Genomic DNA, 121,081 nt, shown 5'->3' on the forward strand with positions numbered 1-121,081 from the left:
TGACTCGATCTTAGACTTCCCAGCTTCTAGAACTGTGAGCAACGTATTAATATTGTGTATAAATCTTATTCTTGCTTCTGGGCCTTTACATATGGTGTACCCTCAGCCTGGATCCTTCCTTGGCCACCTTGCATTCACTTCACTAAGTGAAGTCCATCCTTTAGGTTCAGCTGAGGTCAATTTCCCTGGAGGAGCTTCATGGAGAAACACCCTTGCCACCCTCCTACTCCCACCCTGGGTGAGGTGACTGTGTCGTGTGCTTATGCTAGCACCATGGGGGTTACACTGTATCTGATCTAGGGGTGAGGGACTAGGAGGGGCAGGACATAGCTATGAAAGTTCCAGCAAAGACACGACTGTTTCGCTTGCTGGTGTACCTCAACATGTAGACCCTTAGCCTGGCCAACAGTTGGGCTGAATAAATGTTGGTAGAATAGATGGACAAAACCATCCCTCTCTTTACAACCAAACTCCCTGCAGGACCTCAGGAATGGGGGGCACTTCCTGGGACTCTGTCCACCATCTTGGAGCCTGTGGAGGCTTGCTGGGAACAAGGAGGCTGTGGTCCAAGGCCAGTTTTGGGCTGTAAGTGGGGTTTCCAGAACCAAAGGGGGCACACAGCTCTTCTTAAAATTGAGTGTTTATGCCTGGGATGAAACTGAATTCTATTTGGGCAAGAGATGTCATGTATTCAAAGCAAAGAGCCACACAGCAACTCCTGGTGGCACACAAAACAAAACCAGAGTAACTGGGGAAAAGTAACTTGGGTTCATGGAAACAGTGGCATGGTTTATGTCAAATTCCCAATCTTCCTGCTGAGACCACAGACACAGAATCTGTATGATACTGTACCCCTCAAGAATTTGAACTAATGAAAGGTGGACTTGTGCTTTTTTTTTTAAAAAGAGCTTTTTTTCAAGAGTTCTCAGAAAAAAAAAAAAAAAAGAAAAAAAAAGCTCCTCGTCTGGTGTAAGGCTGGTGGGGTACTTCAAAAGCTCCTGCTGTACAATGAAGAGACAGAAGACTGGAGGGAAGGAGTTAATTACATGCATTGATTGATGGATAAGGTACACAGACAACCAATAAACCTGAGCCAGGCTGCCCCGGAACGCTCCCCTGCCAGGGCTCTGTCTGCTGAGGGTCAGAGGCAGTGTTTTCTGGTCAGTGCCAGGCTGGAGCCAGTCCTGGGCCAGGGTGCCCAGGCCTCCAGCAGGATTTCCCTGGTGGATGACACCAGCATGGGCTACAGATCCGTCCTAGGATCCTGCTCATCACTCGCTGTTGGCCTGGGCCTCAGTGCCTGTGCCTGCCCAGCCATGTAGATGCAATGGCCTGCCTGAGAGGAGAGTGGGGAAAGGGAGAAGGCCCGGCACAGTGCTGGGGAAGACTGGAACAGAAAAAGAAGAAAGAAGGTTGTGAACACGGCTGGCATGCAAGCCAGTGAGGCCAGTGCAGAGCGCACATGCTCAGATGATGATGTCCTCCTGGATCTTCTCTCCCAAGTAAAAGCGGCTGAAGAGGAAGGAGTCCAGGTTGATGGTCTGGAAGCGGCCCTCCACTATCATCTCTGCCACAGCTCGTCCCACACCAGGGGCCTGCTGGAGCCCATGACCACTGAAGCCAGTAGCAAAGAACATGTTGACAACTAGTGGATGGGGGCCCACCACACCATTCTGGTCAAAGGTGTTGTAGTCGTAATAGCCGGCCCAGGCGTTCTGAACCTGTACGTGCACAAAATGCTGGGTTCTCAGGAAGGCTGCAGCCACGCTCCATCCATTCATCAGGGGTCAGCACGAAGTACCCTCCACCCGCTGCTGAGGGGTCCATGGGATGGGATGGGTCCCACAGATTCTTTAGCAACTGTGACGTGGAGGGATTAAGGCAGTGGACAGGTCCAAGGGGACCAATATGCTCCACTGTCACCTGTCCCATCCAATGTCCAAAAATAAAAAGGAAAACCAGTCCCTGCCGGTTACCTTCAGAGTCTCAAAAGCTGGGACCCTCTGAGCCAAATGGGGCCACACCTTGTCCTGGAAGAAATCATGGTCCACTTCCAGGTTCCCTGGGTCCGGTTCTTCCTCCTGGGGTGAGAGGTGGAGACAAGGCTTACGCTGCCTAAGACACGACAGACCCAGACTTGTTTAACAATCCCTGTGTAGGTAGGGGATGGGGAGAAATGGTCCCAGTTCAAATCTGGAGGGGGCTGCAACATCAATTAACGTAGCACACAGACCCCAAAAAAGCCTGATTTGTTTTTGAGACGGTGTTTCACTCATCGCCCAGGCGAGTACAATGGCGTGATCTTGGCTCACTGCAACCTCTGCTTCCTGGGTTCAGGTGATTCTCCTGCCTCAGACTCCTGAGTAGCTGGGATTACAGGCACGCACTGGCACTGCCACCAGGCCCAGCTAATTTTTGTATTTTTAGGAGTCAGGGTTTTGCCATGTTGGCCAGGCTGATCTCAAACTCCTGACCTCAGGTGATCCACCTGCCTTGGCCTCCTAAAGTGCTGAGATTACAGGCATGAGCCACCGCATCTGGCCAAAAGCCTGAGTCTTTCGTGACAATTATTTGATGTCTCCTTGCCGGCATGTCCCACTCAGCTTACCTCAGTGGGGCTACGGCCACCTAGGTAGTTGCTACCTAATCCTTCCCGGCGGAAATAGGTTCCACTAGTGTCTGCAACGAGCGGACTCTCCAGGCCTGGTCCCTGGGGGCAATGCCACACATACACATACCTGCGACAACCACTGTGGTTATGAACTGCAAAAACAGTGTGGCCGGCAACCCTCCCCAACCATGTACACACACACACACACACACACACACACACACACACACACGACCGGCAACCCTCCCCAACCCCCCCCCCACATGGCCGGCAACCCTCCCCAAGCCCCCCCACACACGGCCGGCAACCCTCCCCAACCCCGTACGTACACACACACACGCACACACACATACACACACACGGCCAGCAACCCTCCCCAACCCCGTACAAACACACACACACACACACACGGACGGCAAACCTCCCCAACCCTGTACAAACACACACACACACACACACACACACACGGCCGGCAAACCTCCCCAACCCCATACAAACACACACACACACACACACAGACACACACACACGGCTGGCAACCCTCCCCAACCCCGTACAAACACACACACATGCACACACACACACACGGCCGGCAACCCTCCCCAACCCCGTACACACATACACACACACACACACACACGCACTTATCTAACTTTGATGTCATTTTTCTTTATCTCACCAAACTCCTCAGCTGCCCAGAGGGCAGTTACCTTTTCCTCGGCTCCACAGGTAGCTTGGTGCCCTGCAGGGTGTCAGGCGGCCCCTTCCCAATACCAGCCAGTGCTGCAACTTGCGCAGACCAGGCTCCAGCTGCATTGATCACTATGGAGCATTCCACAGGCTGGTATTCCAGGCTGTTGTCCATCTTCACCTGCAGGCACCAGAGGGTGAGGGGTGGGAAGGCCTGGACCACATACCAGGCACCCGGAGAGAGGCACTGCTTCCTGAGCCTTAGTTTCCTCAGACTGGAAAGTGGGTCAAAGAAGACCAAAACAAGGAGAGTCACTACCTTCCCCATCCCTCCATTTTGGTAAGGAGATCGCCAGACTAGAGACTTACGTGGACTTCATAGATCCTTTTCAATTTCACCTCTTTCTTATTTTGGGTCATCATGCGGCTAGATGAAGAGACAAAACCTGCAGAGAAGAAAATGAAAAATAGGCCTTGGAGGCCCCGAAGAGGAAGGAAATGGGGATTTCACTGGTTTCTTAAGGAAAGAAAGCTGGAAGGATGGGAACTTTCCCACAGATACTGAAGCGAACAGAGATGAAGGAACTGGCATGAGCTTGGCCACACTCTGACAGGACAGTGCTGAGGTGAAATCATCAAGCAGATCACAAGTCACAATACCGCTCAGTGAGGAGCTTGGGTCAGGATGCCTAGGACCTGCCCTCAGGGGAGACCCCTTTCCCTCTCCAGCTCTTGCTTAGCCTGTGAGTGAGAAGAGAAGACCTAGTTGAGGCCTATGCCCTGGTCGCTAAAGGAAACAAGCTCAGACTCACGTGTCACCTCTCCCTGGCAGAAAACGACTCCCATGGACTGGACCTTTCGCCGAAGCCCCTGGAGCAGACACCAGGGGTCAAACCAACCTTCGTCCTCCATCCCTGTGATAAGAAAAAGAGAACTCACAAAGAGGGATGAAGACTCCTGCTCTCTGATTGTATTTCCTGTGCCCCCAACCCCTCTCTAGGGCTTGTAAGCCGGGGAAGGTCATCTTGACCAACTGAACCACAGAGACACAGTCTGCTGAAGGACAGGGAACTAGCACGGCCCAGGGCAGTCCCCGTGATACAGGAGGGAAGTGTTCTTCCTTCAGCTTGGCTGTGGGGTACCGAGACTCCCAACCTGTAGCACCCCTTAGTCTCTATCTTCAGGAAAAAAGTTGTCCCCTCTGCAAGCAAGTCTCACCATAAGACGCTAAAGCCACTCCCTCTGTGTTTATCCAGGGAAACTTGTTCCGAAGCTGATCAGGAGACATCAGACAAACTTTGGCTCCCTCCTGCCTGAGATAAATGTGTGGGTCGGTGTATGTGTGTAGAGAGGGGAATGTGCAGAAGGGTGAAGCATGAACCCCAGCTCCGCAAGTGGGGAGTCCAGCTCACTCATGCCACTTCTCTAACCCAAACGCCCCTATTTTTCCTCATTGCCTAGTGGCTGAAGACCAAGCCTCCTAGTCAGGCTCTTTAGCTTATGATTATCTTTTCTTCCCTACACCCGCTTCATCTCCCTGTCTCCCTTCAGCACACAGAGCTTCCTATCCTGGTCTGTTCCATGACTTTTTTTTTTTAATTGAGTCTGGCTCTGTTGCCCAGCCTGGCGTGCAGTGGTGCCATCTTGGCTCACTGCAACCTCCTCCTCCCAGGTTCAAATGATTCTCCTACCTCAGCCTCCTGAGTAGCTGGGATTACAGGCACGTGTCACCACACTCAGCTAATTTTAGCATTTTTTGTAGAGAGAGTGTTTCACCATGTTGGCCAGGCTGGTCTCGAACTCCTGACCTCAGGTGATCCACCTGCCTTGACCTCCCAAAGTGCTGGGATTACAGGCATGAGACACTGCACCCAGCCTATTCCATGAACTTTCACGATAAGGTGGTAACTTGTTCCCTCCACTCCTGCGTAGTTCCACTTCCTCTTCACTCCTTGCACAATCCTGTTCATGAGCACAGATATCTCCTCTGGGACACTGTCCCCCCAAAGGCAGCATAGCGGAGGCACCAACAGAACACTCACAAGCCAGACTACTGGCTTCAAATAAAATCCCACTGCCACCACTAATTAGCACCTCATGTTTCCTCATATGTATAGTGGGGATGTTCTGATGATTAAACGAGTTAATATCTGTACAGCATTTAGGATATTAATTGATGTCACTGTGAGACTTGAGTGTTTGTTAAATAAACATAAAAATAAAGCCTTCGGCCACATTGCATCGCAAAGATGCCCACCCTCACCTGATTATGAGAATCATTTAGAGCAGGGGTTGCCAAATCTGACCTGCTGCCTGTTTTCGTAAATGGGCCACACTCTTTCATTTCTACTTTTGTCTATGGCTGCTTTCATGCTGTGATGGCAGACTGGTTGCAATGAAGACTGTACGGCCAGCAAAGCCTAAAATATTTACAATCTGGCCCTTTACAGAAAAAGTTTGCTAACTCCTGACTTAAGGTTCTTGTTAAAAACCCAGACTTGTGGGGTCCTTCCCTAGAGATTCTGGCTTATTAGGTCTGGGATGTATTCCAGGTGGTTTTCATGATCTGATAAACTAGGAAGCACCTGGCAGTGTTTTGTCCATATCCGTGGTATGGCACTCCCATGGGGTATTGCAGGTCTCTGTGTGTATTTTCTTCCTGACACACTGAGCTCCTAGACTGCAGGGATCTGTCTTGTCAACTCCACCTTCTCAGTTCCTAACCTGGTACAGGAGTCACCAAACACCTTTGGCCGCAAAGCAGCTGAGAGTCTGTTCCAGGCACCCACCTCTGCATTTTCACGTTGTTCTCCATGGCTGCAGCATCCTTTTCTGAAGCCAGCCAGAGGTAGCCTAAGGGGTTGAACTGGAGGTCCAGGGGAGGGGCATCGACTACAGCCAGGTGCTCCTGTGTGCAGAGAGAAGCTCCTGAAAGAGGCTGACTTAAGGACACCAGGGAGAGTTTTCCTGCCTTCTTCCCCCACAGCTCCTGGGGCTCAGGGCCCCAGACCTTGAGGCACCACCACTAGGAAGAAAGGCCAGGGCCCCCACTCCTAATTGCCTGACCCATTCCTGCTCTCTGGCTACCTTGCTAGCTGGGCTGCTCCTCCCTCTGGGCTAAAGGAGGGGTTACCAGCCCAAGATCCCAAATATCATTGCACCTACATTGATGTTCCGTAGAAAGCTGGCTGAAAAGAGGGAGAGTTGGATGTTCTCAGGCAATGAGAACTGCTGATGAATCCCACCCAGTGAGAGCGCACTGGAGGCCTGTGAATACTGTGGAAAAACAAGAAAAGTTGAGGTAGACCAGTACCCTATCACGTGAATAGAGCACTGCAATGAAAGATTCGAGCTACACACCTAAAGTTTAAGGGGAGTCCTATTTGCAAGTCTGTAATCTAAGAGGAGTTGAGGTGCATAGACCCACGTGTAAGTCAACTTGAAGACAACAGTGTTTAAAATCGGATGTGCACAGCAGAGAGGGTCAGTCATCTGGCAAGAGCTGACACCGTGGTACAAAACGGTAATGGTCTGGAAGGATGTCCAAGGGCAGGGGACTAACATTTCATCTACCATTTGGAAAATGAAAGCTTATGATTGACGTAGAGTAGCAAGGCTTGTGGCTAGCTGGCAATGCAAACAGGAACATCTAAAGTGCAAAAACCAGCCAAGTGGTGACTAATGCCTGTAATCCCAGCACTTTGGGAGGCCAAGGTGGGTGGATTGCTTGAGCTCAGGAATCTGAGACCAGCCTGGGCAACATGGCAAAAACCCATCACTACAAAAAATACTGAAATTATCCAGGTATGGTGGTACACGCCTGTGGTCCCAGCTACTCGAGAGGAGGACCACTTGAGCCTGAGAGGTGGAGGCTGCACTGCACTCCAGCCTGGGCAACAGAGCGAGACCCTGTCTCAAAATAAATAAATAAAATAAAACGCAAAAACCTCAAAAGTAATGGGGCCTAACAGAAGCAACTTGAAGGCCAGGCATGGTGGCTCATGCCTGTTATCCCAGCACTTTGGGAAGCTGAGGCGGGCAGATCACTTGAGGTCAGGAGTTCAAGACCAGCCTAGGCAACACAGTGAAACCCTGTCTCTACTAAAAATACAAAAAATAGCTGGGCATCATGGTGTGTGCCTGTAATCTCAGCTACTTGGGAGGCTGAGGCAAGAGAATCACTTGAATCTTGGAGGTGGAAGTTGAAGTGAGCTGAGATCATGCCACTGCACTCTAGCCTGGGTGACAGAGCAAGACTCTGTCTCAAAAAAAAAAAAAATTGAGACAACTATAGCTTGAATGTAAGCTCTTGTGACCACAGCTGTGAGATCTCGAAAAATCCAGTATTGTGATATCTGCTTTCAAAGCACAAACCTTGTTGCCATGCTTCCTGGTTTGACTGAGGAAAATCCTGCAACAATTTCATAACAAGGTCCAAAGCATAATCTCTGCCCTTTGTATTCCCCAAGATTGAGGTCTTTCCCCTCCTCTCCTTCCCCTGTCCCTAGAGTCCTTAATAGAATGCGAGTCATCTTTTTTGCCCCACTCCTGACTCTGCCCTATCCCGGACCTCACCGTGAGGTCCCGTTCCACCACCAGCACCCGAAGAGCACCTCGCTGCTTCTCCAGCTTCTTCAGCCAATAGGCCGCAGACAGGCCAAGTACCCCACCTCCTATGATCACCACATCCGCGTGGTCGGGGGGCAGGTGGCTGCTGTCATACAGTGGAAGCAAGGACGTTCCAGGCAGCGCTGACTGGATCTTCTTCTTAATCTCAGACAACTTCTCCTCCCAGTCTGTGGGATGTAGTCAGGGTCAGAGGGCCATATGTTTCCTTCCCACATGGTGGGGGCAGGGGGAGGGGGCTGGAGGATGGGCATAGGAAAAAGTGGGCTAAACAGATACAAGTCGGCAGTCCCCACTGTCATCGTGTCTCATAAGGTCACCTTGCACCCAATAGTGTTGCCAGTTTTCTGAATGGTCCACATGCCATCAGTCTCCTGTTCGATGTACTGTGCCAAGCACTGCAAGATTCAACTTCCTAAAATTAATTTTCTACATTTACCTCCTGCATAGACATCTCCTGATTCCGGCTCACATACTCAACTGCACTGTCATCCCCACTTAGATCTTCCAGGTTTCTGGACCAAGAGGCCCTGGCACACTCCAAGTCACAGTATCCTCTGCATGGCACCTCTAAGTGGCACCTTATCCTGACTATCCATCACCACCACCAAACCTACATTTTTTTTTTTTTTTTTAAAGATGGGGTTTCACCATGATGTCCAGGCTGGTCTTGAACTCCTGACCTCAAGTGATCCACCCACCTCGGCCTCCCAAAGTGCTAGGGTTACAGGCGTGAGCCACCGCGCCCGGCCCTGAAACCTACATTTACATCCTATCTATAATCAAGTCCTGAGGACTGGCTTCCAAATAACTCCTCAATCTGTCCCCTTTCTTTCGCTGCCACCGTCACCCTAGGCCAAGCCACTATCACCTCTCAACTGGACAAATGCAAAAGCATCCTAACTGTTCCCACTGACCCCACCCCCTGCAGCAAACATTTTTACAATATAGCTAGAAATATCTTTTCTTTTCTTTTTGAGATAGAGTCTTGCTCTGTCGCCAGGCTGGAGTGCACTGGTGCAATCTTGGCACACTGCAACCTCCACCTCCCAGTTTCAAGCGAGTCTCCTGCCTCAGCCACTCCAGGAGCTGGGATTACAGGTGCACACCACCACACCCAGCTAATTTTTATATTTTTAGTAGAGACAGGGTTTCACCATGTTGGCCAGGATGGTCTTGATCTCTTGACCTTGTGATCCGCCCGCCTTGGCCTCCCAAAGTGCTGGGATTACAGGCGTGAGCCACTGCACCTGGCCAGAAATTTATTTTCAAAACACAAATTTAATCACAAATGGTCTCACTTAAAATCCTCCAACAGGTTTCCATTACTCTAAAGACCAAAGTCCAAAGCCTTAAACAGGGCCTGTAAGGTACTGCACAATCTGACTCCTGTTCCTCTTGTCCTCCCCTACACTCTAGCCCCTTGAGTTCCTTGATGGCACCTTATTTCCTCCCACCACAGGAAACCTACACGTGCCCTCTCTGCTTTGAAACTGTGTCCACTTCCTTGCCTAGTTAATTCCTTGCTCAAGAAAGCCTTTCTTGATGCCCTAGACCAGGTCAAACTCTACATGATCTCTTGGACACAACTGCAACTTTGAGTTTGTGATTGCTACATACTCTAAAATCCATAAGTGGGGAGGCTGTGTTTACCTTCACTGAATCTCCAGCCTCTCTCAACACCTGGCATATTCTAAGCACTCAATAAGTACCTTAAAAAAATGAATCCCTTTGCCATTTCATATCTCACTCAAACTCTCCTCAGCAGCATTGGAATCCTTCTTTGGTCTGGCCTTAGCTTACCTGTCCACACTACATTTCATGTTACTACTCACACTATCTATTTAGGTAGCTTTTGCTAGTTCCTTGCATAAAAACAGTATTTTTCTCCTAATCTGCACTCAGTTCTTCACAGACTGGAACACACACCTTTCTTAAGCCAGTAAACATTCTTCAAGGCTGATCTCAGTTCCCACCTGCTCCATGTACTTCTACAGTTATGCTAGCTAGCAGTGCGGGAATTTCACTGTCACCCAGGCTGGAGTGCAATGGTGCGATCTTGGCTCACGGCAATCTTCACCTTCTGGGTTCAAGCAATTCTCCTGCCTCAGCCTCCCGAGTAGTTGGGATTACAGGAGCCCACCACCACACCCAGCTAATTTTTGTATTTTTAGTAGAGACGGTGTTCTATCCTGCTGGCCAGGCTGGTCGCAAACTCCTGACCTCAGGTGATCCACCCGCCTCGATCTCCCAAAGGGCTGGGATTACAGGCGTGAGCCACCATGCCCAGCCTCTATCCAGTCTTGAACTGGTCTATTGTCTATTGAAATTTTCCCTCTCTAGATAAACTCTAGCCGTCTTCCAGGATATTCACTGAATCCCGTCTTCTCTTCTCTTCACTCCTTCACCGCCACGGCACTAAGTACACTATCGCGGGCAAGACTTAATGCACATCTGTGCCACCTATGAATCAGTCTGACTGTAAGCCGAGGTGGAGAATAATGTGGGACATGTCACCTGAGAAGGATGGCCTTGGGAGCCATACACCTGCCCAGCCCCTAAAACCTCTGGTAGGCAAGCTTACCCCCTTCCCCAAGCCGACCCACTGTCCAGCCAGTGCGGGGCACGGTTCCGTGTCCCGAAGGGCACACAGCGGGAGGTTGGGGGCACCCCAGATCCACAATACCCTCTGTCGTCCTCAACTTTACCCAGAGAAAAGCCTCCTCTGCCTGGCCTCCGGGTGAAGCGGCCCCGGCGCACGCCGAGCGACAGAACCCTCGGAAGCATGGCCCTTCTGAGTGCGGACACCCTGAGAGAGGCACCGCTGCCTCTCAATCAACCCAGCCGTCACTGCGGCGCGCCAAACGCCATTCAGACGAGCGCGCCAATTGGCCAGCGGCCCCTCCGGGTTCCGCCCCCCCCGACGCTATAGGTGGCTATCTCCCTGTGACCTTTCCGGGAGCCCCACCCAGGCCCGCTCCCACCCACCATTGGCGGGCCTTGTGATACGTCAGTGCTGCGCGCCTTCGGGCGGAGATGGGGAGGGCACCCGGCGTTCTGAGCGGAAGTGCAGTTGAGCCGGTTTCCGGGGCCGCTGGTGTGACGTGTCCCGCGCTTGGCGCAGCAGGAAGCGGCGGCGATCGCGGCCTGAGTTCCCGGCGCCGGCCCCAGCTCCTCTGCCGCTGCCGCCATGCTCGACTTCTTCACCATTTTCTCCAAGGGCGGGCTTGTGCTCTGGTGCTTTCAGGGCGTGAGCGACTCATGCACCGGGCCCGTTAACGCGTTGATTCGTTCTGTGCTGCTGCAGGTACCGCCCCCGCGGGATCAGAACTCCAGGCTCTTCTTCCCTGACCCGGTCCATGGTCCCCTTGGACTCTGTTCCGCGCCTCCTCCCATTCTCCCCGCCCACCTCAAACTGGCCACTCACGCGTAACCCGGACTCCACTTCGTTTTCCTGCCCCCTTCAGACTACCCCGCAACTTAGTGACAGCCCCCACCTCTGGTGTCTGGACTCTAGCCGAATTCTGGCGCCTTTGGGATTTCCCTCCTCTCCCTCTGTTTACCCTCAGCAGCTTGTTTTTGTTGTTTCGAGGCTAGATGAAATAACAGATGGGAAAACACCATTACAAAACTAAATGGTGTATAGTCGCTAGTAATCTGATTGTTTATATGACTGTTGCCCTTTTGGCTCCCATGTGTCTTCCTCTCTCTCACGTCTTTCCCCCAACTTGTTATCTTCTTTTCTTTCTGGTGGAATGTCAGAGAGAAGTGCCCCAGCATCCTCTTGTCCTGGGGACAGACTTGAATTTGGGGGAAATGTATGCTTCTTTCCCAAAGGTAATCCAAACCCAGGGCCCAAACCTGGGTTTTCTGGGGATAGTCTGAACACTGAGACATACTCTTTTTCCAGGAGCGGGGAGGTAACAACTCCTTCACCCATGAGGCACTCACACTCAAGTATAAATTGGACAACCAGTTTGAGCTGGTGTTTGTGGTAAGTGGGGTGTTGTAGAGGGACAATGATTACATTCTTAGCATCGTCCTGATTATTAAGAGAACTCGGATTAATTGCAGCCGGTGTATATGATGATGTAACCCAGCAAACTAGAAAGGTAGATGGGGGGAAACAGCAGCTACTGGGCCCAGGCAGGGAGCTTGGCTGCCTCTCACGACAGGGAAACCAGCCAGGTGGCTGAACCTCTCTCTGAAAGCCAGGGTTGAGTTGGCTTCTCTCCATTCTAGGCTGGCATGTAAGCAGATCTGTTGGCTTTGTGTCTTCTCCTAAACAGGTTGGTTTTCAAAAGATCCTGACACTGACGTACGTAGACAAATTGATAGATGACGTGCACCGGCTGTTTCGGGACAAGTACCGCACAGAGATCCAACAGCAAAGTGCTTTAAGTTTATTGAATGGCACTTTTGATTTCCGAAATGACTTCCTGCGTCTCCTTCGGTGAGAGGCCTGCCTTCTCTAAATCAGTTTATTTCCATGATTTGATGAACTCTCTCTGAAGGTGGCTCAAGGGTGGTAAATGGGTGTGTTAAAAGACATTTCTAATTTGCTACCCAGTTCTTCTTGGGTGTGAAAGTCCTTTCTCTGGACTGTTATTTTTCCTCCTGCACGAGGTAGAAAAGCAAACCATTCTGTTTTGTTGTTTAGTGAAGCAGAGGAGAGCAGTAAGATCCGTGCTCCCACTACCATGAAGAAATTTGAAGATTCTGAAAAGGCCAAGAAACCTGCAAGGTCCATGATTGAGACACGGGGGGAAAAGCCCAAGGAAAAAGCAAAGAATAGCAAAAAAAAGGGGGCCAAGAAGGAAGGTGAGTTTGAGTTCTTTGGACGTACTGGGACATGAAGGGCATTAACACGGTGCTAAGGACTCAGGTGGTCTTTCTTCTGTCATTGCTTGTCTCCTTCTCACTCAAATGCTCACCATCCTATAATCCCCAGGCCTTGTGAACCCTAAGATGTTTGGTCCAAATTTCCTTTGAACAATTTGGAAGACTTTTAGCCATTGTCTAGTGGTTGGGATTGGTCTTTTTTTTTTTTTTTTCCTTCAGTGAGTTTTTCTCTAACAGGTTCTGATGGTCCTTTGGCTACCAGCAAAGCAGTCCCTGCAGAAAAGTCAGGTCTCCAAGTGGGTCCTGAGAACGGAGTAGAACTTTCCAAAGAGGAGCTGATCCGCAGGAAGCGAGAGGAGTTCATTCAGAAGCATGGGAGGGGTATGGAGAAGTCCAAGTGAGCACTCTTTCTCCAGTAGTCTCAAAATACTCTTATCTAGACACGATGGGTACGAGGGAATTCTAATCTCTGGCTCATGTTTCCTTTCCTACTTCTCCACCATAACCTTTTGTTCTATAACCTGTTGCAGCAAGTCCACCAAGTCAGATGCCCCAAAGGAGAAGGGCAAAAAAGCACCCCGGGTGTGGGAACTAGGTGGCTCTGCTAACAAAGAAGTCTTGGATTACAGTACTCCCACCACCAATGGAACCCCTGAGGCTGCCTTGTCTGAGGACATCAACTTGGTAAGAGGCAACAGGGGTCAAAGTGAAGGTTATCTTTAATAAGAAATTGGAAGTAGAGAGCGGGAAGGTGATACCTGAGTTTGAGTGAGGCGTAACTTATACTTGGAGCTTCCTCAAATGAAAGAGATAGAGCAATGTGGACTTCTTCCTCAGGGACCTTGGTGTTCCTGACCCCATCTCCTTTCCCCCTATCTTCCAGATTCGAGGGACTGGGCCTGGGAGGCAGCTTCAGGATCTGGACTGCAGCAGCTCTGATGATGAAGGGGCTGCTCAAAACTCCACCAAACCTAGGTAGGGAAATTTCAGGTGGGGGGTGGTATATGCATCTGCAGAACTGGTAAGATACAGCTCCTGCCTACTGGCTTGATGTGTATTTGTGATCTCCTGTCTCTGCAGTGCTACCAAGGGAACACTGGGTGGCATGTTTGGAATGCTGAAGGGCCTTGTGGGTTCAAAGAGCTTGAGTCGTGAAGACATGGAATCTGTGCTGGACAAGATGCGCGATCATCTCATTGGTAAGTTCTGAGGACAGGGCTGACTCATGTTCACAGATGGAGTAGTTAAGAGCAGAAACACCTAGTGTTTCTCACCTGTACCATAAAGGTTGGTTATTGCTGACATAGAACTGACATACCTGTCCCCCTCTCCTCAGCCAAGAACGTGGCTGCAGACATTGCTGTCCAGCTCTGTGAATCTGTTGCCAACAAGTTGGAAGGGAAGGTGATGGGGACATTCAGCAGTAAGTACCTCCGTAAGCAAGAAAGTGCTTATGGGTACCAAGAGGTTAAGTGCATAGAGTTTCATTCTTACTAGGTATGTGACTTTTGGCAAATTCCTTAATCTCTGTAACCTAGATTTTAAGGGTTATTGAGAGGATTAAATGAGTTAGTCCTTGTAATGTGCATCTGTTCTGGATTTCTGGGACAAGATTCTAATATTATCCTAGTCCCCTTAGCTCAGAAAGGTGTTAGGCATTTTTGAGAGCCTTCCTTGGGTTTCACAGCTGCAACCTTCTCCACCTCCCCTTTCAGCGGTGACTTCCACAGTAAAGCAAGCCCTTCAGGAGTCGTTGGTGCAGATTCTGCAGCCACAGCGTCGTGTAGACATGCTCCGGGACATCATGGATGCCCAGCGTCGCCAGCGCCCTTATGTCGTCACCTTCTGCGGTGTTAATGGGGTGGGGAAATCTACTAATCTTGCCAAGGTCAGTGCAGCTCCCCAGCCTGTCACCGATATTTCTGTATTTCTCATGTCTCAAAATCCTGGCTTTAGGTGACTTTTCTCACTTCTTTTTCACAGATTTCCTTCTGGTTGTTAGAGAATGGCTTCAGTGTCCTCATTGCTGCCTGTGACACATTTCGTGCCGGGGCTGTGGAGCAGCTGCGTACACACACCCGGCGTTTGAGTGCCCTACACCCTCCTGAGAAGCATGCTGGCCGCACCATGGTGCAGTTGTTTGAAAAGGGCTACGGCAAGGATGCTGCTGGCATTGCCATGGAAGCCATTGCCTTTGGTATAGTGCACGGGAAGTTCGGGGGCTTATTTGGGGTCACTTTTCCTCCTTGGGTTCTCTTGGAACTTGGAGAGGATCAGGCTTGTGTTCCTACAGACTCGCTGCTCAATTACAGGAAAAAGATCAGTTACTTGCCATGCTCTGCTTTTGGGTAGTATGTGTAGTTGCAGGCAAAGCTAATATGCTCTAACCAAAGAAACCTGAATTTGGTCACTTTTATCCTGTTGCCTTCTTTTTCCTGAATATGTTTGGTGTTGGCCAAGCATACATACAGTCAAGTTTTTCTCACATTACCTTGGAACCAAATCCAGAGCCCAAGACTGTGAACAGGTAGACTTAATAGAGCCAAACTAGGACTTTTTGAGAGGGGCAGTCCAGGTGTTCAGAGTTGACCACTTTCTTTCTCTAGCACGTAACCAAGGCTTTGATGTGGTGCTGGTGGACACGGCGGGCCGCATGCAAGACAATGCCCCTCTGATGACTGCCCTGGCCAAACTCATTACTGTCAATACACCTGACTTGGTGCTGTTTGTAGGAGAAGCCTTAGTAGGCAATGAAGCCGTGGACCAGCTGGTGAGAGTGTGGGCCCAGTTCCCTTTACAACCTAATAAGCTTTGGTCAATTTAGATGGTTCGTATACTTCTATCACCTTTCTTCTTTCCAGGTCAAGTTCAACAGAGCCTTGGCTGACCACTCTATGGCCCAAACACCTCGGCTCATTGATGGCATTGTTCTTACCAAATTTGATACCATTGATGACAAGGTAAACGTGAGACTGGAGGGTGGAATGAGCATCCTCCACAAAGGAGCTGAGGCTGCAAGGAAACCTTGGCTCCAGCGCTTCCTTTTCCTAAGAGGGTGAGTGAAAAGTGGGCTCGTGTTGACTGGCTGTCCTCCTTCTCCACTTAGGTGGGAGCTGCTATTTCTATGACGTACATCACAAGCAAACCCATCGTCTTTGTGGGCACCGGCCAGACCTACTGTGACCTACGCAGTCTCAATGCCAAGGCTGTGGTGGCTGCCCTCATGAAGGCTTAACGTGGCTCTTGCCCAATACCAAATCGCCGCTTTCCCCACAAGCCCTTCTTCCTGTATCAAGAATGTGCTTTAGAGTATGTGAGCAACTTGTCTTCAGTGTAGTGCAAAGGCAGAGTGAAGGGGCTTGTGGCTCCTTCTCATTTTACTCCCCATTCAGCACAGCTGCCATCTGCAAGGAGGGCCTAATCATGTTACAATCATTGCCCACTGACCCTCACCCAGTGGGTCTCCCCCTTCCTACTCAGGCACCCCCTTCACTCTGCCTACAGACTTAGTCTCATTACAGCTTTGACCAATGGTTGGAACCCAACACCAGAGCTTTGCTAATAATTACTGTGGTCAAGAGCCATCTGAGCCTAATGAGTCCCAGTTGCATTAGGTTAAGAGACTCTTTTAGAGCCAGCGCCAGGTCTTGAATGGCACCTCTCCCTAGGATACACAGCCTGCAGGTCCCTGGGACCTGGATGACACCCGCCTCACTGTGGCAGTGTATTGCCTGTTAATTGCTGCTAATTCTAATTCTGATGATGACTGCTACTCCATTGTTTACCCCAAAGCATCTGCTAGGCAGGAGTGATTTGTTACAAATGAGCAAAAGATGAGCCCCTGCTTCCCTCAGAAATAAAGGAGCTGAGCTGCAGGGTTGCATTGGGTTTCTCAGCCTTCAAACTCTTCCCACTCCCAAAATCCAGAAGTAAGCTTTGCATGTTCCCCTTCCTGGGAGGAAACCAATTGTCAGAAGGGTATATGTTGCCCCCTCCCCCCTCATCCTTCACTTCCTAAGCAGTCCTGGCTCTTCCTCATCACCCTCCTCTACAGTGCCTGGTAGACAAGTGCTACATTGAAGAATACAAACCTCTTGTTAAGACTTGTCCTGTAGCTTGGTATTACAGATGTGCTATTAGTGCAATAAGGTGACGGCTGTCTGCTCAGAGAAATACATAATTTATATAAGAAAATAAATTTCATAAATAAATTTCCTTTTAGGTCTTGGAGTTCTTTTATACGGGATTCAAACTAAAATTCCATAACACACCAACTATAGTTCTAAGGCTTATTTATGGTCAGAAGGACAATAGAGCAGAAGTTGGTAATAGGGAATCAGGTAAGTAAACAGTTGTCCTGAGAATGAGATCAGTCCACCCCAAGGTGAAAGATCGGAACTTTTAAAATTTGAGTTATTAAAATTAAGCTTGTTAGTACCTTGATGCAAGAGAGTTTTCTACAATGACTCTAAAAGTAGAGCCAGGGTCCTGGCAAGTAAATGAACAAGCTTTTAATACAGCTCAGTTACGTAAAATACTGTACACTGTAAAAGATCTAGAAAACTAGAGCTTCAAGTCATGTTATTTTAAAAAAGCCATTAAGCTTAATTGAAAAACCCATTATAGAGTACAAAACTGCAACAACAGCCACGGTGATTCCATGGCGTGTAGACCCCAAGTCCTTCATGCAGAGCTGCAGCCAGTCAGTGGAGGTACCACATTAGTGTGCTGTGGACACAAGCATGTCCAGCCCGGGGAGTGGGTCGGGAGCTGCATTTGGGTCCTGCTGTCACTTGTATTCTTGAACAGGCAACAGAATATCAAGAACCAGGTGGCATGAAGGATTACACTGGAACATTCCCCTCCTGTTCTACCCCACCCTTCAACCTCTGGCTATTGGTACTTTCTGGGAGCTGTGTTGGCTTCTTGTAAGTTTACTTGTTAAACACCGTCCATGGTAGGGCCTAACAGCTTGGTCTAACGGTGGTGATTTCTCTAGCTTGCTCATGTACTACAGCCTGTGGGGAGAAAGAAAAGAGAACAAAATGAAGTTTCACAAAACAGGTTTATGCATCGGAAGCTTCAGCTATTTAAGTCAATCCTAACCCTTCAGAAGGCAAGACAGGAGATTCTAGGAATCTTGTAATATATTTAAAATTTTATTTTTTGTCACCCAGGCTCAAGTGCAGTGACACAATCATAGCTCACTGTAGCCTTGAACTCCTGGGCTCAAGCAATTCTCTCGCCTCAGCCTCCTGAGTAGCCGGGACTACAGACACACACCATCACACCTGGCAGTTAAAAAATTTTTTTTTGTAGAAATGGTGTCTCGCTATGATGCTCAGGCTAGTTTCAAACTCCTGGGCTCAAGCAGTCCTCCTACCTTGGCCTCCCAAAGTGCAGGGGTTACAGGCCTGAGCCACCATACCCAGCAGCACTTTTTTTTTTTTTTTTTTTTTTTTGGAGACGGAGTTTCGCTCTTGTTACCCAGGCTGGAGTGCAATGGCGCGATCTCGGCTCACCGCAACCTCCGCCTCCTGGGTTCAGGCAATTCTCCTGCCTCAGCCTCCTGAGTAGCTGGGATTACAGGCATGCGCCACCATGCCCAGCTAATGTTTTGTATTTTTCAGTAGAGACGGGGTTTCACCATGTTGACCAGGATGGTCTCGATCTCTTGACCTCGTGATCCACCCACCTCGGCCTCCCAAAGTGCTGGGATTACAAGCGTGAGCCACCGCGCCCGGCCCCCAGCAGCACTTTTTAAAAAAATTAACTGATTATTTCACTAGATTGTAATAGACTAGATAGGAAAAGATAGAATCCTTAATGGGTAGGAGAGGAAAATTATTCTCTATAGTGTTTTTTTAAATTTGGCAATGTGAGGTCCAAAGTAACATTCTCTATAGTCTTAGCCAAGTCCTAGAAAGACTGCTACAGAGTGATTAATAGAATAGGAAACAGTATACCTCTGATTTCACTGTGTGCTGCAGATGAGCCATTTAGCTGACCTTCTCTCACCATCCCTGCTAAATAGAGGACATCAACATCAGACATTAGACTGAAAAGCTAAAACTTAATAGCAAAAAGAAAACTAAAGGGAGATGAGGATATATGGTATGACCGAAAAGCATGGCATTTAGAAATGAAACAGTCATTGGGAAGATGAGGAGGCAGAGAGGATAAACTGGAGTAGTCTTTAGACTTGCATTACCTAACAGGGAAGCAGCCGAGTTTCCTTAGTGCACTACAACTGCTTATAGACAAAACATTTTCCATATAGGCAACATGTGTCTGCTGTCCCTAAGCAGTCTAGAGAGCCAAGTTTAGGTAAAAATTCAGTCTCAACAGAGATGGGCAAATGGCATGTGAATGAGCAAATTCAAATAGAAGAGTGAAAAGGACCAGAATACTCCCACAGTATAAAACATGGTAGCACTAGCCATATGCAGCTACTTAGTTTCAAATTAAATTAAAAATTCCATTCCTCAGTCACACTAGCCACATTTCAAGTGTGCAGCAGCCTCATGTGGCTCCTGGCTATGACACTGGACAGTGAAGATTATACAATATTCTTATGACTGCAGAAAATTCTGTTGGATAACACTGGCATAGATAATAGTTCAGAAAAAGTAAAAAAACAACACATGGAAGAAAATAATCATTAGACATATGGTCAATTAGAGTATGAACATGCATGGTACTCAAATATACAAATTGGTATTGCCCTCGTAGAAACCAATTTAGCAATATTTATCAATCACTGAAATGTTCATGGTGTTTGACCTGATTACACTGAGAACGCATCCCAAGGAAATTACTGGAAAAACTGAAGGGATACAGATGTTATTCTCACAACATTACTTACAATACAAAAGAAAAAAAATCAGAAATGGCCTAACGGGAATAATTAGGTAAACTCTTAACACCCATACTGGAATATAAAAGTAAATTAAAATAGTGGTTATAAAGATAGAAATGTAGGAAAATGTACCATCCACTACTGAGTTAAAAGGACCAAAACTGTATACTTTGTTTACAACTATGAGAAAATACATGGGGAAAACATCAGAAATGTACGAAGGCCAGGGACCGTGGCTCACACTTGTTTTTTTTTTTTTTTTTTGAGACAGAGTTTCACTCTTGCTACCCAGGCTGGAGTGCAATGGCGCGATCTCGGCTCACCGCAACCTCCACCTCCTGGGTTCAGGCAATTCTCCTGCCTCAGCCTCCTGAGTAGCTGGGATTACAGGCACGCGCCACCATGCCCAGCTAATGTTTTTTTGTATTTTTAGTAGAGACAGGGTTTCACCATGTTGACCAGGATAGTCTCGATCTCTTGACCTCGTGATCCACCCACCTCGGCCTCCAAAAGTGCTGGGATTACAGGCGTGAGCCACCGCGCCCGGCTTCGTGGCTCACACTTGTAATCCCAGAACTTTGGGAGGCTGAGGTGGGAGGGTTGTTTGAGCTTAGGAGACTGAGACCAGCCTGGGCAACATGGTAAAACCCCATCTCTACAAAAAATACAAAAATTAGCTGGGCATCGTGGTTTGTGCCTTTAGTCTCAGCTAGTCGGGAGGCTGAGGTGGGAGGATCACTTGACCCTGGGGAGGTCAAAGCTGTGATAAGCCATGACTGTGCCATTGCACTGCAGCCTGGGTGAAAGAGCAAGACCTTGTCTCAAAAAAAAAAAAAAAAAAAACCCAAAGGCTGGGAGGGGGGGCTTATGCCTGTAATCCCAGCACTTTGGGAGGCTGAGGCAGGCAGATCACCTGAGGTCAGAAGTTCAAGACCAGCCTGGCCAACGTGGCAAAATCCCATCTCTACTAAAAATACAAAAAATTAGCCAGGTGTGGTGGCCGGTGCCTATAATCACAGCTATTTGGGAGGCTGAGGTGGGAGAATCACTTGAACCCAGGAGGCGGAGGTTGCAGTAAGCCGAGATCGTGCCACTGTACTCCAGCCTAGGTGACAGAGCCAGACTGCCTGAAAAAAAAAAAAAAAGTAGCAAAACGACTGCTTGTAAGGTAATGGATTGTAAGAATTATTTTTCTTTGTCCCATGGCTTGATTTTTCCAAAATATGTGTAACTACATACTATAGAATCCTTTGAAGACAAATTCCACTATGCAAAAGTGAGTACACAGGATGATGCCAGGCACATAGCAAACACTCAGTGTAAAAAACAAAACAGCCAAAGAGACCTGTAACCTCTTATTAGTCTATATCTACAGAGACTGATAACATTATGTAAGGGTGAAAGGTAAGCCTGACTTGTTTCAAAATGAAAGTAGGTTTTAACTTGAAACTGTTCTACTACATTTCACATGACAAACTCAGCTGACCATTCTCATAAAGCACTCTGGCCATCTTGAAAATCCTTGGTTTTTTTAAAGACAGAGAACACCTTAATGACAGATACTTTGCGGAAAGCTTCCTACTTTGGTAGGAAGCCTTCATAACTAATAACAGAATCTGTGTTATTCCCCAATAGCAGTTAAGGTTCCTCAGAGGAATCTTAGTGCACGAAGGAACCTTACTGCTTCTTTGTTAGGTGATGCAACAGTCTAAAGACATATTTTGCTAAGATTTAGTGCAACAGAAACAGTTATCCAGAGAGATTTTGCTGTTTTAAATTTTAGCATCTTTCCTCAGAATATAGAATCAAAGGAAATATGTAGAACTTGGATATGTATCTCTTGTTAACGAAAACAGAACATGTGCAACAGAAAAGCCTACTCAAAGTCTCAAGTGTGGGCAAACAGCAGCAGAAGAGTCTAGAACACTGCAGGACGCCAGAAAAACTCATTTCCAACAAAGAACAGTGAATAGTTTTCACAAAAGAGGCTTCTTCACATAGTGATGGCTTTAAAAAATCTTGTTCCATCAAAGCATAGCCATGGAAGAAGCTGTGTGATTTTTCATTACAGGATAATTCTACTTGAAGTAACCTGATTAAGAATCTGGGGATGATTTGATTTGCACTTCTCCTGGGGATGATAGGAAAACTTTATGTTTATTAAATTACCTGTATGCTATTTATTTTAGAAACAGCGTCTTGCTTTATTGCCCAGGCTGTAGTACAGTGATGGAATCATAGCTCACTGCAGACTCCAACTCCTGGGCTCAAGTGATCCTCCTACCTCAGCCTCCCAAGCAACTAGACTACAGGTGTGTGCTACTACACCTGGCTAATTTTTTGCAGAGACAGGGTCTCATTATGTTGTTGACACTGGTCTTGAACTCCTGACCTCAAGTAATCCTCCCACCTGGGGCTCCCAAAGTGTTGGGATTATAGGCACCACACCAGGCCAAACTATCTGTACTTCTTCCCTCCTAAGATGCATTCAGGTTGACAATGAAAATACTTACATAAGTTTTCAGGAAATATTCTGTGTACAACAGCAGTTTTTTCAGAATTGGATGGATGATTCAGATTAACCATACACTGAAGCCTGGCTTTATTCAATGTGAGGTTTTGAAAAATAATTCTTCAGTTTAGCTGATACCAAAAATGTCTGTGTTTTGTGGAGTTACTGGGGATTTGCCTGCAGCTACTAATCATCTTGTTTTTTTTGGGGGTGGGGTGGGGGGGACACAGAGTCTCCCTCCATCGCTGAGGCTGGAGAACAATGGCATGATCTTGGCTCACTGTAATCTCCACCTCGCAAGCTCAAGCAATTATCCTGCCTCAGCCTCCAAAGTAGTAGGGACTAGAGGCATGTGCCACCATGCCTTGCAATATTTTTTATTTTTAGTAGAGACAGGGTTTCACCATGTTGGCCAGGCTGGTCTTATCCTGACCTCAGGTGATCCGCCCACTTTGGCCTCCCAAAGTGCTGGGATTATAGGCGTCAGCCACCTCACCTGGCCAATTTTTTGTATTTTAGTAGAGACGGTGTTTCACCGTGTTGCCCAGGCTGGTCTTGAATTCCTGAGCTCAGGCAATCTGCCCACCTAAGCCTCCCAAAGTGCTGGGATTACAGGCATGGGTCACTGCACACAGCCCAGCTAAATCTTTAATCACCATTTTGTTCTTTATTATCAGAATGTGGAGGTAAAATACCAAGTGAATGATACCCCTTGTCCTCTGACATGAATACCACCATTACCCATTTCCAAATAACATTGCTAAAAGTTAGTTTTCTGTTTATAAAGATAATACATAATCATTATAGAAGATGCCAACACAGAAACAAACAAATCAACACTTAACTCCTACTACATAAAGATAGCCAGTTAATTTAGCATTCCAGATATATTTCTACACGCACCAAACAAAATAAACCTACACTTCTATATAAATGTAGCTGGCCACCGTGTTTACAACCTGCTTTTTCTTCCTTTACTCATAAGACTCTGACATTTTTTAATGGCAATGAAAACATTTTCCCCTTTATGGCTTCATTGTATTTCACCAAGTAAATACATATTGGCACATCTGTAAAATCTCTCTACTAACTTTAGGTTCCTTCCAATTTTTTGCCACTACATTCAATGGAGATTACATTCCCACACATGCATCCTTGTACAACTGTGTGATTGTGCAATCATCCACTTATCTTGTTCTAAGAAATTTCTTCTAGGATTAATTGTATTGAATTGATTTCTAGGTCAAAGATTTGAAAATTTTTGCTACATACTCCAAATTTATAGTCATAAAAGTTGTACTAAGTTTACCTTTCCGCAAATACTCCATGAATAAATTAATTTTCTCACAGCCTTAGCCAAAACTGGGTGATTTTTCTTCTCTATCTTGTAATCTGAATTCGAACTGCATTTCACTGGTAACTAGTGAGGCTGAACATCTTTATATTTTCTTCATTCTTCCTGTCTATATTGAACTGCTTGAGCATTCTTTTTTGGTCTATTTTCCCATAATCCAAATGGCATTTTAGTCTAACCTGAAGACTGTGACCTCCTTTACAAGTTGATCAGTCATTATATTCTCAACTTGGCAAGAACTTTTTTGCTCATTACAAATCACAAAAGGCTGAAGAGCTGTTGCTCTCTGATTCCCCTCAGCTTCAAAATGCATCTTACCTGATCTACCCCTTGTGGAGATCTCACATGTCAGTCGCTTGAAATATTCTGGCAGATCAGCGTAGTCATTTCCATAGGAGATGACTTTAATCCCCTTGTCCAGCATGTTTTCTCGAAGCTTTTTGAACTCATCTACGTCTCCTCTCCGAACCAGCATGAAATGTTCTAGGTCAGATTTATGCTTGACGGCCTCCAGGAAAAGGGCCTGGAAAGTGGTGTCATCCACAGTCCAGCCACAGCCCAGGAAAAGAAATGACTTGTTTTCGTAGAGTTTCTGAATCTCTCTCTTGAAGGAAAAGATACAACATGTTGACATTGTGAAGATACACACAAGGCAGGTCTGAAACAAGGAAGTCAGTGCTACACTGAGCAGACTGTGATGACCAATTCACCAAGACTTAAGTGGGTTGATAGGTCCCATCAAGGAGTGTGATCTCTTGCTTATTGCTATAACGTGATGATTGGTCTAAAATTTTATCTTTACCTGCCATTCTTCTGTAGGCTCTCTAATCAGGGTTTCATAGAGCTGGTATTGGTGTACTGGTCCAGTAGTTTATTTTTTACTTTTTTTTTTTTTTTTTGAGACGGTGTTTCACTCTTGTTACCCAGGCTAGAGTGCAATGGCGCGATCTCGGCTCACTGCAACCTCCGCCTCCTGGGTTCAGGCAATTCTCCTGCCTCAACCTCCTGAGTAGCTGGGATTACAGGCACGCACCACCATGCCCAGCTAATGTTTTGTATTTTTAGTAGAGACGGGTTTCACCATGTTGACCAGGATGGTCTCGATCTCTTGACCTCGTGATCCACCCGCCTCGGCCTCCCAAAGTGCTGGGATTACAGGCTTGAGCCACCGCGCCCGGCCTTATTTTTTACTTTTTATATATTTTTTCTAGATGGAAGCTCACTCTGTCATCTAGGCTGGAGTGTAGTGGTGTGATCTTGGCTTACTGCAACCTCCACCTTCACCTCCCCACTTCAAGCAATTCTCATGCCACAGCCTCCTGAGTGGCTGGGATTACAGGCATACACCACCATACCCAGCTAATTTTTGCATGTTTACTAGAGTTGGGCTTTCGCCATGTTGGCCAGGCTGGTCTGGAACTCCTGACCTCAAGTGATCCATCTGCCTCAGCCTCCCAAAGTGCTGGGATTACAGGTGTGAGCTACTGCACCTGGCCAGTAGTTTACTTATTTTATTTTTGAGACAGAGTTTTGCTCTGTCACCCAGGCTGGAGTGCAGTGCCATGGTCTTGGCTCACTGCAACCTCCACCTCCTGGGTGCAAGCGATTCTCCTGCCTCAGCCTCCCAAGTAGCTTGGGATTACAGGTACCTGCCACAACACCTGGCTAATTTTTGTATTTTTAGTTGAGATGGAGTTTCACCATGTTGGTCAGGCTGGTCTTGAACTCCTGACCTCAAGTGACCCACCCTCCTTAGCCTCCCAAAGTGCTGGGATTACAGGCATAAGCCACCACACCTGGACTACTTTTTTTTTAGATTTATGTGTTCAGAGGTCGTTAGGCAAAGAGCAGGTCTTCATATATGTTACTCCTTCCATTTCTGGGCCATATTTGCCTTTTTTGTCTTAAAAACTGAACCATGAATCACCAGAGAAGATAATTCCATCATTGGATTTGCTCAAGCAAAGGTGTCTGATACTTAGATACACACACAAAGTGTGTGTACATATATGTATACACACACACACACACACAAACCACAGAAATGACTTTTTCTAAGGTATCAATGTCTGAGATGGATGCTGTTACAGCAGATGCTGGGAAAGAATGGGTTAAAAAAAAAAGTCCCTTCTGCTTTAGACAATACATTTTCTTGGTCTATGTTTTGCCTCATCATGTAAAGATGCTATTATTCTATGTGACCCAGTCCTGAAAATAGCATACAAGATTCTCAGAACTGGGGGCTAGTGAATACTTCTGGTTTGAACATGTTTATCTGAACAAGTCAAAAATATGCATCCCAAAAGATCAATAAGCTTTTCACAAAATATAAATGTGAATAAGTGTGGTTAATTCAATATAAACCCATTGTCATTTATACAAAATCTCTTTAGAATGTATACTCTAGGCTGGGTGCGGCGGTTCACATCTGTAATCCCAGCACTTTGGGAGGCCAGGGTGGGAAGATCACGAGGTCAGAAGATCGAGACCAACCTGCTTAACATGGTGAAACCCTGTCTCTACTAAAAATACAAAAAATTAGCTGGGCATGGTGGCATGCGCCTGTAGTCCCAGCTACTCGGGAGGCTGAGGCAGGAGAATTGCTTGAACCCAGGAGGCGGAGGTTGCAGTGAGCCGAGACAGAGCGAGACTCCATCTCTAAAAATAAAAATAAACAGAATGTACGCTCTAGTAGTGGTTGGTTTGTAAGAAACTGCCTCAATTATTTCTGGCATAGAGAGAGCTATTAATAAACCAAATGGGCAGGCGTGGTGGCTCACGCCTGTAATCCCAGCACTTTGGGAGGCTGAGGTGGGCGGATTACAAGGTCAAGAGATAGAGACCATCCTGGCCAACATGGTGAAACCCTGTCTCTACTAAAAATACAAAAATTAGCCAGGCATGGTGGTGCCCGCCTGTAATCCCAACTACTTGGGAGGCTGAGGCAGGAGAATTGCTTGAACCCAGGAGGCGGAGTTTGCAGTAAGCCGAGATCGTGCCATTGCACTCCATCCTGGGCACAGAGCAAGACTCCATTTCGAAAAATAAAACAAATAAACCAAATGATCCAAATGATGATGAAGGGTACTAATGTATCCTTTGTATGTGAAGATGATGCCAATGATGGCAGGCCATCTGCTGATTATCAATTAAGTACAAACAAGGATCATAGGTTTGACACCTTGAGAGAACTTCTACATTTCCTAGGATAGCATGCGCACCCACAAGTTAAGCACAGGAAGAATGTCTGACTTTCCAATTTCTTTCCTTTTTTAGAGACAGGGTCTTGCTGTCACCCAAGCTGGAGTGCAGTGGCTCCAGTCACAGCTCACTACAGCCTTAAATTCCTAGTCTCAAGTGATCCTCCTGCCTCAGCCTCCCAAGTAGCTGGGACAGTGTACACCATGATGCCTAGCTAATTTTATTTTTTGTAAAGACAGAGCCTTGCTATGTCGCCCAGGCTGATCTCGAACTCCTGGCCTCAAGCAATCCTCTCCCCTTGGCCTCCCAAAAAGTACTAGAATTATAGGCATGAGCCATTGCTCCTAGTCCCTTATCTTCTGTTTTCACTTAATGAAAAGAAGATGTTCCCCCTTTAAGACCTATGGCATATTTAGAGAGACTTCCCAGGAAGGAGTTCCTGAGACCAGCAAGATCAGCCCCACTCACCATGACTTCAGTGTTCCTCAGTACGTTCTGATATCCTGCTGGATGAAGGACAATGCCACTAGGGTTGGTGTAGACTCCATGAATATGCAACACGCTCAGCTTCCGCTTCTCCTGTGCCCACTCTAGGACCTGCACAACACACATATAGCCCAACCAGCTTGGCAGGGCTGAGCACTTGTTTAAAGGTCACAATGGGCAAGAGGCTGTTTTGAAGACTAGAATTCTGATGTAACTCTCTAGCTTCATGATACAGGATAAGAATGCAAAACCTGATGTGGTCTAAGTTTCCACTTCAGGAATGACTGTCAAGAATGACGGCAGCAAATTTGGTGATTTCTCTTTGAAAGTAACAATCAAAAATTAGAATTTGTCATCATTTGCAGAAACAACAGGGACCCTTTGCACTGGTGACATGCATGAGAGCTATGGACAACTGCTTCAGTGCTCGCCCCAGAAAATCAAGCCTCTGCATCCAGGCCCTTGTGTGGCCCCTCACTGCAGTGACTCCAGGCTAACCACATGGCTTGCTTTTAGCCAATGGGTACCAGCAAACACACACAGGCAGAAGCTTGGTAAGTGTTGGCACAAGAAGTCTTACTTCTCTTGTGTTACTTTTAGAATCCAGCTGCCATGTGAATAAACTGAAGAAGCCTGGCCTGGCCAACTGCTTGCACTGACAGACATGGAAGTATGGTCCTCTTATATCACTCAGCCCTAGTGCGGCCATCAGATGTCTGCAGGTATGTGAACAGGCTGCAAAAATCATCAGAAGAAATGCCGGCTGAGTCACTGAGCCCAGTTCAAATTGCTAATGTACTTTATCATGGTGAGATAAGATATTTATTATTATAAGCCACAAAATCTCAGGGCCATTACTTGTACAGCAAGAGGTAAGTGACAAAAAATCATTTCAGTCACCTCGGAGGAACCTAAAAGGCTGCCAGTGAAGAACAATCATTTAGGCGACAGTGAATGCAATAGCCACCTGACTCCATGGCTCCGTTTTCCCAAGGACTGGAGACAGCACACATTTATTCTTACCACATTTTAAAGAAATAGGCTATGAATTAGGAAAGTAGCCAAGAGGCATAGAGATTTAGAATTTGAATGTTACTAGGCCCCATTCTAACTACCAGTCAATGTCTTTAACCAACAGACTGCAATACTGCCCTTAATGTGGGCTAAAAATACAACGTAAATCTGGAGGCCCAAGGATGAAATGAGAAGGAAAACATCAAATCTGACAGATATCCTCAGCTTTTAAAAGGCCCTTATGCTTCTGATATCCATGAACATACTAGGTCATAATCTCTGGAAATTTTATTACAAATAGCATAGAAGCTACTTGAGCTGCTAGTTTTAAAATTTCAATCATTTATCTGTTTGTTTGTTTATTTATTTTTAGACAGAGTCTTGCTCTGTCGCCCAGGCTGGAGTGCAGTGGCACAATCTTGGCTCACTGCAACCTCTTCCTCCCGGGTTCAAGTGATTCTCCTGCCTCAGCCTCCCAAGTAACGAGTAACTGGGACTACAGGCATGCACCACCACACACAGCGAGATTTTGTGTTTTTAGTAGAGACTGGGTTTCACCATGTTGGCCAGGCTGGTTTCAACCTCAAGTGATCCACCTGCCTCAGCCACCCAAAATGCTGGGATTACAGGCATGAGCCACCGTCCCCAGCCTATTTATTTATTTTTGAGACAGGATCTTACTCTGTCACCCAGGCTGGAGTACAACAGCATGATCACAGCTCACTGTAGCCTTGACCTCCTCAGCTCAATTGATCCTCCTGCTTCAGCCTCCCAAGTAGCTGGGAATAGCTGGGACCACAGGCACACACCACCATGCCCAGCTAATTTTTAAATTTTTTGTAGAGACAGGGTCTTGCTCTGTTGCCCAGGCTGGTCTCGAACTACGCTCAAGTGATCCTGCCATCTCAGTTTCCCAAAGTGCTGGGATTAGATGCCTGAGCTGCCGTGCTCAGCCCCGTCATTTATTAATCAAAAAAATATTTACCAAGCACCTAAATCCATCATATTTGAGACATGAGGGTTGTATTTGAGCTATGAGGGTAAGGAAGACCAACATGATACCTGTCCAAGTGAAGTTACTATTCCTATGGGGTAAGCAGTCAGAAAACAGACAGCTAAGATAAAAACTGCGCCGGTGTAATCCCAGCACTTTGGGAGGCTGAGGCGGACCGATCACCTGAGGTCAGAAGTTTGAGACCAACCTGGCCAACATGTTGAAACCCTGTCTCTACTAAAAATACAAAAATGAACCAGGCATGGTGGCGGGCACCTGTAATCCCATCTACTCAGGAGGCTGAGGTAGTAGAATTGCTTGAACCCGGGACGAGGAGGTTACAGTGAGCTGAGATCGCATCATTGAACTCCAGCCTGGGAGACGAGAGTGAGACTCTGTCTCAAAAAAAAAGAAGGAAAAAAAGCCAAAAGCACTCCCCAAAACTGCAAGTTATACCAAGTGCTACAAAGGAAATGGACAAGAGACTGGATCAAAAAATAAGCATCCAATTTAAATAGGATGTTCAGAGAAATCCTCTCAGGAGGTGACCCCTAATTCGAGAGTTATAAATGAAGAAGGAGCTGACCACACAGAACATGAGGGAGTAGGTGGAAGACATTTGGGCCAGAGAAAACTAGTCTTCCTGGGGCAACTTTTCTCTAAATTCAGTTTCCTTTAAATCCTGCCTTCAAGGTCAGCAAAACCACAAGAGTGGTATTACGACCACCACTCTGGCAGAGGCAATACTGTGGTATTGAATGCCAGTGGTCGAATCACTTATCTACTCAACTCTACTTAGCTGGGCTCTAAATTGGACATAAAGGCAGGTTCCTGAGGAAAACAAATTATAGAATGAAAATTACAAAAATCACAGAATAGAACAAATAAGACTTTAAGAACTCATCTCATTAGCTGACACACATCAACATCTATAATTCGATTATTATGGTAGGTACAGTATGGGCTATGCTGAAACAAGTCTTCGGAGGTTTCCGCTAAACATTAACCTCAAGTCAGCCATTGCTTGGCTTGGAAGTTGTGCTTCCAATCAGTATAAAGTAGTTTTCAGACATTTCCAATAGATGCCATGTAAAAAAAAATGTATCCGAAGAACTCTAAATCAGTATTATCAATATTACACCACTCAATATTGTCAAGTGCTAAAGAGATCTTACAGTTCAAATGACTTCCCCAATCTTGCTTTAAAACTGTGTGAAATTATCAGAAGTCACAGATCTGAACACTTAAGTTCTATGCATTTTACTGTGTATTGATTTGATCTTTAAAAAGAAAGAAAAAAGAAAAACCAAAAATCCAACCAGGGAAAAAAATTTTCCTTTCTAGCTCTATATAAATACCAATATACCAACTAGAAAACAGCTTTTCTGATGACAATCCACTAGCCTGAAGAAGGGACCAATGCTTTACTTTTTACCTTTTTCTCATCAGTAAGGTCAAGGGATTCAAGCTGTTTCCCCTGATCTGCTGCATACAGTTCCAGGAGATTATCAAAATTTGTAGTTAATACAAGGGCTCCATTTTCCATCAGGTGGAGAACTGACTGAAGTAGCTGTTTTCCAGAATCTTCCATTTTTGACTCCAAGTCATCAAATACTTCATATAAACAGTCCTTGAAAAATGTGGATCGAACATTACTGGTACGCTGAGGAGGGATTCGAAAAAGAAAATTAGTCTAAAGTGCTTTGGTAAGTCACTTGTTTTAGTTACAGCAGTAAATTTTTAAAGAATATTTTGTATTCAAAACAGAAATAAAATATTATCTATCTCATAAGAATGTAATAAGGAAGATGAGATGATACATGCCAAGTGCTTAGCACAATGCTTAGCATGGAGCAAGTGATCAACAAACACTACTAACGCAAACAAGCGTCAGCTTCCTAAAGTACGCATTTTTATAGAATGAAGAAAACACACATGGCCAAGGGATGTGAATTTACTGTTGGTATTAAAGGGAAGCTGGGGTATAAAGCAGAGCAACATCCACCCTCTCATTAGGCACCAGGTAAGAAGGCAACACTTTCTGTTCATCTGGCCTTATTTAGGAAAGCCCCACTGAAACATAGCCCTAATTGTGGTTTAGCATCTCCTTTTCTAATCCTAGGTGTTTGTACAGCTGTTTATGAATTTAGGAAAAACCGCTTAACTTCTATATGCCATAATTCAGCAGTTTGTTCATAGGTTTATTATAAAGACTTTCCAGTATACAAAAAAGGTTAACATAAGCAATTTAATCCATTTTTTAAATTAAAAATTTTGTATTTTGCAACTGTTAGAACACATCAAACACCAATCAGTTCTAAGAATCTACATGTCTTGTTTGTTTTGCAGATGTGAGGTCTGGCTATGTGGCCCAGGTGAGTCTTGAATTCCTGGGGTCTCAAGTGATCCTCCCACCTCAGCCTCCCAAAGTGTTGCATTTATAGGTATGAGTCACTTTTCCAGACCTCCTATTTCCTAACATATGGTTTACGTAAATAACTGCTTTTCAGATTCATTTTGAATACATGTAAATATCCCTGAGTACTAATGAGGAACTATAATACCAACTTCAGGTGGGAAGCTGGCTTTATGACTGAAAAGACCAAGTGGCCCTTGAGACGAAGAGAATTCAAAATGTCTGATCCCTAGCCTGCCCAGGAAATACCATTTGCAAGGGTTTGAACTGGTCCCCTTAAGTTCATGCACTGGAAACTTAACCCCAATGGAACTGTGTTGGGAGGTGGGGCCTAATAAGAGGTGATCAGGTCACGAGGGCCATGCCTTCATGAACTGATTAATGTCATTATTGAGGGAGTAGATTTGTTATCCTAAGTGCATCGGTTATAAATGCAAGTCTGGGCCAGGTGCAGTGGCTCACACCTGTAATCCCAACACTTTGGGAGGCTGAGGCAGGTGGATCATGAGGTCAAGAGATTGAGACCATCCTGGCCAACATGGCGAAACCGTCTCTACTAAAATGACAAAAATTGGCTGGGCATGGTGGCGTGTGCCTGTAGTCCCAGCTACTCGGGATGCTGTGCTGAGGCAGGTGAATCACTCAAACCTGGGAGGCAGAGGTTGCAGTGAGCCGAGATTGTACCACTACACTCCAGCCTGGCAACAGAGCGAGACTCCATCTCAAAAAATAAAAATAAAAAAAGTGAGTCTGGCCCTCTCTTGCTGTCCTCAGTCTCTCCATGTACCACCTTCTTATATCCTAGCAGGAAGGGCTTTGCTAGATGTGGCTCCTCTCTCTTGAACTTCTCACCTTCCACAACTGAGCCAAATAAACTTTCATCGTGTATGTTTCTGACAGTGAAACGCTCAGATAAGGATCTGTTTCCATGGAACCACCTAAGCAGATTCAGAAAACATTTCAATTTGCCAAATTCTTTTCCTAATTTGTCCAAGTATCTTATAAAATTATCAAGTCTTTAATCATACCTATCAAGTAAATAATAAATAAATGGAAAGTATTTTCACCATGAGCACAGAAGTAAAACAGTCCTTCTGCCTGGTGAGGACGTGCTCATCGTTTCTCTGAGCTCTGTCAATCACCCTTCCTCCTGCATCTACCACTAGACAGACTTTTCCATGTTCCCCTATTGTGAGCGGGTTCAGAGATTCTCCTGAAGTGCTAATAGATGCAACAGCCTATAGTTTACATGGCTAAGGATATGGGTCATGGCTTTCAGCTTTCGTCCATTTTCATTACATCATGACTATAATTATATGACATATTAATTAGGTACAGGCAACTAACTAGGGACAATGCAATTTAACTGGATGAACAATCTGATCAGAAGCAAACAGTGAAGAATCTGTAACTCTAGTTACTGACTTTTACTACATTCAAGAGTCAACTTCTGGGCAAGGTGGCCCACACCTGTAATCTCAACTTTGGGAGGCCAAGGCTAGAGGATCTTTCGAGCCCAGGAGTTTGAGACCAGCCTGGGTAACATAGCAAGACCCCATCTCCGCAAAAAAATTAAAACACCAAAAACTTTAAAAATCTGCCAAGTGTCATGACACACGCCTGCGGGCCTAGTTATTCCGATGGTTGAGGCAGGAGGATTGCTTGAGCCCAGGAGGTCAAGGCTGCAGTGAGCCGTGATCGTGCCACTGTACTCCAGCCTGGGCAACAGAGCAAGACCCTGCCTCAAAAAAAAAAAAAAAAAAAAAAGACAACTACTATTGAAAGCCAGAGACTTCTTTAGATTTGTTATAAAAAATATGGTGCTCCTTTCATGTCTACCCAAATCACAAACCCATTTGCCCTATGATCTAGCAGTCCCATGTATCCTACAATTTCAAACAAATGAAATGGCACATACAAGGTTACCACTGCATTATTATTTGTAATAGCAGAAGACTGGAAACAAGCCAAGTATCCATATATAAGAGACCAATATGGCTGAGTACCCATATACTGGAGAATGAGATGGAAAAATTTTCAAGCTATACTGTGAAGTAAAACAAATTGCAGAATAGTATGTCTAGAATGCCATCTTTTGAGCTAGGGGATAGAGGTTGAATAAATATAGTCCTCCCTGCATGTATCTGCAAAAAGAAACACTGGAAGGCTATATAAAAAAAACTCGTAAGAGTAGTAACCTATGAAAGGTGGGTTTTGGGAGAAGAGAAAAATAAAAGACCTATGTGGGAGTTGGAGGTCTCGATATAAGACACCTTTTTAATAGTGTGTGGACTTCTGCAATGTGTATAAACAATACCTAATCAAAAAAGGAAAATTAAGTTGAAAATTAAATAAAGAATACAGTAACTTCTTGGTTTTATTACGAAGCTTTTTGTGTTTTATAACTTCTTTTGTACTTTGACTCACACACACAATCAATACATACTATATTTTAACACCAGTTTAATTATTACACACACAGTTAAAAAGGTCTGGGTATACAATCCCATAATCATGGGTGTGGAACACATTTTCTTGCTTCTAAGAAAAAGAAATACAAAAGGTTAAAACCTGGGGGTAAAAATCCAAGTCATTATTTTAGCTAAATATCTTTTAGTCCTATTTATGTTACTAAATCCTACATATCAACATAAGAAGGAAATATGCTTATGTGACTGCATTGACTTCCTCAGATTCAAAATAAAAGTTTCTCTGTTTTCTTGAGACAAGGTCTGGCTCTGTCACCAAGCTGGAGTACAGTGGCATGAACATGGCTCATTGCAGCCTCGACCTGCTGGGCTCAAGCAATCTCCTGCCTCAGTCTCCTGAGTGGCTAGGACTACAGATGCATACCACCACGCATGCTACTTTTTAAATTTTTTGTAGAGACAGGGTCTCACTATGTTGCCCAGGATGTTCTCAAACTTCTGGCCTCAAGCGATCCTTCTGCCTCAGACTCCTGTGTAGGTGGGACCACAGGCTTGCACCACTACATTTGGCTAATTTTAAAATTTTTGTAGAGGTACGGGGGTCTCACTTTGTTGCACAGGCTGGAAAAGTCTTTTTCTCTTAAAGCAGATGACCCTAGAACTAAATTTCCCACCAGTAGCCTTTATAAGCAAAGACAAAGGAATGAAAACATAAACAGGGAGGTTCAGCAGTCAAAAGGAAATGCCAAACTCCCACACAGCTACCAAGGAACTTTCCCCATTCATCCAAAACAGTGACTTTCATTTCCTTCTGCCCTGAAACTTAGTAAAAACAAGAGACAAAAAACTAGTGTGGTGGCTCAAGCCTATAATCTCAGTTTTTGGGAAGCTGAGGCAGGAAGATCACTTGCGCCCAGGAGTTCAACACCAGCCTGGACAACACATGGAGACCCCATCACTATTTAAAAAAAGAAAAAAGAAAAAAAACTCTGTTTCCCCCTCAGGGTTATTAACATTTCTAGTGCATCTATTATGTGCCAGACATTTTATATACATTATCTCACCCATGCTTCACAAAGCGACACGAGGAAGTAATATTCCAGTTTCACAGGTGCAAAAACAAATGTTGAGAAGTTAAAAAATGTGTGCAGGGTTCCAGTGCATTTAAGTGACCGATTCTGATTCTGAACCCAAGCTCATTGCAGTGAATCTGTAATCTCACTTCCCTGGTACAGATTAAACTGGCTCAGTAGAGGGGCCTGTTAACCCTGCCATAGTACTGCTGAGTTTATACTATTAGATTTGATTGTTTTCTTTTTTAATATGGACATTTCCAAATATACACAAAAAGTTAGTACATATAAAACAAAATATAACTCCAACGCTTCTCGCTTAAAAAATATTAATTTCTTAATATTAGTGTTCAAGATTCCCCTAAATATATCACTTTTATTATTAAGTTGCAATAGTTTTTTATATATTCTGGACACTAGATTTTTGTCAGATATGATCTGCAACTATTTCCTTCCATTCTGTGGGTTGTCATTTCATTCTTTTTCTTTTCTAGAGATGTGGGTCTCACCATGTTGCCTGGGCTGAGGTACAATGACATGATCATAGTTGGCTGCAGCGTCAAACTCCTGGGATCAAGTGATCCTCCTACCTTAGCCTCCCGAGTAGTTGGGATTACAGGTGCACGCCACTGTGCCTGGCTCTCTGTTCACTTTCTTGACGACAACCATTACAGCACTTAAGTTTCAAACTCTGATCATGTCCAATTTATCTACTTTTCTTCTGTTGGTTGTGCTTTCAGTATCAGATTTAAGAATTTTGCCATGCTGTCTTAATTACTATGGCTCTGTAGTAAGTTTTGAAATTAAAAAAAAAAATGTGCCTCTCCCTACTTTGTTCTTTTTCAAGACTGTTTTGGCTTCTCTAGGTCCCTTGTAATTCCATATGAAGTTTTAATATTTTTTTTAGAGACAGGGTCTCATTATGTTGCCCAGGCTGGACTGCAGTGGCTATTCACAGACGCAATTCCACTACTGATCAGCATGGAAGTTTTGACCTGCTCCATTTCCAACCTGGGTTGGTTCACCCCTCTCCTTAAGCAACCTGGTGGTCCCCTGCTCCTGGGAGCCCAGAACTCCTTGCCTCAAACACTCCAGCAATCCTCCTGCCTCAGCCTCCCAAGTAGCTGGGACTACAGGTGCATGCCATGGTGCGCCTGACTCCATATGAATTTTAAATCATTTTGTCAATTTCTACAAAATCAGCAGCTGGGATCCTACCAGGGACTGTGCTTAATCTGTAGACTAATTTGCAGAGTATTCCATCTTAATAATATTAAGAGTTCTGATCCATGAACATGGCATGTCTTTCCATTTATTTAGATTTTCTTTCATTTCTTTAAATGTTCCATAGTTTTCAAACTGTTAAGTTCTGCACTTTTTTTTTTTGAGACAGAGTTTTGCTCTTGTTGCCCAGGCTGGAGTGCAATGGTGCAATCTCGACTCGCTATAACCTCCGTCTCCCAGGTTCTAGTGATTCTCCTGCCTCAGCCTCCAGAGTAGCTGGGATTACAGGTGCCCACCACCACGCCCAGCTAATTTTTGTATTTTTAGTAGAAACTGGGTTTCACCACGTTGGCCAGGCTGGTCTTAAACTCCTGACTGCAGGTGATTCACCTGCCTCAGGCTCTCTAAGTGCTGGGATTATAGGCGTTAGCCACCACGCCTGGCCTCTGCACTTCTTTTGTTAAATTTATTTCTATTTTATTGTTTTTGATGCTAAGTGGAAAAAATTTTAATATTTCATTTTAGTATTGTTCATTGCAAGTATATAAAAATACTATTTTTATGTATTGATCCTGGATCCTCCAACCTTGCTGAACTTGTTAGTTCTAACAGAGGATAACCTAGGATTTTCCATAGACAAGATCATCTCGTCTGCAAACAGAGGCAGTTTACTTCTTCCTTTCCAATATGTATTCCTTTGATTTCTTTTTCTTCTTGCCTAATTGCCCAGTCTGGAACATCCAGCACAATGTTGAACAGGAGTGGAGTGGGCAAACAGCCTTGTCTTGTTGCTGATCTTAGTGGAAAAATGCAGTCTTTCAGCATTAAGTATGCTATCTGTGAGTTTCATATATATATTGCGTTGAGGTAGTTTCCTTCTACTGTTTGCTATTATTCCTTCACCTGTAGAGTGTGTTTTGTTTTTAATTATAAAAGAGTGTTGAATTTTACTAACATGCTTTTTCTGCACCTATTGAGAAAATCATGTGGTTTTGTCTTTTTATTCTATTAATATGATGTATTAAAATGATATGCAGTTTTTGAGATGGAGTCTCACTTTATTGTCCAGGCTGGAGTGCAGTGGTGCAATCTTGGCTAACTGCAGTCTCTGCCTCCTGGGTTCCAGCAATTCTCCTGCCTCAGCTTCTCAGGTAGCTGGGATTACAGGCACGTGCCACATGCTCGGCTAATTTTTGTATTTTTGGTAGAGATGAGGTTTTGCCATGTTAGCCAGGCTGGTTTCGAACTCCTGACCTCGGGTGATCCTCCCGCCTCAGCCTCCAGAAGTGCTAGGATTACAGGCGTGAGCCACTGCACTTGGCCTGATGTCAAATCAACCTGTCATTCCCCAGAAGCCTCTGATTTCCTAGGGGGTACTGCATTCAGTCTGGTTGTATTTTGTTGAGGACTTTTGTGTCCATGCTCCTAAGAGATCTGGGTTGCTAGGTAGTTTTCTTTTTTTTTTGGAGATGGAGTCTCATACTGTTGCCTGGGCTGTAGTGCAGTGGTGCAATCTCGGCTTACTGCAACCTCCACCTCCCATTCAAGTGATTCTCCTTGCCTCAGCCTCTCAAGTAGCTAGGATTACAGGTGCCCCCCATCACGCCTGGCTGATTTTTATTTTTATTTTTAGTAGAGATAGGGTTTCACTATGTTGGCCAGGCTGATCTTGAATGTCTGACCTCGTGATCTACCCGCTTCAGCCTCCCAAAGTGTTGGGATTACAGGCGTGAGCCACCACGCCCGGCCTTCTTTTTTTTTTTTTTCTTAAGAGAGTGACAGGGTCTTGCTCTGTCACCGAGATTGGAATGCAGTAGCACGATTATAGCTCAGTAGCTCAGTTCAGTATCAAACTCCAGGGATCCAGCAATCCTTGTGCCTCATCCTTCCAAAGTGTTGGGCTTACAGGCGTGAACCACTGCGTTTAGTCATTTTCATTTTTTCTGATGTCTTTTGTTTGGTTTTGTTATCAGGATAATAACTGGCCTCATACAATGAGGTGGAAGTACTCCCTCCTACTCTACTTTTTAGAGTATTTTGGGAAGAATTTCTTCTAGCCCTGTCAAGCAATAATCTACTTTCTGCTCTATGGATTTGCCTATTCTGGACATTTTATATAAATGGAATCATGCCATATATGTCCTTTTGTGTCTGGCTTCTTTCACTTAATGTTTTCAAGGTTCATCCATGTTGTAGTATGGATCAGTACTTCATTCCTTTTTATGGCCAATTAACATTGTATGGATAGACATGTTGCTTATCCGTTCATGGGCTGGACATTTGAGTTGTTTTCACTCTTTTGGCTATTATGAATAATGGTGCTATGAACATGAGTGTATAATTCTTGCATGAATATGCTTTCCATTCTTTTGGGTATATACTTGAGTGCAATTGCTGGGTCATATAATCACTGTTTAACTTTCTGAGGAACTGCCAATCTGCCAATCTGTTTTCCAAAGCAACTGCATCACTCTACATTCCCACAAGGGTTCCAATTTCTCCAAATCCTTAGAACACTTATTATTGTCTTTTGATTCTAGTCATCCCAATGGGTGTGAAATGGTTTTAAAGAGTTCATGGAATCTCCACTTCATACACTTTACCGATAGTAAAAATGGACCTAAATATGATACCTAAAACTGTAAAACTCTTAAAAGAAAATACAGGTGTGCTTATTGGCCATTTGTGTATCTTCTTTGGAGAAATGTCTATTCAACTACATTGTTATCGAATTAATTTACCTTTTTATTAAGTTACAATAGTTCTTTATATATTCTGGATATTATACCCCATCAGATATGTGATTTGCTAACATTTTCTCATTCTGGGAACTATCTTTCACATTTCTTTTTGGTAGAGACAGGGTCTCACTATGTTGTCTAGGCTGGTCTCGAACTCACGGCCTCAAGTAATTGTCCTGTCTTGGCCTCCCAAAGTGCTGAGATTACAGGCATGAGTCACCATGCCCAGCTCACTTTCTTGACAGTGTCCTTTGAGCCTAACAGTTTGTAACTTTAGATAAGTCCAGTTTATGTATATACATATATTTTTTTAGTTTTTTGCATTTTTGGTGTCATGTCTAAAAAACCACTGCCAGATCCAGTCATAAAATTTTAAACCTGTATTTTCTCCTAAGAGTTTTACAGTTTTAGATATCATAGTTAGGTCTTTGATCCATTTTTAATATTTGTAAAGGGTATGAAGTAGAGATTCCATGAACTCTTTAAAACCTCATTAATTCATTTTATTTTTTAGGATGGAGTCTTGCTGTATGCCCAGGCTGCAATGCAGTGGCACGATCTCGGCTCACTGCAACCTCTACCTCCTGGGTTCAAGCTACTCTCCTGCCTCAGCCTCCCTAGCAGCTGGGATTACAGGTACCCACCACCACACCATGCCCAGCCCAGAATCCTGATTTTTAAGAAATTTTTAAGACAGGCTGGGCACAGCGGCTCATGCCTGTAATCCCAGCACTTTGTGAGGCTGAAGTGGGTGGATCACTTGAGGTCAGGAGTTCAAGACCAACCTGGTCAACATGGTGAAAGCCTGTGTCTACAAAAATACAAAAATCACCTGGGCATGGTGGCACACATCTGTAATCCCAGCTACTCAGGAGGCTGAGACAGGGGAATTGCTTTAACCCAGGAGACGGAGGTTGCAGTGAGACAAGATTGAGCTATTGAACTCTAGCCTGGGCAAGAGGGAGACTCTGTCTCAAAAAAAAAAAAAAATTAAGACAAAGCAAGACAAGGAGTCCTTTTATCCAACTCAGTTTGGTAAAATAAGGTACAATTCCTTATAAATATTTTGAGTTACTGCCTCTAAAAAGAACATTAAGAACTGGTTTTGTTTCATCCATAAAATGATAACATTATCCCCAATCTTTGTGGGGTTCCATATATGGCATGGATGCCACAGAACACAGCTTTTATAGTAGTGAGTGTAGAAAATGTAAATTCAACACAGTGGTAATTTGTACCCTCTCACAGATACACAGTGAAATGGTTAAGACAATTACCCCGAATGGAGTCCATAAATAGACATGGTGCAGAAGAGCCAAATCTTATGCAAACTTACAAGCTGTAAATGAATATCCATGTTATATTTGGCATGCTAGTTGTGACAGCCAAATCATGCTAGGTATGATAGTCAAATTTTAGGAAATTTCAAATACCATGGCACATGAGGGTACTCACAGGAGACAGTTTCTGAATAAGGTCATGGGCAACATGGACAAGGTTCTTGTCTTCATGGAGACATTTCTGAAACTTTTTACTCTCTTCATCTTCTAAAAGATCAAAATCAATGGCGGCATCCAGTAAGGCCTGAATTAACCCCTTCCAGGATTTGAGGGCTGGAACTTGAGGTGCAACTGCAGCACTGATGCCTGTTCCAATCACTAGCACAAGTTCTCGAGGCTTCTTAGTTTTTAGGCTTGGAAGCAGCTTCCTAAAAAAACCAAAACAAATATGAGGCACACAGCAAGATTGTCTGACTAAAGTTATAGTTTTTAGCTAACTTTTATAATTGCAGAGATGACCAATACCAGTTTTTGACACTTTTCCAAAACAGTTTAAAGAAAACGGCCAGAATATTATATCAGTGCTTGCTGAAAAATGAGTAATAAACCTATTTTAGGAATTCTAAAACCAATCGTAAAATCAGTTTCCTGCTTCATAGTCCCTCTCTCAACCCAAGAAATTCCACTAATATTAGGAAAAGATCCAAATAGATTACAGCTCAGCTGAGTTCTGCCAACTAAATTATACTTAAAACCAATGTTAAATTTCAAAAGAACACATTTGATTTGTACTCTAGAAAAACAGAAAAGAACCTCAGGACAAATTAAATTCCTATTACTGAGAAATGTCAAACAGATGAAAGAAAGACAATAAAAAATTTAACTCCAAATTTGTAAACACTATCCTCAGGCAAAAAAAAAAAAAAAAGAGAGAAAAGAAAAAGGGGCCAATAGAATTCTGAAAACACAGGAGCCCCACATACCTAAATAAATAAAGACATAACTATTCAACAGACCCGACAAACAGTGAAAAACATTCCTTTCTCACCATGATAAGCATTGAGAGATTTCTCTGTTCTGAGGCCCATATGTGAGATAGCATGGGTGCAAGTTTTTGCTTTCGTTCCCTTCTTTTTCATTCTGGAGACTATTCCTGCTCAAATGTTCCTTTACTTAAATTTTTGCTGATGGCATGTTCCCCTCTCCTGAAAATTGCTTTCCCCCAATCTTTTTGTCCAAATAATAAAATGGAGAGGATCAGCATTTTGGCATAACCCAAGAAAGGAATAGTACTTTCAAGCCTTGGGAAACCTAGTTTTGGGGACAGGGCCTCTAAAATTACTTTCTCTATTCCAAGCTTCTGCATTCAGTCATTCAACAAATATGAAAAACCGAGGCCAGGTGCCTGTAATCCTAGCACTTTGGGAGGCCAAGGCGGGTGGAACACTTGAGGTCAGGGGTTCGAGACTAGGCTGGCCAATGTGGTGAAACCCCATGTCTACTAAAAATACAAAAATTAGCTAGGCATGGTGGCACGTGCCTGTAGTCCCAGCTACTTGGGAGGCTGAGGCAAGAAAGAAAAACCAGTATGTAACAGACACTATGGCAGTCACTAGTGATGTATCTATGAACAAAATGGAGTCCCTGATCTTGAAAGGTTAGCCTACTAGAAAAGACATAGACATTAGAAGCAAATGATGAAAAATGAGTTTCAGTTCAGAGCAATCAAGATAGTCAAGCATACATAAATACATATACACAAATATACACGCACACAGAAAATTTCTAGGAGTCACAAGATCTATAAATAGTGGTTAAATGGGATAGGGGAGAATAAGGACTTTTTTAGTTTTCATTTTATACTGTTGTACTATCTGACTTTTTTACATAACCATATAGATTTGAGTTACAATTCTTCCTAATTAAGACCTCCAGTTTGGCAGGGTACAGTGGTTCACACCTGTAATCTCAGCACTTTAGGAGGCTGAGCTTGAGCCCAGGAGTTCGAGACCAGCCTAGGCAACTTAGTGAGACCCCATCTCTACCAAAACAAAAAAAGAAAAAAGGAAAAGAAAAGAAAAAGAACATTAGGCACGCTTGTAGTCCCAGCTACTTGGGAGGCTAAGTTCATGGGAGAATCGCTTGAGCCCAGGAGGTTGAGGTTGCAGTGAGCTGTGTTTGTGCCACTGCATTCCAGCTTGGGTGACAGAACAAGACCCTGTCTCCAAAAAAAAAAAAAAAAAAAAAAAAAGACTTCCAGTTAAAAACAAAAAAATTTAACCGTTTTATTATTGTTTCTTCGTAAACCACTAAATAACAGTCGCTTTTTTTTAGTAGGTATACATACCTAAAAAGTAGGCTAGGTAAAGATAACAGCAGACAACAGAGGTCAAATGGCAACAAAACTTTACAAGTTGTAATGCAAAAGCCGATTCCCTTGGTAGAATTTTGGGAATGTTCAGGTACATCTGAAGGTAGAGGGGCTGGTGGGGCTCAAACAGGAGAATCAGTTATAAGCCTTTAAGAGTTGCAACTTGAAGCAGACCGGAGGTTTCCCTGCTGCAGAGGTTGACCAGAGGACTATATTTGAGAACACTGCACACAGCTAAGGGTGAAGATTAAGTAAAAGTCTGTACATAAAATAGATTTCCCCCAACTCTCCCCATAGGAAGCTTTTCAGACACTAGGAATCAACCCTGTACCTACACCCCACACCCCATCCAGTCAGGAAATGAGAAGGATTTTTCTTTTAGGAAAATGGCAAGTATGAGATGAAAAACCTGTAGATTCTGTTCAGTGGGAATTCCTTAACTCTACGTAGAGTCTGACCAAGCCCCTTATTTATGTACATACAGATTCTCCAATTAGCGTTTTTTCTGAGACAGAATCTTGCTTTGTCGCCCAGGCTGGAGTGCAGTGGCGCAATCGTGGCTCACTGCAACCTCCAACTCCAGGGTTCAAGTGATTCTCTTGCTTCAGCAACTCAAGTAGCTGGGACTACAGGCATGTGCCACCACGCCCGGCTAATTTTTGTATTTTTAGTAGGGATGGGGTTTCACCATGATGGCCAGGCTGGTCTCAAACTTCTGACCTCAACTGATCAACCTGCCTCGGCCTCCCCAAGTGGTGGGATTACAGGTGTAAGCCACAATGCCTGGCCTCTTCAATTGGCTTTTTAGTGTTTTCTCTTAAAAATGGGCAGACAGACAAAGGTCACCTCACATTTAAGGAAAGGTCCCGACATAACAGTTACATCAAACAAACTAGCAGGTAGAGAGGAATTTAAAGGAAATAAAAGACAGCATGGGAAAGAGAAAAAAAAAATTAAAAGGAAACAATGATATCCTCACATAGATTTTAAAAAATTGGCCAGGTTGGGTGGCTCATTCCTGTAATCCCGGCACTTTGGGAGGCCGAGGCAGAGAGATCACTAGAGGTCAGCAGTTTGAGACCAGCCTGGCCAACATGGTGAAACTCTGTCTCTACTTAAAAAAAAATACAAAAATTAGCCAGACGTGGAGGCACACCCTTGTAATCCCAGCTACTCAGGAGGCTGAGGCAGAAGAATCACCTGAAGCCAGGAGGCAGAGGTTGCAGTCAGCTGAGATCGCACCATTGCACTCCACCCTGGTGACAGAGCAAGACTCCATCTCAAAAAAGAAAAAAAAAATTGCATTTGTGAAACCTAAAAAGAGTGCTATGAAAAACAAACAGGCAAACAAAAGTTCATAAATTAAAAATATAACAACAGAAATTTCTTAATCCACAAGATAAAACAGAGAAAACCTTAGAAAAAGCAAAATTTTAAAAAATGGGAAGGGAGAGAAAAATCAAGAAACGTGTAAGACTTAATCCAAGAAGTCTAACACCTGAGTAACAAGAGTATTTTTTTAAAATATGGAATAGAGAAAATATAGTAATAGAAAATAGCAAATAAGTAATACAAGTCAACTTCTCCAAAGTGAAGGTACCAGTGGCCAGCTTTAAAGAGCTGTCCAGTGTCTGGATTCATATGAGAAGATATATCACTGTGAAATTTCACGTTACTGTGAATAAAATAATGATCCTTCAAAGTTTCTAATGGACCAAAAAAAAAAAAAAGGGAAAAAAAAGTCATATAATACAAAGAATTGGGAATCAGAACAGAGTGGCTATTTTGGCAGGAATATTTAGATGTTAGCAGAGAATGAATGAGATACCAAAAATGTTATACTCGATCAAACCATCAAATAAATTTAAGTGTGTGACACAGACATTTTCAAATATGTCCAAAAAGTTTTCTCCTATGGATCTTTACTTAGGCTATGCAAGGATATGCTTCAGAAAAATGAAAGAGTGCACCAAAAAAGAAGACATGAGATCCAGCAAACAGAAGATGGATACAGGAGAGATGTAAAGGAAATTATCAGGATGATGGGAAAGGGAAATACCAAACATCAGCAATGCAACGGGCCTGGAGAACAAGAATCCAGAGTGGACTAGCGTCCAGAGGGAAGAATCCATGGCACAAACTAGCAGGTTACTGGTATGTTTCAGTATAGCTAGGAGATTTATTCTTCTGTCAGAGCATTTGAGAATACACTGAAAGCAAGCAATCAAACAAACAAAAAGACAGTCTTTTTTTTTTTTTTTTTTTTTTTTTTGAGACGGAGTTTCGCTCTTGTTATCCAGGCTGGAGTGCAATGGCGCGATCTCGGCTCACCGCAACCTCCGCCTCCTGAGTTCAGGCAATTCTCCTGCCTCAGCCTCCTGAGTAGCTGGGATTACAGGCACGCACCACCATGCCCAGCTAATGTTTTGTATTTTTAGTAGAGACGGGGTTTCACCATGTTGACCAGGATGGCCTCGATCTCTTGACCTCGTGATCCACCCGCCTCGGCCTCCCAAAGTGCTGGGATTACAGGCTTGAGCCACCGCGCCCGGCCAAAAAGAAGTCTTTAACATCACAAGTGAAAAAAATGGGCAACAAAGGAAATATAACCATTATGCATTAGGCTCAGCTATGAATACTATTTATGCAGTAATAATAATGTAAATATTAAAAGTGGATTGACCCAAACACTGTTATATAAACATACAAGGACATGGGTAGAGTGTGTGGAGTAGCAATATAGGGGGAGGAGTCATGAGAGCAAAGCGGTCCTTATATTCCATACTCGAAAATCAATAAAACCAAAAAACTAAAAAGCAGCAAGATATAGATACATATATATTATTTTAAAACATGGATGTCAACATTAGAAGAAACAGATAAAGTTGAAAGTGATTATCTCTGAGGAGGGGTGGACTTTGAAATTCTGAGTTTTAAAAACTATGTACCTGTATCACCTTGATAAAAAATAAAAAGAAATCCAAAATAAAAATAATTTAATTTTTTATATGAAGATCAATACTGATTAATGAAAACAACTGATATAGAGGGTAAATCGGCTATTTTTCTTTCTCTCCTACTAATGGTAATTTACTCTGTTCTCTTATTCCTTTCTCTTATTTACCTGGGCTTTTTGGTGGGGGGTGCGCCATCACTGAAGAATCCAAAAATCTCGTCTATATCAGAGGCCTGGCTCCCTGTAGAAGCCATCCAGTTTCTAAAATAGATTAAACACCATGGACCACAATTAGATCTGTAAAGTATACCATTCAAAATAGCACATACATTAAACAATTTTAAAATGCTATATACCCTTAAAGGTGTTTTGGAGGTGCCCCTACTTAGCAGAAATTTGTTAATTAATGAACAGTCCAAACAAGGAATTAAATTAGTCTAAAAGAAGTAACCTAGAAGTTACAGGACTTTGGTGCCCCATACGACTATCTTGCTTCTGTTTTTGAAGGCCTGCCCCCAAGTTCTCACCAAACAGTGTCAACTCAATTACTGGCCATCACTTTGCAGAACTTAAGAAATATCAGTTATTCTCCCATAAAATGAGTTTGCAGAAGGCTCAGGGGATAAAAACTACCCACAGATAACTGTGTTAATAGTCCCCAATTATCCACTTACTCTCAGCTGAAGAAATTATTGAGTTAAGAACAGAACAATCAATACTAATTTGGTGAATAACAGACATTCCCTGTTGCTGGACAATGGTGACCTAACAGCCAGTGGGGCATGTGTCTCCTAATATGAAGTGGACTTTAAATGAAGCCACTGTGATAACTGGTAAAGCTATGATCTAGCAAAGATGTATGAAAAATGGTCAATTATGTTCGGGTGCTGGAATAACTGGCAAAAGTAAATAATCACCATGGATTAGAAGGAATACCGTAAAGTTTTAATTGCTCAAAGCTTTAGCAAACTTGCTAAATCTAAAAACTGAATTTAAAAATAGCAATAATATTTTAAGCACACACACAATACAGAAGATAAGACATACTACCACCATCTGGGGTGTTTTAGTACATTCCATTGCCAACATACAGAACTGAATTATTAATGATTATTGGAAGTTTACTGTCTTATTAGAAACCCCTTTTCTTTTTTTTTTTTTTTTTTTTTTTGATACCAGGTCTTGCTCTGTTGTCCACGCTCAAGTACAATGGCACCTTCTTGGCTCACTGCAGCCTCGGCCTCCCAGGCTCAAGCGAATAAGCTACCTCAGCCTTTCCAGTGCCTGGGACTACAGGCATGCACTACCACATCTGGTGAAATTTTGTATTTTTTGTAGAGAGGGGCTTTTGTCATGTTGCCCAGCTGGTCTCGAACTCCTGAGCTCAAGTAATCCTCCAGCCTTGGCCTCCCAAAATGTTGGGATTACAGGCCTAAGCCACTGTACCCGGCCCCAAAAAACCCTTTTCCTTTATTAAAACATTAAGTTATTTTTTGTGGTAAACAGAAGGCTCACTTCCTCATGCGTCCATCACACACAGTGGAATTCTTCTTTAATATAATCATAAGGAAAATAGAAATAATAAAATCACAGTAGTGAGTTAGGAAGTAATCGTCTTTCTAGTCAAATCTTTGATTCTGTTGGTGAGAAAGTTGGGGCTCAGAAGATTGATGAGTCACTTATCTCAGTAAATCTTGCCTTAATTCAATCATGTGGGATTTTTTTTTGAGACAGAGTTTCACTCTTGCTGCCCAGGCTCAAGTGCAACAGTGCGATCTCAGCTCACCACAACCTCCGCCTCCTGGGTTTAAGTGATTCTCCTGCCTCGGCCTCCCGAGTAGCTGGGATTACAGGAACGTGCCATCATGCCCGGCTAATTTGTATCTTTAGTAGAGATGGGGTTTCTCCATATTGGTCAGGCTGGTCTCAAACTCTTGACCTCAGGTGATCTGCCCATCTTGGCCTCCCAAAGTGCTGGAATTACAGGCGTGAGCCACCGTGCCCGGCTGGGATGTTTGTTAAAAGTACATATATTCTTGAAAATAAAGTCAATTAATTAAAAAAAAGTTTGTTTCCAGGCTCTACTCCAAAACTACAGAATCAGAATCTCCAGAATCTTCCTTCAAATAGGAAACACCTAAATAAGATGCAAACTTAATTTTTCTACAATGCAACAATTTTGTTAAATGTAGGATGAACATGAGGTATACCATTAAGCCATCTTCCCTTAAGTGAATAACTTATTACAATCTAGCAACTTCCCAGTTTGCTTATACCAATAGCCAGGTTTTAACTGTCCTTAAAATATTTTTATAACATTTTCATTTATGTGAAGTCATTTCCTATTCTAAAGTCAATGCTCTAGATTGGTGAACTACTGATAGAATGTGCTTACTTCTGCCACACGCAGGACAACCCATCAGTTTGGGGGCATATATATTTTTAAGTACACAGGAAAAAACTGAGGTGCATAAATTCTTTTCTTAAACACGGTTCTATAAATCCATCATCTAAACAGATTACACCCAATGAAAAACACTGTATTGAAAGAGATGAAAATAAAATGTAGAGGGAAATTAACGCTTATTAAGTTTTGAAGATGGACATCTTCAGAATTCAATGTTCAATTCATCTACTAAACCAGTTTACAAACTCTTACTATATGCAATGGACTATTTATAAATATTAACTCATTAATCTGCATAACCTTATGAGGCACTATTATTACCTTATTTTACAGATGAGAAAACCGAGGCACAGAAAGATCGGGTACTTGGTAGTACTAGTATTCAAACCATGGCAACTCTGCCTCCCAAGTCCAAGTTCTCTCTTTTTTTTTTTTTTTTTTTTTTGAGACGGAGTTTCGCTCTTGTTACCTAGGCTGGAGTGCAATGGCGCGATCTTGGCTCACCGCAACCTCTGCCTCCTGGGTTCAGGCAATTCTCCTGCCTCAGCCTCCTGAGTAGCTGGGATTACAGGCTCACGCCACTATGCCCAGCTAATTTTTTGTATTTTTAGTAGAGACGGGGTTTCACCATGTTGACCAGGATGGTCTCGATCTCTTGACCTCGTGATCCACCTGCCTCGGCCTCCCAAAGTGCTGGGATTACAGGCGTGAGCCACCGCACCCGGCCCCAAGTCCAAGTTCTTAACTACACTATTGCTAAACAGGAAGTGCTTATTGGAACATTTCAGATTTTAGATTTTTAGATTATAGATGCTCAACTGGTTAAGTATACTGCAAATATTCCAAAAAAACCATAAATCCAAAATACTTCTGGTCACAAACATTTGAGATAAGGAATAACAAACTTGTATTAACTTTTCAGCCTTTAAAAAAAAAAAAAAAAAGTCCAAAACTATCAACAAAGGAAGTGCCTGCATTCTAGAAAGCAGATTTACCTGAAATAGTCTGAAGTAATCCTTAATAGTTGCTTCTTAACTAGGCACTCCACTGATGTAATCTTGGCAGTCAACTATATTCAGAGGCTGGGAAAACTCTCTCCAGTGACAAGCACTATTTGTTATGCACTTCACCATCACCTAGCCACCAGAGCCTAGATTTGTCGTACCATTTTCTCCTGGAAATTATGTAAGATCATTTTTGCTGATTTCTATTTCTGCCAGATGGTCAATTCATGATGTCTAGACCTGAATATTAAGCTTTCTGACTTACTTCTTTAACAATCAACTTTTCTGAAGGCCCATTCCATCTCCTATTACTTTAAAAAATTAAATATAGCCAATTGCTTTTGACTGAGAATGTTTAGGGTCTTCTTATTCAGATACTGAATGAGAAGTACCTGAATATGCCTACATTATATCCAATCATATACTCATCCTGTTTTCTAACAGAGAAACATCTTTACTTTAGCCTAAAGGCTGCCTCATGTGATACAATCTCACATGTATACCCCAGGGGCACATAAGCATAAACTATATTTTGTTCCTTCTAGAGTACTGTTTTCAGAAAAAAAAAAATCAATTTAACCCTAAGCAATATGCAATTATTGCTAAAGAGCTTCACAGTTAACTTTTTTTTTTTTCCCCATTTATTTATTTTATTGCATTTTAGGTTTTGGGGTACATGTGAAGAACATGCAAAATTGTTGCATAGGTACACACGTGACAGTGTGATTTGCTGCCTTCCTCCCCATCACCTACATCTGGCATTTCTCCCCTTGCTATCTCTCCCCAGCTCCCCACCCCCCACCGTCCCTCCCCTATTTCCCCCCAACAGACCCCAGTGTGTAGTGCTCCCCTCCCTGTGTCCATGTGTTCTCATTGTTCAACACCTGCCTATGAGTGAGAACATGCGGTGTTTGATCTTCTGCTCTGTCAGTTTGCTGAGAATGATGGTTTCCAGGTTCATCCATGTCCCTACAAAGGACCCAAACTCATCGTTTTTGATGGCTGCATAATATTCCATGGTGTATATGTGCCACATTTTCCCTATCCAGTCTATCATCGATGGGCATTTGGGTTGGTTCCAGGTCTTTGCTATTGTAAACAGTGCTGCAATGAACATTCGTGTGCACGTGTCCTTATAGTAGAACGATTTGTAATCCTTTGGATATATACCCAGTAATGGGATTGCTGGGTCAAATGGAATTTCTATTTCTAGGTCCTTGAGGAATCGCCACACTGTCTTCCATAATGGTTGAACTAATTTACACTCCCACCAACAGTGCAAAAGTGTTCCTATTTCTCCACATCCTCTCCAGCATCTGTTGTCTCCAGATTTTTTAATGATCGCCATTCTAACTGGCGTGAGATGGTATCTCAATGTTGTTTTGATTTGCATTTCTCTGATGACCAGTGATGATGAGCATTTTTTCATATGTTTGTTGGCCTCATGTATGTCTTCTTTTGTAAAGTGTCTGTTCATATCCTTTGCCCACTTTTGAATGGGTCACAGTTAACTTCTTAACATGCATCAACTAGTTCACATTTTAATTTTTTTAAAGTAATCATGGTTTTCTTTTTTTCTTTTTTTTAAAGACTAAGCCTCACTCTTGTCCACCAGGCTGGAGTGCAACGACACAATCTTGGCTCACTGCAACCTATGCCTCCCGGGTTCAAGCGATTATCCTGCCTCAGCCTCCTGAGTAGCTGGAATTACAGACACCTGCCACCATGCCTGGCTAATTTTTGTATTTTTAATAGAGATGGGGTTTCACCATGTTGGCCAGGCTGGTCTAGAACTGCTGACCTCAGGTGATCCGACCACCTCCGCCTCCTTGGCCTCCCAAAGTGTTGGGATTATAGGCGTGAGCCACCACTCCCAGCCCAGTTTTCATTTTTGTGGAACTTGCTATGTATAGCAGAAGTGGAAAATGTTTTTCTGCTACAAGAAAACAAAGTCAATTACCTGTGGCAGTGTCTTCATTACTTGAATTACTGCTAAGCCACTGATAAATCCTTCAAGGCCAATAGAGTACAGCAAAATAAAAGTCAGATACTTGGTAAAAGCTGAGAAAAGTAACAGTGATCTCATGAACAGAAATGCTGAGGCTGAAGTCTTCATATGAGATAGAACACTTGTACTTCGAAATCTGTCAGCTTGGCAGGAAATAAAATGCTTATATCTCTGGTGGATGGAAAAGGGAAAAAGGTGAATGTTCTAGAAAAAAAAAGTCCTGAAAAAACATGATAAAAGGACAAGAAAAAAGAACTGGTCATCCAAATTAAGTTTGTACACAACAGAAGACCTGTGGGCTTGGAAACATCAGAGAATCCCAGCAGCTCTTGTTTTCATAGCATCTTGGTGCTAAAAAGATAGCAAGCCTGGGCTTTCCTTCACTGGAGAATCAGAGTGAGGCCTCCCAGCCCACCTTCCTCATTCCGAGCTAAGTTTCTCCTGTGTCTCCGGTGCATAGTCCTCAACTCAAACAAGTGACATGCCAGAAGGAGCTCAGAGTAATACACCTGGGTATATTTCAGATGGAATTAATCAAATGGAAGGAAACATTCTAATTTAAAAGAATTTTGCCTGGAAATAAAAGATCTACAGTTACCAGTCTGAGAAAGTGGTACGTTTCTTGCTGTAAAATGATCAGCTGTATCTACAGCAAGTTTCCTCCACCCCCTTTTAAATAAAACAGTGACTGGAATAAAGAATGGATTATTTATCTAGCATAAACACAGAAAAGGGTTAGCTTCATTTCTTAAGGGAAAAGAATCATCCTCTGACTTGAGAAGAAACCAAACCTTTCTATTTGTGGCTCTTGGACTAATTCCAACATATCTGAGTTTTTAGCAACTATTAGGTTTGGAAGGAAAGAAAAGATACCCAGTGTAAAGTACCACAAAAGAGTACTACTCAACAGGCTTTTCGATAATTAACAAATTAAATAAAATAGTAAATACTTTGGTTAGGTGGTTGATGAATTCAGCTCCATATGTACACTGCAGACTTTTCCATCAGTGGATAAAGCAAACAAGCTCACTGTTTCCTCCATCTCAGCACACAGAGGCAGGAATCATGTCTAGCTGTGCCAATATCTGATTCCTCTGTGGATCCCAGTCTTGAAACATTTCCTCTATCTATGGTGAACTTGAACAGCTCCTACTTTTATCCCTTAGCATGCCTGACGCCCTCTCCCTTCTGTCAGATAAGATCTATATCACACTCATTTCCTGAAAATGTGCTTTAACAGAGTCACTGATGAAATGCCAGACTGATGCCACTTATTCTTGACATTTTACAAGCAAACAATGACCCCTATCTGAATAATGTAAGAAGGACCTCACCAGAGGAAAGGTTTCTGAATGACCTTAAGGACTGAGAAGAAAAACTCCAAATTCTAGAATGCCCTTTAACTTAAGCTCCCAAATAAGCCGGGCGCGGTGGCTCAAGCCTGTAATCCCAGCACTTTGGGAGGCCGAGGCGGGTGGATCACGAGGTCAAGAGATCGAGACCATCCTGGTCAACATGGTGAAACCCCGTCTCTACTAAAAATACAAAACGTTAGCTGGGCATGGTGGCGCGTGCCTGTAATCCCAGCTACTCAGGAGGTTGAGGCAGGAGAATTGCCTGAACCCAGGAGGCGGAGGTTGCGGTGAGCCGAGATCGCGCCATTGCACTCCAGCCTGGTTAACAAGAGTGAAACACCGTAAAAAAAAAAAAAAAAAAAAAAAAAGCTCCCAAATAAACCATACTGGTATTCCAGGTTCAAGAGCTCAGATGTTGGTTGCTATTTTCTATTATAAAGCTAAAGTAATGCATATGTATAGATAGGGAACAAAAGTGTTTCAAGAAGAAATAATGAATGAATTAAAACCTAATTTGAATTAGAAGTTGGTGACTTGAGGTGATGATTTTACCGTGCAAAGAATGATAACTTCTTTCTTTGTCACTGCTTTTCCTCCTGTGCAGCTTCTGAGAAGGTATACCCTGAAAATAATGACACATGTTGCTAAGGAAGGGACTTTAAAAATACCAAATATTTCCCAGAGATCAAGTAGTATGATCATACAAACAATTCCATCACAAATGGCAGAAGTTATTCATTAAAAATGAAATCAAGTAACTCCTTAAGGGCAAGATAACTCTTTAAGGACTCTAGGGAGTATTTAACAATTGAATTTCTACTATGAAAATAGTGTGGGTTACCTATGGGAAATACTCTCAGCTTGCTTTTATGCCAACAGAATAAACACAATATACTGTGTACAAATGCAGATTTTTCCAAGTCTGGAGCATTCCAGAAGATGCCACCATTATAAAGGATATTCCCTATGAGTTCAAATTTGACAAGTCTTAATGAAGGGAAGACTTTTCTGTCATAAAAATCAAAACAGGCTGGGGCATGGTGGCACGCGCCTATAATCCCAGCTACTCAGGGGGCCAAGGCAGGAGAATCGTTTGAACCTGGGAGGTGGAAGTTGCAGTGAGCCGAGACTGTACCACTGCACTCCAGCCTGGGTAACAGAGCGAGACTCTGTCTCAAAAAAAAAAAAAAATCAAAATGGGCTGGGTGCAGTGGCTCACACCTGTAATCCCAGCACCTTGGAAGGCCGAGGCAGGAGGATCACCGGAGCTCAGGAGTTTGAGATCAGCCTGGCCAACATGGCAAAACACTGTCTCTATGAAAAATACAAAAATTAGCCAGGCATTGCACACGCCTGCAATCCCAGCTACTTGGGAGGCTGAGGCAGGAGAACTGCTTGCACTGGGGAGGCAGAGGTTGCAGTGATCTGAGGCTGCACCACTGTACTCCATCCTGGGCGACAAAGCGAGACCCTGTCTAAAAAAAAAAAAAAAAAAAAAAAAAAACCAAAATGCTTAGTAAGTATATCCCACTTAATTTTCACCCCTTTTCACTTCTTTGAGGATTTCTAACTTAAATAACTTAAATAACACTGAAAATTAACAAGTTTTTTTGGCTGGGCGCAGTGGTTCAGACCTATGATCCCAGCACTTTGGGCAGCCTAGGTGGGTAGACTGCTTGAGCTGAGGAGTTCAAGACCAGCTTGAGCAACAAGGTAAAACCCTGTCTGTACCAAAAATACAAAAATTAGCCAGGTGTGGTAGTGCATGCCTGTGGTTCCAGCTACCTAGGAGGCTGAGTTGGGAGGATCACTGGAGCCTGGGAAGTCAAGGATACAGTGATCCATGATCATGCCATTGCACTCCAGCCTGGTGACAAGGTGAGAAGCCATCTCATAAATAAATAAATATCAAATTTTGAAAATTAAAAATTTTACGATTAAAAACCCTCAAGTGTAACTGAATGTCCATAGTGATTAAGTGAATTCACTTGGCTACAGCAGGTGAAATGTCTTGGAGGTCCCCAGGCTGTGAGAATGGAATCCAAAACCCATCAATAACAAAACCAGGAACAGAAGGATACAAAAGATAGGAAGTAGACCTGTATCACAGTTGTTTGGTTTTTTTTTTTTTTTTTTTTTTTTGCGACAGAGTGTTGCTCTGTCGCCAGGCACCAGGCTGTAGTGCAGTGGTGCAATCTCCTCTCACTGCAATCTTCGCCTCCTGGGTTCAAGCAATTCTCCTGCCTCGGCCTCCCGAGGAGCTGGGACTACAGGTGTGTGCCACCACACCTGGCCAATTTTTGTATTCTTTTTTTTTAGTAGAGACAGGGTTTCACCATGTTTACCAGAATGGTCTCGATCTCTTGACCTTGTGATCTGCCCACCTCGGCCTCCCAAAGTGCTGGGATTACAGGCGTGAGCCACCGCGCCCGGCCTACAGTTATTTTTAGAATTAAAAGGAAAATAAATGCTGTACAACATTAAGAGTTACAAAAAAAGTCACTCAAGTTCACTTTATTAATCATTACACAATTACTTTTGAGTTTACATTCAAGTGTACAATATTTTACACAGATACAATGGATTAAAAATAATTGAATAAACACCCATCATAGGTTCTTAATTATATATAAAACCCAGCTATCAGAGTACGAAGTAAAGAGGGATTTAAGAATAAGCTTGGTTTGAGAGCATTCAATTTCTCTCTTTTAATTTGTCATTCAACAGTTAATAAATGTAAGTCTACTAAATGCTAGGTTTTTTTGTTTTCTTTTGTTTTTTCTTGGACAGGGTCTCACAAGATCACCCAGGCATGAAAATGGCTCACTGCAGCCTCGACTACCAGGCTTGGTGATTCTCCCACCTCAGCCTCTCAGGTAGCTGGGACTACAGGTGCAAACCACCATGCTCAGCTAATTGTATTTTTTTTTTTTTTGTAGACACAGGGTTTCACCACGTTGTCCAGGTTGGTCTTCAACTCTCGGGCTCAAGTGATCCACCCACATCAAACTCCCGAAGTGCTGCGGTTACTGCAGCTGGTTACTGCACCTGGCCAACGCTAGGCTCCTGACCTTCCTATTTAGAATGGCAACAGAACTGGAAGCTGGAAGAGGTAGTTGCATTTCCTTTTAAAGAAAAAGAGAGCAGACTAGTAGATCTGGGGGTGATATATGCAGTCCTGCCTGAAGGAAGGAGAGAAAAGGCCTGTTAAATTTCTCAAGGGCCTCTCTAACTCACAGTGATACCAACTCATACCATTTTCCTCTTTGGCTGTCAGAAGAACGTGGACTATTTTTTGCCTCAGAAAGTCAAATATCCATGTTTCTGAACATTTTCTTTAGCAATTTTTTTTTTTTTTTTTTTGAGACAGTCTCACTCTGTTGCCCAGGCTGGCGTGCAGTGGTGCAATCTTGGCTCACTGCAATCTTCATCTCCTGGGTTCAACCAATTCTCCTGCCTCAGCCTCCAGAGTAGCTGGGATTACAGGCATGTACCGCCCAGCTAATTTTTGTATTTTTAGTAGAGATGGGGTTTCACCATGTTGGCCAGGCTGGTCTCGAACGCCTTACCTCAAATGATCTGCCCACCTTGGCCTCAAAAAAGCGCTGGGATTACAGGTCTTTAGTAATCATACTTCATGCCAACCTCATGGAAAACTAAGCTGGAAACAATGAACAGCGACTCACAGAACAGGATTCAAACTGATCAACCATGACAAATTGGGGAAGGAATCAATCCGAAGCTTAAGAAACTACAAAAGGATACTTTTAAAAAGGATACCTATAAAAAATAAAATTCAGAAACAACATGGGAAAGAATTAGCTGTGGGTAAGTAAGTATGACTGGAACCAGCTCTAGTGATCTCACTGAAGAAACTGGGTGTGCCTCTTTACAAAAAGTATTGTGCATCTGAAACAAAGACAATGCTGATGATCTACACCCATAGAATACATATGATGCACACACAGCTTTGGCAATATTCTACTATAGTGGGCATCGATTAGGACCTTATGAATGTAGTGTGCCAAATTTAAGATTGGAAACTTAGGGAACAAATGGAAAATTTCACTGCATCAAAGAACAGAAAATGTGGATCGCCAAATAAAACACTGGAAAGTATTTGGTGCTACTGAGCTCCAAAGAAACAGGGACCTAAGAAAAGCTGCCCTTAAAGGGCAGTTCTCCCTAAACCCAATCTTCACCCAGTCCCTGCATCTCTTAGAGACAAGTGCACTTGGCATCTTTATCATCCTCTGCTGCAAAGTAGAGCCTTTTGGCTTCTAATATGGAGATCTAGAAACTGGAATAGCAAAAGTCTTCAGTTTCTTATTTACATAAAAGATACTTTGTTTGTTCAGCTGCCCTATAAACTGCATTTAAGGAACATCTGCATTATTTCCAAATTACCTAATTTGAGTTAAGACGTGAGTCTGGGTGTTTATAGGTCACCATCTGCAGAACATTCATGGGATGGAAGTTCTCTGCCTAATTATTCATTTGTTTTGACTTAAGAACTTTTTGAAATTGACTGAGGAGAAACACATTCCTAGAAAGCCAAGATATTCTCACCTTCCCTCCCTCCAGCCACAATGGCCTCTACACTGTTCCTCAAACAGGTCTGGTACGTCCCGACCTTGGGGCTGATGGTTCCTTCTGCCTGGAATGTTCTTTCTCTATATATCTGCACGGGTTCCATGCCTTTACTCAGATCGTACCTTCTCAGTGATGCTACTCTAATCGTCCTATTTAAAATTATACCCCCACCCTGTTAGCTGTTCTACTTTTTATTTCACAGCACACAGCAAAACATATGAATTATGTTTATTAGTAGTATGACTCTAATTGTTTTGAAACAGGTTCGTGCTGTGTCACCTAGGCTGGAGCATGGTGGCATGATCATGGCTCACTGCAGCCTTCACCTCCACGGGGCTTAAGCAATCCTACCATCTTAGCCTCCCAGTGCTACAGGTGCATGCCACCATACCGGGCTACTTTTTTTGTATTTTGTAGAGATGGGGTTTCGTCATGTTGTTCAGGCTGGCCTTGAACACCTGGGCTCAAGAAATTCACCTGCCTCAGTCTCCCAAAGTGCTGGGATTAGAGGTGTGAATCACTGCACCCGGCCCTAATTACATTTATTGTTATCTGCCTCCTCCATTGGAATGTAAGCCACGCAAAGACAGGGATTCTTTGTTTAGTTTATGGATGTAGTCCAAGAGTACAGAACAGTGCCTGGTACATAGTAGGCATTCAAATATTTATTTAACAAACTAGCTCAAATGAAAGAACACCCTGTAACTGCTTTTAATAAGGACCATAAAAAGCCATTTTAGTTTTTAAATGGAACAAATGGGAAAACTGTACACAAATAAATCAATATTGAGACTATCATTTTTCAGATATGCCAGTAGTCCCAACAGTGAATGTAATCTGATTCTAGAACGCAGAAGAAAATTTCAACTTAAGGTTCCCAGACTATTGTCTGGCACCATAACGTTTTATATATAGATCACTTTATAACTCAAGCCTCTGATGTCTACGCCGTAAACTGATTTTTAAGGGTTGATTCTTAGGGGAAGAACTATTTCTGGCAAATGATTCAAGGGCACCAGTATTTCAAGCTAAGAAATGAGTTTCTCTTATTTTACATATTAAATCTATCTAAAATACTTTATAATTAGAGAAAAAAGACAAACTTATGTAGCAGCAACAGAGATTTCAAAACACAAATTGGGTTGTCATGTTTTAAAACCATTCCATGGCTTCTCACTGTGTTTGATAATATTATAGTCCTCATTATGGCTACGAGACCTGGCGTGACCATCCACAGGACATCCATCCAGCCCCTCCCTTACTCGCTGGGCTCTTGAGGCTCACAGGGCTCTTTCAGCAGCTTGAACACCGCCCCCACCCCCCAACCCCCAAGTTCCCAGCATGCAGCCTTTCCTCAGAGCAGTATTCTGTAAGGGCCTCCCCACACGCTCCTCCTTGGCATCTCAATTTAAATGTGACCATCTGTAGCCTGACTTTCCACTTACTTTACTACAAGTTCTTCATTTATACTTCGGTTCCTAGTTTGTATATCTCAGTACTTGCAATTATTGGCCTCTACCACACGAATAAAAGCCCTTCTAGAACGAGTACAGTGTCTAATTTATTTATCATCATATCCCTATCCTGTAACATAGTTCCTGTTATACAGTAAGTATTTATATGGTGTAGAAAATGTTCAAATACTTGCTGATTGAATGAGTGTGTATCTACCATTAATTAAAGTCTAAGGGATCAACTGATATTGATTGACTGATTGATTGAGATGGAGTTTCGCTCTTGTCGCCCAGGCTGGAGTGCAGTGGTGTGATCTCTGGGATTACAGGCATCCACAACTTTGCTGGCTAATTTTTGGTGTTTTTAATAGAGACAGGGTTTCACCATGTTGGCCAAGCTGGTCTCGAATTCCTGACCTCAGGTGATCCGCCTGCCTTGGCCTCCCAAAGTGCTGGGATTGCGCACCCAGCCAGGGATCAATTGATATTTCTAATTTCCTGAGCTGCAACAATGAGGATCAGTGGGTAAAATTGTAGTATTTTCTTATCCAAACAAATACCTTCTGTGGCTGACAGCCACCACTCACCCGTTGAAAGCTGTTTATCCCTAAATGGAAAGATTTTCACCTGCTTTGGAGGAGTGTCTTTATCTTTTACTTAGTTTTATCCTTTCCAACAACAAGAAATCAGGATCACATAAGACTTTTGTTGAAAGTCTATAGCTTTGTTTTATAAAACAAAGCTACATGCACTTCACTCTCAGTCCACTTGCATTTGTAGCTTTCCTATGGCCTGGCCATGATTATACTCTCTACATGCTTGTAGAATTTTAAAATTCTACAATTTTCATGTTCAAATATCCGTTAAACATCAGGCACTGTGGTAAGAATATTAGTATTACTGCATCCAGTTCTCCTACACCAAACACTGCACAGCAGTGACAGTAAGCCAGGTGCTGTTTTCTACGCTTCACAAGCATTCACCCTTCTGTGAGGTAGACACTATTACCATCGCATATCATAAACAGCATAAATAATGGAACAGAAGCACACAGATGTTAAGCAGCTTGTTAAAGGTCACAAGACTATTACGTACTAGACATGGAGTCAGTGTCCATGTTTTTAAGACACAAAACAATACTGTCTCACAAAAATGAACAAGCCGTGTGCCACACCCTTAACAAGTCTACGCCTTTGGAGAAACAGGACTATGAACAAATCTTTATAACATGTTTGTGCCAAGTTTCATATGCCTGGATGAGGTAGCAAGGGGATGAGCATTTCTGCTTGAGGAAGATCAAGGAAAGCTTTATGGGAGATAAATACCCTTATGGCAAAATTCAATGAAATTGTTGGTGTTTATCCTCCTCTGCCTCCTGGAAACACCGGACACTGAAATCCATCTCGTCTTTTCCTGGTTTCCCTCCCTGCCAGTGGGAGGTCTTCCCTGTTTCCTGAATGTTAAGGATCCACAGGGCTCTATCCTCTATTCACTTCCCTTCCCACCCCATTCATTCCTAGACCTTAAAACACCAACTAAATGCTAAGGACTCCCAAAATGCTACCTGCAGTTCAGATCTCAGTTGTGCTTCAGGCCCAGGAGATACCCATTTAAGTTTCAGTCAGGCAACCCTTCAGTACTGAAGGGTACTTTCAGACTGTGTTTCAAACTTAAAAGCCAAAAAACAGTTCAACAACCTGCTCCTTATCCTAGGTTATACAGGTCTCTGAATAGTAGAAATAAGCTACGTGGTAATATTTATAGGCCATTATTTCTTTCTGTTTTAAGCACCAACATATGTATTTACTGATTTTGAAAAAACTATCATATACTTTAGAATAATGTATTTAGATCATTCCCAAACAAGAGAATATGAACTAAAGGGAATAAAGTAAATCTGTAACCTTAAAATAAAATAGCATGATATTTAGCCAGGCACGGTGGCTCACGCCTGTAATCCCAACACTTTGGGAGGCCGAGGAAGGTGGATCACGAGGTCAGGAGTCCAAAATAGTGAAACCCTGGCCAAAATAGTGAAACCCTGTCTCTACTAAAAATACAAAAAATTAGCCGGGTGTGGTGGTGGGCACCTGAAATCCCAGCTGTTTGGGAGGCTAAGGCAGGAGAAGTGCTTGAACCCGGGAGGTGGAGGTTGCAGTGAGCCGAGATTGTGCCACTGCACTCCAGCCAGCAACAGTGTAAGGCTCCCGTCTCAAAAATAAAAAAAAAATTAAAAAAAAAGCTTGATATTCTTTTCAGCATATTCTTTTTTTCCTAATGAAAATTAACCGAAAATTAATATTCTCTTCTTTTTTCTCTTTTTGAGTCTCATTCTGCCATACAGGCTGGAGTGCAGTGGCTTGATCTCAGCTCACTGCAGCCTCTACCTCCCAGGTTCAAATGATTCTCCTTTCTCAGCCTCCTGAGTAGCTGGGAATACAGGACCACGCCACCATGTCTGGATAATTTTTGTATTTTTAGCAGAGATGGGGTTTCACCATGTTAGCCAGACTGGTCTCGAACTTCTGCCTCAAGTGATCTGTCTGCCTCAGCCTCTCAAAGTGGTAGGATTACAGGTGTGAGCCACTGCGCCCGGCCTACTATTCTCTTTGATCTGAAGGTGAAGAGAGAGCTGCAAGCACTGTTTAGATCTGAAATAAGAATCTGAAAGCTCTTAAAACAACAAGAACAACAACGACAACAACAACAAGGCATTATCTGTCACCAAAGCCATCAGCACAACTAGAAAGCCCAGGCTACTTAGGAGAAATAGCTCTAAAAACATTGTTTTGCCGAGCAGGTAGCATCAGTCTTTTTTGTTTGAGATAGTCTTCTTCTGTTGCCCAGGATGGAGTGTGGTGACACAATTATGGTTCACTGCGGAATCAAACTCTGGGGCTCAAGGGATCCTCCTATCTCAGCCTCCTGAGTAGCTGGGACTACAGGCAAGCACCACCATACCTGGCTAATTTTTAAATTTTTCTGTAGAGATGGGGTCTTGCTATGTTGTCCCAGCTGGTCTTGAACTCCAGGCCTCAAGCAATCCTCTTGCCCTGGCTTCCCAAAGTGTTGGGATTACAGGCATGGGCCACCAAGCCCAGCCAAGCATCAGTCTTTAAAAAAAAAAAAAAAAAAAGTGGCCAGAGAAAACAATTGAGGGTATTTAAAAAAAAAGAGAGAGAAAACGGGTTAGGGAGACTAAAAACATACTTTCCTAAGGAAGTGAAAGAGGTCAGTGGAAGACCGAAGAGGACTTTCAGGGAGCAGCCAGAAAGCTGTCAGCCTGGGCCCAAGGGAGGCAGGTGGACACTTCATTCAGGAAAAAGAGAGCACCTTTCCCCCAGATTTGAAAGTAGCAAATCACTGCAGGAAGCATGTAAAGAACAATTATGAAAGAAAGAACAAAATGAAGCCCCCCTTCATCCAATGTGGAGCTAACCACTGCTGACATTAGGGTTTATGTGGAGAAAAGCAGTTTTTAAGAGGAACTGTGGGAATAAGTCTGAGCATCCTGGGTTTCATGGTCATATCAATTCTAAAAACCTCATTCATTAGAGTTTGCCCTTGCTTTTCTTATTTTTTTTTTTTGAGACAGATTCTCACTCCGTCACCAGGCACCAGGCTGTAGTGCAGTGGCACGACCTTGGCTCACTGCAACCACTGCCTCCCGGGTTCAAGCAATTTTCCTGCCTCAGCCTCCCAAGTAGCTGGGACTACAGGTGTGTGCCACCACACCCAGCTAATTTTTTTGTATTTTTAGTAGAGATGGGGTTTCACCATGTTGGCCAGGATGGTCTTCATCTCTTGACCTCGTGATTGACCTGCCCCTGCTTTTAAACCATAAATCTTCCTATATATAAGCACCGCCCCCCCTTTTTTGGGGGGACAGAGTCTCGCTCTATTACCAGGCTGGAGTGCAGTGGCGCGATCTCAGGTCATTACAACCTCGGCTTCCTGGGTTCAAGCAATCCTCCTGCCTCAACCTCCCAAGTAGCTGGGACTACAGGCATGCACCACCACGCCCAGCCCAGCTAATTTTTGTACTTTTAGTAGAGAAGGGGTTGCACCATATTGGCCAGGATGGTCTCTATCTCTTGACCTCGTGATCTGCCTGCCTCGGCCTTTCAAAGTGCTAGGATTACAGGCATGAGCCACCACACCTGGCTAGCTCCTCCTTTTTTTAAAAAAGTGCTTCTTTCATTCAATGTCTTATTAAAATTAACTTAAAAAAAAAAACAAAAACTCAAGCATATTGAGCACTGCTTGAGTTTTTTGTTTGTTTTTTTTGTTTTTTTGACAGAGTTTTGTTCTTGTTGCCCAGGCTGGAGTGCAGCACAATCTTGGCTCATTGCAACCTCTGTCTCCCAGGTTCAAGCGATTCTCCTGTCTCAGCCTCCCGAGTAACTGGGACCACAGGCATGCACCTCCACACTGGGCTAATTTTGTATTTTTTGTAGTGACAGGATTTCTCTATGTTGGTCAGGCTGGTCTCAAACTCCTGACCTCAGATGATCCACCCTCCTCAGCCTCCCAAAGTGCTGGGATTACAGGCGTGAGCCACTGTACCTGGCCGAGGTTTTTTTTTTTTTAAGTTAATTTTAATAAGTACAGTAGTGCCTGTTTTCTGCAGTAGAACAAAGAAAGAAGCAGTCTATTTCTAGTGTCTGGGGGTAGGGAGGCACTGGGGATGAGCAGGAATCTAGGAAGAGTCAACGGAGGGTAGACACACCCCAGCCCCATGGACGAGACTTTTGTGGAGTCTGTAAAACTGCAGTAAAGTACTCAGTTCTGGCAACAGATGTCAAACCTGTTCCTTAGCAAGACAGCTAAAAAGAGAGTGTTTCTTACACGCTCTGTTAATGTGACTTTTAAGGCATATAAACAATAGGGAGGCCCTGCCTCTACAAAAATTAAAAAATTAGCCATGCGTGGTGGCACATGCCTGTGATTCCAGCTACTTGGGAGGCTGAGGTGAGAGGATCGCTTGAACCCAGGGCGTCGGGGCTGCAATGAGTCATGATCATGCCCACTCCAGTCTGAACAAAAGAGAAAGATCCTCTCTCTTTCTCTCTCAAAATAAATAAATAAATAAATAAATAAGATAAATAAACAAGAGCTGAAGGATAAGCTTCTAAAAAAATGAAGAAAACAAGAAATTTGTGCTTCTCCTTATGTGATATTACTGTGCTGCACTCTGTGACACTAAAAATATAAAACATGATAACTTCTGTTCTTAAGTGTTTACCTTTTAATCTTTTTCCAAGTACCCTATTAAAATGGCAACAGAGGAGTTTTTCTTTTTTCAAGGTATAAAACCAAGAACGTGAGGTGCAGGAGAGAAGCACTCAATTTTTCAATGAATTTTTGTAGATGGAAAGCGAGCTTTAAATGCAGACCTTAAAATGTGGATTGGCATAGTCTATTAACTAATGCACAAATTCTCTTCCTGACCCCCAGCTAAGCCAGAGCACTATCTACTTTCATCTATTTTCTCCACCTCCAAATCCAGAGGTTTAGAGAAAAATGAACTGAAATCTGAAATGGGTCTAGAATAAAATACATCAACAGGAGCAACGACGAACTGAAAATACAGATTACGTCAAAAGATGCATACCAAAAGGTTCTCCAAGCCCCTATCGCTGTCCCAGCAACCAATGCATTGTCAGCTAAAGAAATACTGGCAAACATATACATTTGTACAAACATATACACAAAACTCATATATACCAATCACCCTATAGTAATGCCTACCACCCAACGAGACCCATCCTGGGAATTTAAAGTCACAAAAAAAATGAAGCAAAAATGAACAGTCACAATTATTAGACATTTGAAGAAATGCTATGATAAAAGAAGTAATTTATTCTTTAAAGAAATTATTAAGCACCTATTCATTGCCAGGCACTGTTTTAGAAGCTGGTGTTAGGTTAACAAAACAAACAAAACCCCTGCCCTCACCGCATTTTTATTTTAGTGGTGAGGGAGACAAGTAAATAAATACGTGGGATGCTAGATGGTGGGAAACGCTCCTGGAGAGAAACAACGCACGGAAGTGAGATGGGGATCTGCACTTCTCAAACCAGCGCTCTCCTCACTGAGGTGACATTTAAACAAAGATTTGTGGATTCATCCAAAGTGAGGTGAGGGAGCAAGTCACTGGATATCTGAGGGAAGACATATCCAGACAGAGGCACAGGTGCAAAGGCCCATATCACCAGGAGGAAATGGAGCCCATGCAGAGGAAGGAAACCAAAACACTACAATGGGCCCTCAGAGCCCACCATATCCACATAACAAGAATGGATATTGCAAAAAGGTATCAAGAAAAAATTAAAGATTGAGCAAAAAAATCACAGAAACAGTATAAGAAAACATCCCATAACGAGAGGACATGCATTTCCAGAATCAAACTGTCCATGAGAACTCAGCAAAACAGCTGAGTACAAACCCACACCCATGCTGTTAATACACATCATACAACTGCAGAACACCAGGGATAGAGAATATCTTCAAAGCTTCCAGAAGAGGAGAAAACAAACCAAATACAGTCACATAAGAAGGATTTGAATCACCATGTCTCTAGAGCAATTACAGATACCAGAACACAGTACAGCAATGCCTTCAGCATTCTGTGAGAACACGATTTCCAATTTAGAATTACGTAACTGCCAAACTATCAAACAAGTGTGTGGGCAAAACAAAGTCATTCAAATACTTCTTAGAAATAACTGGAGTAAGTGCTTTGAAAAAAAAAATGACATAAGCCCGGAAATAGGAAGATACGGTTCCTGCACAGGAAAGGGCAGCTCCGGGAGGATACCAGGGTAGCTGCTCTTGAGAGCAACAGTAAAGGCAGGAGGAGGAGCAGGCGGGGCTCTAATAAACAGACTTGGGCTCACAGAAAATGTTACTGGTAAGAATGTGACAAATATATTGGAGCATTTGGGGAAAAATTAACAGCAGGTACTTGAAAGACACAGGTGAAGGCCAACCTACACACCAGGAGGAACACACTGTAATAGATCATCTAGCTCACAGTGAACAGCATTTGACAAAGGTGCAAGTACATAAGAGCTCCCTGTTTTAGCAAAAAATTTACAATAGAACTATACTGAGGGTAGAGGGCATGGAAAAATAGGAAAGTGGTGGGATGCAAGAGCTAAATACTAATCTATCGCAACAAGAAATCAACAGACCAAACATGAGGGGAAAACCAAGAAAGAATAACAAACCAACTATTTAGCAACAAGAAGATACAGCAGACCCTCAGAAAACATTCTTCTTTGACCTCGTTTTTTCATAACATTAATGAGAAAATAAGTGCTGGCTGAGGTCACCGTCTGTGTGGGTTTTCTCCAGATATGCTGCTTTCCTCTCACGTCCCAAAGAGATGTACCTATTAGGTTACCTAGTGTGTCTATATGGTCCCTGTGTTTGTGTGTGCATGCACGCACACCTTATGGGATATATGGCGTCCTGTCCAGGGCTGGCTCCGGCCTTGTGCTCTAAGCTGCCGGCATAGGCTCTAGCCACCTGTGAGCCTGAGCTGGAAAATGCATGAATGACTACAAATTACCATCAATAAAAATCTGCAAAGTCTCTGGTAAACATCCAAATGCACAACAATAACTGATGTGGCACAAAAGCTCTCAGTGAGCCTGCCCTATGGGTGGTTGTTTTGGAACTGAGCATGGTGGTAGGAGATGCTTCTGACAATTTTCACTTTGCGCACATTTATTCCTTGATTTAACCCACCACCACTATGACTGCAGCAACTTACTGACTCACCAAAAAGTGGGTGAATATCTTACTTGTTTCAGTATTTCATAGTAGAAATGTTTTGGTCTTTATTTAGAAGTTGGGTATGATTTTGTGACCAGAAAAATGGCATAGAAACTATATGGTAAAACTGGTTTTGTCATATGGTGTTTTAAGAATACTGATGATGTTGACAACTTACGTAAAGACAGGAAAAGAGGAAAATAATTGAGTGGTTGCCTCTAAAAAATGGGACTGCGAGATAGGAAGGGCAGAGAAATGGTTTTTGTTTTGTTTTGGTTTTTTGAGACGGAGTCTCACTCTGCTACCCAGGCTGGAGTGCAATGGCGCGATCTCGGCTCACTGTAACCTCCAGCTCCCTTGTTCAAGAGATTCTCCTCCCTCAGCCTCCCAAACAGCTGGGATTACAGGTACGTGCCACCATACCCAGCTAATTTTTGTATCTTTAGTAGAGATAGGGTTTCACCATGTCAGCCAGGCTGGTCTCAAACTCCTGACCTCAGGCAATCCACCTGCCTCAGCCTCCCAAAGTGCTGGGATTACTGGTGTGAGCTATCACACCTGGCCTGAGAAACTTTTCACTGTAGCTGCAGCCTCGGCTTCCTGGGCTTAAGTGATCCTCCCACCTCAGCCTCAAGGGCAGCTAGGATCACAGGTGCGCCACCAAGCCCAGCTAATTTTGTGATTTTCTGTAGAGAAGAGGTCTTGCTGTGTTGCCCAGGTGATCTCAAACTCCTGGGCTCAAAAGATCCTCCCACCTAGGCCTTCCAAAGTGCTAGGATTAAGGTGTGAGCCATGTGCCCCACCCCATTTAGGAAATCTTAAGGTATATTCCAACACCACTCAAGGAAGTAACTTCCAAATATAAACATTAGCTCTGTGGCATAAAGTTAAATTCTGGGGACAAGAGAAGAATCCAGTTTCTTAGTGTCAATACTAAATGTATTCAAGATAAATCTGAAATAAATCCACAAATCAGGGCTGAAAGAGAAGTACTTAAGTATCAGTGGAAAATCTTCGTAGACTAGAAACTTAGAGTTGCAAAGATCTTTTAAATGACAAAAAACTGAAGCCCATATTATTTGTTCAAGTTCACAGGGCTGAACTGGGACTAGTCTACACCTCCTGGCTCCCGATGACTGCACTTTCCAGGACACCTCCTGAGAGTTCCTGCTAATTACCTCCTTTAATCTCTCTAAAACTATAAAACAATGAAGTACTTCCTGCTCTTCGAGGAAACGGGATCACTGGTTAATCTGCAACTAGCAAATCACAGTTTGAGAAGGTGTAACTTAACTTTATGCCACTAATTAATCTTACATTTGTGATAAACACAAGTTCCTTTATTAGTCAGTCCTTGTTTATACCTGTGAAACACAAAGGCAGCCTTTTTCTTCCTGCACAGACTGGGAAATAGCTTTAAAAAGAAACTATCAAGTTCTTCTTTATATGGTTATTTTGGGGGCACATATTATGATATATTAAAATCAATGTAAATAAGCCATGTTTGAACAGAGCTGTACTCTGCAACAATGACGGAATCACTAATAGAATTTTCTTTCTTGTTCTCAGAAAACAGTTTAGAGGAGTTCCCAACAAATGGACTGTGACATTGGCACAGAAATGAACTGACTAAAAAAGGACCAGCTGAATGCGGAAGTGGGAGGAGGCAACATAGAGATAAAAAAAAAAAGAGTTTTTTGCAGTGGCAGTATGGAAGCCAACGAGGTTAATCTGAGGGGTGATTATTGCTCTTTGAAAATTGAAGGAAAAAAAAAAAAGACATGAAATTGCATAAATTCTTTATACTGAGAACAACTCTATTTTAAATCACCAAGTGCCTAAACTCACAGGAGAAACATTAAGGAAGTGGTAACTTATGTACCCACACTGGCTAAAGCTGTACTGTCAAACCAAACAAAAACTTTGAATTCTTTAAATTTCTCTACAAAATTTCAACAAGACAAACCTAAAAGTTCCTTCTCCAGGGGAAAGGGACCAGCGTTTTTATTCTTAGTCACTAAGTGTGTGCTTTGAGTTCACTTGAAACCCAGGCGCACAAGCTCTGTGTCACTAGCAATGACATATGAGTTGGTTCATTTTGTTTCCTGCCACAGAAGGCCAATTCTGCAAGAACAGGTGTAGTTTCTTGAATGCCATAAGGTTAGTGTAGAAACAGGTTCTCCTATCCCCCACACAAAACCACAAACGTGCTGTACACAAAACCACAAATGTGCTGTACACAAAACAAGTTTTTAATTAATGTAATGATATGAATTTAAGTCTTGATGTCAAAATTTCAGGGTCCTTGGAAAAGGGAGCTTCAAGTATCTAAGCAACACGTGATGTTCAACTATTTAGTGAAATTAGAACCTAGGTCTGGAGCATGGAAGGTAATAATTATTTTAGGGTGGAATTTCTCAGCTTTTATAGATCTCTGTCCTACTGGTAAATTTGTGTGTGTCGGGGGAGGGGGGATGACAGGAGAAACATATGTTGTTTACCACTTCCCCTGCAATTCTTTGCATTTATATCTGATCTGCATTTACACCTGCCTTATAACAGAAACATACACAAGCCTTGCTTCTTTCCCACTTTACAAATATATCTGCCTCTACCTTCATTCTTCAGGCTAAACATTGACAGAAATAAGACAATTAAAAATGTTCAGACACACCTAGCGCACATTTATGATGCACTTCAGCCATCTAACAGATATGAGTTTACTACGTGCCAGGTGAGTGGATTTAAAAAAGAGTCTTGGCCCGGCGCGGTGGCTCACGCCTATAATCCCAGCACTTTGGGAGGCCGAGGTGGGCGGATCACAAGGTCAAGAAATCAAGGCCATCCTGGCCAACATGGTGAAACCCCCCCATCTCTACTAAAAATACAAAAATTAGCCGGGCGTGGTGGCACGCGCCTGTGGTCCCAGCTACTCGGGAGGGCGAGGCGGAAGAATCACTTGAACCCAGGAGGCGGAGGTGCAGTGAGTCGGGATTGCGCCACTGCACTCCAGCCTGGCTACAGAGCAAGACTCTGTCTCAAAAAAAAAAAAAAAAAAAAGAGAGTCTTCCAGGGACCCACAGATCAACAGTAGCTGCCAAGAGTATGTCTTGACCTGCATAACTCATAATCCATTCAAACTTAAAGTACAGTTACAGGTTAGGGGAAAAAGACCACGGAATGAAGTATGACCTCATCACTGACCACCTGGATTGTAGCTAGTTTTCATGCTATCAAAGAACCCTTTCCTTTTCCATCTGTCCGGCATTCAACTGCGAGATTCAGAATTCCACTTTCAAGGAGTCTCTGTCTACGAAAGAAGCTTCAAAGCCTCCCCACTACTTAACACCTCTAGTTAAAACTCTTCTTCAACTTGAATCTTCTATGGGTAGCTCCACCTGATCAACTTTGTAGCTTGTTGGTATGGCTCCCTTCTGCCAATCCCCTTCGGACGTGCAGAACCCAAATCTAATTTAACTATCTGTTCTCTAATAAACTCCTCAGGCAGCCCTCGTTCTAAGCAGTCTTAAAAAATTGTTTCCTCTATCGTCACAGATCCATTAGTTTTCAGGACATTCTTTCTGAACTCAGCATAAGCCTTCCTCTTAACAAATGGCAGGTGTAGCCCAGTTATTTTTAATGCTACCATCCCAAACAGATGTTTATCTTCCCAGTCACCCCTGAGTGAAATCAGAGGGAGTCGCGTGCAGTTTGGGAAAGGGAATCCCAACATCGCATCTCGTGAGAAAGGGTTTGGTGTGGTTGCAACTATGGAGAGGAAAAATAAAGGAAACAGGAAAAGTGAAGGTCTGTGCTCCGTATACTTTCAGTCTTTTCTTTAGCAGGAGTAGGGAAGGTAGGGAGGAGCCCCAAGAAATGAATTATTGAGGAAGGACAGAAAAAAACACATTGCTCCCTAAGTAGGAAACAGGGGCTGGGGGCCCTAGATAAGCGAAGGAACCGTCATCCTTAGAAGAGGGGGACAGGTTACAACGTGAAACCGAGTCTGGGAGTTGGAAGACGAAGGGTGGAGAGGCTACAGAGATCCGGGCATCCGATCAAGAGGGTACCCGACGCGTCCTGCAGGTGACTGGCGGATAACCGGAGACTGAGTGGCTAAGAGGGACGGCGTCGGCGCCTAAGAGGGCTCTGGGAAGAGCGTTTATGGGACATCGCTTCTAAAGGGGCGCGGGGGCGGGGAGGAGCTTTTGGGTGGGATCGTGTACCAAAAGGAGAAGCGACTCTCAGACCAGTGCTCTTCTTGAGCGGAAATCCCGGGGAAGCGGAAAACGTTAAAGTGTTGAGGCACCAGAATGTCCCAGCCCTAGCCCGGCTTCCCTACTGACTCACCGCGTCTTCTCCAAACGCCACCGCTCCAGCTGCAGCTACCGGCCGGCGCAGCCGCACTGAGCGCGCACCGACCCACGTGACTCGCCCAGGCTCCACCCCGCACGTGACCCGCAGAGCCCACCCACTCCCGCCTCCCTCTCGTATCCCTTCTCCGCGTGGTCTTGGCTCGCCCCGCCCTTCCTAGCAAGATGGCGGCTCCCAGGTGGAGCGTGTTGGGCTTCTGGATCCGGGGAAACAGCCAGGGTTTAGGGAGTGTCTTAATTCTCATCTCAAAGCCATTTTGTTCCGCTGCCGCTGCCTCTGAGCCCTTAAATGCTCAGAGATTAGCGGAGAAGCTCAAAGCCCAGAAACAGGAACAAGTCACAAAGAAGGAGCCGGTGAGTGCGTAAAGACCACAACTCCCAAAAGGCAGTGCGCTCATTGGTTTCCCAGACGGGGAGTAGGTAGAAGGGTCCTCTGACTGCGTGTAAGTCAATACCCTGGACGCAAGGTGGGAGAGTCGGGAGAAGGCGAAGGGGAGGGGTCAGTAAGGGTACGGTGTTTTCTCTTGAGCTGGGTCTTTGGTTACTGTCAGGCTCGGTCCTAACCACTGCGTGGCTACGCAGGTTAGTCAGACGCGTACCCCTGCTCTCAAGTTGCTCGAGGAAGGCGCGGGTCTGATGCAAAGATAGTCACTCCCTACTTAGATTCTCACCCAGACCTTTATGGAAAGTCTTCTTCCCGCTTCCGCACCAGGCATTCCCCACCGCTCCTTTCTCCCTAGGTGTCCACAAATCCTGTTCAGCGGAGAGTGCAAGAATTAGTGCGGTACACACAGCAGCTACAGCGAGTCCACCCTAACGTGCTTGCTAAGGCACTAACCCGAGGAATTCTCCACCAGGACAAGAACCTTGTGGTCATCAATAAGCCCTACGGTCTCCCTGTGCATGGTAAGGATCACGTGGGAAAGGGGAAGCTGCTTTCTGCTACAATCGAGGGAAACTGACACGTTACTTGTGGTGCACTCTGAAGCCTTGCATTCAAATTAATTAAACCTTTGTAGACTACCGTCCAATATAAGGAACCACCCAGGACACAGAAATAAATAAGAGTCCTCACTTTCCAAACATCTGACAATAAACAGCAATTCGTGGAATATGCTGTGTGCAGACTACAGGGACCACTGTAGAGATATGCAAAGGCTGTGTGTTTCTAGACTAAAGGTTATCTTCCATCAACACTGGGAATGAGAAAATAATACATAAGAAATAAGGCTGTGTGTGTGTGTGTGTGTGTTTGTGTGTGTGCACGTTTGTTTGTTTTGGAGTATACATAACGTACAACCCTAGAGTGACTGGAATTTAGTGTATACTCAAATGTTTCAACAAATGTCGAGTGTAGTTGTCAGGAACAGCTGAGGTGAGTCAGGAAAGATTGATTTAAAAAATGCTTTTGTGAAATAATTTTGCAGAGGGAGAAGGCCCATTTTAGTTAGAAGAAGGTAATGCTTTTTGGGGTGATACGGAGATAGTCATTCATAAAGACAAGGAATTGAATCAGACATTGCCCAGTGTTTCTGTAATTTTTTCTTGCTTGATTTTTACAACAGCCTTTTGCCTTCCCATTCCCCAAAGAAGTTGTTTTCCAGATATTTACATTTTATAACAAGAAAGCAAAGTTGGAAAGAGAAGTAATGTTTCCAAGGTCGAATGGCTAGTAAGAAGAGTAGAGTAGAACCCCAGGAATGTCTAACCCCAAAGCCCATCATCTTAATCACTCTTATTTAATGCTTCTCAAGGGCCTCATGGTCTTGCAAAAGATGTCTGAGAAGAAAGCCACATGCTCTAGAACGGTGCTTCTCAAACTTTAATATGCTTATGAATCACTTGGGCAGGTTGTAAAATGCAGATTCTGATTGAGTAGTCTAGGTTGGGAGCTGGATATTCATTTCTAATTAGCTCCCTGGACATGCCATTGTTGCTAGTCTCTGGACCACCCTTCAGTAGTAAAGCTCTAGAAAATATTAACAGTTTATCCATTAAGGGCTTTTCTTCCCAGTAATTCTTTGGTAAGATCTTTTTCTGGCCACTCAAACCTCTGGCTTTCTCCTTCTTAGGTGGCCCTGGGGTCCAGCTCTGCATCAGTGATGTACTACCTATCCTGGCAAAGATGCTTCATGGCCACAAGGCAGAGCCCTTGCACCTGTGCCACCGGCTGGACAAGGAAACCACAGGCGTAATGGTGTTGGCTTGGGACAAGGACATGGCACATCAAGTCCAAGAGTTGTTTAGAACCCGTCAGGTGGTGAAGAAGTACTGGTATGAGGCCTGCTGATGGCAGGTGGTATAAGTGGAGGCATTTCTTTCCTCTATTTATTCATTAAAGAGCAGAAACTCCCATTAATAGAAGGCAGTGCTCTAGGACCTGTGAGATTATGAAAAGTATGTGAAACAGCTTTGGTGCTTAGAATAGTAAGCCTGATAGAACAATGGTTCTTAATTCTGGTGTACATCAAAACTATCAAAAATTGATTATACAAGCATGGGCTGGGCATGGCGGCTTATGCCTATAATCACAGCACTTTGAGAGGCAGAGGTAGGAGGATCGCTTTAGGCCAGGAATTGGAGATCAGCCTGGGCATCATAGTGACAGCTTTTCTCTATAAAAAGTAAAAACTTAGCCCAGTATAGTAGCATATACCTGTAGTCCCAGCCACTTGGGAGGCTGAGGAGGGAGGATCATTTGAGCCCAGGAGTTTGAGGTTACGATGAGCTGTGATCGCACCACTGCACTCCAGCCTGGATGACAGAGTAAGACCCTGTTTCTAAAGAAAAAGTAAACAATTAATTATACAAGTAATATATGATTTTATTCCTGTGCTAAAAATAATCAAACAACAAAGATAGCGTGAAAAACTCCTGGAGAATCCACCCACTCTGGCATTCTAGTCTTTTTCCTTGAGGTAACAACCCATGTAATCAGTTTTGTTTTTATTCCTCTGGTTCTTACTCAATGCGTTTACATACATGTCTAGTGTATACAGTGTGTGTGTGTGTGTGTGTGTGTGTGTGTGTGTGTGTGTGTACATATGTACATACATATTTCTATATATATCCCACTGTAGAATTTACATTATACTTTTTTCCCCTGCTCAACTCTATGTCTTGGGGATCTTCCATGTTAGCACATAGAGGTTTACCTCAATGTTTTTAATAGAAAAAAGATAGATTAGCAAAAAGGAAATCCTCTACTCCCCATCTGTGCAGTTCCTTTCCCCAGGGACAATCGCTGTGACTGGCGTCTTGTCCAGAGTTATCCAGCATATACAAGCATATTACTGTATGGCAGTGTATTTTACACACTGTTTTGTACCCTGCAGTTTTCACTCAGGTTATATATCTTAGAGCATTTTGTGTTGTACATTTAGAGCTGTCTCCTTTTTAATTGCTCTGTGAAATAAGACTGTATGGATGGATATTTAGGTAGTTTCTCATTTTTCAGAGCCTATTGTAAAGAATATGTGAATGTATTTTTAGGGTAAATTTCTAAAAATTGAATCGCTGGGCTGAATGGTGTGTATATTTAAAATTTTAATAGTACTCACATTGTTCTCCACAAAGGTTTTATCAGTTTACATTCCCACCAGCAGTGGTGAGTACCCACCTCCCCTTATCAGCCAAAGCATTTTTAAAGGGTTTGCCACTGTGATAAGTTTAAAAAAAAAAAAAAAAGATATTTTCTATTTCCTTGTATAATAGTGATGTTGCTTATCAATTTACATGTTTATTGGCTATTTGAGTTTCCCTTTTGGGGAATAGACTATTTCTTTTGCCTATTTTTCTGTTTGGCTGTTTATTTTCTTTTCTTTTCTTTTTTTTTTTTTTTTAAGACTGCTTCCAGCCTTTTTTTTTTTCTTTTTTCTTTTTTTTTTTTGAGATGGAGTTTCACTCTGTCACCCAGGCTGGTGGGCAGTGGCACAATCTCAGCTTACTGCAACCTCCTCCTGGGTTCAAATGATTCTCATGTTTCAGCCTCCTGATTAGTTGGGATTACAGGTGCATGCCACCATGCCAAGCCAATTTTTGTATCTTTATTGGCCAGGCTGGTTTTGAACCCCTGACCTAAAGTCATCTGCCCACCTCAGCCTCCCAAAGTGCTAGGATTATAGGCATGAGCCACCATGCCTGGCCTGGGTTATTATTTTCTATTTGATTTGTAAGTAGTCATTTATATTTTGAATGTTAGTCCTTTTTTATATTACAGATTTTGCAGATACTTTGTGATCTGAAGAGCCTTTTAAAAGTCTCTACGCTTGAGACCTACCTACAGAGGTTCTCGTTCATAAGTCTGGTGGTTGTAGGGATTGGCACCTGTCTTTTAAAATTTGATGTACAATCAGATTTAAGAACAACTATAATGAGAGATTATGGAGAATGGAGAAATTTAGGACAGCAGCTAAGACCTCAGAAAGATTTGTGTTCAATCTCAGCAGTGTCATTTACCAACTATGGAGCCTTGGGCAAGTTATTAAACTTCCGTAAGCTTTGTTTTCTTCATATGAAAAATGGAAATAATAGGATTTATGACATAGTTAAATGAGATTGATTTACGTGAAATATTTAACACAGTACGTAGTTCATAGTAAAGTTGAAAAAATAAAAAAAGAGTATTATGATATCTAGTCAAGCAATCAAAATATTAAGACTACAAAATACATGTTATGTTATTTGTGAAAATTGTACATCAAGGTTCAAAATTGGTAACCATTCTCAGTATCAGGTTCATGGAGGAATTGAAATCGATCAACTGGGTCTTAATGAATAGGATTTGATAGGGAAGGTGGAAATATGTTCTACATCATGGAGTGGCATGCACAAAGGCAGAGGACTTGCATGCTGTTTGGAGTGGACGATGGTGGGGGATGACGCTGGAAAGGTGGGCTGCAGCCCAGTTAATGACAGTCGTAAATACTGGATACAGGAAGTAGAAGTTGGAATTAGTGGAATTAGAACATAGTAGGCAACTGATTAACATTTGCTAACTTTATTATTATAGTTATTTGTTTGAATTTTTTTTCTTTTTTTTTTTGAGACAGCATCTTGTTATACGGCCCAGGCTGGAGTGCGGTGGCCATTCACAAGTGTGATCATAGCCCACTGCAGCCTCAAATTTCTGGCCTCAAGCAGTCCTCCTGCCTTAGTCTCCCAAGTAGCTGGGCCTGCACGTTCCTGCCACCAAGTCTGGCTTATTTGTTTGAATCTTCTTACTAAACTCTGAGTTCCTGGAGAGCGGGGACTTTTGTCCTGTTTCTCTATATAGAGCTAATACCTACCCAAATCAGTGCTTCACCCATTCAGTGAATATTTACTGATTGAGCATTCTTGAATTGTAGTGTCATATCGTTAGGAAGGGTAGTCTTATCACAGAGGATCTATGAAATCTGTAAAATACGATAAAATGTACCAGGCAGTAGCTCAGACTTCCACCAACCTGAAGTGGAGTGTCTACATCGTGAAACGGTGTGTCTCAGTGGGATTGTGACCCCTTGGTTAGTGATTATACAACAGGCTACCAGGTACCCAGATGGACTCTTCCATCATTGACCTGAAAGAGGAATAAATTTACAGACAGATTAAACAGCCTTCTACTTGTCTGTGAGATCACAAGAGGGAGAACACCAACACAAGTGATTTAGAATGAGTCACTGAGCTGTGGTTGTGGTTCCTATGACTTTCTTGCCCCAGTCCCCAGGGTTGGAGTGCAGTGGCATGATCTTGGCTCACTGTAACCTCCACCTCCTGGGTTAAAGCAATTCTTGTGCCTCAGCTTTCTAAGTAGCTGGGATTACAGGCATAAACCATCACACCTGGCTAATTTTTTTTTTTTTTGTATTTTTAGTAGAGCTGGGGTTTCACTATGTTGGCCAGGCTGATCTCTAACTCCTGACCTCAAGTGATCCACCTGCCTCGGCCTTCCAAAGTACTGGGTTTACAGATGAGAGCCACTGCACCCGGCCCCTGTAACTTCTTTGGGTACCGTTTCCTCCTGTTTTACCTGTGTGACAAATAAGCCAGGAACAGTTCTCTGAATTTTTTATTAGGTTCATTTATCCAATTATTCATTTGTTCGTTTAACATGCGGTCAGACTCTACAATCTTTTATCATTTGAAAAAGAAAAACAGAATATAAAACCATGTTATCACAATTTTAACTGTACATATCCATTTTTAAAGGCTAGAAAGACCATGTTATTATGGGTTTTTTTTCCCCAAATATTCTTTAGTTAGCATGTATGACTTTAGTAGTAAAAAAGATAAGCTTGTAAAATGTATCAGCTCTCAGGCCAAGCATTACACCGAGAGAATCTTGCTGGCCCCTTCGACCATAAGAAATCACACATTAGTGCAGAAGGTCCAACGTGAAATCCTCCAAGCAGGCAAATCTAGGAACTCCTTTCTGGCTTGGTTGGCTAAAGCAGTGATCTGTGTCACCCCCAGGGCCATCACTGTGCGCGTCCCCACGCCCTCAGCAGGAGTCGTGGACATCCCCATCATGGAGAAGGAGGCCCAAGGCCAGCAGCAACACCACAAGGTGAGCGAGCAGCCTTTCTGAGGCATGGGGGTTGGCGCTCTTCCTTGGGAATCATATGTTGATTTCTTTGGCTTCAGATGACATTGTCTCCGAGCTACCGCATGGAAGATGGGAAAATGGTGAAAATGCGGAGCAGCCGGAACGCACAAGTTGCTGTAACTCAGTACCAGGTGCTCAGCAGCACTCTCTCCTCCGCCCTCATGGAGCTCCATCCCATCACTGGTGAGGGTGTCACTTTTCCACAGTGCGATCACAAAACGCTGTGCCACCAGGTTTTGTCCAGGGCCTCGTTCTGAGCAGCTAGTATTGTGGCTGACTTGTGCGAGAATGTGCTTCTGGTGCTAATCTGAGGCTGGGGGGCTCCCATAGGGATGGTTGTGGCTCACAAAAGAATACAAACAGTTTGAATACCTCTATTTAAAACTGTGCAGAGTGGTTCCTCAAAATGATTCTGCATAGAATTACCAGAAGATCCAGCAGTTCCACTTCTGGGTATATACCCAAAATAATCACATATTTGCACACATACTCATAGCAGCATTATTCACAGTACCAAAAGGTGAAGATAATCCCAGTGACCATTGGTGGGTGAATGGAGAAACAAAATGTTGCATATACATACAGTAGAATATTATTTTCAGCTTTAAAAGAACTAAAAAAAGGGAAATTCTGACATACGCAACAACGTGGAAGCACCTTGAAAACATTATGCTAAGTGAAATAAGCCAGGCACAAAAGGGCAAATGCTACGTGACTCCACTCATGTGAGGTACGTAGAAGAGTCAGGTGTATAGAAACAGAAAGTAGATGGTGGTTACCAAAATCTTAGGGTAGGATAAAGGAGGGAAGATGAATGGGGAATTGTTTAATGAGTCTAGAGTTTCAGTTTGGGAAGATGAGAAAGTTCTAGGTGGTGAATTGCAAAAACAGTGTGAATACACCTAATGCCACTGACTTAGCATTTACTATAATGCCAGTGGTTAAAACAGGAAATTTTATGTATATTTTGCTACAATTAAAATAACATGCAAATCGATACTACTTGTCATTATGTAGTAAAATTACTAAAAAGTTGGGGTAATGGTAGACACCAGGTTCATGATAATGGTTATCTATGGTGGAAAGAGGGAATTGTGGTAGGGAGGGGTACTTAGAGTATTTACAATGTTTACTTCCTAAGCTGTGTGGTACTACATAGCTTATAGTTTGTTATATTATTCTTTATACTTTATTATAGTTGGGGCTTGGCCAATTTACTGCACTTCGATTTAATATGATTTGAAGCAGTTGCCAATACTGGTATTGTTTCTGTAGCTCCTCACAAGTTGTCTTTCCCTCTCTCTTTTAAGGAGTAAAACATCAGCTTCGAGTTCACTTGTCGTTTGGATTGGATTGTCCAGTCCTTGGGGATCACAAGTACTCAGACTGGAACAGGCTGGCCCCTCAGGTAATACTAATTTGACACAATATGCAACAGATATGGGAGAGAACTTAGGCCTTCCTTTTCTTAAAACTCTGAAATGAGTTACAACGAAACCTATTGATTGTCTTCAGACATGGTACCAAGCCCTTTATCTTGCTTTTAGAGAAATTCAGAAGCAGTCAGTGACTGTCTTGGAACTGCAGGTTTGTTAGTGAAAACCTTACTGTTTCATTTGTTTAGTCTGATTTTGTTGGGAGGCCGTGGGCAAGGGGAGTAGTGTTTCTGAAGGCTGAGAGCAGCCTTTCTTGCTACTGCTAAAGAACCATGCAGGGCCTGGTGCGGTGGCTCACACCTGAAATCCCGGCACTTCTGGAGGCCAAGGTGGGTGGATTACCTGAGGTTGGGCTTTCGAGACCAGCCTGACGAACATGGAGAAATCCTGTCTCTATTAAAAATAGAAAAAGTTAGCCGGGCGTGGTGGTGACGCATGCCTGTAATCCCAGCTACTGGGGAGGCTGAGGCAGGAGAATCACTTGAACCTGGGAGGCAGAGGTTGCTGTGAGCCGAGATCCTGCCATTATACTCCAGCCTGGGCAACCAGGGCGAAACTTCATCTCGAAAAAGAACCATCGGGAAAGGCTTTTCATCCTTAACCACAGCCCATTCTCCTGGTAGGCCAAAAAGCACTGGCTAAAACGAACATCTTTGCTGTGGTCATTTTTCCCTTACCTAGGCTCTGAGCCTTTCTTAGACATGCCCCTGAAGCAGGCTCTCCATTACTGTGCCTTCCAGGGGCTTGGTGTTGGTTCTCTGTAAGTGTAAGTCTCCTGACTTGCGTGTTCGTCAAGGGTGGCCTGTTGGCCTTGCTCTCAAGGATCTGTCCGTCCTTTGTGTAGAAGCTGTCTGTGGGCATCCTGAAGAAGTTGGGGCTGGAACAGTCGAAGGCCCGCTACATCCCCCTTCACCTGCATGCCCGGCAGCTGATCCTGCCTGCCCTGGGGTCCAGGAAGGAGGAACTTAACTTGGTCTGCAAACTTCCTCACTTCTTTGTACGTTCCCTACGCCGCCTGGGTTTAGAGATGCCAAATCAGGATCAAAGTAAGAACAACGAAGCACGGTGAAGACCATGGGAGCACCCCGGCATCTGGGAGCACAGTGAAGACCGTGGGAGCACCCTGGCATCTGGGAGCACATATTGGCCCCTGATCTGTTCTTTGTTTACGGGACTCTCCTAACTTCTCACTTGGAACAGACTCCAGAAGAGCCAGGTGGGATAAGGAGGGCTTTTAATGGAGAACAAAGCCTATTCACTGATAGTTTAGCTACACTGTGGAAAGCCTCCCTGCCACAGGCTCTCATTGCCAATATGAAACAGCCCAGGGCGAGGCAAATTGGGGCAGTGACTGGAAAGGAAAACTAAATGACAGACTCTAGGGTCAGAAACTGTTTTATCCAGCAGTGAAGCACTGGAGCTCTCCGGAAGGTTCCCATGGTTGGAAAGAACATAATGGTTAGAAATATCACGGCATCCAGGAATTGTCCAGCTATAGCGTGGGTGCCCTACTGCACTCCGATTGTGGAACCTGTGAAAGGGTGCTGAGTGAGAGGTTGAGGTGGGGCATTTGCTAAGCAAGGAGAGCAGGTGTGAATGGCAGGCAGGTAACATGCATACATGAGGCTGGCTGGGTGTGAGGTAGTCACGGGAGCGGCACACTGTCTAACAGTTGTTAGCTCCAGCTTGTTCTTGCCACGTGGGAATGGATTTTCTCATTTATTTCTTCAGAGAAGCTGTAAACCTGGATACTTATGTGAAACCTCCCAGTGTATTGCCAACTAAGTAGAATTTTTAAAGATGCTTAGGCAGCCAAGCGCGTAATACTTGCAGGTTGATTTTGGTCTACAGGCTAGCAGTTTACAATCTGTGTTTAATGAATGGCAGAGAAGTTTGAGGAAAGGTGCCTTGTTGAAAATTTAGCTGCATGTAGTATGTATCCTTTCTAGACTTGGAGATGGCTTTGGTTGGTCCATAAATGTGCAGTTCCGAGAGTGCTGCCATTAAAATAAAAAATCTCTGTTGTGGAAGCATACCTCCTGTTCTTGGGCCTCAGAAAGGAGAGGGCTGTACTGAACACCAGTAGGGATAAGTGGAAACGACCTTGGCCTCCCTGCTCCGTTGGTCCATCTAGCTCCCACCTTGTTCCTTGCAGATGAATACACCTCACACTACTTTAGGCTGACAAAGAAAGGTGGAGTGATGGCACTGTTAGGGGGTACACCCCGGCACAACCTTTATGTTCCCTCTGTGTAGATGATGCCACTTCTAACCCTTCCCTGTCTCTATGGTACCTGTTATTGTGCATAATAAATTTAACTTTGAAAGCACAGATGAGATGACTATATTTGTTTATATAAGAACTAAATATTTTTGCTGCTGTTTCTATTTCTAGTAAACCATGATAGTCAAAAAAAAAAAAAAGGAACAAGAATGTGACACTTAGGAAATATTGATAATTGACTTTATTCAGGGAAACAGATAAACAGGAATACCCACAAGAATGAAGAAAAGGCTGGGCGCAGTGGCTCATGCCTGTAATCCCAGTACTTTGAGAGACCGAGGTGGGCAGATCACTTGAGCCCAGGAGTTGAGACCAGCTTAGGCAACATGGTGAAGCCCTGTTGCTACAGAAAATACAAGAATTAGCCGGGCGGGGTGGCGCATGCATGCCTGTGGTCCCAGCTACCCAGGAGGCTGAGGCAGGAGGATCACCTGAGCCCAGGAGGTTGAGGCTGTAGTGAGCCATGATTGTGCCACTGCACTCCAGCCTGAGTGACAGAGTAAGACTCTGTCTCAAAAAAACAGGGCCAGGCACGGTGGCTCACGCCTGTAATCCCAGCACTTTGGGAGGCTGAGGCAGGCAGATCATGAAGAAATCGAGACCATCCTAGCTAACATGGTGAAGTCCCATCTTTGCTAAAAATACACACATAAAAAAAAAAAAATCAGCTGGGCGTGGTGGCACATGCCTATAGTCCCAGCTATTTGGGAGGCTGAGGCAGAATCGCTTGAACCGGGGTTGTGGAGGTTGCAGTGAGCTGAGATCGCGCCACTGCACTTCAGCCTGGCAACAGAGGGAGACTCCATCTCAAAAAAATAATAATAATAATCTTAGAAGAGCAGAATAAAAGTAGGAGCTAGGCAGGAAACATTTGGAGAAGTGACAGGTCTCTAGGATGTGAATCTAGTCTTTAATTTGGCAAACTGAATATTTACTAGGTTGAAGTTATCTGGGGATGTTCACTTATCTCAAGGAGCTCTCATTAGCTGGAAAATTAAGTTAGCTCTGTGGTTTACTAACAAGTAAGTGTGAGGCAGGACTGTGGTTCCCTCGGCGGGCACGCTGGAGCTGGACTGAGAACCTGCTGTGTCGTTCTTTCTGCCCAGCTTTGCCACAAATGCTGCTCTGCCGTTCTTTGTGAGTCTTTAGTGCTTCAGTGCTGGGTTTTGTGTTGGTTGCTGAACTGGGAGCTACAAAGCTAGTGCTGTTGACTTTTTGAGAATTCCTAAGCTGCCCTGGGATACAGGGTTACCACATTGGAGACCGGGGCAGATGTCTGCCCTGCTGCACCTTCCCAGACCTCTCTGAAGCGGATGTCAGTGGCTCCATCCCCCACAAAAGGACTGTCATCTTTCTTGTCTGACTCATCGCGGCGCGTAAGGATGAGGACAACAGCCTCAGACAACCTAGTTGATCTGCAGCTTTAAGGGTGCAGGGAGTGGGCAGGCCATGTGATTATAGTTAGGCAGAGTAAGCTGAAATGCTATTGTATGTCGATTCATCAACCATAAAAGTATGAAATTTTAAAAATGGATTTGTGTTTAAAATAACTTCGATTTGTAAATATGGAATAGCCTTTTAAAAATTAGGAGAATATTTAAGCACACTGTAAGAAACACCAAACATTAGGTCATGTCATCTGCTTGTAATTATTTGCCATCTGAGCTTGAAAGGGACCTGTGTTAAGAAGTGTGTTAGGCTGGGCATAGTGGCTCATGCCTGTAATCCCAGCACTTCGGGAGGCCGAGGCAGGAGGATCACATGAGCCCAGGAGTTCCGAGACCAGCCTGGGCAACTTGGCAAAATTTCATCTCTACAAAAAGTGCAAAAATTAGCCAGGTGTGATGGCGCACCTGTTGTCCCAGCTACTCGTGAGGCTGAGACAGGAGAATCACTTGAGCCCAGGAGGTTGAGGCTGCAGTAAGCCATGCAGGTGCCACTGCACTTCAGCCTGGGTGTCAGAGAGAGACTCTGTTTCAATACAAATTAAAAAAAAAAAAAGTGTGACATATTTGTCTGGAGTCAGATCCAGTGATGGGGGTCCCAGGGTGATCTGGTCTGGGAGCAGATGCTGCTCCAGACATGCAGAGAGGACAGGGTGTGGGAATGTGCTCATCAGATCGGGCCATTTAGCTCAGGACAGTGGTCACAGAGGTAGAACCCAACTTCTCTGAAATGGGAGTCAGGTAGGGGTGGGGGACCCATTAGTTTCCAAACCTTGTCAAATGCAAATCCATTGGGGGTTAGGGCTTCAATATATGAATTTTGAGCAGGGAAGGGAAGTGGACACAAATCAGTCCCTAACACTAATTATTTTGATATTTTTCCCGTAACTATTAAGCAGTGTAAAAACCATTCTTAACTCACAGGTCATAAAAACACACATGGCGGGCCACATTCAGCCCACTGGCTACAGTGTGGCTGTTTATATTTCTAGTAAACGATGCTTCTCAAGATAAAGGGACAGGAATGTGACAGGAAATGTTGATCTTTGACTTTAATTCAGGGAGACAGATGAAGAGGAACCTTGGTCTTGTGGGTGTTTGACGAAATCCCAGGTACCCAGGGAACCACCAGAAGGGGACCAGGTAGTAGCCTGCATGCCACAGTGTGGATGCAGCCCAGGGCCACAGATATCGGCTGGGAAGACCAGGGAGGCCCGCTGAAATCCTGGAGCATCCCACACTGCTGCACAGTTGGGCAGGCAAGGGTGAGGGATGGTGAAGTTCTTCCTTTCCTGTGTTTTCTTAGGCATAAAGAAAGGATTAACATTTTTCTCATCCTTAGTGGGATCTGGGCTGCCCGAGCAATGGGTCTTGCTAGGTAGAGTGGCTATCTTTAATCACTGACAATAATGTAAGAGGAATTTTACCCCACGTTAGTGTCTCCTGGGAAATGGGTTACACAGCAAAGGAGCTTGGAACATGCCTAAAGTGAACTTCATCTATTTTGAAATACTGATGAGAGCCAGCTGAAAGATTTGATTTAGTATTAAGTCATACACAGTAATTAGTATAAGAAAATGGGCTTTTTAAATGTCTATTTTTATCAAAGTTCTACATGCACGTGATTTAAAAAATCAAGAACTATTCTGTTCAAATGACTGGTTAAAAAAAGAAATAAGAAAAAATCAAAATGAAAAATCAGGAACTATAGGCTTGCCAAGAAAAGTAGCAGCTCCTTGGTCACGTGGGATTGTTTGCTGTGAGCTCTGGGAGGTGCTTGTGCTCAGCAGAGGGGGGAGGCCGGCTCTGCAGCGCCCCTTCTGGTGGCAGCCCTGGCTCTTCTGCTCCAGGAGGTAGCTCTGGGGTAGTCGGTTTTTTCTGTGCTAAGCGCGCCCAGCCTAAACCCACGGAGCACTTTCTCAATCCTCATATCACCCGTCTTTGTATCTGATAGCCAAATCAACCACTCTGAGCTTCTCACTCGCTTTGATACTATGAACTCTTCCTGCATCTCCTTATCTGACCTCCTTCCAGGCTCCTTGAAGGGCTCCAGCGTGGTGCTCCCAGAGCTCCATCTTGGCATCCTGCCCCTCTCCCAGAGGGAGAGATGGGCCAGCTTGAGAAGCCTCTGCCTGTGTGCTGATGACTTGCAAGTCTGTCTCTGACCTTGATCTCCCCCTCGAGCTGGCCATCTTCACATCTATCTGCCTGAGGTCGTTTCCCCTTGGGAGCTCCCTCTCTAGGCCTGTTGCTCCTGTCCTCTTACCTGCCTTAGTTTAGATGGCATCACCAGAGACCTGGGAATCACCCTTGACTCCTTCCTTGCACCAGTCCCCAAATCCACTTAGCCACTAATTCTTTGCCAGTTCCCTTTAAAACCCTTCTCTTAAAATGCACTTCCCTCTTTAATTCTAATCTCTCTTGAGATCCAATTTCACCATCCCCACACTTCAGCTGTGACGGGATAGGTGGGAGGGCATAGTGGGTTAGAAATAGGATTATAGGCAATCTGCTAGTTCCCACCAGAAACCAAACTCAGAAGGGAGTGTTGAGACTGTCCCCAGTTTCCTGGGGACAGGACAGTGTGTGGGGGGATATCTATTTTAACAGGGACAGGCAAATAGAACAGCCTCCTGCCATATTTTCTAAGTCTACTGTCCTTGGCTCTCTGGACTGCTTTTAGCCAGAGTGCCTGGTAGGATATACAGAAACATGGCCTTCTGCTTGTTCTTGTGCAAAGCATGCTATGTGGATGCAGACAGCTTTCTCCCAGTGGGGTGCAAAGTCTGCTGGCTCAGGGCAATGTAATTGGAACACCAGCTGCCCAGTGTTAGGCCAAATGTCACAAGTTAATGGCACATTCCATGGGACATGCCTCACTTCAGACACCAGCTGCAAGCTCTGGGGTTTCCCAGCCACCTGTACTTCTAACCAACTAGCTACAAATGCAAGAGTGCTCACAAACCCCTCAGGTTTGATCATTTGCTAGAATGACTCCCAGGACTCAGCAAAGTGCTATCATTCCTATTACGGTTTTGCTGTAGCAAGAAAATGATACAAATCAAGACTAGCTAAAAGAAGAGATGCATGGGCAAGGTCTGGGAGAATCTCCAACATGAAGCTGCCACGTCCTCTGCCCATAGAGCCTGATCATGTCACCACCCCAACACATGGATATGCTTCACCAACCAGGAATGTCACTTAAGCCTTCATGTCCAGAGTTTTTATTGGGGTTTCATTATTGGCTACATTGTGGAACTCAGTCCTACCGGGCTCAAAGTACCAACCCTCTAATCACATGGTTGGTCTTTTTGCATCACCAGCCCCTGTCCTGAATCTAAGGCCCCACCGTGATTCTTCATATTAGCATAAACTATTAGGGCTCATCATGAATAACAGATGTTCCCATCACTTGGGAAATTCCAAGAATTTAGGTTCTCTCTCCCAGGAACCAAGGATGAAAGCAAGGCAAATTATTACACAACACTGAGTTTTCCTCTCCATTCCCCACTTCCTGTTAGGGATCCCTTCAGCTTGCTGTGCCCCCAGTGAGCAGCCACCCTCAGTGGCTGTCTGCATAGATGCCCCTATTGGCTGCAGCCTTAAAATCCTTTCAGGCAAGAGGCCTTGAGAGATTTCTGTTGACTTCCCTCTTAGCACCTGCTGTGGCAGGCACACTGTCATCTGCTGCCATCCTCGCAGTGGGAAAGGGATTTTAATCAGGGGTGATTATACAGATGGGTGAAGTTCTTCTTTCCCAGGTATTTTCACATGCTGTGAGGGCACGGCCATGGTGACCTGTACTCAGATCCACCCTAAAGGCTCAGCTGGCCCCTGCCTTCTCACTGCCATCAGTCTGTCCACACACATGCCCCTACCTCCTAGAAGTGTCTGTACACCCCGAACACCTGCATTGTTCGTATCACTTCTCGAGGTCTAACCACCCTCCACACCTATTGGGCTGTTTGCCTGCTCCTAGCTCACTCCGTGGGACCTTCAGCAAAGGGCTGCAGAATGCTTTGTTGGGAAACAGGAGTGTGGAGAGCAATGAGGAGGCCAACTCGGTCCTCTATACAACATGTGACAGTGGCTTGCACTAAGGTGTCACTCCCCATTCCTACTCACTCCCAGCTGTAGACAACTGCTGATCTATTTTCTGGAAATAGAAAGATTCTTATTTCCCTATAGATTTGCCTATTTTAGATGCTTCATATAAATAGAACATATAATATGTGCTCCTTTGCCACTGGCTTCTTTCAGTTAGTGTAATGTGTCCAAAGTTCCTTCACTCACATTGTGACATGTCGGTATCTCACTTCTTTTTTAATTTTTTGAGACAGAGTCTCATTCTGTGGCCCAGGCTGGAGTGCAGTGATGCAATCTTGGCTCACTGCAACCTCTGCCTCCTGGGTTCAAGCAATTCTTGTGCCTCAGCCTCCCAAGTAGCTGGGATTACAGGCATGTGCCACCATGCCTGGGTAATTTTTGTATTTTCAGTAGAGACAAGGTTTTGCCATGTTGACCACACTGGGCTTGAACTCCTGGCCTCAAGTGATCCACCCACCTCAGCCTTTCAAAGTTCTGGGCCTACAGGTGTGAGCCACCATACCTGGCCAGTATTTCACTCCTTTTTATTGCTGAATAACATTTCATTGTATTGATATACCAAATTTTATTTATCCATTCATCAGTTGGTGGCTGTTTCCACTTTTTGACGATTGTGAATCACGCTGCTTGAAACATGCATGTATAAGTTTTTATGTGGATGTGTATTTTAACTTCTCTTGGGTACCTACCTAGGAGTGGAATTGCTGGGTCATGTGGCAACTCTGTTTTTAGAGCTGCCAGCCTGTTTTCCAAAGGGGTTGCACCATTTTACATTCCAAGCAGCAATGTATGAGGGATCCAGTTTCTCACCAGCACTTGCTATTACCTGTCTTTCCAATTACAGCCATCCTAGCGGATGTGGAGTGCTTTCCCACCGTGGTTTTGATTTGCGTGTCACTAGTGGTTAAGGATACCAAGCATCTTTTCAGGTGTTTATTGACTGTACATCTTAAAGAAATATCTATGCAAATCTTTTGCCCATTTTTAAATTCAGTTATTTGCTTTTATTACTAATTTGTAGAAGTTCTTTATATATCCTGGATTTCACTCTCTCTCTCTCTCTCTTTTTTTTTGTTGTATTTTTTTTTTTTTGAGATGGAGTTTTGCTCTTGCTGTCCCGGCTGAAGTGTAATGGTGCAATCTTAAATCACTGCAACAGCCACTTCCCGGGTGCAAGTGATTCTCCTGCCTCAGCCTTCCCAGGGATGCACACCATGTGCAGCCAATTTTTGTGTTTTTAGTAGAGATGGGGTGTCTCCATGTTGGCCAGGCTGGTCTCAAATTCCTGACCTCAAGTGATTCACCTGCTTTGGCCTTCCAAAGTTCTGGGATTGCAGGCATGAGCCACTATCCCTGGCCTGGATACCACTGTCTTCTTAGAGATATTGTTTGCAAATATTTTTTTACTTTCTTGATTATGTCAGTTATAATAGGAAAGTTTTCAATTTTGATGTAGTCCTATTTATTTTTCCTTTTGTTGCTTGTTTTTGGTGTCGTATCTAAGAAACCATCACCTAATAGAAAGTATTGGATATTTCCTTGTATGTTTTCTTCTAAGAGTTTTCTAGTTTTAGCTTTTACATTTAGGTCTATAATCCTAAGTCATTTCTATGTGTGGTATAAGGATGGTGTTCAATTTTGACTGGGTAGCCAGCCGTCCCAGCACCATTTGTTGAAGATTGTTCTTTCCAAAGTGGAATTTTTTTTGTAAGTTGCTATTTTTGATGGTTACACTGGGTCAAATATAGACAATTTCATAGGGTACAATGTAGTTTTATTACCATATTAACGTGAAGTAAAAGGCATTTTCTGATTTTGCCACCAGATGGCAGCAGTACTCCAGGTTCTATCCCTCTCCAGGCTAAGCTACTCCAAAAAATGGAACAGGATTTCAAGTACGAAGTATCTTGCACAAGAGCCTTGCTGTCTTTCTCTAACCCCCTGATAACCCCCTCTGGCTACTCCAGCGTTGCAAATCTCAGCCTCCTACTTTTTTAGCTAGCTTGGTCCTGGTTTTCTGTTCTCTCGTGGATTAGCAGGAGGTCATGTTTTGAGTTCTTTGAGTGAAGTTGACACAGAATCTGATTCCTATACATTCAGTGTTAAGAGTGTTACATGTTTATTATAAAAATGTAGAAAATATAGTCAAGCTGTCCTCAACTATCCAAAAGCCTAATAGGGACAGGCATTTACCCACCACATGAGTTTGGTGTAGCTAAAATGTCAAACATTCTTAGCTCTTTGCTGATTTAATTTGGGTTGAATGTAGTAAAAAGTTGCTATCTCTGTTGATTAGATGCACTGATTGATAGTTATGTACAATTTTGACTAAGGAAAATCAGGCAAATGGATTATTTCCCTACGTTATTTACTAAATAGTGGAGGGAAAATAAGAGTGACAGCTCTGCTACAATGACGTCTTTTCGACACATTTAAGTGTGTGAGTGCCGGCCTGGCCTGGCTGTTCCCTTCATCCTCTGCTGTTCTTGGGTGACAGATTCCTCCAGGGAAGGCCTCACTCCTGCCCTCACTGCAGGATCCTCTGTTGCTCCCATGGCCTGTCTGACATAGACTGAGGGGTCCTCAAACCCTTAGGTCTCTCTGTACATCTCACCTGCTATGCCTGTGGGCCTCTGAACCCCGGCATCAGAGCTACCCAAGCACCCCCCTTCCCCAAGGCAAGCTGACCAGACTGTCCCAGGGGGACTTGGGGGGGACCAAGGCAGGACAGCCTCCCATGTAGGGAGCCCAGCAAGGCCCAGCTCCAACCTAGAGCCGCGTCCTCTTTCAGCAGGCTGGGAGTGATTACCATCTGTCCATCAGCAGCTTCAAGGAGCCAGTGATGACCTGGGCCATTCAGGGAGCCAGCCTGGGGGAAGGGGTTCCCGCTTTGATGTGCTCAGTGAGGTCAGGGAGCAAGCAGGAGGGGAGGCCCAGCGGGAGAGCGGCTGGCACTGTCTCCTCTCCCATCCAGGCTTCCGGGAAGACATCAGCTTGTCCTTGTCACCCCTTTCATCTCTCTGTTCTCTGGGGACAGTTCTTGTCCTCTTGGGCCCCAGGTGGATGGCCTCAGGCCCCTCATCCCAAACCTCCAGGCTGTATTCCTAGGAGGTCATGGTGGCCGGACCCATCTACCCACTTCCTCTGGAGTTGGCTTTAAGGGACATGTGGTCATCACTTCATGTATGCAACACCCGCTCTGAGGGTCAGGTGAGAATCTCCCCCTTGGAATCAGGGGCTTCCATGCTGGGAGAGGCCTCAGGCCATGGGCATCACTGCAACCTGAATGCTGGGATGCTCCAACTCCATTGTTAACTGGCAACTCATAGCTGCCAGGGACTTACCAGCTGCCAGGGACTCACCAGCCACTGAAGGTGCCATCTTCCTGGGAAAGAAGACAGAGGAAAAGAGAGGGCGGGAGACGGAGGTGGCAGGAGGACAGGGAAGGAGTGAGCCACTGTGCCCCGACCTCTGTGCGGCCCTCCGAGCCCCTGTCTCACACCAGGGCCTCCTTCACACCGTGCCTGAAAGGCTGCCAGCCCGTCCTGGCCCTGCTGGGGAGTCTGGCCTTTTTCCTGTCTAAAGTTACAGAATTTTCCAGAAGTGTCCTTGGGTTTACTTTCTGGAGTTATAAACCAGCTTTCCCTTGTCACCCTACTTCTCCAGCCTAGGAAAGAAAATTCCACGAGAGAAAGAAAGCAAGAGGCTTAGAGGGCCTGTGATCACAGCTGAGACTCGCTCTTCCTTCCCCTGCTCCCTCACGGAACCCCGAGACCCAGCACTCATGGTAATTTCTCACCTTGAGTCTGGCGCCTTAGACCACTCAGCCATCCTGACACTCCATGATAATTTCTATATCGACCTTTGTTGCCCATGTGGAGCCTGTTACGTTTAAAACCTCCCAATAGTAGCCTTGGGAGGGGTATACTGTTGTTCTTTGTTTTTTTTTTTTTTTTTTTTTTTGGAACGGAGTTTCGCTCTTGTTACCCAGGCTGGAGTGCAATGGCGCGATCTCGGCTCACCGCAACCTCCGCCTCCTGGGTTCAGGCAATTCTCCTGCCTCAGCCTCCTGAGTAGCTGGGATTACAGGCACGCACCACCATGCCCAGCTAATTTTTTGTATTTTTAGTAGAGACGGGGTTTCACCATGTTGACCAGGATGGCCTCGATCTCTTGACCTCATGATACACCCGCCTCGGCCTCCCAAAGTGCTGGGATTACAGGTGTGAGCCGCCGCACCTGGCCCTGTTCTTTGTTTTTATTTTCATTTTGCGGGTAATGCACATGAAACCCAGAGTGGTCTATTGATTTCCCGAGGTCACATCTGTACACAGCAGAGCTAGGCTTTGACCCAAGCCCATCTAACTGGGGAGCTCCACTCTTAACCTGCGCTTCTCCAGTGAACCAGGTGTCTGAGAGACCAAAAGCGAAGTCTCACTTCTGCTCTCTCCAGCCTCCCAGATCCCAGCTGGGGTGAGCGAATGCACTTGGGACAGGAAGCACATCTCCTGATGGAAAGATGGGGCGACTGGGTTCTTCTTAAATTCTGCCACTAGCTAGCTGGATCACAGCCTTTCCAGACCTCAGTGTCCTCACCTGTAAAGTGGGCAGATGAGACAAAGTTGTTAAGCTCAGTCTCTAGATAAGACAATCTCCGAGATCCTTTCTAGTTTCAGGACCCTGAGTCTGGTTGTGCCGAGAATACTTATTCCAGAGAAGACACAACATCCCTAACCCCTTACTGGAACCCACAAATTCAGCATTTCAGAGAAGGGCAGTGTAGAAACTCAGCATTTGGATCCAATTTAGGAATCCAGACTGTACTTGGAGGTGAAGCCTCCCAGAAGGGACCTGGACTTGAGGCATTTTATTATCCTGCCTGGGGCCTTCCCGTCCCACCCAGGGCCTGGCATCCTGCAGGGCTCTTGGGCTGGGAGGGACAGGCCTGGCACCCCGGGCAGTGACTGGTCACATTGTGTTAGTTTGCTGGGGCTGCCATAATGAAATATCACAGCCTGGGTGGCTTAAACAACAGAAATTCATTTGCTCATGGTTCTGGAGGCTGGAGGCCCAGGATCCAGGTGTTGGCAGGCTTGGTTCTCCAGAGGCCTCTCTGTTGCTGATGGCCGCCTTCTCTGTGTGCTCACACAGTCTCTCCTCAGTGTGCGCCTGTGATCCGCTCCCCTCTTGGTCCATGGACGCTGGTCAGAGTGTGTGAGGGCACACCCTTGAGGCCTCATTTCCACTGAGTCACCCCCTTAGAGGCTTATTTCCAAGGGCCGTCACGTTCTGGGCTTAAGTCTTCAACAGAGGAATTTGGGAGGCACAATCAGCCCACAGCACATGCCGGCCGCTGCCGGGGAAGGTGGTCACAGTGGCAGAGGCTGGCTGGTCTCGGATACCTGCAGCAAGCCAGGCACGGTGCTGGAGCTGCGGGAAGTCCCGCAGCACTTCCACGAAGGAGATGTTTAGAGATGAGGAAATCAGCTAAGGGAAACTGCCCACAGACACGCACCTAGAAGGTGAGGAAACAAGCCTGGACACGCGGTCTTACCCACAGTGTTATGCTGCTGCCCAATTAGATTTCTAGCCCTTTTTCTAGAGAGGAGGCGGGTCTCGCCATTGCGCTTTTTGGCACCATGAGTCTGTTTTTCTAGAGTCCTGATGGGAATGAAGAACAGCCCTAACTCTGCTATTCTGACTCCAGTCTGGGGGAGAACTAGGAAAGGAAAAGCAGAGAAAGGGGGTCAGTTCCTCCTCACTGCGTGTGGAGACGGGCGTTCCAAGTTGAACGTTGGTGGCTTCGATGTGGGAGAGGGCAGGCCATGCCCAAGTGGTTGTTGAAACATCAGGAGCACATGCGAGGAGCCCCCAGCCTAGCTTAGGAGATGGCCTCGAAAATGGGAGGGGGCACAGCTATTCCCCAAACTGGATGGGACTTGGAGAACCCCCTCCTGGGATTGTCGACCATGGATGTGAAGACCAAGGGCTCAGAGTGTGAAGGGTGTGGCAGATGCCCCCAGCCAAGGTCGCTGGCCTGGACGTGAGAAGATGCTGGGAGAACACAGCATCGCCGTCAGCTCCTAAAGGGCCTTGGGTTCCACATGGAGTGTGAGATGTTTGAAGGTGTTGCCATGAAGCCGGTGTTCTTTGGGTCCTGGCTTGGGGGCCAGAAGCCCAGAATACTGGAGCTAAGGGAACCCCCTAGATCTGACATCAATTCCTTTCCCTGTCCCCAGATGGGGGCTGGAGTGGGGAAAGGTTGAGGTTGTCGTGCCCAAAGCTCTTTTCTTCTCATCCTCCTAAGCACCCAGCATCACTCATCCCTGGACAATTTAGCTGCCATCAGCACCTGCTGTTTGGTGCAGAAAGAAGGGAAGGGGAGGTCAGAGGAGGAAGGAGAGCAGAGTGGACACCAGGGGCTTTGTTCCCAGGTACCCAGCTCCTGGGAGGGAGGGGCGGGGTTCAGTGGTGGCCCCACACCCTATCTGGTAGGCAGTCCTGTGTCTCAGGTGGGGAATTAAGCTGTCCTCACCTCCCCAGCATGAATGAGGCCTGGGGGACTGTGACAAGAGCTGTCAGTGCTGGTGTCCTGTCCCAGTAATCGCAGGCAGCTCAGGATGCCTGGGAAAGATGGGATGGAGAGGGCAGGGTCCAGGGCCTGCTGGGGAGGGGCCAGACGGGAACACAGATACCTTTGTGTGCACCTGATCAGGGCCGGCCACTGGCTTTTCCTGTCGGAGGGGCTTCCAACTGTCCTGTCTCCCGCGCCTGGACTTTGTGCAACTCTGGGCCTCAGGCTACATCTGACCACACTGTTCTGTTCCCGGCGCTCACTCAGGGCCACGTTCTGAGCTTTCCCTGAAAGCTTGTCCTGGAGGGGATTGAACTTCAAGGTGAGGCAGGTGACGGTGAATGTCCTGGCATTAACCAGGCGCCTCCCCTTCCTCTCCTGCTGGGCCCCAACCGGAGAAGAGCAGAAGGCACCCTGCACCAGTCCTCTGTCACCCTGGGCCAGCGCAGCCTGGCAGCCCTCATCAGATGGGGCTCTTACTAGGGTTGAGTTTCTTTTTGGCAAGAAGTTTTGGGCACCAGTGTTCTAGGCCTTGGGCCCCAGCCCAGCTCATTCCAAAACCATTAGGCCAGGTAACCAGATCAGTGCAGTGGGGCCGGGCAACAGCCGCAGCAGCTGCAGACAGCCTCAGTCCCCAGTGTGCCGACGAGTTAGCAGTGCACGTCACTATCGCCGCAGTCAGACGCCACATCTGGAACTGCTCTCGGCCTCCTCTAATTGCCTCATTATTTTCCAAGGAAAAGTGCCCCATCTGCAGCTCTCCATTGCTGTCCTGAGATCCACCTGAATGGGCTCCAGGCCAGGGTTTGCGATTCTATGGGGTGGGGAGGGCATCTTCCCAACTTTCGGTCCCTAGAAAAGAGAGAAGGCACACATGGACCTGGCACTGTCCCTGGTGCCTGGAGCGCAGGGCCCTTGAAGAATTCAGGTGAATCCCTTGGGACACAGCAAGCCTCTGACTTCTCTTCCTGTCAGCAAGTGTCTGTCATGTGCAAGATTGTCTGAACCTAAGGAAAGGCCAAGGAAGCAGGAGATACAGTTTCTGCACACAGCGGGCTTGCCATCTAGTTGGAATGACAAAAAGGAAGTGGAGAAACAGGCGAGGTATGGCTTATGATCCTGACCGCATCTCATTTGCCCGCCCATCACCTCAGGGCCCAGGCTGTGTGCTGGCCATAGTGGGTGCCTGCATCCCGGTCCTGGAGCACTTGATGTGTTTCAGAGAGAGTGTAGGAGAGGCCCCCAGGCATCAGGAGATCACTAGCGAGGTGCAGATGCAGCCTGGGAGGGGAGGGGGCCTTCATGGGGGCTTAAGAGCTTTCAGGTGGAGAGAAGGGAGGGGCATTACAGAGGAAGGAGTGGTGTGGTTTATAGATGTGTCTGCAAGTAGTCTGGTGTGTTCCTGCAGTGTAGAGCTTGGGGCAGGGAGCGACATGGCTGGAGAAGTAGCAAGCCTGGAGAGCTTGGATTCTGAGCCGTAGGGGAGAGGATCTGTCCTGGGAAAGCCCAGGGTGAGGGATGTAGGTAGCGCAGAGCTGTTGAGGGGTCAGGGCTGTGGCACTCCTGGAGGCCTGCATCCTCCTGATAACCCTCTGAGCCGGCGACACAAGGACCGGTCTCCAAGCAGCAGGCAAGCCACCCCTCAATGCCGAGACACCCGGGAACTCCCCGGCTTCAGCCCTCCTTGGTGCTCAGGTCACCACTTAGCCCGCTGTGTCCAGTGCAGACCTGGAAGGGGTGTGAGAGGGTCTGTTTTGCCAGTGGGTCTTAGGGTCCTTTTTTTTTTCTTTCTTGAGATGGAGTCTTGTTCTGTCACCAGGCTGGAGGGCAGTGGTGCGATCTCAGCTCACTGCAATTTCCGCCTCCCGGGTTCCAGCGATTCCCCTGCCTTAGCCTCCCGAGTAGTTAGGACTACAGGCGTGTACCACCACGCCCAGCTAATTTTTGTATTTTTAATAGAAACGGGGTTACACCATGTTGACCAGAATGGTCTTGATCTCCTGACCTCGTGATCCTCCTGCCTTGGCCTCCCAAAATGCTGGGATTACAGGTGTGAGCCTCGACACCCGGCCCCTAGGGTCCTTCTTGTACTCCTTGTGGGCTGCTTGTTCCTGGCAGCCCACGGTCTCTCCCGCCTGCCCAAGGCAGGCTCTGGGTGGGTCACTCCTAGGCCCAGCAACCTGGCTAGCCTGTCCTGGGAGTCTTTGACTGCAGCCAGAACCTCAGATTGAATGGGGAAGGCTTGGAGCTGCGTTTAGGGCTCCAGCTGGAAGAATGGGAGGGCAAGGTGCACTCCTCCATCCTGCCCCCAGCATCGGTTGAGGCCAAGAATACTCCTAACAGGCGCTGCTCCAAAAGATGACAGGCCGTCCATCGTCTGCAAGCCTCTGCTGTGGTCTCTGCCACGGTCTCTGTCTCTGTCTGGCTCTCAGTGTTTGTAGGTGTTCACTCTCTGTGGCCCAGCACGGGTTCCCTGGTGAGTGCCTTCCCTCTGTTAGGGTTGCACTCTTGTCCCCTCACGCCTGCCTGGCTCCCTGCCTCTCATTTTCTCTCTCATCTCTCCTGTGTTAATTTCCCTTCTCTCCTCTGGGTGGCAGCTTCTGGCCCCATCCTCTCTCCAGCCTCCCTTTCACCTGGGAGAGACCCTCTTAGAGGAGGCCCAGCAGCAGCCCCACGATGCAGGAGTGCTGATGGGGGTGCCCTGAGCCCCCACAAGACCTGTGTGGGGAGGCAAGGAGGGATGGCAGAGGCAAGGAGAGTGTGGTCAGAGCCATGGGCAGGGACGTGAGGAAGCTTCCTCACCTTACCCACTCTCAGCCCGGGGACGCCCTTCACAAGGACGGAGGCAGAAATGGTGCTCTTTTCTCTGGCGTCCTGCAGCTGAGACTCTGCAGGGCCGTAGTGGACTTTAGCTTTGGATGGTCTCCACCAGCTCCTCTCCCAAACAAACAAACTGAGCCTGCTCTGCAAATGTTTGATGACCAGTCCCCTACACCACCCTTCCAGCCTCCCCAGGGGCCTGCTGTACAGAAATGCTGGGGCCTTCACCGCTCAGAGATGGGCACCAGCCCTGCATGAGTCCAAGAGGGGCTAGGGGAATGGGGTGCATGTGGGGCCCTGTGGAATGATCCTAAGGTGACAGTTTAAAGTTGGGGCCCTTCAGTAGCTCATAAACTGGTGTGAAGACTAAACAGAAAGGGTAGGGCCAGATCCAGACATGCGCCCCTGGGCTTAAGGCACCTCAGCACTTCACGGTCCCTTAGCCCACGCCCGGAAGCCTTCGTTGGGGGAAGTCCAGCAGGTGTCCAGCTGCCCGCTCCCTGGCCTCTCCTGGCTCCCTTCCTTGCTGGACACTTACTGAGTCACTGGGCCTGCTCCTCCCCAGGCCTCAGATGGGCAGATCCCTCTCCCACTCAAGGCCTCGTGTGTGGCTTCTCTCTGCTCCATCGCAGCCCCTGGGCCAGGCTAAAGCCATTGATTCAGGTCAAGGCTTACAGGTGTCTATCTCCCCAGGAGCCACCTGCAAACCCTCCTGAGGACCCTAGGTCCTTCTGTGTGGTCCAGCAGACCCCACGCCTGCCAGCCTCCATGCTGCCATCATAATTGAAGTTAACTTTTTTTTTTTGAGACGGAGTCTCGCTCTGTCGCCAGGCTGGAATGCTGTGACACAATCTTGGCTCATTGCAACCTCTGACTCCCTGGTTCAAGCAATTCTCCTGCCTTAGCCTTCCGAGTAGCTGGGACTACAGGCACACACCACCATGCCCAGCTAATTTTTGTATTTTTAGTAGAGACGGGTTTCACTATGTTGGCCAGGATGATCTCGATCTCCTGACCTCGTGATCCACCTGCCTCGGCCTCCCAAAGTGCTGGGATTACAAGTATGAGTCACCACGCCAGGCCGAAGTTAAGTCTTTTTTATTTATTTATTTTTTTAAGACAAGATCTCCCTATGTTGCCCAGGCTGGAGTGCAACGGCACAATCATGGTTCATTGCAGCCTTGACCTCCTGGGCTCGAGCTGCCCTGCCTTCTCAGCCTTCCAAGTAGCTGGGACTACAGGCGTGAGCTGCCACGCCTGGGCAGAGTTAACTCTGTGTGAGGTTCTGGATCCATTGCTTTCTGCGGCTTCAGGGAGGAACACCGGTTGCACAATTGCAATGTTCCAGTCGTTAGCCAGTCTCTTTCGTGTGGCCTGCTCCATTGAATTGCCTCGGTAACCCCCTTCATGGAGGAGGAAACAGAGGCCAGGAGAGGTGAAGAGTCAGCCCGGGCACACAGCAATCACTGCCTTTTCTCCTCCCCAGGACTCTGAGGGGGTCAGCCCTGCCTTCCTAGTACAAGTTGTGCTGCAGCAACTTAACAAAATGCCAGTTTTATGCATTTATAAACACCAAGCCTAACAAACATTTGTTGAGTGCGTTCTGTACATTAGGCACTGGGCAAGTCTGGGGTGTGGGTGGGTGTGTCCAGCAGATCACCTGCCCGTCTCTGGACCGCTCTGTCTCCAACCCAGCCTCTGTGTGCAGTGCGGGTGGAGGGGGAGGGGCCGGGTGTGGGGATGCATGTGGTGGGCTGGGGTAAGGGTAGGGCAGGGGTGGAGGGGGACCGGGTTTAATGAGGTGACTGCCACTTGTAAATGAAACAGAAGGCGGAGCAGCTTGTGTGAACCTTGACCTTTCCTGTCCAGTGTGCCTTTCATCGGGAGCTTTATGAGCAGCCGCTGTGCTCAGAAGGGACCCACCGCAGCCTGCGGGAAGGCAGGGCTGGACCCAGAGTGGAGAGGAGGCTGCCTGGGGAGAGGGTGCAGGCCCGGTTTCCGCAGAGCCCTGCCCCTCTGTCGTCCCTCCCAGGAGTTTTGGCAAATAAGTGGATACGGCTGGATTTGAGAGGCATTGCTTAACACGGTGGATTGCAAACCCGGAGACCTCTAAAATGCACATTTCTAGGCCCATCCCTGCCGTTTCTGTTTCAGTCGGTTTGGTTTGGGGCTCAAAAACTGGTAATTCTAAAAAGCTCCCACAGTGATTCTTAAACCCTGTCAAGTTTAGGAACATAGTCTTGCAACACAAGGTCGTGCCAACTCCAGCAGAGTCATCAGCTGGGATTCGAAACCCCAGTGCTCAGGGGAAATCGTCACTCCACTTACCGAGTGCCCCCACGTACTGCACACTGTGTTGTCTTACAGCCGTTACCCATTGGATCCTCCAAATAATTCCGCGAGATGATGGCCTTGTGTACATTTCACAAATGGGCTGGAAGTTAAGTAACCAAGGGGATCACTTCTCGGCCTTTTGGCTAAGATCACGTGTAACTCAACCAAGGAGAAACAGAGCTGAGATTTGAAAATGGTTCGTCTCACTCCAAAAGTTCTCTTGTCAAGAGATACTCTCCCACTGGCTTTATGAAGCTTACGTAAAGGTGGCCATTCACTTGGAGATATCCAGTGTGTAGGAATCCAGAAATCACTACCTCAGTTTATTCTAACTGTAGTCCTGTAGCCAGCCTTGGACATCATGATTGAAGACAGCTCTGCAGGGCAGAGGCACCTGGCCAGCTGGTTCTCAACTGCATCCCCGGTGCCCAGCACAGGCCTGGTACATAGGAAATGCTTCAGGAAGGCTTGTCAAATGGGTAGTAAATACTGACCAAAAGAACAAAAGAAAAGGGCCCTGGATACAAAGTCTAAGGCAGCTCCTTCTTCATTCATTGTACACCTCCGCACACAGCGGAGGAAAAAGGAGAAGAGCTTTCCTTTCTCTTGTGGGCAGAGGAAGTGGGCTTGGCTGGAAGGAGTGCAGTTGTGGGGAAGGGTCCTGGACGTGCGATCTGCGAGAAGTGCAGCTCTGGGTATGGAAGGGGATGCCCCTGCCCCTGCCTGGCTGACCTCTTGCTGCCTCCACACGCGTGCACTTCAGTGGGGCCGGCCCTCTCGGTCCCACTCTTCTGGAGAGGGTGGTCTCAGGATCTGCCCGCACCCAGGGGCCCAGGCTCTGCAGTGCCCTCGGTCCCACGCACTGTAACAGCAGCTTCAGCTTCATTGTGCCAGGGCCTCATTCATCCAGAAATTACCTATCAAGGCCGGCAAGGCAACTATTGAATTGCATGCTTTAAATGTGTGAATTATATGGTACTGTGAATTCTCAGCACAGTTGTTAAAAAGAGAGAGAAAGCAAGAAATTTATTTTCTAGGCTAGAGAGTCTTCAGTTTGGGCCCTTGAACCCACTGAAGCTCTCACCTCTAAGGCTCACACTTGTAATCCCAGCATTCGGGAGGCTGAGGCAGGCAGACTGCTTGAGCCCAAGAATTTGAGACCAGCCTGGCCACAGTCAGACCTCACCTCTCCTATTTAAAAAACCCAAAAATTTAGTTGGTTGTGATGGCACATACCTGTAGTTCCAGCTACTTGGGAGGCTGAGTTGAAGGCTACAGTGAGCCGAGATCATGCTGCTGCACTCCAGCCTGGGCAACAGAGTGAAGCCCTGTCTCAAAAAAAAAATATTGAAAAGAATGATCTAGGTTGGGCGTGGTGACTCATGCCTGTAATCCTGCACTTGGGGAGGCCAAGGTGGGCAAATCACCTGAGGTCAGGAGTTTGAGACCAGCCTGACCAACATAGTGAAACCTCATCTCTACTAAAAATACAAAAATTAGCCAGGTGTGGTGGCGGGCGCTTGTAATCCCAGCTACCTGGGAGGCTGAGGTAGGAGAATTGCTGGAACCCAGCAGGCAGAGGCTGCAGTGAGCCGAGATGGCATCACTGCACTCCAACCTGGGCAACAAAGTGAGACTCCATCCTGAAAGAAAAGAAAAAAGAAAAGAAAAGAAAAGAAAAAAAAGAATAGAAAAGAAAAGAAAAGAAAAAAGAATGATCTATTGAGCACCTGCTCTGCCAGGTACTAGCTATATCAAGTAGAAAAGATGCAGTTTGTGATCTTAAGGAACAGAGAGGCTTGGGCACTGAAGAAGGTGGGAGGGAATGAAACATTAAGGGGTTGGGATTTTTCACCCCAGGAGGAAAAGGCTGAGGGTGGCAAGGGCTGCAGAGGAATGTCACCTTTGCCTTACGTTGAATTGTATTGTAGTGGGGAGACGAGGCATCTCATCCATCCTCAGTGGAGGGCCACTAGACCTGTGAGAGGTGGAAACACCCTTTCCTGCTGAGGTCTGAACAGAACAGAACAGAACAGAACAGAACAGAACAGAACAGAACAAAACCTGTCTGCTCACGTAGGTGAGTGTGACTTCAGAGACCGGTGGAGTGCTGCTCACCCCAGGAAGCATGATGATTCCGTCTTTAGGTAAGGGGTTAATGAAATTTACAATATCCTACAAACCAGGATATTTTCGAGAATGGAAGTTGGCACTCAATAATCATACCAGGGTGGGGTGCAGTGGCGCATGCCTATGATCCCAGCACTTTAGGAGCCTGAGGTGGGAGGATCGCTGGTGTCCAGGAATTAGAGATCAGTCTGGGCAACACAGTGAGACCCTGACTCTACAAAAATCAATAATCTAGCCAGTTGTGGTGACATGCGCCTTATAGTCCCTGCTCCTCGGGAGGCTAAGGTGGGAGGATTGCTTGAGCCCAGGAGGTCAAGGCTGCAGTGAGCCATGCTCACCACTGTGCTCAGCCTGGGTGACAGAATGAGACCCCATCTCAAAAAAACCAAACCAAAATCAGCACACTGGAACACTGGGTTTAAACCAAGACTGCCTGTAGGTAGGCCCGCAGTATGGTCACTCTACCTTTGAGTTACTCCAGCATTGGAGCTTAGGGCAGTGGGAGCCAGGGATCTGTGTCCCAGTTAATGCCTGGAGCAAGTGGCAAGAGCAGCAAGTGGCGCTGCTGCCAGCCTCTCAGGAGGCCTGGAGGGACAGCTTGGGAGCGGGCAGTCGGGGAAGGAAGAGGGTCACAGAGAGGAAGGGGCCGAGTAGAGCTAGAGCCAGGGCTCCAGGCTGTGGTCCGTTGCTGTCCTCCAGGCGAGCTGCGGCTAACCCAGCTCCACACCACTGAGTGGATGTTAAACAAGCACACAGGAAATGGAGTCTGGCCCTGAAGGGGAGGTGGGCGCCCCTCCTCTCTGTACCCTCATTCCCCCTTACTGGCTGCGGAGACAACCAGGGGAAGCGCAAAAGGGAATCCGTGAGGGGGCTATCCCAAACTTCCAGCCCCAGCTCCAGCTCATTCTGAGGACAGGGATTCTTGTTTGTGGCTTGGAACCTTTGGAGAATCTCAGGAAAGCTGCAGGCCTTCTTACAAAATGCACAAGTGCTCTCACAATACTAGCTTGTAATTCAGTGGGTTCACGAGCCCTGGGTTAAGAACCTGTGAGAAAATGAGGTTCTCCCTTTCTCTCTTTTTAAAATAACTTTATCGAGAATTCACAATACCATATAATTTACACATTTAAAGTATGCAATTCAGTGGGTTTTAACATATTCACAGACTTGTGCAACCATCACCACAATACATTTTAGAATATTTTCACTATCCCCAGAAGAAAGCCAGTGTCCCTCTGTCCTCTAGGCAACCCCTAGGTGCACAACTTTAAGGGTTGCCTAAAGGACAGAGGGACGCTGGCTTTCAAACTTCCCAAGGTATTGGGCTCCTGAGCCTGTGAATTTCACTCACAACATCATGCTGTATGTAGGAGCCACTTAAAAGAGGAGAGAGATGATGTGTGACTATATGCTTAGCTTCATCCATAATCTATGCTTAGCTAGACCCCTTAGCCATCGTCTCCAATACCCCGTCCCCATTTCTGTCCAGCCCTAGAAGAAGACTGGCCAATTCTGGACATTTCATCTAAATGGAACCATACAGTATGTGTCTGGCTTCTTTCACTTAGTGTAATGTCTTCAAGGTTCATCTATGTTGTTGGATCAGTACTTCACTTTTTTCTTTTTCTTTTTTTTTTTTTAAAGAGACTGGGTCTTGCTCTGTCACCCAGGCTGGAGTGCAGTGGCACGATCATAGCTCACTATAGCCTGAAACTCCTGGACTCAATCCTCAGCTTCTCCAGTAGCTGGGATTACAGGAGCGTGCCACTATGCCTGATTAATGGTTTGGGTTACATAGAATTTTTTTTGTAGAAGCAGAGTCTCACTGTGTTGCCCAGGCTGGAGTTGAACTCCTGGCTTCAAGCAGTCCTCCTGCCTTCCAAAGTGAGCAATTCTCAAGCGATCCTCCCAAAATGCTTGCAGGAGTGAACCCCCATCCCCAGTTCTTCATTTCTAATACTGAATAATATTCCATTGAATGAATATGCCAAATTTTGTTTGTTCATTCATTAGTTGAGGGATGCTTGAGTTGTTTCTACTTTTTGCTTTTATGAATAACGCTGCTTTGAACACTGATGTACAAGTTTTGTATGGGTATATGTTTTCATTTCTCTGAGGTGTATGTCTAGGAGTGGAATTGCTGGGTCATATGGAAACTTTGTGTCTGGTCTTTGAGAAGCTGCCAGATTGTTTTCCATACAGGCTGTACCATTTTATATTTCTGCCAGCAGTATCTGAGGTTCCACTTTCTCCATGTCCTCACCAACACTTGTTAGTGTTGTTATTTTTTCATTCTAGACATCCTAGTGGGTGTGAAGTGGTATTTCACTGTGGTTTTGACTTGACATTTCATGATTGCCAGTGATGCTGAACATCTTTTCATGTGCTTTTTGGCCACATATATATCCTCTTTGGAGAAAAGTCTATTCAGATCCTTTGGATCATTTGTTTTTTAATGATTGAATTTTAAGTGTTCTTTATATACAAGTACCTTATCAGATATATGATTTGAAAAATGTTATCCCAGTCTGTGGGATGTGTTGTCACTTTCTTGATGGTGTTCTTGGAAGCACAGAGGTTTTAAATTTTGATGATGTTCAATTTATCTACTTTTCCTTTTGTTGCTTGTGCTTTCAATACCGTAGCTAAGAAAATGTCATTTAACCGAGATCACAAAGATGTATATGACTACAAAGTCTTAGCTGAACTTGGCCTCCATCGTGGCCTCTGGGTCATGATGGGACTGGGGAGCAGGGCAGCACCTAGCCAATATGGTGTCTCCAGGTGAATTTCCAAAGGGCCCCCTCCCTCCAGGGTAGCCCTGAGCCACATTCACCCCTCAACTGATGTCTTTGTGAAGGGCATAACCTGCACAACATTAGGGGTTGCCTAGAGGACAGAGGAACAATGGCTTTCAAACTTCCCAAGGTATTGGGCTCCTGAACCTGTAAATTTCATTCACAGTATCATGTTGTAGGAGCCACTTAAAAGAGGAGAGAGATGATGTGTGACTGTGTGCTTAGCTTCATCCTCAAGCTGTAACACTTACCAGGGAAATATATGATGAAATATATGATGAACAGTGGTTTCAAATAGTGAATATGGAGCACAACATCGTATTTACAGGCTTTTAAGGGACTGAACATGGTTATTTATATAGGTAGGTATCTGTACATACATATACACTTATGTACACACACACACACACTCACTCTCACGCTCTCTCTCTCTGCATTGTCAAATGACTGAATGTAAACCTCTCCACACTGGATGGTGCATTGGCCCAAGGTCACTCTGAATTTTCTGAATCTTGTTTGAGTGTTGTCTTTTTTTTTTTTTTTTTTTGAGGCAAGGTCTTACTCTATCGCCCATGCTGAAGTGCAGTGGTGCAAGGTGCAGTCTCGGCTTACTGCAGCCTTGACCTCCCAGGCTTGAGTGATCCTCCCACCTCAGTCTCCTAAGTAGCTGAGACTACAGGTGTGTGCCACCACATCTAGCTAATTTTCTGTATTTTCGTAGAGACAAGGTTTCACCTTGTTACCCAGGCTGCTCTCAAACTTGTGTCTTAAAACAAGACTCAACACAAGGGTGGGTCTTGCCTGAAAAAGGCATTGGATGACTTAGCAAGGGCATGAAGGGTGGGCTGATCATCCCATCCTCAGTTTACATATTATAGCCCTCAAATGGTAACCAGATCCTTTCCCTTCTTTTGGGAACACACACGGCCAGCACACAATCACCAGCACATACCTTGCCACTGGCTCTTTCTTCTGTCACTATTGTCCCATGCTGTCAGTGTGTCAGTGTGGCACCATCTCATCCTGAGATGCCGCTCCTCCGGTTCTCACCTCCAGTACACATGCCTTTTGGATGTAAGCTGGTCTGGCTGGGACACTTGTCCCTGCATTGCTTGCCAAGGCTGATTCTGCTCAAGGCTCAGTGTGTGGCCTCTTTCTCCCTCCTCTCTGGCAAGCAGCCTCTAAGATGACTCCCAATGGTCCCCACATCCTTGTATCTACAGCCTGTGTAGTCCCTGCCCCTCGAGTGTGGGTGGGATCTGTGATCTAACTTCTAACAAATACAATATGACAAAGATGATGGGCTGTCACATTTCTGCTTGTGTGACATAAGGTCGTGACTTCTATCTTGCTTGCAGGCCTTGTCTGTTGCCCTCGAGCTTTGCACACTTTCACAAAGCAGGTGATCAGCTTGGAGAGGCCCACATGCCAAGGAACAGAGAGCTGATGCCATCTGACAGCCCTTAAGGAATTGAGTCCCTCTATCAGTTATCTGTGGAAGTGAATCCTTCTCCATTTGAGCCTCAGATGAGAATCCAGTCCTGGCCTGCAACTTGATCACGGCCTTGTGAGGAATCCTGAACCAGAGGACCCTAAAAAACCTGCGTCTAAATCTCTGACCCAGAGAACCCCTGAGATAATAAATGCATGCTGCTTTAAACTTCTGTTTGCCAGGCACGATGGCTCATGCCTGTAATCTCGGCACTTTGGGAGGCCAAGATAGGTAGATCACCTGAGGTTAGGAGTTCAAGACCAGCCTAGCCAACATGGCAAAATCCCTATAAAATTAGCTGGGTGTAATGGCGCATGCCTGTAATCCCAGCTACTTGGGAGGCTGAGGCAGGAGAATTGCCTGAACCTGGGAGCCGGAGGTTGCAGTGAGCCAAGATCACGCCATTGCACTCCAGCCTGGGCAATAAGAGCGAAACTTGATCTCAAAAAATAATAATAATAAACAAAATAAAAAACAACAACAAAAAAGAAACCCAAAAAACTACTGTGTTTGTAGTAATTGGTTACATGATGGATAACTGATAGGTCTCTCACGTCAGTCCTGTGTCCCTCTGTCAAAAAAGATGTCCTTCCCAGATAATAGCGCATGCTCCCAGGTGCTAGTAGCTATCGTGGCTGTCAGTTATCCTCTGCAGAATTATCCTCTGTCCATATTGGCCTAGGAGCATCTGCCTGATGGAGCCTTGTCCTAGCTGGGCTGCCCAGCCTTCCTGGACAGTGTGGCCACCTGAGCAGTGCCAGCAGAGGGGGTAACACCTAGGAATTGACAGTTTGGCAATGGATATACAGCGAAGGGCAAGAGAAAAATCACACACCCCCATAGCGCCCTATTTCCCTACACACAGTGGGGGCTGTTTCAAATTCTGTTTTAGCCCCACAGTCTCAGGCAGATAAGTCTATAAATGTTTGCTGATTCACCTGATTTAGTCATTGCTGACGTTAAGATTGCGGCTAATGAGTGAGCGCCTGGCACCATCAAGGGCATCTGTTATCCACATTTTAGGACAGGTTCTCTGGCATTGGGGCTGGAGGAGATGCTGTACTGCCTTCTCAGTCTCAACTTTCCATCAGTTTTCACCTTGACCTGGAGCTTGAGGGAAACTCTGGCACAGTTTTGAAGAGACTTCTCACTAATGTGTATGGGCTCTTTACTCTCTTAAGAACAAGCAGACCTGTCGGATTCGAGGTCTCGGTTGTTGGGCTGTAAGATTCTCATCATACTGGTAAACTTTTCCATTTCCTTCCTCAGGAATTAGAATTAGATGGAAGAAACCTGGGGATTCCAGAAGCCCAACAATCTGATTGCCTAGGTAACAAAAGCAAGGCCCAGAAAGGTGAACAGGCACCCCAGGTCACATGGTTGGCTGCGCTGCCCGGCTTGAACCCAGCCTTTTCCATGTTGCTCCCTTCCATGCCTCTCTGCCTCTTGAATGGGCAATTTCTGACCATGATAGCCAGGGCATGTTATGGCTGTGTATGTCAGGGCAGCCAGGGACTTCCCACACTCCGGGGGTGCAGCCCAGCTGAGAACAAACATGGGAGTGCCCGGGCTAGCGGCCCATCTTCCCGCCTTCCCTCGAGGCCCTAAGAGCAGGGAGTTCATCAGCGGCACGAGGCATCTTGTTCATATTTTCTCGGCTGGGAGGTCCTGGCAACCTCTTCATTTCCTGCACGGGAATGAGTTTTTAATCTCTGAGCTCAGCTTCACTTTGGATGGGGTGGGGGTTGGGGGCAGGAAAACTGAATCTGAAAACGTACAGTCCCTTCTTCCTATCGTGGGTCCCTCTGATGGGCTGGCAGCATCCAGCAGTTGTGAACTAAGGGTCCCGTCCATACAGGCTCTGGGCAGTGCTCCAAGAGGCTGGAGAGCGGAGATGCAGCAGGGCCACTCCTTGGAGGCCCTGACGCACCCTTGGGCTCCCAGTACATGGGGAGGGGGCAGGGAGGTCTTTCTTCTTTCATTTAGAACAAGCTGGAGGCGAAGATCATTTCTGCCTGTCCTCCTCTCCCGTGGGGAGCTCATTTCAGCTTGTCTCTTCTGGGAAGTCTCCTGACCCCCAAAGCTGGATTAGGTGCATCTTCTGGGGGGGCCCATAGCACCTTGTACTGCCCATCCCTAATCCTATCAACCAGGCTGCCATCACCTGCTGGCATGCCTCTGTCGCCCACCAGCCAGACTCTGATGGAAGGCATCCTGGAAGAAAATGGGAAGCGTGGGATTGGGTAGAAAGAGCAGCCAACCCCACTGTGATTGCAACTGAGGCCTCATCTGGTCCCACAAGGCGCCCTGGAGCTGGGGTGGCTCTTTGGAGTTGTCCCAGATTGTGGCAAGGAGGCCAGGCCTATCCTTCCCCGCATCAGGCTGCGCCCTGAAAGCCACCCGCAGGTGACAGTCCCAGTAGTTGGCAGGTGGGTCTGTCTCCTGAGGAAGGAACCTGGGCTGAACACCTGGAAGAGACTTTCTGATTGTCATGGTAAAGATAGCATGCCACCTGACACTTAATAGGCACCCCATGAATATTTGAATATATAAATGAAAGATAGCATCTTGAGGGCCTTTTCTTTGGGCTAAAAATTGCAGATCTTTCAACCTTTCTCCATGCAACATGGCTTTCAGTGCGTGCACCACCCCGGCTCCTGTCTGCATTCATGAGAGTCATGCCCTGCACCACATCTGGGTCCACAATGGACAACATATACACTAAGATTATAAGGAGAATATAAAGGGGTCAAATGAGATTATAAGGAGATGAAAAATTCCCTTACATAGTGACATTGCAGCCACCGTCACGTTGCATCACAACGCATTGCTCACGTTTGTAGTGACGCTGGTGTATGCAAGCCTACCACACTGCCAGTCGTGTGAAGGTCCAGAACACACAACTATGCACAGTACCCAACACTTAAAATGAATGACTATACTACTGGTGGATATATTTACTATACTATATTTTACTTTTTTACCATCTTAGAATGTACTCCTACTTATTTTTTCAAAAGCCAACTGTGAAGTAGCCCCAGGCAGGGCCTTCAGGAGGTCTCCAGAAGAAGGCACTGTTATCGCAAGGGATGACAGCTCCATGCCTGTTATTGCCCCTGAAAACTTTCCAGTGAGACGAGATGTAGAGGTGGAGGACGGTGATACCGAAAGCTCTGACCCTGCGCGGGCCTAGGCTAATGTGTGCGTTTGTGTCTTAGCTTTTAACAAAAATGTTTAAAAAGTAAAATAACAAGTAGAACTGTTTTAAAAATAGAAAAAACCTCCTGCTACTCATCTTCTTTTTTTATTTTTATTTTTTGAGATAGAATTTTGCTCTTCTTGCCCAAGCTGGAGTGCAGTGGCGTAATCTCAGCCCACTGCAACCTCCACCTCCCAGGTTCAAGCAATTCTCCTGCCTCAGCCTCCCAAGTAGCTGAGATTACAGGCATGTGCCACCACACCCAGCTATTTTATTTTAAGTTTTTTGGTATTTTTAGTAGAGACAGGTTTCATCATGTTGACTTGGCTGGCCTTGAACTCCTGACCTCAGTCGAAACACCCACCTTGGCCTCCCAAAGTGCTGGGATTACAGGCATGAGCCACCACGCCTGGCCATCTCTCCCCACCCCTCCCCTCCCCTCCCCTCCCCTCCCCTCCCCTCCACACCGCTGCCTGGGCTTTGCTTGATGTTCACATGAACCGGTTTTCACCATAAACAAATGTTAATGGAAAAGGAGGGCCTGCAGTGTTGAGGTCAGCACCCCCCCCCCCGCCGGCACTGCCTGCCCCTGGCAATGCCCTGCACCTTCCTGCTGCTTTGGGATAACAGGTGCCTTGTTTCGTGCCTCAGGCCAGCCTGCTTGGTCTGGCTGTGACTCTTGAGGTATGTTCTGTCTGTCATTACAAGTCAGTGTTGGAAAGGTTTTAAAAACGACACTGAAACCATAGCCATTCACCAGTGGCTTTGAAGGTGAGAACGGATCTTGGGGCCATGGCCTATCACTGCATTGGGAATGAAGGTGTCCTAGGAGTGATCACTTAAATTCTGCTCTTCCATGTGGGTTGATCCCTCCCATCCCACTTTTCCCGCAATCCACGCAGTCTCAATTCTCCCAAGAAGGGAAAAGGAGTCAGTTACTGATTGACATACAGAATGTTAAGACTCCTGGCGGGGACCTTACATGTATATTGCATTCGGAGTCAACTGATGTTGACTCGCTGCCGTGTGCTGGACATAGGATTGAATGTTGTCTCATTTGTGATTACAACTCTCTGAGATGGAACAAGGGTCATTTTCCCATCTGGTCAATGAGAAAACTAAAGTCCAGGGAGGTTGTGTGGCTTTCCCAGTGGCAAATCCTGAGCCAGCCTCTTGGCCTGAGGATCTTTGCTCAGTCCTGTGCTCTGTCTGCACATGGCTGTGGCCCCAGGAAGGCAACCCCGACTGCTCCCAACTCCAGAGCCACTGGGAGTGGAACGACCTGTGCAACCCGGATGAGATAGGGAAGGGGGCGGGAGGGCCATGGGCACGTGATGGATCTGAGGAGCTGGCGGTTTCCTTCCTCTGCCACGTGAATATTTTCCAAATATGGAGAGCCATCTGTTGATGATGTGAGAATTGGGCAACTTCATCATTAGCCTGGCAGCTCTGGAAAGTGAGTCCAGAAAGAGCACTTGTGGATCATAAAGAAAATTTAAGCCGTATGTTTCTCATTCATTTACTCTTAAGTCATCAAAATGTTGGTTTTAAAGAGGCTTTTGATGTCCAACTCGCTTTCTGCTTTTTTTATGGGGGGAGAGAGAAAGGAAGTCACAATTCTGTAGCTGTAAATTGCCCGTTTTGGGGAAAGCTGGAGCTGGATCCAGGACCCCAAGCACCGGAAGACTGGAGGGAACTCTAGGCAGGGGTCTGCTTTAGGAACACAGACAAGGGTACTTGTTCTCATGGCACAAAATATACATTGAGCACTTAGCAAGTGGGCACAGTAACGAGCACCAGGTAAAGAATTCATGATCTTCTGCTGTGAGTAGTAGAGAAGGTGGGAGAGCCACCCATCTGAATATGTTATCGCGCCATTGCCCTGAAGGTGCCTCTGCGGACCACAGTGGTCTTCTGAAGCAGCAACACTAGGAAGAAGAGACTCTGGCTTAGAGAAGTTAAAGTGCTCGGGATCCCCCTACAGCAGGTGGTGTCCTGCAGATGGGGTCTGAATCTAGGCTGTCATGCTCCAGAGCTCGCATTCTTAACCTCTACTGCCTCCAGGAGGAGGTGGTGTTCCCTAGGCAAGGAGAAAGAGGAAGAACCCTCAGGCAGAGGAAGGGACACCTGAGAAAGCCCCAAGAAGGAAAGGACGTGGCCCATGTAAGGAACAGGAGGATAGGAGACAGGCCACAGGGAGGCTAGCCAGGGGCCGAACATGAGGACCTTGGCGCCCAGTCAGGACATGGTCTCTAACTAAGAGCTCTCCAGGGGATTTGGATATGGATTCAAGGTTGAGAACCTTTGGGACTAAGGTGGTAGGTGGCAATTGAAAGCAGGAAAAAGTGAACAGACTTGAGAAGCACCTTAGACTTCAATCTATAGGATATGGTACAACTGAGCGCATGACGGGGAGGGATGGGGAGGTATTGAGACAGAGAAAGGGGAATAGTGAGTGACGGATATTTGTGGAGAACCTCAGAGGTGGCCTCCACGGGCCTCTGGCTTTTAGAAAATAACTTCCATGCCAGCACTCCCATTAAGCGCCCCAGCTTCTATCTGAATATGTGAACTCAAGTGTGCCCTGAAGATTTTCCAGGCTTTGAGGTCCAGATCACTTTTGTCCTAGGTAGCATGTTCACAACACAGCATACAGAGCGTCACAACCGAGATATAAATAAGCTGCTGGAGTTGCTGAATGACTGATTCTGCTGGAGAATGTCAGGGCGTGTGCGACAGAGGAAGGGGCATTTGAGTAGGTTCTGTTTTCTTTTTATTTCTTTTTATTTTTCTTGAGACAGGATCTTTACTCTGTCACCCAGGCTGGAGTGCAGTGGTGTACGCTCAGCTTACTGCAGCCTCAAACCCCCTGGGTTCAGGTGATCCTCCCACCTCAGCCTCTTGAGTAGCTGAGACTAGGTGCGTGCCATCACATCTGAATTTTTTTTTTTGTATTTGTTTGTTTGTCTGTTTTTTGTAGAGACAGCCTTTTGCTGTGTTGCCTAGGCTGGTCTCAAATTCCTGGGCTCAAATGATCCACCCCACTCGGCCTCTCAAAGTGCTGGCATTACAGGCATGAGCCTCCACACCTGGCCTGAACAGGTTTTTAAAGGACGTGTAGAAGTTCTCGCCTGAAGAAAGAAGGGTGGCCAGGCTGGGTGACTCACATCTGCAATCCCAACACTTCGGGAAGCTGAGGCAGAAGGACTGGTAGAGGCCAGGAGTGTAAGACCAGCCTGGGCAACATAGTAAGACCTGGTCTCTATGAAAAATTAAAAAAATTGCCAGGTGTGGTAGCATGTGCTTATTCCTAGCTATTTAACACTTAAGGAGGATTGCTTGAGCCCAGAGCTTTAGGCTGTAGTGAGCCACGATCATGCCACTGCACTCCAGCATGGGTAACAGAGCAAGAACCCATCTCTTTAAACATGTAAGAAGAAAAAAGTGTCCCGAGCATGTGTGCATGTGAGGTGGGAAGTTCAAAGTGACAGTGATAGCCATGCAGGGAGAATGATGGGGATGAGCCTGGCCAGAGGGCGGGACCAGCCGAGAAGAGCTGTGGAAGCCAAGCAGAGGATTCCATCCTTTCCCTGGCACCACCCTTTAACTTGTAAATTTCTCTCCCTCCAGACCTAGTCTTTTGTCTTTTATTGGGGGCGTCTGAACACAAGTGCCAACAGGCCCTTGGAAGTTCATGTGATCCATCCTCTTGTCCTTTGGGAGCACTAGGTCTAAGGTGTCCTGGACACGTGGGACACCTTCCTGTGTCTGAAGCATTTTAAAGGAGATCCTACAGGCTCACTGGGTAACCGTTGGTTGATCCAGAAGCCCTCATCTTAATTCTTTTCTTCTGTAGTTCTGATCTAGTTTTGTAGTTGCTCAAAGGAATAGAGACCGTCACCACTTGCCATAAGAGATCCCCACATTCTTACAAAACTGCCAATGAAAAACATTATTGGACTCCTACTATGTGAAAGGGTCTCTGCAGATTGGAATATAAGGAATTAGAAGACACCGTCTTTGACTGCATATATAGACATAAGGAAATGCGAAAGGAAGCCAGTAACACAAGGCAATGTATGCTATGTGTCAAATCTTCCTTAATTTTTCTCTGCCTGTTCCCATTGTTCCTGGTCCATCCATCACCTCCCAGCCAGCAAGTATCACATGACATTGCAATTGTTTGTTTTCATGTTTGTCTCCCCAGAAGACTGGGCTCCTTAAGGTAGCACTGTGTCCTTTCCCTCTGCATGAATCCCTGAGTCCTGCCTCAGTATCTAGCTTATAATATGACATGGTTTGGCTGTGTCCTCATCCATATCTCATCTTGAATTCCCATATGTTGTGGGAGGGACCTAGTGGGAGGTCATTGAATCATAGGTCTTTCCCATGCTGTTCTCATGATAGTGCATACGTCTCACAAGATCTGATGGTTTTGTAAGGAGTTTCCCTGCACAAGGTCTCTCTTTACCTGACACCAACCACATAAGATGTGACTTGCTCCTCCTTGCCTTCTGCCATGATTGTGAGGCCTCCTCAGCCATGTGGAACTGTAAGTCCATTAAACCTCTTTCTTGGGCTGGGCATGGTGGCTCACACCTGTAGTCCTGGCACTATGAGGGGCTGATGCAGGTGGATCACCTGAGGTCAGAGGTTTGAGACCATCCTGGCCAACATGGTGAAACCCCATCTCTACTAAAAATACAAAAAAATTAGCTGGGTGTGGTGGCAGGTGCCTATGGTCCCAGCTACTCGCGAGGCTGAGGCAGGAGAATCACTTGAACCCAGGAGGTGGGATTAGAGGGAGCCGAGATCACACCACTGCACTCCAGCCTGGGCGACAGAGCAAGACTCCATCTGAAAACAAACCAACCAAACAAAAACAAACCCAAAAAACCTAAATGACCAAACAAAAAACCTCTTTCTTTTGTAAATTGCCCAGTCTTGGGTATGCCTTTATTAGCAGAATGAAAGCAGACTAATACATAATAGATGCTCAACAAATGTTTGATGGGTTAATAAATGAATGGTAAAGATACTTTTCTCATAGAAGTTCAGAGACTATAGGGACTACGGTGGGCCAGAATGCTCAGAAAATGTTTGACAAAGGCAGTGAAGCGTCTACTATATGCCCAACTTCTAATGGTGGGAAACGAGAGCCACAAGAACGTAGTTAGAAAGTGGTACGTTGAGTAGGAGAAAGCCCTCTCACAAACAAATGCTTGCGAATGTTTTCCAGGTGGTAACTCACGGCCTCTGTTCTCTAACTTGACACACAATGGATTCTGGGACAAGTGGCCAATGCATTGTTCTAATTTGTGACCAGGTGTTGAGCCACAGGGACCGGGGGTCCATCCTAGGCATTCCCTTGGGTGCAGGAGCACCAGATGTTGCTCTGGTTTTCTGGAGGCTCCCAGAATCCTGCTCTCTCCACTGGAGACTATGCCCCCTTCTGAGCTGGTCCCTTTCCCTCTTGCTCAAATTAAAACAGCTAATTTTAGACACTTCCTGATTACTCCTGGCTGGGTCTCATTAGCAGATTTAAAACGTTTGGAACCTCAGATGGAGAAGGAACAACTTTCATTGGTCCTGGTCTGTTTTCCATCTCTGCATTGCTGTTGATGTTGGCTGCCTTGGAGAAAAGCAAAATGAACTCCCTCCTAAGAGTGTGGACCACAGGCTGTTGGCTGAGTGCCTGAATCAGTGGGTGAGGGGTGAGGGAACACATGTCCAAAGGAATATGACCACCTCTGGTGGCAGGCACATGTTTTGCTCATAACACACCTCAAAAGCGCATCGACAGTCATTTTTCATTTACACATTTATTCAGCATTTAAGGATCACTTAGCATATACCAGCTTCTGAACTGTCCCATATCCCACTTACCATACCCAGGTTGTAGGAATACAAAAGCATTTAATGAATGGTTTCTGCTGGCCAAGAAGTCACAGAAAGGGTGTGATAGACAAGCATATATGATGCCAGCCCATGGGATTCATGTACAGGTGTGCAAAGGGCACTGTGGTAGAACAATGCTAACAACAGAAAACCTTTTTTGAATATTTATGTCCTAGGTCTAAGCATTTTACAAGTGTTAATTCTCACAATAACCCTGTGAGCCTAGAGAAGGACCACCTAATTTAGTGGGGAAGTGGGAAGCAAAACACAGGTACATCTAGGATGGGAGGCCATTTAGGCAGATGGAATGGTGTGTGCAAAGGTGTGGAGGCATCTCGTGTAAATGGAATTGGGGGATCTACCTACCTCTTCCTGCAAGTATTTTTCTCTGTCATGGAGGAAAAGCTTTCTGTAAATATCTTGCAGTTGATGATGCCTGTTGACTAGGAGATGGATTTCAAACACCTCCAGGGCATTCTCATTTCCTTGAAGACAGGCTCCAGCAAGAGCACCACTCTCCCTGATAGGAGCATGTCTGGGGACATATAAATCCCTCACCCTCACAGTCACCATGTCCCTCTTTCTCGCTCCTTTCTCTGCTCCTATAAATGATCACAGTAGTGTTCTTACGTTCAGTCCAAGCCTCCTAGGATTGTTCTTTTCTCCATTAACCCAGGTCACTTCCCAGTGAAATGGATCATTAGGGTCTCTCTCATCTCATCTCTTATGATCCCAGTCATCCTGTGACTGTCCCTAAGCAGGATCCATAACCAAAAGACGTCTCCAACACATGCAAGATAGACTATCACCACCACCACCACCACCACCACCACTATCATCATCATCATCACCAGTGTCTGCACATGGCCTGTGCTGGACACCACACAGAGTTCAGTGTTCCCTTCTGTCTGACAATCTGATGCCAGACTCAGGATTTATATGGGATCTAAACCAAAGACTTACATGGTACCCAAATTCTAGCATGGGACTTGCAGGAGGAGGGGAGTTGCGAGTACGATTTAGGTCACATTGGAGATTTCTAGACAACTGAGAAAAGTGATCCTGGAAAGACATTACGGTTACACAGAGTGACTTCCAATCCCAAGTCAGATGGCATGAGAATCATGGCACTTCTGGCCTTCACTGACACTTTTCAAGGACTTGACACTCCTCCTTGAGTTCAAGACCAAGGAACCATGGCCCTTCCCCTCTCTTCTGCACATCCTTTGTCCTAAACCATAAAAAAGAGAAGTACAAAACCCTGGCCTGCAACAAGGGAGGCAGGGAGCCTGGAATCTGGCCTCAGAGAGGACAGGACGGTGCCTGGTGAGGAAGCCAGATTCCCTCCTGCCTGGTGTCTTGGCTCCATGGAAGGACCCTCTCCAGAGCACTTGAGGCCTAGAGTCCTTTTTAATGGGAACAAGAGACTCGTAAATCCCAAAGCCAGACTCCCTTGGAAGCTCCTGGCTCAGCTCTTGCCTCCCGGGCTCCCTGCCATGAGGAGCGTCTCCCAGACGGCTCTCCCTCTCTCCCAGCCAACTTCACACGCTGACTTTTGGCTCTGCTTGGGGGCAGCCTGTGCCCTGCTTGGCCTCAGGCCTCCAGCCTGAGGGGGTTACCATGAATGAGCATGTTTGGGCTGAATGGTAACCCTCAAGTTTTTCTGAAATTTGGGGACACTGGTTCCTGAGATGCTGACCTAACATTTTGGGGAAGGCCTGATAAACTAGGTTTTGATGAGGTCCCAGCCAGCCAGCCATCTGACTAGTGGAGGTAACAGGAGGAGGTATTCCAGGAAAAGTCCAGTTAAAATTGATCTGCTACCTCCCTTCAGTAGAGGCCCCAACACCCAGACCCATCATTCCCCCTGGGGCCCCATCCCAGGGTGTTGATCCCACGCCAGCTCCAGCCAGCTGCCAAGGAGTCTGTCTCCTGCTGTGATGACGGGGCTCCCAGCCCCTCCCCTCACCTCTTCCTTTTCCAGTCAACCTTGTCCTTCATCTAGAGGTCGTGAGCAGAGACCTCCAGGTGCAGCCTGTGCTGGGCTAAGGGAGTCAATCCCACAATCAGGCAGATCTGTCAAGAGAGCTTTAGGGTTTTTAATTAGGAGGGCCAGCTGGGCTCCTTCTTTAGTTCCCCACTCCACCCCCCAGCCTGGCTTGTAACTTGACTTCTTAAGATGGAACCAAGGGAAGGAGGGAAAGGAAGAGAAGGGAGCCTGAATTACTAACCTCACCTCCTCCCTGTGTCTTAAAAATTACTTTGTATCCAGTCTCCTTCCTTTTTTTTTTTTGCAGGATTGAGGAGGGGTGACAGGGTCTCATTCTGTTGCCCAGGCTGGAGTGCAGTGGGCTGATCACAGCTCATTGCAGCCTCAAACTCCTGGGCTCAAGTGATCCTCCTGGGCTCAAGTGATCCTCCCAAGTACCTGGGACTACAGGGCATACCTGGCTATTTTGTTTGTTTGTGAGGCCAGGTCTCCCTGTGTTGCCCAGGCTGGTCTCACACTCCTGCCCTCGAGCTATCCTCCCATCCTGGCCTCCCAAAGTGCTGGGATTACAGGTGTGAGCCTCTGTGGCCGACCATTTCTAAATTTCTTGAATCCTGGTGTCTTAGGTCTTCAGTTGTCCTCAGCGTTTGCAGGACAGTTTCTGATGGAGGAAATGGATCCCTGGAAGCTGTTGAGGATGGAGTGTCTTTCCCTTGTGTTACAGCTCGTCAGTCATGGGGCTAGGGCTGGAATGCAGACATCCCCTCTCTGGCCTTGACTGACAGTAACCAGGTAAAAATAACCTGGGGGCACCAGGAGCCTGGGGGTCTGGTCTTGCTCAGGCCCTACCTTGCAGGATGACCCTGGGCCAGAGTTTCCTCCTCCCCAGGTCTGTTTTTTTATAGGAGTAGAAAAAATTGTCTGCTTTTGAAGCCATTCCATTGAAGCAACTGCAGGAAACAGAGTGATTATACTAGTAGCAATTCAGATCAAAGGTGGAGGGGTCTTGAAAGGATTTGGTGGTGCGGCTGGGCTACTGTGTTTTGATTTAAATGTGGCAAATCCTAGGAGAGGCTGTTGGCCCTGGAAGAGCTCAGGGCTGATGGAACAAAAGCTGCTGATGGAGAGATGGCTGTGACGGGGACAAGCACATTGCTGCAGGCCCTTGGTCTGTTTATTTATTTTATTTATTTATTTTTGAGATGGAGTGCTGCTCCGTCACTCAGACTGGAGTGCAGTGGCGTGATCTCGGCTCACTGCAACTTCCGTCCCCTGGGTTCCGGTGATTCTCCTGCCTCAGCCTCCTGAGTAGCCACACCGGCTAATTTTTAAATTTTTTGTAGAAATGGAGTTTCGCCATGTTGCCCAGACTGCTCCAAACTCCTGACCTCAGGTGATCTGCCTGCCTCGGTCTCCCAAAGTGCTGGGATTACAGGCATGAGCCACCGCGCCTGGCCCCGTGGTCTGCTCTTAAAGATTCATTTCCTTTCCCAGGGCAGTTCAGAGGAAGCTAGAGTCTGAAGGCACAGAGCTCTAGGAAAGGGTTTCCTGATCACTGGGCAAATCTGAGACCCCCCCCCCCCGGGGCCTCCCGTTCTCTACCTCATCTCCCTGTTGCTCTCTGTCACTGGGTATGTCCGAACCTCTTGGGTCTCACTGTCTTGGGGTCTCGCTCTCTGTGGGAACCTTCCCCTTTGAGACCCAATTACTGGAACCTCTAGAAAAGTGCAATGAATATTTCTATTGAAAACAGGAGCCAGGGCCCCAGCTTGAGGGGAGGAAGCCGGCAGACAAGAGGAGAGCTGTGTTTGCTTTTCATTCCCGATTAGAGACCTTTAATTGTGCTGAGAGCAGAGATTGGAGCTGGGGATAATGAGTCTGAAGTTTGTTTTCTCCCTCAGGCTGCCCCTCCCTCTGCCTGCTCTCCCTGCAGGGAAGGGGTTAGGGCAGAGGGGCGGGGTGTGTCTGAGCTGCGGTCCGCTGGGCATTCTGTGCCCTGGGCCCCAGCCTAGGTCTCAGGAGCTGGAGCTGACTGCTGCTATGCCCGACATAGGCAGGGGCTGGGCCGATTTGCATATGTGCACTTCAAGCCTCGGGTGCTGGGTCATGAGTGCCTCCTTGGAAGACCCTTGGCCGATGCGTGTGCATCTGGGTGTGTGAGAAATGTGCTGTTGTTGAGGACAGTGAGTGTTGAGTACCTCCGCCGCCAGGAAGCTAAGTCAGCCACATGGGAGTGTGTTTCAGGGAGGCCTGAAATGTGCCATCAATCTGGCTCTTTCTGGAAGGCGTAAGATGCCATTCCTGTGAGCTGCTCTGCGCTTCTCGTGGGAGGAACCTGAAGTTTCTTGGCCAGGCAACCCCTGGATGAGTCTTCCCGTGAACGGGGGACTAGCTGGGCTCCTGCTTTCTCCAAGTGAAAGCCGTAGCAATCCTGGGGTCCCATGTGCCTGCCCATCGCCCTGAGGCCCCGTGCTCATGACTGATTTTGATCTGAGCAGAATCTGCCTATGTGAGGCTGGGCCACTTGTCCTGGGTCCCACAGAGCTGAGGGTTGGTGAGGAGGGTACCTCCATCGTCCCACGGGCCTACTGACTCTCACGTGGTGCTCGCATGCTCGCCATGTGTGAAAACCTGCTGAAGTCCACTCACGCCGCTCTAGGCTGAACAGGGAATTCAACTCAGGTTTGTTTCCCTCCAAAACCCATGCCTTCTCCTCAGGGGCTGGGCAACAGCATCAAGGGAGTAAGCAGCCGGGGCGGAAGGACCCCAGTGGAAAGGAGATTTGATTTCTCTGGCTTTTTTTCTAGAAGAAGTTTGAGAAGAGGGCCAAGAGATGCCTGGAGGTGACCACAGCTCCTGCACCTGGCTGGTCACTCCCAGTGTGCAGATGGAGGCAGTGAGGCCAGTGTCTGCCTCAAGCCTGCCTTTCCCTTCTCCCCAGCCATGCTCTCATGCTCCTGCCCCGCTTTGCTGAGATCTAACAGCTGCCGTTACTGAGTGTCTGCTTTGGACAGAGCCTCCTTCCTCCTCCTCGCCTGGTAGCTGCAGTGTGCTTGACCCATTCTAAGTGCCTCACCTGGGTTAACACATTTCAGTCTTGCTACAGCCACAGAAAGGAGGCTCTTCAACCCGATTGTAAGGGGGGAAACGGAAGCACAGAGGTGGAGTGAGTGGCTTGCTCAGTTAGGGGTCAGCATCTGCTTCCAGGTCACCCTGCTTACTGCTCAGCATGCAGTCCAAGGAGGATGCTGCCCGCCCTGCTGGTTACCGACCCCACACCACTCCAAAGGGGCCTAACCGTGCTCAGAGTGGGGGGATGGTCACCATTCTCTGGTGCTATAGGTCAGAAGAGGCGAGCTTAGTTCCACTTTGGACGGGGCCTCCTTCGTCCTCCTCGCCTGATAGCTACAGGGTGACTGGGTGTGGGGGTGCAGGGCTGTGAGATTTCTCAGCACATCAGAACTGGGCTTGCCTCCTGTCCTCAGACTCCCCCCGTCAACGTGCCCCTCCCTCACGTGGGCCACTGTTCTCCATGCTCCTTCCTTGGGGCAGGGATCTGTCCTTTGTCAGCCTGGCCACCTTGGCCTTGGGAGAGCCTCCCGGGAGGCAGGGCTTTGGTAGTGGCAGCGGCGAAGTGTGGAAGGGGAGGGGACATGGACAGTTCCCATGTGCCACCCTTGCCTGGGGGTGATGGCACACTGAGGCGCTATAGGACATCACGGGCGGTCCCTTCACCTGGCAAATGATCCCACTTATTCTGAAACGAATGCCTCTGCTCTGACACTCTCTTTTCCTTCTATCTGTGTGTTTATACGCGGGTGACATGAGGGATGCTGAAGTAAGTACACACCGAAGTCCAAGGGGACGGGAAAGCTGGAGAACCGGAGGAGGAGAAACTGAGTAACAGACCCCAGAGCTCAGGATCTGCCTGTGATGCGTCCCATCCACAGGCCCTGCCGTCCCAGTTCTCCCAGGCCGGCCGAGCCAAGCTTCAACTCACTGCTGAGGCCAAGCAGAGCTGGGAGGATGCTGGGCTGGCTCCCTTGCAGTAAACAGTAGTAGGAAAATGCAGCTGTTTGTATATAAACTAAAGCTTGTTACAGTCCTGAAAGCTTCCGACTTGGGGGCCCACAGGCTTGGAGCGGAGAACATTGTGGGGAGAAAAATTATGTGTGAGCTGTTACTGCTGGGCCCTGAGGCCCTCCATCCCGCTGCCCAGACCTGCCCTGCTGCCCTCCCCTCACCCCGACAGAGCTCAAACACAGCCCAGCTGCAGGAACATCAGCCTCTCATTACGTCCCTCCACCGCTGCACAAACACAGCAGGTGGGGCGTGGGGCGCTGTGGGCGGGGTCGAGAGGCAGGCCTGGGATTTGGCCTTTCTCAGGGTGCTGAGAAAGTGTGCCGAGGGGGGGTTGCCGGTGCAGGGCCTGTGGAGAAAGGTTGAGGACTGGGGCTACTGAGGAAAGCTGCAGTGGGACGGGGCTCATTCCATTCTGACATTAACTGGTTATGCAAATAACATGCAAATTGGCCCTTTATTGTGTCTTAGTCACAGCCAGGCATTTTTTATATTTGGTCTGCAGCTTTGGTCTCAGCAGATCTCAGCAGGTCACCAGGTGGGAGGGGGAGGCTGTCAACTTTAGAAGGTGGGAGGGGAGGAATCATCACTTTCCTCTGCCCAGTAGCTGTCACACGAGGGGGGCAGTGGAAGCAGATAGGCCCCGGGGGTTCCTCTGGGGCTGCCTGCTGACTTTTACAGGCTGGGTGTGGTGGGGGCAGGTGAGGGCGGGAGGTTGTGCTGAATCTGATGGATGGGCCTTGGCGGCAGCTTTGACCTCCCCACTGGGGCCGGGGGCCCAGGCTCAGCATGGTGAGGTCAGGCTGAGGGTGCAGGGAGCCCCGGTGGCTTAGAAAGGCTGCTGATGGGTGGCAGGTGTCAATTTCTCAGCTGAAAAGCTGTGGGGAGAGAGGAGGAACGGACCCCATGTGGAAGAGAAGTTACACGTGGGCGACATGGTCAGTGTCCATAAAAGGAGTGTGTTTCTATCTTGCTAAAGGTAAAAATTCCTGAGTTTTTTATGGGTATGGGTGCATGTGTTGAATTTAGTATGCAGGCCAAGCAGATGTTGTCTTTCTTATCGTCATCTTCTGCCCTACCCCATCCCCTGCACTCACACACATGCTCACCCACTAAGCAAGACACCATACACAGTCATACAAGATACCATACACACACACAGTCATACAAAACACCATACACACACGCAGTCATATAAAACACCATACACAGTCATACAAGACACCATACACACACAGTCATACAAGACACCA

The 121,081-nt window shown here is 45.8% G+C and overlaps 4 protein-coding genes across 10 annotated transcripts; 2 read left to right on the plus strand and 2 right to left on the minus strand.

Moving 5' to 3' along the window:
* Positions 1-1,029: 1,029 nt before the first annotated feature.
* Positions 1,030-10,929, minus strand: FOXRED1 (FAD dependent oxidoreductase domain containing 1). Its single transcript, XM_032284858.1, has 11 exons — positions 10,636-10,929; positions 7,877-8,097; positions 6,467-6,577; positions 6,091-6,209; positions 4,520-4,614; positions 4,114-4,215; positions 3,671-3,747; positions 3,322-3,482; positions 2,609-2,738; positions 1,977-2,081; positions 1,030-1,721 (listed from the first exon to the last, which is right to left on the minus strand). Exons 1-11 carry the CDS (start codon positions 10,712-10,714, stop codon positions 1,467-1,469), a joined length of 1,455 nt encoding a protein of 484 aa, XP_032140749.1. The 5' UTR covers positions 10,715-10,929; the 3' UTR covers positions 1,030-1,466.
* Positions 10,930-10,967: 38 nt separating this feature from the next.
* On the plus strand, positions 10,968-16,987 carry SRPRA (SRP receptor subunit alpha). The gene is made up of 14 exons (XM_032284857.1): positions 10,968-11,234; positions 11,838-11,921; positions 12,217-12,380; positions 12,588-12,748; positions 13,007-13,166; positions 13,300-13,453; positions 13,653-13,744; positions 13,850-13,968; positions 14,106-14,192; positions 14,485-14,657; positions 14,753-14,966; positions 15,376-15,539; positions 15,631-15,729; positions 15,876-16,987. The coding sequence occupies exons 1-14, from the start codon at positions 11,118-11,120 to the stop codon at positions 16,002-16,004; spliced, it is 1,917 nt and encodes a 638-aa protein (XP_032140748.1). The 5' UTR covers positions 10,968-11,117; the 3' UTR covers positions 16,005-16,987.
* Positions 16,988-17,255: 268 nt separating this feature from the next.
* On the minus strand, positions 17,256-70,783 carry FAM118B (family with sequence similarity 118 member B). 7 transcript variants are annotated; one of them, XM_032284865.1, is made up of 9 exons: positions 70,633-70,783; positions 53,006-53,075; positions 45,848-45,940; positions 40,528-40,780; positions 30,625-30,852; positions 27,164-27,292; positions 23,813-24,098; positions 18,736-18,792; positions 17,256-17,787 (listed from the first exon to the last, which is right to left on the minus strand). In XM_032284865.1, exons 3-9 carry the CDS (start codon positions 45,931-45,933, stop codon positions 17,774-17,776), a joined length of 1,053 nt encoding a protein of 350 aa, XP_032140756.1. In that variant the 5' UTR covers positions 45,934-45,940; positions 53,006-53,075; positions 70,633-70,783; the 3' UTR covers positions 17,256-17,773. The 7 variants fall into 7 exon arrangements, with proteins under 7 accessions (XP_032140756.1, XP_032140755.1, XP_032140754.1 ...); XM_032284864.1 differs by having other exon boundaries at positions 18,736-18,795; XM_032284863.1 differs by having other exon boundaries at positions 23,813-24,152.
* RPUSD4 (RNA pseudouridine synthase D4) lies at positions 70,782-81,009 on the plus strand. The gene is made up of 7 exons (XM_032284859.1): positions 70,782-71,009; positions 71,396-71,561; positions 72,728-72,929; positions 77,109-77,202; positions 77,280-77,424; positions 78,552-78,649; positions 79,522-81,009. The coding sequence occupies exons 1-7, from the start codon at positions 70,821-70,823 to the stop codon at positions 79,744-79,746; spliced, it is 1,119 nt and encodes a 372-aa protein (XP_032140750.1). The 5' UTR covers positions 70,782-70,820; the 3' UTR covers positions 79,747-81,009.
* Positions 81,010-121,081: the final 40,072 nt, after the last annotated feature.

This window comes from Sapajus apella, unplaced genomic scaffold (genome assembly GCF_009761245.1).
Source record: "Sapajus apella isolate SASKATOON/1434 unplaced genomic scaffold, GSC_monkey_1.0 scaffold16, whole genome shotgun sequence".
Taxonomy (NCBI): domain Eukaryota; kingdom Metazoa; phylum Chordata; class Mammalia; order Primates; family Cebidae; genus Sapajus; species Sapajus apella.

What these genes read in the sequence shown, in the direction of transcription:
- FOXRED1 (XM_032284858.1), bottom strand. Translation starts at nt 10,714, where the DNA reads ATGCTTCCGAGGGTTCTGTCGCTCGGCGTGCGCCGGGGCCGCTTCACC. An exon ending in TGGTGGAACGGGACCTCACG is followed by an intron (nt 6,578 to 7,876) that starts GTGAGGTCCGGG and finishes GTTTTTCCACAG; the next exon opens with TATTCACAGGCCTCCAGTGC. An exon ending in CAGCTTTTGAGACTCTGAAG is followed by an intron (nt 1,722 to 1,976) that starts GTAACCGGCAGG and finishes GTGCACGTACAG; the next exon opens with GTTCAGAACGCCTGGGCCGG.
- SRPRA (XM_032284857.1), top strand. Translation starts at nt 11,118, where the DNA reads ATGCTCGACTTCTTCACCATTTTCTCCAAGGGCGGGCTTGTGCTCTGG. An exon ending in AGTTTGAGCTGGTGTTTGTG is followed by an intron (nt 11,922 to 12,216) that starts GTAAGTGGGGTG and finishes TCTCCTAAACAG; the next exon opens with GTTGGTTTTCAAAAGATCCT. An exon ending in CATGGAAGCCATTGCCTTTG is followed by an intron (nt 14,967 to 15,375) that starts GTATAGTGCACG and finishes TTCTTTCTCTAG; the next exon opens with CACGTAACCAAGGCTTTGAT.
- FAM118B (XM_032284861.1), bottom strand. Translation starts at nt 45,933, where the DNA reads ATGGCTTCTACAGGGAGCCAGGCCTCTGATATAGACGAGATTTTTGGA. An exon ending in ACCTTACTGATGAGAAAAAG is followed by an intron (nt 27,293 to 30,624) that starts GTAAAAAGTAAA and finishes TGTGTTGTGCAG; the next exon opens with GTCCTAGAGTGGGCACAGGA. An exon ending in TGAGGAACACTGAAGTCATG is followed by an intron (nt 24,153 to 27,163) that starts GTGAGTGGGGCT and finishes TCCTTGTTTCAG; the next exon opens with ACCTGCCTTGTGTGTATCTT.
- RPUSD4 (XM_032284859.1), top strand. Translation starts at nt 70,821, where the DNA reads ATGGCGGCTCCCAGGTGGAGCGTGTTGGGCTTCTGGATCCGGGGAAAC. An exon ending in GCCAGCAGCAACACCACAAG is followed by an intron (nt 77,203 to 77,279) that starts GTGAGCGAGCAG and finishes CTTTGGCTTCAG; the next exon opens with ATGACATTGTCTCCGAGCTA. An exon ending in GGAACAGGCTGGCCCCTCAG is followed by an intron (nt 78,650 to 79,521) that starts GTAATACTAATT and finishes TCCTTTGTGTAG; the next exon opens with AAGCTGTCTGTGGGCATCCT.